At 41.4% G+C, this 143,622-nt stretch overlaps 7 protein-coding genes across 9 annotated transcripts in view; 2 read left to right on the top strand and 5 right to left on the bottom strand.

Moving 5' to 3' along the window:
* The window catches only part of LOC146671179 (uncharacterized), a 4,729-nt gene extending 3,373 nt beyond the window's left edge, over window positions 1-1,356 (bottom strand). Inside the window, exon 1 of the mRNA XM_085405130.1 lies at window positions 1,281-1,356. Coding sequence (XP_085261256.1) covers window positions 1,281-1,356 — 76 coding nt within the window. The remainder of the gene's footprint in view (window positions 1-1,280) is intronic.
* A 20,099-nt stretch (window positions 1,357-21,455) lies between these two features.
* On the bottom strand, window positions 21,456-26,282 carry litafd (LITAF domain containing). Of its 2 annotated transcripts, none has more exons than XM_085403365.1 (5): window positions 26,140-26,282; window positions 22,655-22,704; window positions 22,465-22,554; window positions 22,169-22,370; window positions 21,456-21,913 (listed from the first exon to the last, which is right to left on the bottom strand). In XM_085403365.1, the coding sequence occupies exons 2-5, from the start codon at window positions 22,698-22,700 to the stop codon at window positions 21,796-21,798; spliced, it is 456 nt and encodes a 151-aa protein (XP_085259491.1). In that variant the 5' UTR covers window positions 22,701-22,704; window positions 26,140-26,282; the 3' UTR covers window positions 21,456-21,795. The 2 variants fall into 2 exon arrangements, with proteins under 2 accessions (XP_085259491.1, XP_085259492.1); XM_085403366.1 differs by having other exon boundaries at window positions 22,465-22,551; window positions 26,140-26,277.
* A 20,227-nt stretch (window positions 26,283-46,509) lies between these two features.
* On the bottom strand, window positions 46,510-54,196 carry slc2a6 (solute carrier family 2 member 6). Its single transcript, XM_085405129.1, has 8 exons — window positions 54,081-54,196; window positions 52,221-52,492; window positions 49,859-49,955; window positions 48,927-49,026; window positions 48,537-48,730; window positions 48,243-48,418; window positions 47,771-48,066; window positions 46,510-46,881 (listed from the first exon to the last, which is right to left on the bottom strand). Exons 1-8 carry the CDS (start codon window positions 54,123-54,125, stop codon window positions 46,571-46,573), a joined length of 1,491 nt encoding a protein of 496 aa, XP_085261255.1. The 5' UTR covers window positions 54,126-54,196; the 3' UTR covers window positions 46,510-46,570.
* Window positions 54,197-55,362: 1,166 nt separating this feature from the next.
* ptx4 (pentraxin 4, long) lies at window positions 55,363-58,867 on the top strand. Its single transcript, XM_085405042.1, has 4 exons — window positions 55,363-55,488; window positions 56,488-56,666; window positions 56,889-57,892; window positions 58,185-58,867. The coding sequence occupies exons 1-4, from the start codon at window positions 55,363-55,365 to the stop codon at window positions 58,865-58,867; spliced, it is 1,992 nt and encodes a 663-aa protein (XP_085261168.1).
* Window positions 58,868-60,227: 1,360 nt separating this feature from the next.
* Window positions 60,228-77,636, top strand: clcn7 (Cl-/H+ antiporter 7). The gene is made up of 25 exons (XM_085403364.1): window positions 60,228-60,471; window positions 61,623-61,700; window positions 65,858-65,923; window positions 66,330-66,395; window positions 66,537-66,669; window positions 66,815-66,924; window positions 67,321-67,401; window positions 67,488-67,550; window positions 67,675-67,758; window positions 67,931-68,024; window positions 68,896-68,960; window positions 69,179-69,295; window positions 69,390-69,444; window positions 69,942-70,002; window positions 71,264-71,405; window positions 72,156-72,249; window positions 72,330-72,502; window positions 72,855-72,906; window positions 73,012-73,139; window positions 73,789-73,874; window positions 73,991-74,123; window positions 74,417-74,476; window positions 74,562-74,738; window positions 76,031-76,111; window positions 76,252-77,636. Exons 1-25 carry the CDS (start codon window positions 60,358-60,360, stop codon window positions 76,336-76,338), a joined length of 2,400 nt encoding a protein of 799 aa, XP_085259490.1. The 5' UTR covers window positions 60,228-60,357; the 3' UTR covers window positions 76,339-77,636.
* A 4,156-nt stretch (window positions 77,637-81,792) lies between these two features.
* On the bottom strand, window positions 81,793-87,537 carry rpusd1 (RNA pseudouridine synthase domain containing 1). 2 transcript variants are annotated; one of them, XM_085403361.1, is made up of 6 exons: window positions 87,450-87,537; window positions 85,809-86,032; window positions 85,601-85,724; window positions 83,074-83,176; window positions 82,819-82,920; window positions 81,793-82,618 (listed from the first exon to the last, which is right to left on the bottom strand). In XM_085403361.1, exons 2-6 carry the CDS (start codon window positions 85,994-85,996, stop codon window positions 82,200-82,202), a joined length of 936 nt encoding a protein of 311 aa, XP_085259487.1. In that variant the 5' UTR covers window positions 85,997-86,032; window positions 87,450-87,537; the 3' UTR covers window positions 81,793-82,199. The 2 variants fall into 2 exon arrangements, with proteins under 2 accessions (XP_085259487.1, XP_085259488.1); XM_085403362.1 differs by having other exon boundaries at window positions 85,809-86,049; window positions 87,450-87,531.
* A 6,637-nt stretch (window positions 87,538-94,174) lies between these two features.
* arhgdig (Rho GDP dissociation inhibitor (GDI) gamma) lies at window positions 94,175-128,337 on the bottom strand. The gene is made up of 6 exons (XM_085405128.1): window positions 127,756-128,337; window positions 110,635-110,808; window positions 109,892-109,975; window positions 101,725-101,801; window positions 97,089-97,152; window positions 94,175-96,403 (listed from the first exon to the last, which is right to left on the bottom strand). Exons 1-6 carry the CDS (start codon window positions 127,826-127,828, stop codon window positions 96,207-96,209), a joined length of 669 nt encoding a protein of 222 aa, XP_085261254.1. The 5' UTR covers window positions 127,829-128,337; the 3' UTR covers window positions 94,175-96,206.
* Window positions 128,338-143,622: the final 15,285 nt, after the last annotated feature.

The raw sequence follows: 143,622 nt of genomic DNA, 5'->3' as shown, positions 1-143,622 counted from the left end.
AGACTCTTAAACTGCTTCCTCACATCTGCTTCATGAATATGAAGAGTTGTGGTGGGAGGAGGTGGTGTGAAATCCTCTTTTGTGTGGGGTGAGGAGGGGGGTGTTGTAGGTGAACAGTTTGAAGGTGGTGATGGCTCTATGGAGGGGGGAGAGGTGGGGGAATTAGTGTCCAAAGTGCCTCTATTGTTGGGGCCGTTGGAGGTGTGAAGGCTGCCTGGTGGCTCGTCAAAACGGCAGTAAAAGTCGTTAAGGGTGTTGGCTAAGAGCAAGTCATCAGTGGAGTGGGGGGTTTTAGGCTTGTAGTTTGTGATATTCCTAAAACCTTTCCACACAGAGGCCGAGTCATTCTCTGAGATCTGCTGCTGCATCTTCTCAGAGTGCTGATGTTTAGCAATGTCCACTTCTTTAGTGAACCTGTACTTGGCTTCTCTGTAGCAGTCCCTGTCTCCGCTTCTGAACGCCTTTCTCTTTTCCAGCCACAGCTTTTTGAGTTTAGGAATAAACCAGGGTTTGTCATTGTTATAACTCACCCTGGTGCGTGATGGCACAATGCTGTCCTCACAGAAGTGGATATAGGAGGTGACAGTGTCCGTAAACTCGTCCAAGCTGTTAGAAGCAGCCTTCAATGTGTCCCAGTCTGTAGACTCCAAACACGTGCGAAGCTCCTCCACAGCCTCGTTGCTCCACAGTTTTTTAGTCCTCACGACAGGTTTGGAGAGCTTCAGCCTCTGTCTGTACGCGGGGATTAGGTGGATCATGGCGTGGTCAGAAAGTCCGAGTGAAGCGCGGGGCACCGCGCGATAGGCCCCGCTGATCGTGCTGTAACAGTGGTCTAATGTCCTCTCCTCTCTGGTCGGGCATTTAATATACTGCTTGTATTTGGGAAGCTCATGGCTCAGATTGGCTTTGTTAAAGTCCCCAAGAGCAATGATGAGAGAGTCCGGGAATGTCCGCTCCATGTGGAGAATCTGCTCCGCGAGTGCGCTCTGAGCTGCCTGCGCATCTGCGTCTGGCGGGATGTAAACAGCGGCCAGGATGAATGAAGCAAACTCCCGCGGAGAATAAAACGGTTTGCAGTGGATAAAAAGATATTCCAGAGAGGAAGAGCAGTGCTGAGCAATCACTGTCACATCTGTGCACCAGCCACTATTGATGAAATCAATAGTGGCTGGTGCCACTATTCATGAAATCTTCCTCACTTTAAAGTAATAAAAGGCCAGTCTAAGGTGTATTTGTTTGCCTAAATACTCTATTATACTTATTAGGTTACTAAGCTTTACCATAGCGCTCATCCAGAATACGGGTGACACCAAGGGAGAGCAGGTACCGCTCGTGCCGTACTCCACTCCAGCTCATTTTTGGGGCGTTTGAATCCTCGTTTCAAGCACTAGTTTTAAAACTTTGGAAACAAACAGGTTTTCACAGCGCTATTAAACAGACCTCCTGCTCGCACTCTCATGTGAAAACCAACTTCGAACGTTGGTTTCTGCTTTTATACCTGCCGCGCTACACGTCATCCTCGTCACCTTGACTCCCAGGGTCACGCAGGCGACGCGGAGTGATTCAGAATAAGTTTCCTATAATTATCAGATTTTTTAAAATAATAATTCTCATTTAGTTTCGCAGTTTCTAATCATAAGTATTTTAATTATTGAATTATTGTAATATGTAATGTTTTTTTGATCATGAATTCGCCTCCTTATAAACAACAAGTAACTGAAAGCCATAAAGAAAATTCATCACGTTAATTAAGTCTGCTTATTTCCTTTGTTAAAATGAAGTGAGTTAGTCCCTCCGTTTAAAAAAAATATTTAAAGAAAAGAAATCACATTTATTCAGGAAAAATAAATAAAAATATTCAAATGAATGAATAAAAAATGAATATAATAAACAAACGAAACATGTATAATAAAGTCGTTGTACTGAGAAATATGTCACTTTATTTAACTGTGCCTTTGATAAAAAGGTTTCCCCTTTTCCCCGTTGTAGTTGTACAGAGTGAAATTCACCTGAAATTTGTTACAAACTCTTCAGTACAGTGATTTATGTGCAATTTTTGAGGACTCTGACTTTAAACTATTTTACAAACGCGAATTTGAAACTTGAATAAATAGCGATCCCTTGAGCTTTTACAATAGCCTATGAAGGTTAGTATTTAAGCTCAATAAGCTGCTGCATTTATAACATTTTTATTAGAAATTTATCTCCGTAAGCACAAAAATAAATCCATAATAAAAGAAATTTTACCGTTGAAGGAACTTCAGTGTTGATCGTAGGTCCACATGGTAATGCATGTAAAAGTAGTAGTAACTGTTGTGTGCCCACCTTATTACTGAATTAGGCAGAGCACGCTGAATTAAATCAGGACATAAAGCACGGTCTTTCTCTTGCTTTATTGAATGCTGTCGATCTGACAACTAGCCATGTAACGGGGCCTCCTTCGGACCAGCACATCCAGTTTAAAAGTCATCACATTAAGACAGCCATGTGTCAGTACATGACATCCCCCTTTTCCTTAGATTAAAATTTTTAAGACTAAAGTTTGAATGTCATTTTTTTTCTTTAACATTGAACATTCTTTCTTGTCTTACTTTCGAACAATTATATTATCTAACTGCCTCACCACACAAACTGTAAAAGAAAATTCAGTAAAAATACAGTACAATCTACTGTATAAACGTGAAGGAATTTTCCATATTAGTCAATTACAGGTATTTTTCTGTATTTCTCAACTACTGCAATGCATTGTGGGGAAAAGAACCTGAAAAGGAGGGAAAAGTAAGCGCAAGAGCAGCCATTAGGCTTCTTTCAGGCTTCATCTGGATTTTGGACTCTGAAGTTGGAGAAACTGCCTTCACATTTCTGTGGTAAGTATTAAAACTCATGTTTCCTTTTATTAAAATGTTTTTCAAAAGACTCCGCGTTTTTATTTAGAAAGAATCGTTAATTCTTTCTAAATTGTTAATTAATGCCACTATCGCAAAAGAATTGCGATCGTGGCTCAAGAGTTGGGTGTTCCTCTTGTAATCGGAAGGTTGCCTGTTCGATGTGAGTGAAGTTGGCCCCCCCACCTTCTTCAAATCCAACAAAAGTGGTATCAAACGTTTGTGCTATGTTTGTGCTGCAAAAATTTTCGTTTGTGCTACTATCATTTTAAAGATATTAATAAAAATTTCTAGAGGTCATCAGAGGTCAACCAGCCCCCCCACATTACCCAAATCAAACAAAATGGGTGTCAATCAACTGTGCTACGTTTGTGCTGGTTTGTGCTGCTAAAATTGTCGTTTGTGCTGCCTCTATTTTAAAGATATCAATGAAAATGTAAAGGTCAAAAGGTCAACCAGCCCCCCCACATTACCCAAATCAAACAAAATTGATATCAAACGTTTGTGCTACGTTTGTGCTGGTTTGTGCTGCAAAAATTTTCGTTTGTGCTACTATCATTTTAAAGATATTAATAGAAATTTCTAGAGGTCATCAAAGGTCAACCAGCCCCCCCATATTAATGGAATCAAACAAAATTGATGTCAAACGTTTGTGCTGGTTTGTGCTGCAAAATTTTTTGTTTGTGCTGCTAACATTTTAAAATTTTTAGGCAAGGCAAGGCAAATTTATTTGTATAGCAAAATTCAACATTTACAGAGACATTAGAAACAAAAACAAATAAAAAGCATGATTTAAAATTGATTAAAACAAGCAAACAAACAAACTAACTAAACACACACATTCACACCTGTTCGCGCGATCTGAACCCTTATCGTAAGGGGAGCTACCAGTCCTTCTGTGGACGAGCTATTTTAATAAAATAACGTCTTGATGCGTGCTTAATCATCCAGGTAAGTAAATCCCAAAAGGTTGATTCTGTTCATCTGGACATTTTCAGTTGGAGAAACGTTTCGTCACTCATCCAAGTGACTTCTTCAGTCTCAGCTGACTGCAGGTTTCCCCAACCTTACAAACACACGTGAGTGAAGTTGCCCCCCCTACCTTCTTCAAATCGAACAAAATTGATGTCAAACATTTGTCCAGCAAATTATTTTGTTTGTGCAGGTTATGTTTCCCTAATTTTATAAACAGTACATGTACAGTGAGAGAGAGATGTTACATCTGTCTTCACTTGCATCCCAGTCATAGAAGCGTCGGAGGTCGTTCATAAGAGATTACAGGATCATCCCAAGCTCAGCAACAGGACCACTCTCAGCACTGATCAGTTGTGTTTGCTTTTGGAACTGTGTCTTAATTCCACCTATTTTGCATAAGGGTCAGTACAGGCAGAAATCTAGGTGTGCCATGGGTTCCCACAGGCCCCTGCTCAAAGTCACCAAACCAGTTCGTAAGCAGGTACAGGTGTGGCCAGAAGGGTCCTCAGAGGCACTGCTTTTCCACCACAGGCCGCCACACACGACAACACCACAGACTTTCAGGAATATACAGAAACATCGATGATGTCACAGAGACCAGGACTATCACTGTCCGGGCCAATCAGAAACCATGGCTCACAGGTCAGGTTTAAATGCTCCTAAGGTTGAAAAATGCAGCCTTCGGAGCCGGGAATTAGGTGAGTCTAAGAACAGCAAGGGCAAACCTGTCACGTGGCATCAGCTACAGCAAAGCTTCAGCGACAGCAGAAATACTTGGAGGCAGTGGCAAGGAATACAAACCATCACAGACTAAAAGCCCACTCTACAGACCGTGGTGACACAATCCCCAGACAGTGTGTGGAGATCCCTTGCCAAAATCAGTACACGCAAAGCTCCAGGTCCTGATAACATCCTTGAACAAGCACTGACGGACTATGCTGTGGAACTCACAAATGTCTTCACAGACATCTTTAACACGTCACTAGGGTCAGGCCGTCGTTCCCACATGCCTCAAAGCCTCCACCATCATTACTGTACCCAAGAAGTCATCTATCTCCTGCTTTAAGGACTACCGTCCTGTCAAACTCACCTCCATCATTATTAAGTTAAGTGCTTTGAACGGTTAGTCATGCATCAAATCAAATTATCGCTTTCCCCCAACCTGGATCCATTTCAGTTCGCATACCGGTCGGTCAAAACGCTCAACCGATGATGGAATTTCAACTGCCCCTCACTCAGCCCTCACACATCTGAACACGAGAGACTCATATGTCAGAGTGCTGTTCATAGACTTCAGTTCAGCATTCAACACTGTCGTGGTTTTCGGTAGGGAAAGAGACGACACCTTGTAGAGCAAACAACTTCGACCTTTATTTGTCACTTCCGGTACCCAACACCTTTTCACCATAAAACCGGATATACTTAAACAGATAACACCACATCCTCCTTTCTCAGAAAACAACAACTTATTGAAACATTTACTGCGTAAGGGAAACTGTACTTTCGTTACTTCTTAGAACCTATTGCAGAAACATACAGTTGTGGTCGAAAGTTTACATACACTTGTAAAGAATATAATATAATGTCTCTACCGAGTGTCCCGTTATTTCTAAAACTCTGATTTTTCTCTGATAGAGTGATTGGAACAGATACTTCTTTGTCACAAAAAACATTCATGAAGTTTGGTTCTTTAATGACTTTATTATGGGTTAACAGAAAAAAGTGATCACATCTGCTGGGTCAGAAATATACATACAGCAGTGCTAATATTTGGTTACATGTCCCTTAGCCATTTTCACTTCAATTAGGTGCTTTTGGTAGCCATCCACAAGCTTCTGGTTGAATCTTTGACCACTCCTCTTGACAGAATTGGTGCAGTTCAGTTAAATTTGATGGCTTTCTGACATGGACTTGTTTCTTCAGCATTGTCCACGTTTTCAATGGGGTTTAAGTCAGGACTTTGAGAAGGCCATTCTAAAACCCTTATTCTAGCCTGATTTAGCAATTCCTTTACCACTTTTGATGTGTGTTTGGGGTCATTGTCCTGTTGGAACACCCAACTGCGCTCAAGACCCAACCTTCATGCTGATGATTTTAGGTTATGTTGAAGAATGTGAAGGTAATCCTCCTTCTTCATTGTCCCATTTACTCTCTGTAAATCACCAGTTCCATTGGCAGCAAAACAGCCCCACAGCATAATACTCCCACCACCATGCTTGATTGTAGGCATGGTGTTCTTGGGGTCAAAGGCCTCACCTTTTCTCCTCCAAACATATCGCTGGGCATTATGGCCAAAAAGCTCGATTTTTGTTTAGTCTGACCACAGAACTTTCCTCCAGAAGGTCTTATCTTTGTCCACATGATCAGCAGCAAACTTCAGTCGAGCCTTAAGGTGCCGCTTTTGGAGCAAGGGCTTCCTTCTTGCACGGCAGCCTCTCAGTCCATGGAGATGCAAAACACGTTTAACTGTGGACAATGACACCTGTGTTCCAGCAGCTTCTAATTCTTGGCAGATCTGCCTTTTGGTGATTCTTGGTTGACTCTTCATCCTCCTGACCAATTTTCTCTCAGCAGCAGGTGATAGCTTGCATTCTCTTCCTGATCTTGGCAGTGATGAAACAGTGCCATGCACTTTATACTTACAAACAATTGTTTGCACTGTTGCTCTTGGGACATGCAGCTGCTTTGAAATGGCCCCAAGTGACTTTCCTGACTTGTTCAAGTCAATAATTCGCTTTTTCAGATCCATGCTGAGCTCCTTTGACTTTCCCATTGTAGCATTTGTGGGCGTTTGTATCCAATGAGCCCTATTTAACCTGTCTAAGAGAAGTCACCAGCTGTAGTCACTCATAATCACTCACAAGAAGTTAAGAGGCCATGCTATGAAGCTCAGTTCACTGACAACTTTCTAAGTCACCAAAATTGCTAATTCATGTTGCTGTATGTATAATTTTGACCCAGCAGATGTGATCACTTTTTTCTGTTAACCCATAATAAAGTCATTAAAGAACCAAACTTCATGAATGTTTTTTGTGACAAAGAAGTATCTGTTCCAATCACTCTATCAGAGAAAAATCAGAGTTTTAGAAATAACGGGACACTCAGTAGATCCATTATGTTATATTCTTTACAAGTGTATGTAAACTTTTGACCACAACTGTAGCTACTCTATTTTTAACTCAAGAAGCTTTGCTTTATTTAATCTCACAAGTTCAATCTTTGTGGTTTTACGACAACTCTGCCAGCTCTAGTTCTGACAAGACCTGGGACTTCTGTCTTGGGAGTCAGAGTTGTAGACGTCGATAGGTTGGGAGCTGGCAGGGTATTTTCTCTGGGACTGACGGGGGTAGATGGGGTCTGTAACTTTGGTGTGGACTCTGGCAATGGCTGGAGGTGACGTCTATTTCTCCTGATGGCTCCTGAAGGAGTCTCAACCATATAAGAGCGGGGTGTGGAGTGAGAGGAGATGACAGTCCCTTCACGCCTAGTGTCTGTAATCCACACTGGTTGCCCCGGTGCGAGTGGAGGAAGTTCAGTCGCCCGATGTCTCCTGTTGTACGCATCACTGTCCCTCGCCCTTCTCTCTCTCGCTTTTGCCAACACTGTATTCTTATTGGGCAGGCTGGGATTGAGTAGGGAAGGAAGCTGGGGAACTGGCGTGCGCAGTCTCCGTCCCATCAGTAGTTGCGCCGGGCTATATCCGTTAGCCAATGGTGTTGCTCTGTAAGCTAGAAGTGCAAGATATGGGTCTTTTGCCTTCTTTAGCAGGTTTTTCATAGTTTGGACATGACGCTCAGCCTCGCCATTGCTCTGTGCAAATCTAGGACTGCTTGTTACATGTCTGAACCCATAGGTTGCTGCAAAGTCTTTGAACTGTTGTCCTGAAAACTGAGGTCCGTTGTCAGTGCAGAAAAGCTCTGGAATTCCATGTCTGGAAAAGACAGATTTTAGGTGTACTATAACATCTTCCGATCTGGTGGGGGTAAGTTTGGCTATTTCCACGAATTTCGAGTAGTAGTCCACCAAAAGCACATAGTTGCTGTCATTGAGTGTAAAAAGGTCTGCACCAACTTTTTGCCATGGCCTCTCCGGGAGTTGGCTTGGCATTAAAGGTTGTACTGGGTTAGTACGCTCTTTGATGCAAATGGTGCAGTTTTTCACAAGTTCATTTATTTGCCCACTCAGACCAGGCCACCACACTGCCTCTCTGGCTCTCTCTCTGCATCTAGACATTCCCTGGTGCCCCTCATGTAGGGCACTTAGGACAGAGTGGCGCATAGCAGTGGGGATTACTAGTCTGGTGCCTTTCAGTAGCAGATTGTCATGTACAGTTAAGGTCTCTCTGTGTGGCCAATATGCTTTAATTGGGCCTATGAGATGGCTATATTCTGGCCAGCAGCTCTGACAAAAAGTCATGACCTCTGAACATATGCTGTCGGTTTTTAACTGTTCTTTTACCTGTGTGATGTATGTCGAGGTAGCAGGCATGCATTTGACAATTTCATCCACATAAATATTTGTGTCTTCCAGAAATTCGGCTGTAGCTTTTGAATCAGGGTCTTGGTTAATGGGTGCACGTGACAGTGCATCTGCTGTGAGGAGTGCTTTACCAGGAGTGTGTGAGATGGTGTAGCTGTACCTCATAAGCCTTAGGCGGAATCGTTGGATCCTGGGTGGAAGCTCGGTTAGGGCTTGCTGGCCTAACAGGCTGATGAGTGGCTTGTGGTCAGTCTCTAAGGAGAAGTGTCTCCCGATGAGGAAATCTTTGAATCTTTCACACCCCCATGTTAATCCAAGCGCCTCCTTCTCCACCTGTGCATACCTCTGTTCTGTTTCCGTTAAAGAACGAGACGCATATGCAACAGGTCTCCATTGCTCTCCCTCTTTTTGAAATAGGACTGCTCCCAGTCCATAGGAGGAAGCATCTGCAGACAGTTTTAACTCTTTGTTTGGGTCATAGAGTGCAAGAATGGGAGTTGACGTCAGATCGCCTTTCAGCTGCTTGAATGCTTTTTGCTGTGCGCAGCTCCAAACCCACTGATTTGGTTTACCTAATTGGTTTACCATCCCAAGAAAGCTGCGCATTTCACTGACGTTTGATGGCTCTTTCATTTCTGAGATTGCTCTAATTTTGTCTGGGTCAGGCTGCACTCCTTCCGCAGACAAGATGTGTCCAAGAAACTTCACTTCCTGTTTGCTCAGCTCACATTTCTGCATGTTTAGTGTGACGCCGGCCTCTTGAAGTTTACTGAGCACTGTGTGCAGTCTGGCATTGTGCTCCTGCTGATCCTGTCCCCAAATGAGAATATCATCCATGTGACAGACCACGCCTGGCAGCCCATTAAGGATTACTGACATTCTACGCTGAAAATGTTCTGGGGCAGACGCTATTCCAAAAGGAAGTCTGTTGAAGTAGAAGCGCCCAAAGGGTGTAATGAATGTCGTGTAGTGTGCTGACTCTGGTGACAATGGAACCTGCCAGAAGCCTCTGTTTGCGTCCAACTTGCTGAAGACTTTAGCTCCCGCCAGAGAACCTAGAGTCTGTTCAACCGAAGGCAGGATGTACTTTTCTCTGCACACTGCTTCGTTGAGGTGGGTGAGGTCAACACAAATACATACTGAGTCGTTTTTTGCTGGCACCGGGACCATTCCTGCGCACCACTCCGTTGGTTCTTCTACTCTGCTGATTACTCCCATGGACTCCATTCTTTCCAGTTCCTGTTTCACTTTTCCTAACAGTGGAATGGGGACCCGTCTCGGTGTGGCCAGGGAAAAAGGCACAGCCTCAGGCTTCAACTTAATTGAATAAGGTTGTTGCATTAAGCCTAAACCCTGACACAGTTTCGGGTATTTTTCGTGCAGCACATTCATGTCAATACTGTCGGCTCTACACACTAGGTTCAGCTTGACACTCGCCGGCCTGCTTAACAGTGCTACGTGCAAATCTTTGATAATGTACACATTTTCCTGTATTCCCTGTTCACCTTTGCAAAGTGTTTCTCTGCTCATACCCAACACGTCAAGTGGGGAACCACTCGGACCAAACAACGGTCTATCTGGTTTGCATAACCCTGTCTCGTTCTGGTTTATGCTGTAAAACGTCTGGGCAGGGATAACAGATACGTCAGCTCCTGTGTCTATCTTAAATCTGACCTTGTGGTTTCTGATAGTGAGATCTGCATACCAAGGATCTGAGCCTACGTCTACAGAACCAAGAAACACGGGTGTAACATCGCTTTCTTCGGCTTCTATCACATGCACAGATTTAACAGATTTACACACTTTACTGAAATGACCTCTTTTACCACATGAGTGACAAAATACATCTTTCGCTCGGCATTGATCTTTACCATGTGCAGGGGTTTTCCCACACCTGTAGCATGATCTCCCATTAGATGTTTTGTCCTTTGATGTGTATTTGCGATCTCCACGGGGTTTGAACGTTGAATGCCTTTGTTCCTTGTGCTTAGCTGACACAGCGTCTATTTCCATTTTATTTTCCCCTCTGATGTCCGACTGCTGCTTCTTGATGGCTTCCGACTGCCTGGCTTGGTTAACCGCTTTCTCTAACGTCAAATCTTTGTCCATTTGAAGTCTCTCCGCTAGGCTGATGTCCTTCAGACCCACGACGAGGCGATCTCTTATTAACTCATCGTGCAGCGCACCATAACTGCAGTTTTCCGCTAAAGCGTAAAGTGCAGTGACAAACGAGTCTACAGTTTCATTAGCTTGCTGTGTTCTCTGATTAAAGCGGGCTCTCTCGTAGATAATGTTTTTTCTGGGAACAAAGTACATCTCCAAAGTGTCTCTTACTGCTTGATACTGCTGTCTCTGTATGTCAGATAACGCTTGTCCTCGGAGGATATCATCTGCTTCATCCCCCATGCAGTAGATGAGAGTGTTCACCTGGTTAGCCTCGGAGCTAAGGTGTAGGTTGCTTGTGAGTCGAAATCTTTCAAACATCCTTATCCATTTTTCCCAATGCTGTGGCTTCGAGAAATCGAACAGCTCGGGGGGCTGGATGGTGAAAGTGGCATTCGGGGGTAGGTTGGCGTTAGCATCGTAGCCGCCGTTAGCTCGCTGGTGGGGCGGTGGCGTGCGAGGCCGCGTAACTGTTGCGCTAGCTCCCGCTTCTTCGTCCGACATCTTTCGTCTCGAGAAAACTCTTTATCACTCCCAAAGTCGCTTGCTGTCACTCCCCGATGATAAGGCACTTACATCCATCCCACTTCTGACACCATGTCGTGGTTTTCGGTAGGGAAAGAGACGACACCTTGTAGAGCAAACAACTTCGACCTTTATTTGTCACTTCCGGTACCCAACACCTTTTCACCATAAAACCGGATATACTTAAACAGATAACACCACAAACACCATCATTCCCCAGCAACTCATTCACAAACTGGATCTGCTGGGGATCAGCACCTTGCTGTATAACGGGCTGCTAGATTTCTTGACAGGAAGACGGCAGACAGTACGGGTCGACAGCAACACCTCCAGCCCAAGAACACGGAATACGGGGGCTCCCCAAGGATGTGTGTTGAGCTCTGCTGACCCACGACAAGATCTACTACAGGGGTGAAGTTAACCATCTGGCAGAGTGGTACAGCAACAACAACCTGTCCCTGAATGTGGAGAAGACCAACAGCGACTCTACGTCCTCTGCAAACTGAGAAGCACAAGAGATTCAACCCCCATTATGAGCACCTTTTACAGAGGCACAGTTGAGAGTATCCTCACCAGCTGCATCACTGTGTGGTATGACTCCTGCATTGGGTTCTGCAGGAAAAAATGACGACGGCTAGTGAGAACAGCCGAGAGCATTGTGGGGACCTCTCTTGCCTCCCTCCCCAGGAGATCTACTGCACCTGCCTCATCTGGAAGGTCCTCTCCATTACAGGTGACTCCACTGGGGCTGGTTGACCTCTAGAAATTTTTATTAATATCTTTAAAATGATAGCAGCACAAATGAAAATTTTTGCAGCACAAACCAGCACAAACGTAGCACAAACGTTTGATACCACTTTTGTTTGATTTGGGTAATGTGGGGGGGCTGGTTGACCGCTGATGACCTCTAGAAATTTTTATTAATATCTTTAAAATGATAGCAGCACAAACGAAAATTTTTGCAGCACAAACCAGCACAAACGTAGCACAAACGTTTGGCATCAATTTTGTTTAATTTGGGTAATGTGGGGGGGGGGGTGGTTGACCTTTTGACCTTTACATTTTCATTAATATCTTTAAAATGATAGTAGCACAAACGAAAATTTTTGCAGCACAAACCAGCACAAACGTAGCATAAACATTTGATACCACTTTTGTTGGATTTGAAGAAGGTGGGGGGGCCAACTTCACTCACATGCCGGTTCGAGCTCTGGCTCGGACAGTCTCGGTCGTTGTGTCCTTGGGCAAGACACTCCGCCTACTGGTGATGGCCAGAGGGGCCGATGGCGCAATATGGCTGCCTCGCTTCTGTCAGTCTGCCCCAGGGTAGCTGTGGCTACAACTGTAGCTTGCCTTCAGTGTATGAATGTGAGAGTGAATGAATAGTGGCTTTGTAAAGTGCTTTGAGGGGTCCCGAAAAGCGCTATATAAATGCAATCCATTATTATTATTAATTTATTTGTTAACTGGTTTTGGCTGTCTCCAGACAAGTCAAGAATATTTTGCTGACTCATTTTTTAAAATAATTGTTATTTAGGTTTAACATGACTTAAGCTTTCCATTTTAGTTAATGTTAAAATAATCTTTACTGTGATACCACCAGTTTTGCCCTTCAGTGGCTGAACCAGTTTTCATAAATATTATAGTTAGCTGTCTGAGTCTCTCTGGGTATCCGGTTGTTCAGTGATGACGCGACGAATCCTACTTCTAAAGTAGTCTGCGTTTAATATGGCTTTTGTGTTGTTAACATGTTTAATATACTGCAACAACATGGGAATAGAGCAGCTGCCAGAGAATTCAACATTAATGAATCAATGGTACAGAAGTGGAGGAAGCAAGAAGAATGAGTTTAATAAAGTTTGATTTATCTGACTGCTTTGTTTCGCTTAATGTGCCTTATAATCCCGTGCACCTTATGGTCCGAAAAATACGTACTGCACACTGTAGCTTAATGTTGCAAAGCACCTCTTTTTAACTTCAGTGGATATTATACATGGTTATGCTCAGGATATGTCAGCCCATTTCTACTGGAAATGCCTTTTGGTTAAACTTTCAGCAAGGAATTTGCATTTGCACTGTTAAATTTTTATATAGCTTTAATGTACATAAAAACCAGCTTCTTGTTTAAGTGAAAATAAATGCAAGGTTGTCTTTTTGTGCTAGTAATGTTGTGGAGTTGTATTTTGTCTCGCATCAATTATATCGTCAGTTATATCGTTATCGCAAATTTTCAAATATATATCGTGATAAATATTTTTGGCCATATCGCCCTGCTCTACTAGTAACTACACTCAGGTAGTAAACGGTTGTTTTTAAACTATGCTCAGTTGGTGGAAAGCGTGCCAAGAAAATATTCCCTACACCAGACCTTCCCAAAGTGTGGGGCCCGCCCCCTACGGGGGGCACAGAGCCATTGCAGGGGGGGCGCGGCATGAAAAGGGAAAAAAACAAAAAAAACAAAGCTTGGACACTGCTAGCACGGGGCGCCTACACAAACGCAAAGCAGGAGATGAAGCATATGTTTCCAAACCAACTTCATTCTAAGCCAAAGACTAGAAAATATGGTGAAGTATATCTTCCCTTCGGTTTCACCTGCACAAGTGCCGAGGTAGGTCTCTCCTGCAGAATTGGTTTTCCCTTTGTAGGGAGCAGCGCTGGGCTGTTCAAATCACGGACAAACAGTATCCCACATTCTTGATTTTTAGTTCACAAACACTTGTTGTAATGACTAACTACTCCTGACATTTTGGAGATGTTAGCTCTTTATACAGTAAAGTTACAGTGGGATACAAATAATATCAGGCCGTACCTGCCACGATTTGTTCCCCGTATCTAAATCACGGACAAACAGTATCCCACAGCTGTTTATATTTTTAAACCCATTTTGCACAGAGAGGCATTTTTTTGAAAAATTTATTGATAGCAATGTTGAATATTATTACACAGGAAAAAAAAACAATTACACGTAAAATAATTACACCGTGACGCCTCTGCCTTTGTAAATGGAGGGACAGTAACTGCGTGTTTATATGTAAGCGTGTAAAACCTGAAGATAGTCAGAGACAAAATACTGTTAATCTATCTGCCATTCTGCAATTCATCTCATGTAAACAATAACATGGCGCACAGCTGATGTGAAAAAAGGCACATACCTTTGACCTTGCGTGACGAACTCTGTATTCCTCGTCCACACGTAAATGAAAAAAATGAGTTATAAAAAATCTCAGTTTTCGGTGATTCAAAACGCCGTTTACATGTGGACAAAACAGCTGCGTTTTCAAAAATACCAGTGTAGGTGTGGACGTAGCGTAAAAGAGTTAGTAGTTTATTTTCTTACTACCTGCAGATTACTTGTATTTGCTTAATTGTTTACTAAATGTTTGAGGTGTGAAATAAACCACAATTGAGCAAAATATGTGTGTGTGTGGTTGGAGGATGTGTTAGTGCGTGCGTGTGGGTGTGTGTGTGTGCGGGGGGGGGGGGGGACATTTTTCTTGTAAAACAAAGGGGGGCCCAGCAAAAACAATTTGGGAACCACTGACCTAGAGAATCTGATAGCACTTCACCTTTGAACGTCATCGTGTGAAAACATATTCATCAGAGCCTCAAAAAGAAAACCTACAAACTTCAATTTTAAACAAGATTTAACAACAAAACAACTGAAACTACACTGAACATTTTTGGTGAGTACTTATATAGGTAGTTTTAAGGTCATTTGGTTCATACATCTTAATAATACACTAGACTCTTTCAAATCCCACAATTAGTTTTTCTTCAAAAATGTGCCTGAATCTTGTGTTTTACTGGGTCCTTCAACTTGAACACAAAGGAAAAAAAGGTCTGTTTAAGTTATTGAGATGTTGTTTAATGGAGCAGTAAAGTCAGGAATTCACAGGAAAAACCCAAGAATTTAATTAAAATTCAAAACAGATGATGCAGTGGCATTATGAGAAAGATTTACTTTAAAATATGCAGTATTTGAAAAAATCTGTAAGCAGTAACTTCCTTCACACAGCACACAGTTAGAGATGATTTAATCTCTTTCAGTGCATCATACCAACATTAGGTTATCACAGGAATGCAAGTAAAACTTGTACGTGCAGTGTACCTTTTTACTACTGCTGTTAAATAGTTCTCTCTGCATTATAGTTCAGCATAATCAGGTATTAAATCCCACAAGTCAGTATTTTAAATTTGTAACAGTTTGACTTAAATCTGAACTAAAAGGTTAAAAAAATGCTTTGAATCAGATGAAACTGTCATATAACTTGTTAGTGTTGTTAAATATTATATCTCTGATAATTAATGTAGATTCTTGACTATATATATATATATGAACTATTTCAATGTTTCTAATGAACAACTGCAACCCATTCACTATATTATGTACTTTTTGGTATTTGACTTCTTCATAAAATACATATCATATTTTAATTACTAACTGACTTTAACTGATAAGTCCTGTTTGCACATAATACTTGTCCTTAGTTTAGTTCTGTATGATATAAAATGTCAGTCCCAGTCTAAGAAGTTCAAATTCCTATGAATGTGTGCCACAGGATCCCAGAAAGAGAACAATTCTGTCCCAAAAATGGCATAGCTAGCCAAAGACAGGTGAGACACTCAGACAGTTGTCGTTAGATTTTTATTGATAAAGGTGCTTGAACCTGTTGGATGCTTCAGGCTAATGAAAGAAAAACAGTTTAGTTTGCATGTTTCTGTGCTGTTTATCATTATTAGTCTTTGAAATGCTGGACTAAGTGTCAGTATTATGGATTTTTGTCCTTCTCCATCTCTCCACACAATCTACTGTATCAGTTGCCTGTAAACAACATCCCATCGGCAAAAACAGCAGCTGTTCTTCCAGCTCCTCCACCCCACAGCTGCGCTCCAAAGTAAGTTTCTCTGCTGCGTTTTCTCACTGATCTGCAGGTATCTGTCATTTATCTGCAGATGTGTGTGTGAATTATTAAAATCAGCCTCCTTTAATGATGTCGCCTTACATTCAGTTTCACAGCGTTACTCACGTTTTTAAAGTACTTTCCTCACAGTTGTACACGGTGGTAACACATGCTCTCACTCTGGGTTTTATTCCTGTTGAAGCAGCAAGCATCAAACCAAACAGGGTACAGACCAGGCTTACATTAAGAAGCCCCCAAATGCCTTCATGCTGTACCTTAAAGAGCAGAGGCCAAAGGTCAAAGCAGAGCTAAATATCAGTAACAGTGCAGCTGTGAATGCAGCTGTGGGAGAGAGAGTAAGTGTGTAACTCTGAATATATTTATGCATCTCTTAATGTTCTGTGCTCTTGTTTGTGCATGTGTACCAGCTGTCCTGTAGTTATTTGTAGTAGCAGTGTTTCTGTGTATTTATACGAGCTGACAGTGTGTTCTTGTGATCTTCTATCCACAGTGGAAGTCGCTCTCAAAGAAGGAGCAGAAAAAATATTTTGACGAGGCTGAAACACAAAGATGTCATCACGCCACAGAACATCCGAATTGGTCAACCAAAGAGAACTATGTATGTCCAAAGTGCCAACATACAGTTCATGCATGTGCCTTTCACTGCACTGAATGATGAAACAGTCACTGCAGAGAGTTTGTATCAGCTCAGGAAAATTCTGATGTGTTTGTTTTTAGGGCAAAAAGAGGAAGAGAGTCAGAGATCGCAACTGCAGCAAAGGTGAGAGAATATTTCGGGGAAAAAAGTCAAAAATCTATTAAAAAAGAACCATTGTGTTTTTGTTTGTGTCTTCTGAACCTTAAGAGGACGCTCAGCAGGCCAAAAAACCTTGTATGAGACCAAGTCAAACAGAGCCATCTTCTAATTCAGCGATGAAGGAACCACATCAGCTGGATAGAGTCTGGGTGTGCCAGCCACAGACACAGCCAGGTGTTAACACCCTAATCAATCAGAACACAGTACTGGTGCAAATGCCAAACACACTGAACCCGGTCAGTGTGCCTGTGTGAAAATGTATTAGTCCCTCCTGTAATAAAGTGAATTATTGTTTGCAAGATGATTTGTTCCACAATGGATTGTGTTGCTGCACGGACGTTTTAGAGTGGAACACAAGTAAGTCGGGGTTGGGCCAGATTGTTAGGCTGTATGTTATTGTTGTACATGGCAGAGGGTCAATCTGAGTGGCATGACTTCTTAATAAACCTTACTACCCCGTTGGGTAGGAAATAGATATTCTGGAGTCAGTCGTGAATGAGACCAGAATATAACACCTCCTGCCTCTCACCCGGAGTCCCCTCCATTCACACCACTGATCTCCTCTACCGCACCAAGTTCCTCAAACAGAATCACCCTGAGCCCGTCTCCTTCCCCACACAGTCTCAGCATCACTCCTCTCAGTGGGAAATTCCCTAGACTGGTCCTCAAGAAAATCAAACCAACCCTCATGGATTCATTTCCATCATAGGCCTCCTCTGCTCCAATCATTCCACTCCAGACCGAGGCCTCCTCATTTTGTTAATGCAACACACGTGCATTAACAAAATAAAGGCACCGGGGCAGAGATGAAAGTCACTACTGAGCCTTTTAGGCGTCCTTCTGTTTTTATGTTTCTGTTTTTATGTGTCTTTATTATTTACATGTGTTTTTGCTGCTTTGACATATTAAAATGTAATCTGTAAAACTGTCCACTGAAATGTTACCTTAATGTCATTAAAGATTCTCTGTATTTAACATTAAAAAGTATGTTAGATTATGTACTGATAGAAATTCACAGTCTCCAGATTTGTCCAGAGTGCAGCAGACTGATCTACTCATTACGTTGAAAGCATACCTCTGATTGATCTCCCATTATGAGACTCTACTGTTTGCTGGCTGTTCCTGTAGTAAGGATATAAACTATAAACACAACTTTTAATGGTAGAGCCTCTTATATACAACTACTTCAGCCGTTACAAAAATTGTTGTTAGGAAGACACTGATTTAACTTCACAGTAATTGGAAAGGCTTAAGTTTGCAGTGCTGTTGAACTGCTGAAGTAAGATATTTTCCTCGAGGCACTTACACCAGTCACCCATTAACAATGAAACTATGGATGGGTGACATTTCTAAAATTGATAAACTTGTTCAAATACAATGTTAAAATGCTGGAACATAACAAACGAGCTCATAGCATTGAGACAGGGTCCAAACATTAAAGTTATAAACTGATCCCCATGTCACTGAGTGAAATAAGGATTTGATCCCCTACAACCCAACAAGAATTCTGGCTGCCACAGATGTGTTTTGTGCCTGTGGTTTTATTTATATATAAATATATACGGTGGCCCCTAGAGACAAAGCACGTACAAACTCCAAAGCACATACAAACTGTATCCCAATTGGGTCTGCATGTCACGGACCCGGCTCTGGGGACTCGGGGTCCGTGGGCAGTGGGGACTGTGACTATTATTGTTGTTGTTGTTGTTATTATTATTATTATTATTATTATTTGGTGTGTTGTCTGCACTGCCCCTATGCACATCTGTATGTAGGCAGGTATGTGTGTGTGTGTGTTTTGCCTTTCTGCTGTGGCCAAATTACAGGCACCTTCAGCCCTGGGGGCGTGGTCTAACTTGAGGGCTGGCCACACCCGAAGTCCTGGCCGCACACCTGCTCCTCATCTGGGCTCGTCGGGGGAGCTATTTAGATGAGCGATGGAGCTTCCACCGACGCTGGATTATTGCGTTTGACTACACGTCAGTCTTCAAACAAGTCAAGTGTGAGTGTATGCCTGCTGGGATAAGTGTTAACGGCTGCCTCTATTGTTTTCCCCTCAGGAGGAGTGTGGGACGAGAAGGAGCAGTGAGCACGGGGAGTGCAGGGACACTGGGGCAGAGAGCACTACACGGGGACTTTTGGGAAGAAGACACTACACGGGAGTCTGGGAAACTGGGGATTTATTGTTGTTTACTTCACCACCTTGTAAATAAACACTGTTGCACTGAAGAGTCCGGCGTTTGGGTCCTATTTCCCCATCTCCCCACGGTCTGCCAGCCAGACCGTGACACTGCAGCCTTAAAAGCTGCATTTTAAGGCCGATTACGATTATTACGTAATCGTTACGATTATTTATTTCGGTGTTCTTTTTTCCCCTGAGATGTCATACACTTTGGATTCTAGCCAATCATTTTACCTTTGCAAGCGTAGTAGGCGGGCCCAGGTACGTACTTTCTTTTAGAGCAGAGCTACAGATTAAAAATGCCCAAGGCGAAGCGGTCAAAAGTCTGGCTGTACTTCACAGCAAAAGATGCAAACTCTGCAACAAGTTCTTTAAGGTGATACTGTGCAAATGAGGTAACACCTCGAATCTGATAAAATGCCTGGCGACACATAGCGGGGGTTTTTTAAGCCGAGAAATGCACCGTATTTGATAGCTTGCTGCAAGACCGAGCACATCTTCTGCGGGTGTGGTGCCTGTTATCGGAACCGGAGTTAGCAACATCCCCCAAGAACCCGAAGAGGAGAGTCAGTGTAGCAGAAATGATGACGGATGATGATGGCAGCAGCAGCCGTTCTTCTCTGGGTGAGTCGCTTAATGTTGTTCGTGTGTAATTTACGTTGAGTAGGCTAACCACGTGATTAAATTAATGCATGTAAGGTGAACTAGCAAACACCATCATAAGCACCGGTTCAAGCACCGGCACCGTTTCAAAAGTACCAGTTTGGTACTGTGGGATTATAATATTATTTTATGCCATGTTAGACCCCTAATTAAAGATTGTGAATTATTATGTAGTTTTAGTTTGCATTATTCTCCTGAATTAGAAGAAGGTGATAACTATTGCATTTGTTAAACTGATTTGCATTACATTAGACTGCTGATTTATTGTGGATGAATGATATTGTTTTATGATGCATTATACTGCTGAGTTATAAGAAATACTGTTCGCAGAAAGTCATCGCCTTATTTGTCTGATTAGAAGAGAACAGAACATACTGGAGTTTTCTGCCCCATCTCAGCAGGAGCAGATAAACAGGGAGCCAAGGTCGTAGCTTAGGCGCCGTGTGAGAGAAAGAATGTGAATGTTTAGGCTTTTATGATTAGGTGGGGGCCACTAAAGGCTATAAGAGTTTGATCAATGCTCCACCATTTTGAGATCTGATGCTGTCTGCGTATGGTGTCCATCTCCCACGCGTGTGATCATTAAAATCATTGTTTGACTCAACCCGGCCGGACCAGTGTTGTTATTGTGGTTTTTCCTCTTGTATCCATCCCCAATATTTGAATCTGTAACAGTACTGGTATCGGATAAAACTTAAACGATACCCATCCCAAGTCATGAGTGATATCAAGTCATTTTTGAAACAGAAAGAAGATTCCTGTTACAAGGTTGAAGCTGCAATCCGTTTTTCTGACTTTATACATTGTTTATTGATTCAGGTAAAGCGTGTCCTTTTTTAGAGAGATCTGACCAAGAGAGCAGGAGACATGGTAGAAAATAAATCATAATAGAATTTTTTAAAAGGATTGACTATAATGTAGAACACAAGAGTAGGTAAAATCACGCAGTTATAAGTTGCAAAACAGTTAATTTCTTTATGTTATCTGTACTTACTTATTGGTAACTACAGTTCTGCTCCACCCCAGCAACCACATCCTAGTTTTAACAGGTAACAAAGCCGTTTCTACTGCGTTTATACAGTAGAATGACTGTGTCGATTGCTTTGAAGTGTCTTTGGTCTGGTTTTCAGCTGCTCTGTGTCAACACTAAAAAGAAAAGATTGTATGTCTGTCCTAAACAGGAAAGGGATTCATGTAAGTGTGTGGGACTAATGTTTTCATTGTTAACTGTTAACTGCGTGACAGTGCATTTCAGGGCATGTTACGAAGTAATGCAAAAGTAATAAAACAAGCACAGTAACAAATGACTTTCTCTGGCAGTATCATACTGCATTATGTTCAAGATGGGCAATGAGTAAATGCATTACTTTTTTTGAGTACTCCATCAATGTAGATGTGACATTTCTAGAGAGAAGAAGAACCAACACAAACACAGCAGAGTTCTGTAATATCTGTTTTTATTAGAGAAATAATGTTATCATAGAGCTAATAGTAGTAAATAATAGAGCAATAGAGCATGCTCATCCTCCAGGGGTGGGGGGGTTTACTTTTGCATTGTAATTTGCAATATAATGAATGAATACATTCAAATAGTCTGAACAAAAGGCTTAACTATATTTACAGCACTCCAATATAACAAACTGTAAGCTTGTTTTTGCCTTGCCTGAGTGACACATATGCAAATATGACATTAACCCAGTATGCTTTGTGTATCAGTTTACTGAGCAATGACTCATGAAACTGGAGATGAGCAAATATATTTATTTCTGCACCCTTTTATCGTTCAATGTGTAATTTACTGCCGCTGTGATTTATTCAGAAATTGTGCAATCCCGTTATGCATAAAACATGCAATATATTCTATGTACAAACCTTCATTTTAACATTACGCATCCAAAATTTTCTGAGTATAATGATAACAGTTTCAAAGTGCATGGGGTGTTCTGTAACTTGCCAGAGCAAAAAAAAAAAAACAAACAAAAGCTCGGACAACACAATCACTCCCAGTCTGTTTCCTAATAATCTGATAGAAGTCATTCATGTTTGGCTTTGTCATCCATAGAAACAAGCTGCATTTACCCCTGTCACCTTTCTCTGCCAGTTTGAGAAAATGCCATTTTTTTTACCGGTTGACCATAAGACACAGACAAAGGTAACAGGAGGCTATTTCTTATTTCTACGGTGCCATATCAGCCCTGGTGCTCATCATTTACAGCATTTCCTCTTCTCAACGTGCAGCACTCTGTTGCAGCGTGGGCAGGTGTGGTAAGCATCCTTGAATCTCTTCATGAAGAACGGAATCAGGCAGCAGCAAAGGACTAACCTGCAACACACGCACACAGAAGGTTAGAGTCGTGCTGTCATACAGCAGATGAGATCATTCTTTATTACATTTTTACATGCATATACAGACATGAAAAGAAAGAACGTTTCCACTTCATCCTTTGAAGTGTGCTGTATGCAGTGTATTTACAAGAGATAAAATTGATAAAAATCAAGTAACAGAGTTGAACAAAGAAGATCTGTGTTCAAAAGCCTTGGGGCGCTAAAAAGAAGCTAACTGATTAAAACCACTCACCCACAGCAAATGAAGAGTAAACACATGAGCCAGGCGTACGTTCCTGCCTTGTAGGTGACATTGGTCATAACCTGTTGCTGGCAGGAAGCGCAGGTCGTCATGCCGGACTCAGTCCCCAGTCCCATGTCGTAGCTTACAAACTTTTTTTTGCCTTCTCCAGAGTCCAAACCTTGACCTGCGCCTCCCCCTCCGCCGGTGTACACTGAGAGAAGACAGGAAACACGCAAAACAATGAACAACAGTATGTTTACCTTAAATCTTCTAAAAAGTGTGAGACTCAGGTGTGAGAAGAATACCTGGCGTGACAGATTGCTGTGTCTGCGTGGAGGGTGGGGTGAAAGGAGTGTGGGGGTGGTAAACTCTCACGCCATCACCTTGACTTTCTACTGGACCATATGAAGAGGAAAAGGGAAAGAATCAAGCTGGTGAGGAGATGACGATAATGATCATGAATATTGACTGAGCATGTGTGAGCTGTGGGCTTACCCGGTATGATGTAGGGAGGGGGTTCCTTTTTTCCGTCTGCACTCATTTTGCTGCAAAGAAACAAAAAGGACTGTAATGAAGGGTGCGGTCAGGGCCAAATACCTGAGATCTCTCCTGTGATTCTGCTTTCCCTTTTTCTTTCCAATGCTCAAGACAAATGCAATGCTGCTTTGTGCCACCAGAGGGAACCAAAGCCTTGGCGATTGAACTGAAACATTGCCGGTTCGGTCACCATGAAAATGTCTCTCATTCCTGTCTGACACATATCTAGCCCTTCATTGTAGGGACCTTTCATGTGAGCAGCTTTTGGGAAACGCCTAGGAGCGTCTGAGTGCCAGTTGGACTGTTTCAGGTGTGGCTGCTCACAGAAACTTCTTTCTGACCTCCTTCTAAAAGAAAATCCTTGGAATTGCATTAGTGCTTTGTTTTCCCATTTCATGTATAATATCAGGCTACCAGAGAAATTACATTACTGACTTAAATGCAACATAAACCCAAAGATATTTGTTGAATTAATTAATGTTTCATTCGTTTGTACGGCTGAAATGTTACTCGTAAGGCATTTCGTGTGCACAGCTTTCTATATGTACTTGATAAAAGTATATGTATCATATGTGACAATCTTATATATGTAGTAGCAGTAGGAAATAAATAACAGTGGAATCTACTGCTTGGATAATTTAATTGTATACTCTGAGATGATACTGAAATTCAGACTTTAATACTTTAAAAACAGATGTTGAGACTAACAAACTTTGAGTGAAGTCTTTCTAATTATATTATAACAAAACGCTTCCACGTGTGAAGCAGGTGCCATCCCCCAAGGTACATGCCAAAAGGTAAAGAAATCCAACGCTGGCTCTGATATTTAAAGTATTAGATTGTATGAGTTACATGGATGCTGTGTGCCAGGTGTAACACAACCTTATTGTGATTATTTATATATTTCATGAGCGTGTAGAGCACGTGCGACATAATCATCTCCGATACACACTGCTGGTATCCAAAAAGTGCTCCTGGTGTCTCCGACCAGTGACCAGTGTCGGCTGCGATGATAAGACGAGCCAGAGGAAGTGGAGATAAATGATAAGATAAGCTAAGAGAATGTGAACATAGATTGAGTAAAAGTCAAAATCAGAGCTGAAATATCTGCCAAAAAGCATCACTGTCCAATCAGTCGTTATATCAATATCAATCTAAAGCTCAGAGATAGGATGTGAAAAATCATTTGATGTTACATCATTTAAACATAATCTGTATTCTTATGATAGAAGGCACAAATGTGATGCCGCATGGCTCACAGTATAAAAAATGTCTGTTTGTTTCCGGTGTTATCTGGACACCTCTCCCTCTGGAAGAGCATGCTGTAATTTAAATGTGTCCATATACAGCTGCCAGACGTATTTTATAGATTTGGATGTTTGCCTGTAAAATGTAATCCACTCTACAGAGTCATTCCCAAACTGAACACATTCATTTATTCACTCTATTACATCCTCACTGTGCTTCTGAAGCTCCAGCAGTGTGAGAAAGGCCCTTTGACAGTCAGAAGTCATGTGACTGGTTTGATGGAGGATCACAGAGCTTAAAGTATACTCGCGCGTTCCTCTCTGCGTTCAGCTTGTTTCCTTTTGTCTCACTTTTCTCGTTTCTCTCTTTCCACACAGACATGCACAATAACTGGGCGCTACCTTGATCAACCATTCATTCTCTGAATGGTTTTCTGTTTCTCTTACACAAACAGCCTTGTTTCCCTCACTACATTTGCAGCACACTAGCCTAACCTTAACCAAGATACGTCACCCTAAAATGTATTATTTACATTATTGGGTCTTGCTTAATGTCTCCACCTGCTACACCAGCCTAGGTAAGTCCGATTCAGAACAGAAGCTGATCGACTGCTTTATCATTGTGTCACACATAGACATTGAGAACTTGTATACACCCATATGATGGCGCAGGAATGCGACTGAGCTGCATGCTTCCCTCTGGGTGTGCCAGCCAAAACTGTTACAACACCCTCTGAATTTGGTCGTGAGAGAGCAGGATTTTTATTGTGTTTTTTTTTTTGCAGAAATACAATATGTTTGATGACTGTTAACAAGGAGCAGTAACGTTATCTAATGTGCTGCTTTTTCTCTTGCTGGATCTCTGTGCTCGGAATAACCGGTGGCACATTAATTGGATAAAGTTCTTCCCAGAAGCTTCCCAGAGTTCTTTCCCTTCACATAAGGACCATTTAGCATGGGATGTACGTATGCTTTTGGGGGGAAAAGGAAATTCATGGAAATTAAGCAGGTAGGTTTTAGGTAAATATGCAGTGCAGTCTTGGGCTTATGATGAGTTCAGTGAAACTGAATGAGATGCAGAGTAGAACTTTTTGTTACATATGAGTTAACACCCTGCTGTAGGCGTGGCTTCACCGAGACTCTGGTGCTGGTCAAACCTGTGTCTCCATGTGAGAGAGGGAGGGAACTTTGTTTTTCTTTTTTTTCCATGATGCATTTCAGTATTCAGCTGATGAATCAGTGGGCAGTTTAAATCTGGAAATTCCCTGATTAAACAATCATCACATTCTCTGACCTTGATTTTCAGTTCACCTTTGATAATCAGCCAAAACAATCACAGAAATCCCCTAAAAGCAATTTGAAAATGAAATACTTGGATACAGAACAAATGTATATATTTATTTACAACAACATGAAGGAACTTTTTCACTATGTGCACATGCATGTCCTTTCACTGCATTCAAAATGCAATCTTTTACATTGTTTACATGTCAGCCATAGCAACTGCTGCAAAGACCGTCCTCACTCTCCCTCTGGATCAGTTACTTATGATGGTTTTTCAAGACCCAGCTGAAGTACGTCAAGAAATCTAAAACGTAACACCTGAAATTTTACCCATGAAGATGATTTGAATCCTACACCAGGCCCCGTCTCTGTCAAATGCGCTAAGTTATAGTCTAATTCAATGTCCCTGCAGGTCCAGAATGTAAGTCAGTCAGACAGTAATGTTCATGGTAAATCCTGAATTAAAGCGTTTAGAGTGAACCCTTTTTTTGTAAAGGTGCAGTGTAACATACCTTTATAGCTGCATTATGCTGCACAACCTCAGTCTTTGAAGTAACAACAAAAAAGTCAAGAAAACGTTGGCAGATTAGCAGAAACATGCGCATAAATAAAAATCAATATTGGCTCCTGTGTATTTCTGTTCCCTTGTGTGATTTATGCAATGTTTGAATTTTAATCATGTGATATTTGATTTCCAATTGGTCTCTTTTGTGCGATATAACTCACTTTAAATTCACTTGTCAGAAAATCCCAAACCTGGCTTTCTTATTCTTGTCGTGTCCTTTTATGTCTTCAGTTTTCAATTCTTTGAATCCTTCCCATTAAAATAACCAAACCCGATTCTCCACTCCGTCAGCCTGAACACAGTTCGTTGTTCTCTTCCTATAACACACAAACGTCTGGCAGACTTACCTTGGCTGGGTTGTTGTCAAAATGCAGAGATGAGCTTGTTGCTGATGCAGAGTCCAGACAGATTCTGGTTAAGATCTCCACCTGTCCCTCTACCTGTAGGTGAACCTCTCCCAACACACCCAAAGCTCCACCTCCACCATTTTAACCACGAACATGCTGTGGTGATGAGTCACTCCATGGTTTTGATTGTAGCTTTCAAAGGCTGAACTGGTCGTCATCTTTGAAATGTTCTTTGTTTCTGTGAGATTATTGAGGGTGTGTGTGTGTGTTACTTTAGTCAGACTAACCTGTTTCCCTGTAAGGCAGACTGAGCTGTAGAATTGTTTTTGTCCTGGAATTTGATCTGTTGGCCATCAACAAACTCTAAGTGACACATATTACAAGAATTTAGAGAATGCTAAAAAACACAGAAAAGTTGAAGATGAGGATCAAAAGAAACCTTAAGAGGTTTAACAGACTTTATTTCATCAATCAATAACAATGAATCGGTTATTATCTGACAGCCAAAAAGACTCATAGGGTTGGCTGGAGCCCCTTCGCTCTCATGGAGCAAGAAGCAGGGTTCTTATGCTGGACTAACGTTTTAATTCAGCTTTTTATCTCATGTGCCTTTTATCATTCATTCACACTGATGGGTGTATAGAAGGCAATTCCAGGCTCTTGTCCAAGGATATTTTAACATACAGACTCAAACAGTCTTACACCAGTGACCTCCCCTTGGTACTCACTCTGCATCCAGGAGGATTGTGACCATAAAGAAATCTAACCAGGCCTGAGGCTGTAGTAAGGAGCATTTCTAGGAGTCTTTTGAAAGGACCAGTCAGTAGGCCTAACAGGAAATAAAAAAAATAAAATGCCTGTAAAAGCAGAAGATTTGGTTGATTTGGTTGGTTGAGCCGCGCATGACCGGCCGCGTCCTCAAGTCATGCGCGGCTCAGCTGGCTGGAGTGTTCACGCACATCTTCAACCTTTCCCTCTCTCTGTCTGTAGTCCCAGCCTGCTTCAAAATGGCCACCGTCGTCCCTGTACCCAAATCCTCCACCATCTCCTCATTGAACGACTGGCGACCTGTAGCCCTGACCCCCATCGTAAGCAAATGCTTCGAGAAGCTGGTCAGGGACTTCATCTGCTCTGCACTACCCGACTCACTGGACCCTCTACAGTTCGCATACCGCCACAACAGGTCCACTGATGATGCCATAGCCCTGACACTACATACTGCCCTGTCACACCTGGAGAAGAGAGACACGTATGTGAGAATGCTGTTTGTAGATTACAGCTCAGCATTCAATACCATCGTTCCCTCGAAGCTGGACAGGAAACTGCAGGATCTAGGACTGAGCAGCTCCCTCTGCAGCTGGATCCTTAGCTTCCTGTCTGACAGACGCCAAGTGGTCAGACCGGGCAGCATCACCTCATCCCCCGTCACACTGAACACTGGTGCTCCACAGGGGTGTGTACTGAGCCCTCTCCTGTACTCACTCTACACCTACGACTGCACGGCCACTAACAACTCCAACATCATTGTGAAGTTTGCGGACGACACTACAGTGGTGGGTCTTATCACCAACAGTGATGAGACGGCTTACAGGGAGGAGGTCAGCGCCCTGACCCACTGGTGTCAAGACAACCATCTCACCCTCAACATCGCAAAGACAAAGGAGTTGATAGTGGACTTCCGGAGGTGCAGAGAAGTACACACCCCCATCACCATCAACGGCGCTGCTGTGGAGAGAGTGAGCAGCTTCCGGATCCTTGGTGTACACCTGGCTGAGGATCTTACGTGGTCAGTACACACAAACAAAACAGTGAAGAAGGCGCAGCAGCGCCTCTTCTTTCTCAGGAGACTGAAAAGATTCGGCATGAGCCCCCGCATCCTCAGGACCTTCTATCACTGTGCCATTGAGAGCATCCTCACTGGATGCATCACCACCTGGTATGGCAACAGCACCGCCTACAACTGCAAAGCTCTCCAGCGAGTAGTGCGGTGCTCTGAACGGATAATTGGAGGTGAGCTTCCCTCCCTCCAAGACATCTACAGGGAGCGGTGCCTGAGGAAAGCGGGGAGGATCATCAAGGACTCCAGTCACCCCAGCCATAAACTGTTCAGACTACTTCCATCAGGAAGGAGGTTCCGCAGCATCTGGTCCCGTACCAGCAGACTGAGAGACAGCTTTTTCCATCAGGCCATCAGACTGCTGAACACGTCATAGACACCTCAGCTTCACTACTGGAACTTTAACATTATGCACTCCACACTGTACAGTAATGCCACTGTTTTGCACATGTCTCACTCTGTATATTTTATTTTATTTATTTTATATATTCTATTCATTGTTTACTCTATTTAATTTGTAAAATATGTGTACACACACACACACACACACACACACACACACGTAGAAAAATATTTAGTATACACATCCAGAAATGCATATACTATTATATATTGTACATATATTTATTAGTTTCAGATGTAGCCATTCTTGTATTTTGCTTGTTTACATTATTGTATTTTGCACAACTCTGTTGCTTGTGAAGCTCGCACACAAGAATTTCACTCACATGTGCTGTACCAATGTACCTGCACATGTGATGTGACAATAAAAGTGATTTGATTTGATTTGAAGGATTCAGGTGTATGGGAACATGATATCACAATCTTCACAGGAGAAAGCAACCCAGCAAGTTCCCCAAAATTTCAGACTGTGCATTGCTCAGAGAAAAAGCCCTAGAGCTACTTATCAGACATGTTAAAAATGTTCCTGACAGTACATTTAGAAAGACTGAAAAAACTGAACAAGTATGACTTGTTTGGAAGAGTTCCCAGAAGAAAGCATCTGCTTTCTAAAAAGAACATGACAAACTATGAGGCACGGTGGTGGAGGTTAAAGATTACAGGACCTGGGCACCTTGCACTCATTGAGTCGACCATAAACTCCTCCGTATGCCAACTTACTCTAGAGTCAAATATGGGACCTTCTGTCCAACAGCTACAGGTTGGCTGAAACTGGTTCATGCCACAGGTCAGTGATCCCAAGCGCAGCAGCAAATCTACAACAGAATGACTGAAAAACAAAAAAGTGTCAAGAAGTTGCAATTACCTGGTCAGCCCAGACCTCAACCCGACTGAAAAGCTGTGGGATAAACTGATAGTGACGTCACAGTAGATCATATGGTGTATAAATGAAGCTTGAGACTGGGAGACACTGGAACAAAGAGGATACAGTCTAGTTACTGTTGCAAATATGTTTAATGGTATTGAGTGGTAGAAGTTAAGTCACCTCAGACCCTGCTTTTATCCATGCACTTGGGCTGGAGGCCTCGGAGCTCGGTGAAAGTTTTGTAGTGATGTCAGTGTGATTGTGGTCTTGTTGGCTTACTAATTTGAGTAGATTCAGGTATTTCAAACAACAAAAAATATTCTTTAAATTAAAAGTTAAAAACAAATACACCAGTCTCAAATAAATACATTAAATACAAGGCTACAACTGTATGTAAATATGATCTGCTTTGATATTATCTTCCAACTCTTCGCACACGTGTAGTGTTACAAGTGTTACTCTTTAGATAAAAATGGAATTTTGTTGTTTTTTTAATATAAAAACCTGAAAAGATTAAAGAAAAACTCAAACCCTCCAGCTCAGCTGCTTGTTGTTTTTAGCAGGCAACATAAGGGGATGAATGATGGGGTGTTGGGTTTGCCAATAAAAATAAATAAAAAAGTGCCCTCACTTCAGTGACTCACAGCAAATGTAGTACTTTTTTCTCCCCCTGCGGGCCTTTTGTGTAATGCGGGTGAAAACCTGAGAACTTACGGAGCCCCCCAGGGGACATGGGAGAAAAAAAAATTACGGAGGAAAAAAAAAAAATTAGGGAGGAAAAGAAAAAATTAGGGAGGAAAAAACAAATTAAGACGGACTTTTGCGAGATCTCGCAAAAGTATTGCGAGATCTCGCAATAAGTATTGCGAGCGCTCGCAAAAGTCCGTCTTAATTTTTTTTTTCTCCCTAATTTTTTTTTTTTCCTCCCTAATTTTTTTTTTCCTCCGTAATTTTTTTTTCTCCCATGTCCCCTGGGGGGCTCGGTAAGAACTGCCTCTTTTTCTTTTTCTTGTTTTTTTTTCATGTTGGCGTCATTTCAGCTTACAAGATGTTCTTAAAGATTTGATTTTTTTTTTCCAAAGCACCTTAGAGCAGTTTAACCACATTTTTATGTTCGTCACTGGGTTGCAGAGTACACCTGGGGGTTCAGTGACATACCTGAGTGCACCTTACATGTCTGTGGTGTGAGATTTACAGCTTGTTTCCCAACACAGAAACCCATTTCGACAGGGTCGACCCCGCTGACCTTTCATCGCTGTAGACTAATGAAGCACATATTCTAAATGCTACAAGTAGGTCAAGGAAATTTTAATGAAACAGGCTGAAAATATAGAAAATGTAAAGGTAGAACATGGTGAAATGTTTCAGTTTTGAAGCATGGGAAAATGAATTATAAGGGGAACACTGATAACACCTGGGATTGAGAGGAATCTGAGGAAAATCTGCACTATAAAGGAAATCCTGGGTTGCAATGCAATATCAGAGTTTTCATTAAAACTATTACATATATTTATTTGGGTTTGTTTATCCCATCCTCATCCCAAAACAGTCGTTTGGAACGTCAGTCGTACAGGTATGGGTGAGAGTGCTGGGTGTGTCTGAATTATGACAAGTGGGTGAGGTAATTGTACGTGAATGAGAGTGTGTATGTTTCGATGGGCCAGATGAGCAACATTCCAGCGATTGACCAATCCCCAAAGAGTGTGACATTCCTTAGAAAGAATGGGTTTCCAATATAATTTGTGTTTGTGTTTATTGCCCTGTTTTATATAAACTGAGAGCAGGAAATGCCCGGGCAGGGGTTCATCCAATTTGATCCTTTCTTTTAGCCAGGCACAATGTTAAAGATGATAATAATGACAATGATAATGGTAACAGCCCATTTTGCAATTCCAGTTTTATAACTGAAGACTGCAGGGAACAAAGGGAAGTAAACTCTGTCAATTAGAGCTGATTAAAATTTGTATGACCTAGTATTATAGTATTACTCACAAAACTGGTCATTTAAAGTGAGAATAATCTAAAGTGGGTTTGAGATGTAAATCTGCTAGTACCAGAAAGTTTAGATCTGCTGATAAAGAAAACAAGGCTATCAAGGTTTTAGCCTTTAGTCTTTTGTTTTCAGTCTTAAGTAGACGGCCTAATAATCAGGGATCTAACTAATGGGAAATTCAGAACAGGTTATGAATCACAGTGTAGGAAATAACTATTTGAACCCCTGCTGAATTTGTAAGTTTGCTCACTTATAGAAAAATAATTACAGTATCTTATATTTATTGTTTATTTGTTGTTTAATTTTAATGGAGGGAGACACAATTTTAGCCAAAAATTAAGAAAAAAAAACATTACACAAAAGTTAAACTGATTTTCATATGAATGAGTGAAATAAGTATTTGATCTCTTATAACCCAGACAGAATTTTGCCTCCCACAGAGGGGCTGTCTGCCCATGAGGCACAACGATTACAATCTCCATCCATCCATCCAACACCAAGGTGTTTCCAGGCCAGCCAAGAGATATAATCTCTCCAGCGAGGAGATCCAAGACAAAGATGTGCCTTCCTCCCAGTGGCATATGCCTGGAACACCTCACCCAGGAAGAATCAATCAATCAATCAATCAATCAATCAATCAATCATAAAGTACATCTGTCCACAGAATCGGTTTCTTCCATTCCACCTCTCCTCCACCACCGGCAAGACCAAAAAGTTTCAAAGGACATCAGGGATAAAACTGTACAACTACTCAAGGCTAGAATACAAGACCATCAGCAAGAAGATTGGTGTGATTATTTGGAAATGGAATGAATCTAAAATGACCACCAATTGCACTCTCAATCGAACTTCATCCAAGATCTTTTTCATGAGATAAAAATGACCATGAGAAAGGTGGTGGATGATCCCAAACCTTTCAAAACTGCACAGGAGGAGCCTGTTAATGATCTGAAGGCAGTTGGGACCATAGTCACCGAGAGCACCACTGGTAACATACTGGGCCATAGTGGACAGAAATCTTGCAAGCTCCCAAGGATCCCCTGCTCAAGACAGCACGTGTACAGGCCTGACTTATGTTTGCCAATAAGCATATATATGAATGAAAGAAGGTTGGGAGAAAGTACTGTGGTGAGATGAAAGCAAAATCAAACTCTCTGACAGCAACTTGACCTGGCATGTTTGGAAGAACAAAAGGGCTGCGTATTACTCCAAGTAAAGTCCCTCAACACTGAAGATGGATACCATGACAAAACCCAAAAGATACTGCCAAGGCAACAAGAGTGTCTAAAGAAAAATTCCATTAAGGTTTTGGTCTTCAGACCTCAATCTGAAACAGCATCTGCAACTGTGGAGCGAGATGAAAGTTCAAGTTGTCAAGTGGCAGCCAAGTAAAAAAAATGTGTGCGAACTTGACCAACTATAAGAAACGTCTTACCACCCCCAACCAAAAAGGTTATTTGAGGATCAAGTCTTAATTTCACTCAGTGACATGCAAATGAATTCTTAATGTTTATACAATGAGTGTTTTCTTTATTTTATTTTTGGTTGATATTCTTTCTCTCCCCAGAAATATGAAACTATCAGAAAATGTAGAGACTGTTGATTTCTTTGTAAGTGAGCAAACTTAAAAATTCAGCTGGGGATCAAATAAATATTTTACCAAATGTACAATCATAGAATTGTAGTTTGTCTAAATCATAGTTTGTTAAAGCAACAGATACCATTACATATATATATTTTCATATGATAGTAAAAACCTAAAATAATATTACTGCCGCCAGTGTACAGCAAGTCTTAAAAGAAAGTGAGACACATTTAAACTTCCCTGCGATTGCTGTGGTTGCTAGCAGATTGTCATAGTTTGCATGAAAGACGCAAAGTTGTCTACTAACGACTTGCAGAGTGGTAATGAAAGGTAAAAAAGTGTGACGCAAACTAGAAACAGGAAAAAAGTTGTGCCACAGCGCTGCTGCCAACATGTTTGAAAAGGTGCAGCTTTTACTTTAAAGGTTAATGATCCCTGTTTCCAGTTTGCGTTGCATGTTTTACAGCTGGTGAATATTTGCAGTAAAGTCACTACAACCAAATACAACCGTGGCAATCTGCTAGCAACCAAAGCAATCCCAACGAAGCCTTCTCCAATTGATTGGGGAATACATGTTCTTCCCTAGTGACTGGTGGTTGCCAGGAAAGTCTCTGACTGGTTTCTAGACCTGTGTAACCGAGGCTTGTCCATCAACCTCTAATAACCACTCGCCAACCAGACAGGGAATATAAATTGCTCCGTTGTTACTGGTGGTTCACAGTGCCTAAGGTGACTGGAGCAAATAAATGTAACCCTACACCGTCACCATTATTCTTACACATGTTTCAGACCTACAGTACACACTGGTGCAAAAAGAAAGCATGAGATACTTTTGCAGGGCTACAAAAATGTTTATTTTGTTGTTCATTTTGTGTATATTTGTCCAAAAAACAGTTCATAAAATGCAAAATATGGATAATAAAGAAATCTATTATAGAATTGCTTTACGTTAAACAATGTGATAGAAACGCCTCAGCTGCAGGCAAGAAAAGGCCGTCGAAGAGGACATTCATCTTGAGGAACTTGTACCTTTTTGTGGTTTGTGTGTGTTAAGACTTTAGTGTTGCTGTAACTATTTCTTCCAGGAATGCTCATCTAACAAGCTCATGTGTTGGTTCTGGTGTTGAATCAGGGTCAACGGGTTGGTCCTTGGAAATCCTTCTGTGTGCTATCTCTTATAAATCTGTCTATAAGTGATTTAATTCCAATCTATACGTAAAAAATGAGATCAATAGATTCGCACCATTCAACACAGCAGCTTCCACAAAGCTTTTCTTTGATTTTATAAGGAGCAAACCGCATGTGTCACCTAATTGGACTCATTCGCATTGGAAAAAACAATACCTCAGTTATTAAACACACCTGTAACCTTCCTCGCAAATGTGGGTGTTTAACGTCTCTAAACATCCCTACACAATCGCACACTGTGTCACACACGTGTGTCGAGGTGTCCCTACCGCTCCCAAGCATTCTTTGATCGCTTGTCACTCAAGTTAGGCAGTTAAGATGCTTTGACAACCTTCATGGAAGCATCCGGTTGCTCCCATTTCACCCTGCAGCATGACAAGAAGAACAAGAAGCCCTGTGACCTACGGTGTCCCACTCTTAGAGTTTGGGTCCTAACACAGTGAGGTCAATGTGAGATTTCATGAGGAGACACTGAGACAGCTTCCACAGAAGAGGTTCACACTTAACTCAGAGCGCCTTAAACTTTTGTAAAGCATCGTGTGTGTTCGTTTCTGTGATGTTACTAAACAACTGGGAGGATGTGGTGACACTGGACGGTGAGTCAGACCCAAACCTTGAACACTGACTGCGCCCTGCGGCATGTGACTCGGCCTGCTGAGTCACATCCAGCCTGATGCCAACGTTTTCTGCCCTTAGCTGACAGCCCACTTTTTCAATGCATTGATTAATAAGTTTTCATGCACATGCTCCCACTTATTATTATTACTTTAAGCCTTTGCCGGAGCTCTATAAGTGCCAACAGACCGTGTGTGTGATTTCAAGAATGATTCTTCCACGAACAAAATAATTTTTTAAGGTGGAGTCCCTGCCCTATGTTTCCCTATGTCTCTGCACCACACCTGCCACTGCTGCACTAAACCAGGTGGCAGTGTGCTCTTCTTCTTTGCCAGACATTCTGCCGGTCAACACTTTTTTAGCCAAAGTGTGTTCTTTTTTTTTTTCTTTTCTTTCTGCCTGTCCCGTTTGGTTCTTTTGCCATCAGAATTATTGTCTAAAGGCAAAGAAAGATGCCCAACAGATTTACTTTACCAAATTGACTATCCCAGCCTTGCCGTAATGGTCCATTTGATTCATCTTTTATTGTTTATTTTATTTATTTCTTTATTTCTTTATTTTATTTTCACTTGCTAGATACGGGACAGACTTGAATGAGGAAAAGAAAAGGGAGAAAGGAAGAGGGGGGGAAACAGTGGAGAAGAGGGACGGGGATAAAGGGCAAAAAAAACCCCAAAAACCAACTAAATAAGCAGACAAAAAAAACCAAAAAACCAAAAAAGAATACATATATCAATCACCTGGATCACCTGTTGAGAAAGAAAAAAGAAAACAAGCAGAAGAAAACGAGAGCAATACAATAAACAACATCACAATGATATATGGAAATATAACAGTAAATACTAAATATTAAACATTATTGTGCAGCACATAAGATCGACAGCACACAGTGTGCTTTGAGGTAGGAGCCAAAAAGGGTGTCGTGTGCACCCGTGTGTACACCTGTGAGCATGGACGCGTTTGTTTTTAAAAGGTTCCTTCATGTAATGATCTGCTAGAGGGTGTGTGTGTGGGGGGGGGGGCACAGCTCCGTCCTACAGGGCATGAAGCAGGTATGGAGGAGATCAAGACTCCAGACATCCAGAGGCCCCCAGAACGCAAGAGACCAAGGAAGACCAACAGAGGGGCAGCCGCGCCACTGTCCCAGAAAGAGCTGAGGACAGTCCCAGATGAGGGGTCACCCAGCAGCCGCGGAGCAGAAGCCAGGGGGAGTTGCAGTGACGTGCCCGTGAGCTCCGCCGGCAGCCAGCTGTGCCTGAGTGACCGAGCCCCAGGCCGAGAGGCCGGGGGCACCCCACCTCCGAAGTGGCCCGAGTGATCCCCAAGATCCAGGCCCCGATAAGCGGCCGCCAAGGAGTGAGCCGGTGTGTACCTGGACGCCCATCCCCAGACACTAAGAACCACCAACGCACCGATGTCTGAGGGAGTCCACCATTGGCAGGGGAAGTGGTGGTGGGTGGAGATAGGCCTCCAAACCTTGGAGGGCCTGAGATGTCCCCAGAGAGGTGGTGTCTGATACCCAACCTGACATATAGACAGAGACAAACAGGCACACACAGATACAAACATCCATTCCCACCCTCATGCTCTCATATTGTCATGAATCGCTGTGCGGCAGGCAGGAGTTGGACCCAAAATGCAGGACTCACAGACTCGGGGAGGTGAACTCAAAACACAGCTTTATTTGCTGGTAGAACAAACATACAAACTAGACTAAACTGGGAAACCATAAACTAAGAACTCACAGGGAGACACAGGGAGATCCACACACAGCATGAGGGACGACGTCACGCCGAACAGAGGGAGACGCAGACAGAAATACACAGAGGGTTAACGAGGAAAGTGGGAACACACGGGGAACACAGGTGACACTGATAATCGTAACGAGACAGGGCGGGGTGAACTGAACATGACATGTACGGGCGTGAGAGTCACAAAGTAAACAGGAAGTGCACAGAGGTTCAGACAGGAGGAGAGAGAGCACGGGGAAAACACAGACATAACGGGCTGGGGAAACATGAAACAACCACAAAGGGAGACGAGGGCTCATAAATACACAGGGCACACAGGGGGAGGAGAGAGAGCACGGGGAGAACTTGGACATAATGGGCAGGGGAAACATGGAATAAAACATAAGGAGAGACGAGGGCTCACAGATACACAGAGGGGCACACAGGGGGTAAAAGCCATGAAGGGAAAACACTTAGGGAACAACACAACAGGGCAACTCAGAAAACATGGCCTAAATAAGGAACAAAATACAAACATACAAGAAAACTAAGAACACTGGGCCAACATGGCCCAGGACCATGACAGTACCCCCCCCCCTCAAGGGCTGGCTCCCGACAGCCCAAACCCGAAAAAACAAAAACAGAAAACAACCCACCCAGGGCGGGAGGCGGGGGACCAGGACGGAGGGACCAGAACGGGAAACAAAAACAAACAACAGAAAACACAGGAGCACATGACTATAGTCCAAATAAGGTTCAGGGGGCCGACCCAGAGCCCACAGGCACAAGAGTTCACGGGCCACACGGTCGGGGGGCCGACCAGGCGGGTGGCACAGGCGACAGAGCCGGTCCGGAGGCCGGCCGTGCGGAAGGCAGCGGCGATGGCGAAGGGGGGGACGACGACGGAGCAGTTCAGGGGGCCGACCGCGCAGAAGGCAGCGGCGGCGGCGAAGGAGACGACGGAGCAGTTCAGGGGGCCGACCGCGCGGAAGGCAGCGGCGGCGGCGAAGGAGACGACGGAGCAGTTCAGGGGGCCAACCGCGCGGAAGGCAACGGCGGCCCTCCAGTCTCAGGCGTGCTGGCCATGGCCTGGTGGGCACAGGACCAGTCGAGGCAGGACCAGACGAGGCAGGACCAGACGAGGCAGGATCAGACGAGGCAGGACCAGACGAGGCAGGACCAGACGGTGGCGATGCGGGGGCCGGACCAGACGAGGTTGCAGAGGCTGAGGCTGGACCAGGCGGAGCTGCAGAGGCTGAGGCCGGACCAGGCGGAGCTGCAGAGGCTGAGGCTGGACCAGGGGGAGCACAGGCTGAAGCCGAAGCCGGGCCAGGCGGAGCAGAAGCAGAAGCCAAAGCTGGACCAGAAGCAGAGGCTGAGACCGGACCAGGCGCAGCAGAAGCAGAGGCAGAGGCTGGCCCAGGCGCAGCAGAAGCACAGGCAGAGGCTGGCCCAGGCGCAGCAGAAGCACAGGCAGAGGCTGGCCCAGGCGTAACAGAAGCACAGGCAGATGCAGCCGGACCAGGCGACGACGAGGCGGTCGCAGGTGGCGGCTGGACAGGCTCCTCGGGCCCTCCAGCTGATGCGGCATGAGGCTGAACGGGCCCCTCGGACCCTCCAGCTGACGAGGCGTGAGGCTGAACGGGCCCCTCGGACCCTCCAGCGGAGACAGGAGGCTGAACGGGCCCCTCGGACCCTCCAGCGGAGACAGAATCAGAATCAGAATCAGAATCAGAATCAGAATGGGTTTATTGCCAGATGTTGAGGTTTACAACATTAGGAAATTGCTGCGGTGCTTCAGTGCAGACAATAAGAATTAAAGTGCTATGTAGAAAGAAAGATATGTGCATGAGATATACATGAGATATATAGATGAGAATAAGAATTATGAGTGCTACGTAGAAAGATATTGTAACGGTGGACCCAAGAAATACCAGCCGGAGCGACTTTGACAATGCAGAAACCTTTTATTAAACTCGGGGTAACGTGGACACATATACTCCGCGCTCTCTTTCTCTGCTGTCACCTCCGTCTCCGTCTGTCACTGCCAACACATAAAGAGACACAATCACTGTCAGATCCCAGCACACCTGTTCACCCCGCCCCTGCGCCGCCCCGGGAGCTCACTGCGTCACGCCTCCTCTGCAGCTGGCCAAGGACCACACCCACGCCACAGATATATACATGAGTGCAGGTGGTGATCAGTGCCAAACATGAAATGATGCAGTGACACAGCGTAGGGTCATGTGTTAGTGGCGGGGACAATCATGTGGTTATTGTTCATGTGTCCAACAGCAGAGGGGAAGAAACTGTTCTTGTGGCGAGAGGTTCTGGTGCGAATGGACCGGAGCCTCCTGCCTGAGGGGAGCAGGTCAAACAGACTGTGTCCAGGGTGAGAAGGGTCAGCTGAGATCCGGGCTGCACGCCGCAGTGTCCTGGAGGTGTACAGGTCCTGCAGAGATGGGAGTCTGCAGCCAATCACCTTCTCAGCAGAGCGCACAACACGCTGCAGTCTCTGTTTGTCCCTGATAGTGGCTCCAGCGTACCACACGGTGATGGAGGAGGTGAGGATGGACTCGATGATTGCAGTGTAGAATTGCATCATCATCCGTGTTGGCAGGTTGAATTTCTTCAGCTGCCTCAGGAAGTACATCCTCTGGTGGGCTTTCTTGATGACGGAGGTGATGGTGGGCTCCCACTTCAGGTCCTGGGTGATGGTGGTACCCAGGAAGCGGAATGAGTCCACAGAGGTGATGGGGGTGTCAGTCAGGATGATGGGGGGGAGTGGGGCTGTGTGCTTCCTGAAGTCCACAATAATCTCCACTGTCTTCTGGGCATTCAGCACCAGGTTGTTGTGGCTGCACCAGGACACCAGACGTTCAACCTCCCTCCTGTAGGCAGACTCGTCCCCGTCCGAGATGAGCCCAATGACGGTGGTGTCATCTGCGAACTTGATTAGCTTGACAGACTGGTGGGTGGAGGTGCAGCAGTTGGTGTACAGGGAGAAGAGCAGAGGAGAAAGAACACAGCCCTGAGGGGAGCCGGTGCTGATGGTCCGGGAGTCCGAGACATTCTTTCCCAGCCTCACGTGCTGCTTCCTGTCAGTCAGGAAGTCAGTGATCCACCGGCAGATGGGATCAGGCACATTCATCTGGGAAAGCTTGCCTCGGAGATGGTCTGGAAGGATGGTGTTGAAGGCAGAGCTGAAGTCCACAAACAGGATCCTGGCGTAGGTTCCTGGGGAGTCCAGATGCTGCAGGATGAAGTGTAGGGCCATGTTGATGGCGTCGTCTACAGACCTGTTGGCTCTATATGCAAACTGCAGGGGGTCCAGGAGGGGGGCCGTGAGGGTCTTGAGATGGGAGAGAACTAGGCGCTCAAATGACTTCATGACCACAGATGTCAGAGCCACGGGTCTGTAGTCATTTAGTCCAGTGATCCTAGGTTTCTTGGGGACAGGGATTATGGTAGAGGACTTGAAGCAGGCAGGCACATGACATGCCTGCAGTGAGGAGTTGAAGATGCCAGAAAACACTGGGGCCAGCTCGTTTGCACAGTGTCTGAGGGTGGCAGGAGACACACCGTCTGGGCCGGGAGCTTTCCGAGCATTCAGACTCCTAAACTGCTTCCTCACATCTGCTTCATGAATATGAAGAGTTGTGGTGGGAGGAGGTGGTGTGAAATCCTCTTTTGTGTGGGGTGAGGGGGCGGGTGTTGCAGGTGAACAGTTTGAAGGTGGTGATGGCTCTATGGAGGGGGGAGAGGTGGGGGAATGAGTGTCCAAAGTGCCTCTATTGTTGGGGTCGTTGGAGGTGTGAAGGCTGCCTGATGGCTCGTCAAAACGGCAGTAGAAGTTGTTAAGGGTGTTGGCTAAGAGCAAGTCATCAGTGGAGTGGGGGGTTTTAGGCTTGTAGTTTGTAATATTCCTAAAACCTTTCCACACAGAGGCCGAGTCATTCTCTGAGATCTGCTGCTGCATCTTCTCAGAGTGCTGATGTTTGGCAATGTCCACTTCTTTAGTGAACCTGTACTTGGCCTCTCTGTAGCAGTCCCTGTCTCCGCTTCTGAACGCCTTACTCTTTTCCAGCCACAGCTTTTTGAGTTTAGGAGTAAACCAGGGTTTGTCATTGTTATAACTCACCCTGGTGCGTGATGGCACAATGCTGTCCTCACAGAAGTGGATATAGGAGGTGACAGTGTCCGTCACCGTCCAGCGGAGACAGGAGGCTGAACGGGCCCCTCGGACCCTCCAGCGGAGACAGGAGGCTGAACGGGCCCCTCGGACCCTCCAGCTGACGAGGCGTGAGGCTGGACGGGCCCCTCGGACCCTCCAGCGGAGACAGGTGGCTGAACGGGCCCCTCGGACCCTCCAGCGGAGACGGGCGGCTGAACGGGCCCCTCGGACCCTCCAGCGGAGACAGGAGGCTGAACGGGCCCCTCGGACCCTCCAGCGGAGACGAGGGGGTGCTGGCTGGGCTCACTGGAACCCCCAGCGGACGAGGTAGATGGCGACACGGGAGCCGCGGAGTGCTGGATGAGCTCATCCGAGCTTCCAGCAGGAGCCGATGTAGAGCCAGAGAGAATTGGGACCCCGGGCTCAACGTTAAGCTGGCTAGAAAACAGCACTGCTACGGGGAACTGGGCCAAAGGTTCAGGTGCGAGCTGAGCTGCTGGACACACGGGGACCTGAGCTGCTGGACACACGGGGACCTGAGCTGCTAACGGTGGAGAAGTAAATGACTGCACAGGGGACTGAACTGATGTCTGTAGTAACGGTGGTGGTGAGAGTGGAGTAGGTGGTGAAGTTAATGACTTCACAGGGGAATGAACTAGAGGTAGTGACGGTTGTGGTGCTGGTGGTTGAGTGGGTGACTGTGCTAAAGGAGGCTGCACTGGGGACACTGGAGACTGCACTGGGGAAAGCAGGGCTGCAGGAGGCTGCACTGGGGACACTGGAGACTGCACTGGGGACACTGGAGACTGCACTGGGGACACTGGAGACTGCACTGGGGAAAGCAGAGCTGCAGGAGGCTGCACTGGGGACACTGGAGACTGCACTGGGGACACTGGAGACTGCACTGGGGACTGCAGTGATGGTTGTAGTGGAGGTGTGACGGGTGGAGGAGTGGCTGAAGTGGCTGCGGGTCGGGCGGCTAGTGGCTCAGCTATAGAGCATATTAATGGCAGGGCTATGGGTTGAATGTCTGACTGAGTAGCAGCCTGAATGGCTGGGTGTAGTGATGGTGGTGGAAGGGAAACAGGTGGTAGTGTGGATGACGGAACTAAGGGCGACTGAGTGGCAGACCGAACTGATGACTGAAGCGATGGTAGAGGTGAAAATGGAGCGTGTGGTGGAGTTAATGGCTGTGCTAGCGGGGACACAGGAGATGGAGCTAGCGCTTCTGGCTGGGCAGCTAAGTGAAAAAACACAGCCCCGGAATAAACAGTCCCAAAGTCAGGAAACTCTTGATTGTCCCTTCCACTCACCACAGCTGGCAACTCAGACGTCTCGGGGTCTGGCTGTGGCGGTGGGTGTCGGCGGCGTGAATGCCGTTTTCTTCGGGAAGCCAGAGGTGCGGTGATGGAGGAAACTGGCAACGACGGAGAGATCACGGCCGGCTCCTCATCCTCCGACCACATTGCTGCGAGAAAAGCAGCGGGTGAGTGACAGTCAGAGTGGAGGGTGGATGGAGAGGAGTCCAGTGGCAGCGGCGTGGAAACGTTTCCCGATTGTGGCGGTCGCTGTTGCGGTATGACGAGCTCGCGAGCTTGTACTGTCTCCTTGGCTTTCTGCAGATTGGACAGTAGGCCCGAAAATCCTGAGAGCTCGTGAAGATGGGGATTCCCCTTGAGAATTGCCTCGATGGCGTTTATCCCAATGGACATTGCTTTAATGTCCGAGGCATGGGAAACTCGCTCCCACAGGCTGAAGATGCGGGCCAAATCGCTTTCCCGGGAGGAGCCTGCTGGGTCCATGTCTGTTGACGTCGTACTGTCATGAATCGCTGTGCGGCAGGCAGGAGTTGGACCCAAAATGCAGGACTCACAGACTCGGGGAGGTGAACTCAAAACACAGCTTTATTTGCTGGTAGAACAAACATACAAACTAGACTAAACTGGGAAACCATAAACTAAGAACTCACAGGGAGACACAGGGAGATCCACACACAGCATGAGGGACGACGTCACGCCGAACAGAGGGAGACGCAGACAGAAATACACAGAGGGTTAACGAGGAAAGTGGGAACACACGGGGAACACAGGTGACACTGATAATCGTAACGAGACAGGGCGGGGTGAACTGAACATGACATGTACGGGCGTGAGAGTCACAAAGTAAACAGGAAGTGCACAGAGGTTCAGACAGGAGGAGAGAGAGCACGGGGAAAACACAGACATAACGGGCTGGGGAAACATGAAACAACCACAAAGGGAGACGAGGGCTCATAAATACACAGGGCACACAGGGGGAGGAGAGAGAGCACGGGGAGAACTTGGACATAATGGGCAGGGGAAACATGGAATAAAACATAAGGAGAGACGAGGGCTCACAGATACACAGAGGGGCACACAGGGGGTAAAAGCCATGAAGGGAAAACACTTAGGGAACAACACAACAGGGCAACTCAGAAAACATGGCCTAAATAAGGAACAAAATACAAACATACAAGAAAACTAAGAACACTGGGCCAACATGGCCCAGGACCATGACACATATGCACTTACTCCACACTCAACCAACGTGGAGACAGACATAAAGAGACGCTGTATACACAATCACACTCCCCAAGCGTACTCTAAGAACTGGGTCTAGGTACCCTTGCCCCTGGAGGGGGAAAATGCACCCAGACCCAGGTGGTGTTACCCTTTTTCCCTGCGGTGGGGAGAGGCAGACCGCCCCGACTCCGCAGCAGCAGGGAGGCCCCACATTCCGGACCCCAGTCGGATGGCCAACTCCTCCTCCTGCCCCCCCGCTCCAGCAGGTCGCAGAGAACGGGGGTGAGAGAAGACTCCAAAGCCTTCCTCTGCCCGCTCATATGTAGTGTTGATGCATGTGTGTTCTAAGGTGCATTTAAAACCCAGGAGGGCATGGAGCTACCTGCCAGAGAGCAGCAGGTAAGCGCATAGTCCCTCCTGATAGCCCTAAATTCTCTACGTGTATTTAAAATTGAGAGGTGGGCAACGACGCCAGGGGTGAGGTGCACACCCTGATGGTCTTTTGGAGTCCGTCTAGCGTGCCCACCCCCAAGATCCTATATGTATGTGTTATGAGAGTGTGAGTAATGTGAATGTCTAAGTTGTTAGATAAAATTGTGGCACAAGAAGCCAGAAGGGGACAGAGGGGGGGATGCCTCCCCTGCACCAAGGTGATACACCTTTACCCCAAGGCCCTGCATGTGTGGGTGATTGTGGTGGAGCAGGAAGAGGGAGGCAGCCGGAGATGGGGAGGGAAGGAAGGTGTTAAGGAATATATTCTAAAACACTTCTTCAGTAAAGACTCAGAGAAAAGAAACACACAGAACGTCTCTGAGACTCGCACCTGAGAAACTGCCCCGGAGTCTTTATTTTATACTTCATTGGGTGTGTGTGTGTGTGTGTGTGTGTGTGTGGGGGGGGGGGGGGGGGGGGGGGTCAGAGTGTGGCCCCATAAAATCTTCCCTTAACCTGCTGGTCTCAAAGTCCAGCCAAAAGGCACTTGGACTAAAACAAACATAGCTACGTTAATCCTACCGTAAAACAATAAGACAAGGTACGAACTCTCCCATGCTCCCAGGATGTGGGGGTGAACCAAGCCTGCTAAAAATCACACATCCTGTCACTACACAATTGATTATATGCCTCTAAGTATACATGGTTGAATATTTTCTAATACAAATAACTACATGCAGTATTCTACCATATGCAAACTTATATCACTAAAAGATTATACTGACTACTAAATACAATTTTCCCTTGACAGAAGGGAGGGGCAAAATGTGTTCAAATAAATAAAATGCATGGTTTACATCAGGAATGTCAAATTCATTTTACATCGCAGGCCAGCTTTGATCTCAAGTGGGCTGCACCTCTTAAACTCGCTTTTCATGCCAATGTAAAGAAGTTTAAATGCACATTTAATCCCTCAGATATTTTTAATAATAAAACAGAAGGGCATCTTCAACAGTATGTCTAAATTATTCCAGTGATAAGACAAACATTGCCGTCAACATTACTCTTTGGGCTGAAATTGTAAGAAATACATTTGTAAAATGACAGAAAAAGCACATCAGACTGTCCCGCAATTAAAAACAGAAGGGTTTTTTTTTTTCATTTGTAGAAAATTGTCTTTTTTTCTACTAAATGTTTCTGTGGACCTACTGCTGTGCTCTCCCTCTGGCCACTTCCTCTGGGAAGTTTAGTTTAGAGCTTTGTTTGTTAGTAGTTTCGTCTCTGTGTATCATACAGTAGTGCTTCCAAGCTGTGCTGGAAGTCTGACATATATAAATCTACAAAATAACAATCAGAGGTATATTATTTGTAATTTGTAATTATTCTAGACTAGTGTATAAAAATTATTACCACAATTAGATGAAAAATAGATGATTAGATGATAAAGTAATCATATGATAAAATGTAGCTGTTAAAATTGTCAGTTATGTGTATTTGCTCTGACCTTTAATGAAGGTGCTAAATGGGAACCTACTTGAGCTGGTGATAACTATTTTTAGCTAGTTGAAATCAGTCTTTAATGATGGTTAAGTTTGATTGATTGGAATCTCTCAAGCTCTCAGATCATTTTTCTAAGACCCCCATGCCTGCTTTATAAGTATGGGGCGCCGTTTGTAAAGTGAAACATGCTGAAATTAACGGCAACATTTTTCCACATTTAGCTCAAAACAAGTCATTTTTTACAACATTTAGTAAAATATTAGTAACTTTTCATATTTAAAACAGAATTTGAAATGTTAAATCTAAATGTTAAATGTTAAATCTAAATATTATATTAACATCTAAATGTTAAATGGTAAATCTAAATATTATATTTAAATCTATATCTAAATGTTAAATCTAAATGCTAAATGTTAAATGTTAAATCTAAATGTTTAGGCTAACATGCAAATTTATTGCACTGATCAGCGGAAATACCAAAATAAAAGCTTTCCGAAAACCTCCGGTGCAAAAGTGTGCCGGTAGTGGTCAGACACGTTCTCACTCCCAAAGCGTAATAATTTTCGCTAGGTGACAAATTGTCAACATTTTATGCTTTCGGGTACCCAACACGTTCCTAAATGACGGCATCGGAAAAAGGAGAGCACATGAGAACCGTTTGGACTCAATCTACACATGTTCGTTCATTTTCTAAAAATCGCTTTGGAAAACACTATTTTACGTCATTTAACTGCTAGTAAAGTTATAGTTAGGGATAAGTTTGGTTTAGGGCTGGAACACATGGCTGGAACGTCTATTATGGCGGGACCGTCATTCCACTGGAATTCAGCCATAACCAGACCATGAGAAAGCACGTCCGGCGATTTAGCTGAAAACATCGGAAGATCCGTTTTGTCGGCCATCCAAAGGTTCAGCAGTAGTGCACTCTTAGCAGCTGCAGTCTCCACTTCACAATCGCTGCAGCGCATGTCCAGCAAAATCGCTGGACATGTTCGTAGGCAAGAAGTGAAGCAGCTCATGGCGGGGAGAAGTGAGGGGGGGAGCAGACACAATTTTGCACCGGAGGTTTTCGGGAAGCTTTTATTTCGGTATTTCCGTTGATCTGTACAATAAATTTGCATATTAGCCTAAACATTTAGGTTTAACATTTAACATTTAGCATTTAGATTTAACATTTAGATTTAGATTTAGATTTAACATTTAACATTTAGATTTAAATATAATATTTAGATTTAACATTTAACATTTAGATTTAAATATAATATTTAGATTTAACATTTAACATTTAGATTTAAATATAATATTTAGATTTAACATTTAACATTTAGATTTAAATATAATATTTAGATTTAACATTTAACATTTAGATTGAATATTTAACATTTAGATTTAACATTTCAAATTCTGTTTTAAATATGAAAAGTTACTAATATTTTACTAAATGTTGTAAAAAATGACTTGTTTTGAGCTAAATGTGGAAAAATGTTGCCGTTAATTTCAGCATGTTTCACTTTACAAACGGCACCCCATATATAAGTACATCATGTGAATGAGACTGATGCAGGCCTCAACTGGACTGGTTGATGGTGAACGTGCGTCCCGTCCTGAAGTAGTTCTCTATTTCCTCCAGCGAGCGCTTGCGAGTCTCTGGGATGCACACAGCATTGAAGAGCAGAGAGACGACGCACACCACCGTGAAAAGCAGGTAGGGCGCATACAGGCCGTACGTGTCCACTAAGTGTGTGAAGCCGTGCGTGAGCCCGAAGGCCGTCAGCCAGCTGATGGTGACACACACACCAGAAGCTTTACCCCTGGCAGCCAGTGGAAGCACCTCTGACATTAGCAGCCATGTGATTGGGCCCCATCCCATGGCGTATCCTAGGAGACAACCAACAATGTGATAATAAAGCTAACAGCCCACATTAAAGAAGATGACATCATGAGACAATGAAAGCAGCAGACGCCCTTTGTCAGGCACAGTCACAGCACAGAGACAGCATATTTTAGGATGTTCAGACTGGGACATTTCTTTAAGGTGTGATTAACGACGTCTGAAAACAAAACCCCTGAAGGGAAGAAGCACGCTAATGTTGCAGCATGCTAATGCTACAACATGTAAATCATTGGGGGTTTTCTCAGCTGAGCAGGTGTGACAACATATTTGTCCATCATATTTTTATGAGGATATAATGTTGACACGTCATAGTCTGTTAATGAGGCTCCAACAGCGAAATATAACAGAGCTGATGATTTAACACCTCTGATGTAATTTACACAAAGCACATGCCTGACAGGTTACTAAGTTTCTCCTCTACAACCCATAAAAGTATACATGTGTTTGTTTAAATGCTAACTTAATTGTTTATGGCGTTTGTTACCAAACAGTAATCTCTGCTGCTGAAAAATAAAGCTGATGCTTAAGTGTTAAAACCTGCAGTTCCTTAAATGACCACTTGAGGCTGACACTAGAAAAACAACGACCTAAAAACCCCAAACTGCTCAAGTCCATCTTTGATATACAGTCATTGGCGCCGCCATAGCAAATTCAACCATATTGGCAGAACAGATTTTCAGGTACTTTCACTGTATAATCTTACAGATAATATGACTTTCTGCATGGTCGAGTTTTTAACACTGATAAGCAGTCTACGTCTGTGTGACGCACTCAAATACTTTATGGATGCAGCTTCCCCCTTGGCACCTCTCACTACCACGTCACTGACTGCCAGAAACAAATAATTAAATATCTGTTGCTTTCAGAACTCACCAAATATAAACACCACGGTACAAATGATCGGCAAGACGCTCCCTGCAGTTTGGGCATTGCTCATAAAAGTGCTTCCAAAGTCATTGTGGGAGGTGTAGTCCGGAGCGGTGTGGTTTGGAGGAGCAGGGCCAGGAGGGCAAGGTGTGGTGTGAGAAACCATGGTGAGAGTCAGAGAGGACAAAAACATCAGCATGCTCGATGTGTACAGCAGAGCCTTGCGTCCTGCTTTGTCCATCAGAAAAGCTGCCACGGCAATAGAGCCGAGGCGCACCAAACCCACGATGGCAGCATCATACCTGGCAGATACAGAAACACAGATATGGAGTTTAAAGACGAACTCGACGTGTTTCGTGATTATTCTTGAGTTTCAAAGTCAATTTAAATGATTAATTAGATGTATCATTTGTGTTATTATCATTAAAGCACAAAAGGCTAAAAACAATAAAATCCACATGGGAAATAAACCACCAACCTGGGTAGCAGGGGGACATTGCTCTTTTTAAAGATGGGCTCCAGGTAAACCAGGATTGGTGTGATGCCTGTCATCTGCTGCAGGAAACGCATCCCCACTGAGATCAGGATTGGCTTGTAGTAGGTTGGTGTTCCCAGCTGAGACCATGTGATTTTGGGCTGTGTGTCGATGCTGTGCTGCATTAATGGAGTTACAACAAATGTGTTAATGTCTATGAACCCTGTAGGATGTATACTGAGGTGTCTCATATTCATCTCCAATGAAACCCAGTAAATCAACTGCTTGCCTATTTACCTGTATGGCAAGGAGCTCAGTCTGGACGTCATACTGATTTCCCCTGAGCCAGCGGAGCACCCTCTCAGCATGCTGCTGCCGGCCCATTGAGAGGAGCCTTCTGGGGGAGGAGGGCATGAACGCCAGCAGCACAACCATCAACACAGCTGGCACCTCGCCTGCCACAGCCAGCCACCTCCATGGCACCACCAGACCTGTCCATTGTATACAAAAAAAAAGAGAGGCAGTTTCTTTTTTAAGATACACCACTTAAAACATCACAACACGGTTTTATATGAGAATACCATTAAAAGCAAGAAAAGTAAGATGCACAACCAATTTTAGCAAAGACAGCTAACTATGTATAAAGCTGGCATAACTAGGTATGCACCAGCACTGGTTTGTTCCTACCAAGAGCGTAGAGCGCCAGGGCCCCAATTACAGCTGTGATCTGAGGGCAGGAGCCAAGAGCTCCTCTCACTTTTTGGTGGGAGATCTCTGAGATGTAAACCTGCAAACACACATAATATCACAGTTGCATAAAGTCAACTAGTACAAATTCAGAGAGTAAGTCAAAAGATGCCAGTAGTGTCTCCAAAAAGCAACTCAACTACACTGAGATGACTCACAAAGACGGTACAAGCACACCTGCTAAATAAGTTATTCAACATAAAAGGAATTCTGGAATTCATGTAAAGTTCACATGTAATTTGTGTTACGTAAAATGTAAAATATTCAGTGAAATTTACTTGACTGATATACATTCAGTTTATATCAAGTGCATAAAGTTTAAGTGTTTAATTAAATATGTAAGAGAAGAGAAGAGGCGCTTACCATTATAATAGTTACATCTAGTTTCTTTAGCATGTGGAAATTCTCAAAGTTGTTTTAGCTCATGCATCCATGCTCTGTGGGTCTAGGTGAGATTCAGTACTCCATTTTTTTAACTTAACAATATTTCCAGCTTTACAGGACACTAGATTTTTCCTTCCTGACAAACCTGTTTGCTCTGATGATGCAAATTTACTTTAAGCTCACTTGTCTTTTCAGTTCTGCACTTGTCATAAAAGTAACCAATGGTGTAGCTTATCCCATTAATGAGGGACATGTTAGACAAACTATGTTCATGCTTTCTCACACATGATTTATTCATTTTAGTGACTGTCTATCTAGTTTTAATGCAGTGTTTTTAAAACTGGATGAATTAACTGCAATCTCTTAATACTTTTCTGGGAACACTGAACACTTTTGTCAACATTTTTATAGGATGCTGTAGTCAGGTATCCATATACGTATTAGGGACTCAGAGAATACAAAAAATTATAATAACCATGGTTACCTACAGGAATGGATGCTGCAGTCATCCCTGCGGCAACGCCAGTTAGGAAACGGCCGACCTGGAGCATGGACAAGTTTATAGCTCCTCCCATCAGCATGTACCTGAGACACACATACACAGTTTATTCATTCAAAATAAATAATCTAGGGATATAGAGTATGTTTGGGGAGTGCGACTGTCTGTGCAGTGTCTATTTGTGTCTGTCTACACGTTGGGTGAGTGCCGAGTATTTGGTTGTGCATATGGGGTGGGAATGCACGTCTGTGTCCGCGTGTGCCTGTTCGTCTGTGTCTATATGTCAGGTTGGGTCTTAGACTCAACCTCTCTGGGTACATCTCAGGCCCTCTAAAGTACGGAGGCCTATCTCCCCTCACCACACTCCCTGCCGGTGGCTGATGCCCTCAGACGTTGGTGTGTTGGTGGTCCTTGTCGTCTGGGGCTGGGCGCTCATGTATGTACCGGCTCACTCCTGGTGGCCGATTGGCGGGGCCGGGCGCCTGTGGCCCGGCTGGGCTCCTTCCGGGGGGTGGGATGCCCTCAGGCCTCTGGCCTCTGGGCCTGAAGCTCGGTCCTCTCTGGCACAGCTGGCTGCCGGCAGAGCCCGCAGGCACGCCACTGCAACCCCCTCTGGCCTCTGCTCCGTAGCTGCGGGGTGACCTCTCCTTTGGGGCTCTACTCAGCTCTTCCCAGGAGGGTGGCGCGGTCCCCCCCCCCCCCCCCCCCCCCTTTGGTGGTCCTCCTCGGGTCCTTGTACTCTGGGGCCTCTGGATATCTGGGGCCTGGATCTCCTCCATACCTGCTTCATACTCTGGTGGACGGGGCTGTGGCTCCCCACACTCCCTAGCAGATCGTTACATGGAGAAACCGTCGGAATACAAGCATGCTGATCCACACAGGTGTGCACACAGGTGTACACACGGGTGTTCACAGACTCGGACTACACCTTTCTGGGCTGCTGCCTCAAAGCACATTGTGCGCTGTCTATCTTGCGTGCTGCACAATATCATTTATTATTTAGTATCTACTGTTATCTACTGCTAGCTAGTTTATTGTGATGGTGCTGGTTTTATTATGTTGCTCTTTGTTGTTTGCTTTCTCTTCTGTTTTTTTTCTCCATACAGGTGATCCAGGTGTTTTGTTTGTTTTGTTTTGTTTTGTTTTGTTTTGTTTTGTTTTGTTTTGTTTTGTTTCTTTCTTCCCCCCCCTTCTCACTGTCTCTTCTCCCCTTTGGTTTTCTTTCTCTCCCTCTCTTTCTTTCATTCTTTCTCCCTGTCCTATCCCCCAGTCATGTCTGTCCCGTTTGTAGCAACTGAAAAAAAATTAAAATTCATACTTATAATAAAAGTCAATCAAATGGACCAATATGGCAAGGCCATGATGATCCACTTGGTAAAATAAATCCGCTTGGCATCTTTCTTGGCCTTAAGACAACAATTCTGATGGCTAAAGATCCAAACAGGACACAAATAAATAAATAAATAAATAAATAAATAAATAAATAAATAGTCTACAGTGTAATATTCATGAAACACATCACCAGGTGCAACTTTGCAGACCTAAGCAGTGCTGCCAAGACAAGAAGATTACTCCTGGCAATCCTTCCAAATAAGCCATCATTTTTCAGCCCTGCTCATTTAACATGCTGACTGAGGCCTGTCTGAGGTTTAGCTCTTGGGTTTTTTGCAGTTTCTCTGAGCAGTGGAGTTAATCTGCTGAGACATTCACTCCTGGGATGGTTGTGGCATTGTGTTCTTCTTCTTCTGCTTTCATAGAGGTGTTCCAATCTTTCATCTCCGTAATATTAACCGTCTTCGTCCCTCACTCACACCACACAGTACCACCGTACTTGTCAATGCTCTTGTCACATCTCGTCTGGGTTACTGTAATTCTCTTCTCTATGGTCTACCTCATAAATCCCTCCATAAATTGCAGTTAGTTCAAAATACAGCTGCTCGTATTATTTTCAGAACTAGATCCACTGAACATATAACACCTGTTCTTAAACAGCTCCATTGGCTCCCAGTTCATCCCAGTTTAGTGCATTATGTGCTTTCAGTGGTATTTTAGGTTTTTAAATGTTTATTAAAGTTTGGATGTCATAGCATCAAAGTACAGAATTTAGAAATAAATGATCTACTTACACAATATTACCAATGTTATAATATATGCTATAATCTTCCTCTTGTTCTGCTGTCATACTATTTATATTTTATTCCTGCACAGTTTGTGTGGAGCACTCACAATTTTGTTGTATGTGTACTATGATAACAGAGCATTTCTATTTTTTCTATTCTGTTCTATGCAAATCTGTCTGTTAAAAGTGTTAAAGAGGGCTTCGTGTTGTGTATGCTGTGACTGAGACCAACCCGAGAGTTGTGGGCAACGCCGACATCATAATACTCAGCTTTCGTCCAATCATGTCATTGAGCAGTATGGCCCCTAGCCCCCCGGCTGCAGCACCTAGGGAGTAGATAGATCCGAACCAGGCGGCCTGCTCGGTGTTCATCCTGAGCCGAGGGTCGGCGTCGGGACTCTGGAAATATGGCAGCACGGGAGATGGGTAGACAAGGGAGTAACCAGAGTTGAAGTTCCCCAGGACCGCTGCAAATGCGGCCAGGTACAGTCCAGAGTTTTTAATCTAAGACAAAGAGGTGTGGACACGTTCAAACACAAGATCAACTGCACATATATAGTTGAAACTGATCTGGATGTTCAGTGAATCAATGATAGGTGTGGAAGTGTCTGAGAGGTTTGTCATCCCAAATAAATTAAAAATCAGCATGTTGTCCAGAGAGTAGATATAAAGGGGGGGGGGATTATATATAATAATAAAAATAATATAATATTAATATAAATAATAATGAATAATGAAAAATATATCTAATATTTAAAAACTATATTTGTTTGGTTGATGTTTTGAGTTTCAAAGATAAATGAAGGATGAGATTATTGCCTGCATGACTGGTGACAGTTCTTCTATTGACAGTAGAATAACTAGAAAGCAGTATTGTGGAAACTATTTTAGATTGAGCGTCTCACAAAATACAGATGGAAGGAGTTTAGGTATAGGAAAACAAACCTATGTGAAGCAGTTTGGTTAATTAAAAGTCACATACCAGTAAGAGTTGCAACTCAGCTGGATTTTTGGGAAGAAAAGTGACCACATGAAACAAAAGGGTTGAAAAGCAGAAAATGAAAGCTTTGGTATTCAGTTATCATCAATCAGGCCCCTGCCATACAAAAATGGGACACTGAGCCAAACCCATCTGGCTCATATCTGTCCTGCACACGTTGCTGCAGGATGGATCGGGCGATGAGGGGGAGTCATCCATGTGTGCACATGTATAAGATATCTTGAGTCTGAGTTCTTTTGCCTTCAACAATTCTCTCTTCACAGACCATGACAGAAAAGGGAGGTGGGAAGTGATGAGTTAACTTACAGAAGAGAAGTCACGCACAGATTTGTGTATTTTCTGTATTTAAATGTGCAAAAATAGCAAAAAGTAATCAAACCAGTTGAACTTAGTTAACGAAAGTTCTGTGGTGTTTTCCAGAAGTGGAGGAAAAAAATTCAAAACAAGAAACTCTGGATTCACCTTGAAATATTCTCGAGTAATCAGTTAAGAAAGTGACATAAAGCAAGTTGTCTGGAGTTCACAAGCTTCTTGACTTCTGTTTCATTTTCCTGTTGAGGTCATCCTAAAATGCAACACTGCAGTCAGACAAACAAAGCTATGAGCGGTTTGCTTGGAATGGAGAAATCAACATTTCGGCAATGAGCAAATCAAAGTCAGAGGATGGGATGTTTGTGTTGCTCATTGAAAGTTAAATCAGTATAGTAACAGGTGGGATTTCTTTCACTCAGGCCAAGTTTTCATTTATCATCAGAGTTTTGAATCACACTGTAAAATAAATCATGCTTTTTATTTTTCACACATGTCAACTTTACCGTCAAACAAAGAAAGATTTGGACTGTTAACCGTCAGGCTGCAGATAGACATCTCCATTCAGCTGCTGCACTGAACGGTTAGTTTATTCACATAATTTGCATAAACTCAGAGTTTAAAACAGCTCGACACCCACACTATAAACACAGCTTAAAAATACTGTCTGTCTGAAATGAGAAATGAGTTAGACCATAAACAAAGTGATGTAGACATGATCTTATTTCTGCATTAAATCTTTTAAGCTTATAGGATTTCAAATGACAATCAGTGAGCTCAGACCTGGGATGTTGATTGTCTTGGCAGCAGTGGAGTCACTTCATCCATGTTTGCTTTATGGGAGGTTTTTATAACTGGACTCAAGATTCTGACCGTTGATGATCCTCCACACGAAAGAAACTGAAGTTGTTGTTTAAAAGAAAAAAAAACAGATACAAAAATCCGCAAAAGCACCGTGTGATAAAACGTTATCACAGTGTGCCTAAATACACTGCCCAGCTTTCAACAAAGGACTTAAAAAAACAACAAAACAAACCTAAAAGGAGACGAAAAGGGCTGAATAAAAGTACAGCCAAGTCTGTTTAAAAAAGAGTACGGCACAGCATCTAGTCTGATCAAAGCATTATCTCGATCTTCTGGTGGCCAATGAGCCCGTGTAGGGCTTTCCAGGGTGAGACAATGAAATGACAAAGGCACTGACGCTGCATGTGGGACTTGTGGGAGGTCAGAATGAAAGCGAAAGTAAAACCTCTGTTTGCACTAGACTTTCACATGTGGAAAACAGTGTAACTTTTGATGGAACACTTCACTTTAACATGAGCGTGTATTTAAAGTAGCATATTGGCATCAATGCAATGAGATTCTCCATGTTTAGCACTGCGGATTAAAGCTGCAGTGTTGCAACTGAGTCATAAGAATTAAAGCAGAAGGGAGGGCTCTGCAAAAGGATTCCTGGATTGGGTCATTTGCACAAAAAGCAGAAGATGAAGAGAGCCAGATCCCCCCAGGCAGAATCAAGGGGAAGAAGAAAGTACAAGCTGCTTCTCCCTCAGCCCACACATCATGAGTTTTACAGCTACATACACAGACAAGTTCACACATAAAAGCCTGCGAACTTACTTCAGTTAACCAAAATATGTTTTTATGAGAATATATTTTGAGATTGCTGTGTTTTGAGGAAGTTCATGAAAGCTTTTAATAAATCTAAACTTCATATCCAAAGCTGAATGACCATTTCCAGCACTTTAAATAAAAATAAATGTGCTTTTATAATAACACACTTAATAAATATTGTGTATCCGATTATTGCGGGCACTTCATTTCTCTTTTGTGTTTATTAATTTGTATTTGACAGTGAAAGAGGGAGAAAGACAGAAGCAGAGCACCCGCTGAAGCCATCTGCATTTCCTCCCAGCTCCCCAGTGATTTTGTGGAAAGTGTTGTTTTCACATAGTGTGTTTCAAGACCAACCCTTTTCAGCTATGTCGTTCTCTTCTCCTTCAACTACACATTCCCAGACAAAGACTGACAGCTTGCATCTATCCTTGCTCCACTGCCCAGCACCATGTGCAGCTTCGTGGTGGGCATCTGGATGCAGGTCCTGGTTTACACGCTTCTGCTGCAGCTTCAGACTGCAAAGGTGCAGGGATTTGATCCAGTTTCCCAGAAACTCCAACGACTTAATGAGCAGGTCAGTCCCTTATTACCTATATTGCAAATAATATACAGTAGTACTTATTGTAGTATCATAAACTCACATTTTTACTTGCCTTTGCATGCATGCGGCTTATTTTAAATGACTTTTTATGTGCTAGTTATATCCTATGCTAACTCAAATCCATCCCTGTTCACTAGTCACAAAAGCTGTGGTACTACCATTTCAATATGGCCACAAATGTTCTTGTTTTCAAAGAATCAGGGCTGTTCTGAAGGTAAAGGAGCTGGGCCCATAGGGAGGTCTCCACACAATCTGAAAATCATCATAATTTTCAGCTGATCCAAAAAAGTTTGGTTTGAAATATAGGACTATAGCCATATGACCAAAAATAAATCAAAATCAAAATAACACCTCACTTGTGAAATGTTCTTCCATGTTAGTTTTGGCATTTCTTTCATTGCAGCATCAAAAAGCATCATTGCGGAATTTGACATTTTTGTACAGGAATGACTCAGCATCACAGCAACAGTCACCTCAAGGTGCTTTACTGTATAGTGCAAGGTAAAGACCCTAAAATAACACAGATGACCACTTATGTGCAAGAACTTGGCAACAGCGGGAAGGAAAAACTCACCTTTAAGAAAGAAACAGAACCAGGCTCAGGACCGAGCAGCAATCTGCTGCGAGTAGTTGGGGGTGAATGTTGTTGAATAAATGCACGAGAGGGTTAAAAAAGAAACACAAACATTTGCTTTTTATTAGTTTGTTTACTTTTTATGTGACACTATCAGATTAAAGTTGAATATCTGTTTCGCAATACTGTTTCTCTTCTGCTGTCATACATGTTATTAGTCATGCTGTAAAAGCACTGAAATCATGGAAAATCTCTTGCAGCACCCGATGATCAGTTGTCACGACCATGTGACACGTGTTTTTCAGTATTTACTGGAGATTTTCAGTATTTTCCTGACCTTGAGGTCAGAGAGCAAACATCTGCAGGAAGACTCATGAAAACGTTTTTTTCCCTGATAGTTCCAACAGTTCCAGGCTTTGACTCGAGCCCGTTTGAACATGCTGGCCCTGAACCAGAACAGGAGTTCCTTGCAGGCGCTAAAGCGGCGTGTTCAAGGCCTGAACGACCATTACCACCATGTATCACAGGACCTGGAACACCTAAAGCAAAGCACAACACAGGAGATAGAGGATCTCAGGTCAGAGCAACCAGGGGTAAATGTTCTGTTCAGGGAGACTGGAAGGGCTGCACTGAGAAGTAATATTAGTTTTGAACTGTAATTTCTCAGGTCATTCAGCTATTTACATGCCATACATGATAAAATGTAGCAGTTCATCCTTAGTCTGATGCTAAAAGCTGGATTTGAGAAGCAAGAACACAAGAATACCTAATCAAATATTTTCTCACACTGTCACCACAGGGAGACAAACAGGAAGCTTGAGAAGAAGAATAAGCGGCTGATGGGTCGCCTGACTTCAATGGAAAGAAAGTTAAGGGAGAACTGCCACCAGACTGAAAAAATGACAGCCGATCCTGATCAGGACTTCTTCGACCTCACTCTAGAGCTCCGAAGTCAAGAGGAGAGACTGGCTGCTCTTCAAATCCAGCGTGATGAGTTGCTGATTGGACTAAAAGGGTTGCTGGAATCCCTGAAAAACCAGGCAACACGTTTGGTCCAACTCGAGGGCCGGCTCAGTGAAGTCCTAGACGGGAATGGAAGGCAGAAGATGGGAGAGCCTGTTAGCTCCAACATCACACCTCAGGAATACAATGAACCATGCAGAAGAGGTCAGACAAATAGAGGAGGAAAGCGTAGAAGGATTCTGGAAGGACATATCCAACCCAGAGTGCAAGAAAGCAGCCAAATCCAGACGGACACTGATCATGAAACTAAGCCAGACCAACTCCATGCAGCAAGGCAGCCTAAACATTCAAAAGCTCAGATGCCAGAGTCTTATCTACAAATACAAGTCCAAAAGGAAAATCCTAAAACACATCCAGACCCTTCGCAGCCCCAGGTCCAGATCCAAACTTGGGCACAGACACAGCCCTATCCTTCCCAGCATCAGCATCAGCTAACTCTCCCCAGCATCAACACCACCCACCAGGCTCTGTCTCAATTGCAGGGCCAGACTGATCCCCAAGTACAGCAACCATCCCATTCCCATTCACATCCTGAGGAAACCCCACATTTACAAGACCCCGAACAGCATTCTAGGATGCTGCCCCGTGTTCCAAACCATTATACACCAGAAGACATACAGAACAGGACCAGTCCGGAGGCTCTTCGGCCTTATAAGCCAAGTGTTAGTGGATGGGATGAAGGAGAGGAGGACAAAAGGCACACGATGATTCATAACTTTCTGCAAATTCCTCTCAAGCACAAGATCCCAGCACAGCCAATTCCTAAGAGGGATGCAACCAGTAAGTAAAGTATCTACTCAGATACTGAAAAAGTCAAAGAAAGAAACATTTCAAAATTGTATCATGTTATCATCGAGTGAAAAGCATCACATTTACTGTTTATAGATTTGCGTAAACCCTCTTTTATCTTTCATGTACTGCCTCTCATGCAACTGTTTTTGCTGTTTAGCTCAGTTTGATGTTGCATTCATACAACATTTTAGCTTTTCCATGCACTGTTCAGTTTGTTCATGTGTATGTGTTGGCACCATGTTTAGATGAATTCGAATGCGTCTTCTTTCTCTGTCTGCAGTTTGTAACGTGGACTCCATGGTGCTGTTCCCCTCGGCCTCAGCAGAAAACTATGTCACCTTCTCCCTGAGTCTACCAGCTCTTCTTGAACTCTCTCTGTGCCTGTGGCTTCGTGTGGAGACACCACATATTGGCACGCTGCTCTCCTATGCCACCGATGACAGTGACAATCAGTTAGTTCTTTACGGACATAGGTCCTCGTCTTCGTCTACACCCTTTTCTGTTTCTTCTCCATCCTCACCTTCTTCCTCACCCTCTCTGGACTTTGTCATTAGAGACCCCGTGTATCGTCGTCTCCAGGTGTCACCGCTTCTGGACACTCACTGGCATCATGTCTGTGTCCTTTGGTCCTCTATCCACGGTCGATTCTGGCACTACAATGACCACCTCCTCGCCTCCTCAGGCTCTGACTTCAGGAAGGGCTGGGAGGTTCCCGGAGGTGGATCTGTGGTGCTGGGACAGGAGCAGGACTCTGTTGGTGGAGGGTTTGATCCTGCAGAGGGTTTTGCTGGGCAAATGGCTGGGTTCAGGTTATGGAACCGGGTGCTTAGCCCATCAGAGGTAGAAGGAGTAGTGGCAGGAAGAGGTGTGCCCAGAGGAGTGGTGCTTGGCATGGAGGATATAAAGGAGGTGCATGGGGCGGTGCATCATGTGGCCTGTGATTGTTTAGAGTACTGTGGCTGATGATCTAATCAAGGAAAAAAGCAGTGATCATTTAAGCAATTTCTTTTCTTTTTTTGTGTAAAGTTTATGTCTGTGAATGTAAACACTACCGTGCTATCAGTTTCTACTTTAACTACAGCACTTATAGAAGTATTATTATTCGTGGACTCTGTAGCAGGGTCAAGCCTGAGACCAGGACAGCTGGAGAATGCCAGAATCCACTCTATGTGATAATAATCATAGCTACACAAATATAAAGGATGCTTTGATAAAGATTTCAAAGTATTCTTACTGAAACAAACTATAATATAATTATAATGTTAAAACTACTTTCAAAACTAGCGTTATAATAGCGAGTGCCGCAAACTAACTAAGAGACTGTAACTAAGTTTATATGCCTACTCACGCCTGCTGCCTTTGCTGTGTTACTCTAAAATTAAAATCTATACACAGTATGATACATGCTACACATATAATTATTACTTATTACTATTTACCTTGTTTCTTGCCTGTTTTTCTAATAGCCAATGTATCAAGCAAACTGAACTTTAGCAGCTTATGTGAATATCAATAATGTTCTTATGAATAAAAACTCTCCGCTCTCCATGACTCTCCATGAATCCAATGCTTTCCCTCTGCAAGTGCAAGTCACATTGTTATAGCTAAATCAAATGAAACAATGAAGCTTATGGTATTTCACAAACTGATACCCTTTTCATTAGCAATTCTTTTATGCCCCTATTCCTTATTAATTACTTTTTAGCTTTATGTATTTTTAAAATCTTCTTATTTATTTTCCTTTGTTTTCCATGTGGAAAAAATTTGAGTGACAGTTTTTCAGGTTCATCAAAACTATTTACATTACATGTAAGTTTGAAATAATTGTAGTGCAGAAAAAATTGATAAAAAGGAACTGATATGCTTGGAGGTATGCAGGATTTTAAAATCTCGAACTGGTTCTTGATTCAAAACAATTTTTTGCATCTTACCCCTTTACCACTGCACAGGTGTTAATAACAGGCATAACCTCTACGTTCTTTGTAGACATGTTAACTAACAAGTATTATTATTATATATATTTAAAATGAAGGGAACAAACTTTGGAGCTGCAACAAGTTAAAGGCACTCCCATTTCCTCTGAAATGGTAAAGTCTGGCTGCGTTAGAGTTCAGATGAAAATAATACAGTTTACTTCCATATACAGTCTTTAGTCACCTAATTATTGTTTATAATATAATATAATATAATATAATATAATATAATATAATATAATATAATATAATATAATTTTTTGCCATAACTTTCTGGAGTCTGAAATACTGAAAAACGTCAAATCCCAGCAGCCAACGCGCCCCAGGATTGTTTTTGACCCTGCACGCGAACCTTACAAAGCGTCACGAGTTGCAGAAATGATCATGGGGAGTTGAGAGAGAATAATAGTTGTTAGGCAACGACGGCTGACGTTAATGAAGCGAACTATTGACAGCTCGGCGTATTAGCGGGGAGCCACCATGGCTAACATCACCAAGAAAGTGTCGTGGTCCAGCCGGGGCGACGACTCCGGTTTGACCGGGGAGGGGACACCGTTACTCAACGGCTCTGAGATACCGAAACCTTCCAGACAGGTTAGCATGGTGGCTAATTTACCTTAACAGCTATTACCTCCGCTGCTTCCCAAAGAAGATGCTGTGTCATGTTTTATTAGCTATCCTAGGCTTATGTTGAGTCATGTTTATAAATACTGCATGGGCTATGAATGCTTTTAATCATTTTAATGCACGGCCGCGCACACAGTTTTTACTGAGGTGTTGTTGATGTCTGGTGACTGTTACTCATATAGCAGCAACATGACTTGACCCAGAGTGCATTTGAGCATAAAGTCAAATGAATTGAGGATGGAAGTGTGCAAGAATTCACGAAGACGGCGAGTACACATCAAAACAAGAGAAAACCACCAAACATGCAGAGTGTGTTTTGGTTTGCAATTCTGGATGGTAAATGCAACCACAAGTTTTGTTTGTGACTGGGTTTAGAGGGCGAAAGTAATAGAATTAGGCCTATTCAAATAAAGTACATGATGCTCATAATTTGTTTCAGTCCTCCTGGAAAATAATCAGATTATTGCTAGTCATTCGCTGTTACTTCCATTATTTCCTAACCTGTTTGACGCTGGAAAACATCCTGGGACAAATTGGATTACCTGGGCTACAGGTAAACTGTAATGTGACTGCTTTGGGAAGTGTGATTATCCCAGCACGATCCAGTTACAAGACCTGCAGACGTCTGCCTGTCAGAGTAATACTGAAATATTCTGGAAAATCCAACTTCCTTTTTTTACTGTTACCGTTTCTGCCTGTGTGGCATTAGCCAACATGAAAGTAGAGTCTCACGTTAATCCCCTTCCAAATATGCGCATCCAAAAATGGATGTTTTCTCATTTGCATCAGAAAATGTACAGGTATGGAAAAGAACATGCTTTTTGTGTGCATTTTCTGTTGTAGATTTTTTGTTTGTTTTGAAGTCGAATATTTCTTCAATAAAGGGAGCAATAGAGAGCTTCTTACTCTTAAAAATCTTACCCGACATGTATAATTTCATATGAGTCCAACATCAAAAGATGTCCAAAAATAGACTTTAGTCTCCAAGGAGAGGGGAGAAGACTCTTGTGTTAGTTTCTTAAATGGATACCAGCAGTTAACAATGTAACATATCATCCTGAAAAGTCCTACACATGGCCATACTCATATATTTATGTTGTTGTCTGTGATGTCTTTAGCTGTCCGGATCAGGCAGTGTATTTCGGATAGGCAGATTCAGCACGGTGGATTTGGAAGATGATATAACATCAGAAGAGGTAAAGTTTGAGCTCCCAACATCTCCGCTCTCTCTTTGTCTTTTTCTCTTCTATTTCCCTTTATTAGCAGTTCTTGTTTTAGCCTCTTAGACCACGATAATCTTTCCCAGCATTCCCCAGCAAATCACTGCAGTTGTGACTAATGCAATTCAGCCACATGCTCATATTTGTTTACTGTGCCAATGCCTTGACTGAGATAAAGTTGAAGGTTGAGACTGAGCTGCTTCCCTCTGAATGATTTGGGAAAACCTACACAGAAATTAGTCGCTCACCAGCCAGAATAGTCCAGTGATGCTTGACTCACTAGGGGAACGTGATTGGAAACTGTCTGCTGGTTTCCACTGTGAGGCACTGCAAATAGCAAATTGATCAAGTCCATGCATTTGAATATATGTTCATTACATTCATTCATTACATTTTACTTAACTACTTCTTTGCAGGCTTAGGATACTTAAACCAGGACAAGAAATCCTCATACATACACTCTGACACACAGGACCACATACTGATACTTGAGCCTCTGTTAGCACGACAGGATGTCCCATCTGTTCTGCTTCTTCACACAAACCATCTGATTCAGTTATGTTTTCATTGGCTGACTGGCTGGAATATGATTTCAGGCTTGTGATTTGCTTGAGTATGATAAACAAAATGTTATTTCCAGCTTGTTTGTGGCTCTGTGAAAGTAATTTCTTTACTTAGTTGCATGCTGCACAGATGGATGGCAAGCTAAAGCGTAATTTATGGTGCTGCAAATGTGTCCTTCTGCCTACGTGTTTATATTTGGACAGGGAGAGGGGTTTTCACACATCGCAGATGTGCTCTTGTGTAGCCTCACAAGATCCTGTCGTCTCGCTGCGGGAAGCGGATGATGTATGCATTTGCTGAGTTTGATTAGCTAACAAGTGGGCTGGAATAGGGAAGGGAGTGACAGTGGAGGTCACTGAATATCCAAAAAAAACCCATCTGTGTAGGTTCTCAATCATCCAGGTTAGAGCATGGCGATATGACCAAAAATATTTATCTCGATATAGATTTGAAAATTTGCGATAACGATATAACTGACGATATAATTGACACTAGACAAGATACTTTACAACTCCACAACTTTATTTGTGCAAAAAAAAAAAAAAATCAAGGTATTTTCAAATTAAACGAGCAGCTGTTTTTTATGTGCATTAAAGTTATATAAAAATTTAACAGTGCAAATGCAAATTCCTTGCTGAAAGTTTAACCAAAAGAATCAGAATCAGAATCAGAAAGGGTTTTATTGCCAAATGTTGAGCAGGTTTACAACATTAGGAAATTGCTGCGGTGCTTCAGTGCAAACATACTGTCATAAATTGCGCTTAAATAGACATGAAAAAATAAAAGTAAGAATAAGAATTAAAAGTGCTACGTAGAAAGATATGTGCATGAGATATACATGAGATATATACATGAGAATAAGAATTAAAAGTGCTACGTAGAAAGATATATACATGAGTGCAGGTGGTGATCAGTGCCAAACATGGAATGATGCAGTGAACACAGCGTAGGGTCATGTGTTAGTGGTGGGAACAGTCGTACGTTTATTGTTCATGTGTCCAACAGCAGAGGGGAAGAAACTGTTCTTATGGCGAGAGGTTCTGGTGCGAATGGACCGGAGCCTCCTGCCTGAGGGGAGCAGGTCAAACAGACTGTGTCCAGGGTGAGAAGGGTCAGCTGAGATCCGAGCTGCACGCCCCAGTGTCCTGGACGTGTACAGGTCCTGCAGAGATGGGAGTCTGCAGCCAATCACCTTCTCAGCAGAGCGCACAACACGCTGCAGTCTCTGTTTGTCCCTGATAGTGGCTCCAGCGTACCACACGGTGATGGAGGAGGTGAGGATGGACTCGATGATTGCGGTGTAGAATTGCATCATCGTCCGTGTTGGCAGGTTGAATTTCTTCAGCTGCCTCAGGAAGTACATCCTCTGCTGGGCTTTCTTGATGACGGAGGTGATGGTGGGCTCCCACTTCAGGTCCTGGGTGATGGTGGTACCCAGGAAGCGGAATGAGTCCACAGAGGTGATGGGGGTGTCAGTCAGGATGATGGGGGGGAGTGGGGCTGTGTGCTTCCTGAAGTCCACAATAATCTCCACTGTCTTCTGGGCATTCAGCACCAGGTTGTTGTGGCTGCACCAGGACACCAGACGTTCAACCTCCCTCCTGTCAGACTCATTCCCGTCCGAGATGAGCCCAATAACGGTGGTGTCATCTGCGAACTTGATTAGCTTGACAGACTGGTGGGTGGAGGTGCAGCAGTTGGTGTACATGGAGAAGAGCAGAGGAGAAAGAACACAGCCCTGAGGGGAGCCGGTGCTGATGGTCCGAGAGTCTGAGACATTCTTTCCCAGCCTCACATGCTGCTTCCTGTCCGTCAGGAAGTCAGTGATCCACCGGCAGATGGGATCAGGCACATTCATCTGGGAAAGCTTGCCTCGGAGATGGTCTGGAAGGATGGTGTTGAAGGCAGAGCTGAAGTCCACAAACAGGATCCTGGCGTAGGTTCCTGGGGAGTCCAGATGCTGCAGGATGAAGTGTAGGGCCATGTTGATGGCGTCATCTACAGACTTGTTGGCTCTGTATGCAAACTGCAGGGGGTCCAGGAGGGGGGCCGTGAGGGTCTTGAGATGGGAGAGAACTAGGCGCTCAAATGACTTCATGACCACAGATGTCAGAGCCACGGGTCTGTAGTCATTTAGTCCAGTGATCCTAGGTTTCTTGGGGACAGGGATTATGGTAGAGGACTTGAAGCAGGCAGGCACATGACATGCCTGCAGTGAGGAGTTGAAAATGCCAGAAAACACTGGGGCCAGCTCGTTTGCACAGTGTCTGAGGGTGGCAGGAGACACACCGTCTGGGCCGGGAGCTTTTCGAGCATTCAGACTCTTAAACTGCTTCCTCACATCTGCTTCATGAATATGAAGAGTTGTGGTGGGAGGAGGTGGTGTGAAATCCTCTTTTGTGTGGGGTGAGGAGGGGGGTGTTGTAGGTGAACAGTTTGAAGGTGGTGATGGCTCTATGGAGGGGGGAGAGGTGGGGGAATTAGTGTCCAAAGTGCCTCTATTGTTGGGGCCGTTGGAGGTGTGAAGGCTGCCTGATGGCATTTCCAAAGGCATTTCCAGTGGAAATTGGCCGACATATCCTCAGCATAACCGTGTATAATATCCACAAAACTTAAAAAGAGGTTATACACACACAATACTGTAATACTATGCTGAAGCACAGTACGTATCACTCCGCGAGGCTCCTGCCTACGATAGCCGTAATGCTCCGACAATCCATCAAGCGGTGCGGGTTTGTAGCTTAGCAAAGTCGTACTAAAACATTTGGCAGATTTTTGAGCGCCGTGTACATAAAATCATTTCGAGGTCAGTAAACACAACCAGAATTCATACATAAGGCACACGGGATTATAAGGGGCACTGTCGATTTTCAGAAAAATCGAAGAATTGATTTTAAGTGTGCCGTATTTTCCAAAAAACGCGGTAATAACGAAGGTCCGCTAGCATGCTCTACCAAAATTAGTGCTTTGTTGTGTATCTGATGGACGAAAGCTAAACCAGTTCATCACCACTGAAATTGCAGCATTTTTATAAAGCAATTCTGGTTCATCCGTTTCATTCAACAATCCGCTTTCGCCCTTCTCACTCTCTGTCGCCGGCACGCTTTTTCCGCCATGTGCATATGAAAACAAAGGCACTGCCATTGCGCGTTTTACAATTCATCAGCAATTCATCCACCAGGAATTTACTGTCATCTGTGATTCCTTGTATTGATGCTAAGATTATGATTGATGCTACAATTATTATTGTAGCTTCATTTCTAGAGAAGTACATGTGTGGTTATGGCGTAGGTTACACTGTAGTGTTTCAGAGGGGTTTGTGGTTACAGCTATGATGTAGACTTTCTGGAGAAACTGGCTGGGATTGAGTTGTTAAGAAAACTTTTGATTGTCAAACCTGTCCCCTAATTTTCTTCTGAGTAAGAAAAAATGCATCTGATGCTTGTGATTCATTGTTCCACTCCCTGCTGCTGTATGTAAAATGTTTTAATGGCAGTAAAATAGTTTCCAGCCACATAACTGAGGTCAGAGGTGATGCGTTAATGCTTTTTTTTCCTCGCCCCCTGCAGGACCCTATTAGGGGCCGACCGAAAGAGATCCCACACAACGAGAAGCTGCTGTCACTTAAATATGAGGTAAAACTGCTGTTAACCAATCAGAATCCTGTGTTTCTGATAAGTCTTGAATAAGCTGGATTACACTTGGTTACTTTGATGTTTTCACAAGACGTGAAAATGTCCTTTTTTGCCATCTTAAGGAAGAAACTAAAGACTGAGCCAGCTATAAAGATGCAACTGTTTGTAATGTTCTTAAGCAAAGTGGAACTGTCAGTACTTCAGGAGATATGCTTTGTATTGTCTTTGAAATTTTGTATATACATCTAAAAAATGCACACAAAAATTGGTCAGATTTTTGGATGTCAGTTTCTTTAAATAGATTATACAATTGAACCTAGCAGGAAGAGCTTTTGTGTGGGTGTTGTTTTTTTTTACAGATGTATTTGAATAAATGAAATGTATTCATCTGTCTGTTTCATTGTAGAGTCTGGATTATGACAACATTGAAAACCAGCTCTTTCTTGAAGAGGAGAGAAGAATGAGTCCCATGGTGAGTGGTGCAGGAATCTTTTGCAGAAATGGTAGTTTGCCTGGGCTCTGTATGAACTCCATTATTTTCTTTCTGTCTCGAGTCTTGTGTCTGGCTGCTTTATCCTGCATCACTTCTTGTCTTCTCATCTTGTGTTTTTAGGGTTTCCGCTGTCTGGAGATCAGTCGTTGGGTAATCTGCGGTCTGATTGGCATTCTAACGGGTCTCATCGCCTGTTTTATAGACATTATGGTGGAGAAACTGGCTGGGTACAAATATCAAGTTATTAAAGAGAGTATCCTTTAGACGTGTACAGCTTTTTAGTCCTATTTTTTAGTACCACGTAAATATGCAAGGCTTAAGGAACTTTAATTTTTCTCCAAATCACTCAAGTGATTTCAGGAAAAAAAGGACACTTCCTTGACTCTGAGCCTTCACAGACATTGAAAAGTTTACAGAGGTGGGTGGGCTGTCTATTTCTCTCATCCTCTGGGCCGTTCTCAACTGTGCCTTCGTCCTGGTGGGGGGCATCATGGTTGCGTTTTTTGAGGTAAGACAGAAAGCAAAAATATTCTTGACCTTTTCTGATTAGCCTAAATTTTGAATTGGAACCACTTCTTCCCCATTTGTGTGGTTTAATAATAACATTCCTCAAGTGCAAGAATGGGTTTTGGAGAAGTGTGACATAAAAGCTTTTGCTTTTTTTCCCCTTTTTTGTTGCTCTATTACATATTCCTTAGCTACAAACTATTCAAATCGTTGTGGAAGTGAAGATTTTTGGTTAGTAATAGCACGTCTGTCAATGTCTGAGTCCTTCTTTGAAATACTGATAATTTAAGCTAAATGTGTTTCTGTTTTTGTGACAGTGCGGTTTACTAGCATGTGATGAGGCACTGTGTGTACCACGAGTCTTCACATGTATCTTTTCCTGTTCTTTCTCTTGTAGCCAATAGCAGCTGGAAGTGGTATTCCTCAGATAAAATGTTACCTAAATGGAGTCAAGATTCCCAGGGTGGTACGGCTCAAGGTACGGCCACGTAAAATACCAGTAACTTAGAATAATGGCTACACTAGATCCACCTTTACATCTTTATGTCCCGTTGTTCTTTGTAGACGCTGGTGGTGAAAGTGATTGGCGTTATATGTTCAGTAGCTGGCGGTCTTGCTGTTGGAAAGGTAAACTATATTAAAATCCTTCATCTTTTTGTAAACATACACTCAAACTGTGTTCTAAACACATTTGAAACACATTTTTAAAAAAGCTTTTAAAGCTGTCCTCTTGTTTGCCCACGATCGTCAGGAAGGTCCCATGATTCACTCTGGTGGTGTTGTAGCTGCGGGAGTCTCACAGGGCAGAAGCACCTCCTTAAAACGGGACTTCAAGGTAAGCGTGTGTTGAGATCCTGAACACTAACATGCTTGTGGGTCACAGTATATATTTAGTGTGTCACATCGATTGACATTGTGACAAACTCCATATATCATAATATACTAAGTTTGTGTGTGTTTGACAATAGGAGTGGTTAATAATATGAAATATATGTGTGTTTGTGTAGATGTTTGAATACTTCCGGAGAGACACAGAAAAGAGGGACTTTGTTTCTGCTGGAGCTGCTGCTGGAGTTTCTGCTGCTTTTGGGGCACCAGTTGGTAAAAACACATAATCTGCTTTTGCTGTGTGTGAAGTTTAGCTGCTTTAAGCTCTACAACAGTATGATTATATATGCCCACACTAAAAGCAAACAAAAAATAATAGTTTGCATAATAAGATCTTTAGAAGTCTTAAATTTGATGCACTGGGATCTACAGAAACCCTCTGACATACTCTTATTAGTCTGTTGATAACTGCCTGCTGTGATTATAAAGCTGCCTTGTGCATGTTGATCAGGTTATCGTGTGAAGAGTGCTGCTGTGATCACGCTTGCTAACTCTGGATTAGTTTAAGGGTGTTATCACACCTGTAGTTTGTTTACTCTGGTCCGAATCAGCTGAGTAAAAATTTGTAGATTAACCCTGTGGTTTGGTTTGTTTTCACACAGAAAAATCCAAGTGAACTGAAATGTGTCACTGGAAACCACATGAGAATGTTCAGTCCACTCATTTGCCAGATGTGTTAATAAAATAATAATAGGGTTAATAAAAATTAAATACAAGAAGAAGGTGCTGTGTGAGAAAACCAGTAATTTATGTTTACTTAACAGCTAGCTGTTAACCCGTACAGACGTTTGCACATCTATAGCACCTTCTTGTGTTGAGAATACAAAGCACACAGGGCAACGGGACATTTTTAAGCTCAAACTTTAACATACACCTGGTAGTTGGCTTGGATCATGTTCACACCATAAACAAACTGACACTACCTCCTCCGAAGGGTCTCTGTGTGGTTGTTTTGGTCTGCACACAAGTGTGTTTTGTCACTTCTCCAAGTCACTTTTTCAGTCTGAAGGAAAAAACAAACAAAATGAATATATAAAAATGTAATGCTATTCTGGTTTCTAAACTCTCTTTCTGTGGTCGACAGGCGGAGTTTTGTTCTCTCTAGAGGAGGGAGCTTCTTTCTGGAACCAGATGCTCACATGGAGGATAGTAAGTCATGAAATGAGCATTAACCCCTATTAGTGAGCACAATATGTTGAATCAACAGCATTTCATCCAGAAGTCTAATAAATTGAACTGAATATCTTTACTGTCATTGTCGCTTAAACAACAAAATTAAAAAGTTGGCTAAAAGATTGATTAAAACACAAGTGGATAAGTTTTAGTATTTCCTACATCTCCTAAATGCTTGCTCTCCTCCTCTGCAGTTCTTTGCCTCCATGATCTCCACCTTCACACTGAACTTCTTCCTCAGTATCTATCATGGCAAACCAGGAGACCTTTCCAATCCAGGTCTCATTAACTTTGGACGCTTTGAAAGTGATGTAAGAGACTTACATTAAACATAAACAGTGTGCTTTTTGAGGTTAATTAATTTTTGTGGTCAATGTAAAAGCACCGACTTTTGTCTCTTTTCAGAGTGTGGCCTATTACTACTACGAGATTCCTTTGTTCATGTGTATGGGAGCTTTAGGTAAAGTTTTTTTGTTTTGTTTTTAATTTCTACAAATATGCACAATTCTTCATGTGGTCCATTTTGGTATACACTATCAGCTACAACCTAAAACCAATGATGCCTAGAGGTGGCATTTCCTGCCACTAATCTTCCCTAGAAGCACAGTGCCCCCCAACACATAACATGAGCTGCTCGGGAATAGTTCACTGCATAATCAGAGACCCCAAACACTGAATAGGAATGAGAATCATCGTCTAATTCTTTGCCAGTTCCGCATCAACTCATCAGTCACACTCATTTGCATCCAACCTTTCCAGTTTCTTTGATCAATATTTTTCTTTTCTTCTTATTTTCCTGAGAGTTGCATATTGCAAATCGATCATCAGTCCTGCACCCAGTGGGTGTCACTTCTAAATGTTTCTCAGACTGATGACAATACCACTGTTCTATTTCACTTACACTATCGCTCCTGTTTATTCATTTCATTAATTTGTTTCCGTTCCTGTCCTGTGCAGGTGGGTTGTTGGGAGCGCTCTTTAATTCACTCAACTACTGGCTGACTATCTTCAGGATCAGGTAAAGTTTAGATAGGACTCAAGCAAATGCAAACCAAACTGTCATTAACTCAGAAAGGAAATATTTCAGCAAAGGTTGTGAATAAAGAAGAGCATGTGTGTGCATTGTGCCAACAAAAACATCACATGGAGAGCTTGAAAATGTTGTTGGTTGACACAGACTGGGTGGGGTGCGAGATGAGGTTTTTTAAGAGAAGACTTAAAATGGATTCTCGGAAGTTTGTGATTGACATGTGTAAAAATAGCCTCAGTATAAGAACAGGTACGATCACCGGGAGGCTGACTAATGTGGGAGACGACTCGTACTGAGAAGTGTTCCTGGCTTCCTGCTCTGGAGCTGGCTGATATAAATGTACTCAGATCTTAATATAATACACACTGTGTGTAGTTTGCTAATGCTTATTCATTCTCAATCATAATCAAAACATTAAATCCAACTGTCATGACACCAGATTTTTAATAAATGAGTGTCAGTTTATTTACAATATTAATTGACAGGAAATGGGGAAACAGGTGGTCTGAGGATTTGATTTCATATCTGCAATTTTTATACTCTTTCCACGGTGGAAAGTCTGTATTAAGAGAAAGGGAGAGAGGAGGCATGCCCGATTTGGTCACGTCAGTCACACGGCTCTGTCTGTAAGCGCAGAAACCCGACTTACCTGCTGTTCCTTCTGTGTGCGAGAGTAACCAGTAAGACGAGAGATGACTTGTGGTGAGGAGCTAAAACTGCTTAATGGCTTGTTTCGAGGCTGTGAGTGCACTGAGGTGCTGCACAGGCCCAGTATAAGATAAATGAGGAAAATTTTGATATGCAACTCTTAACCCTCCAAATAAGCCTAATGGATCCTTTTAAAAAAACAACCAAAAAAAGAAAGACTTAATTGAAGCAGTCTGAAAACAAAACAAAGTTTATCTTTAATATTTCTTTAAAGATAAACTTGAAAATAAAATATTTGCCTGGCTGGACGGTCTTGTTTCTAAAAATAACTCCTCTGGTCTGAGTCTAAGGAAGTCTGTATTTCTGTCACATTTCTGAGCAGTAATTACACTCGACATTTCCAGTCACATGGCCTGAAGAGACACAAAGTCAAAGAAGCTTAGTTTCCCTCTCACCTGTTTTTATTGGACTAAGAGCTGCTTTTTTTATTTGGGAAAGTCCAAACTGAGAGATCAGCAATGTGTCAGCATTTTAGCGCAGAGCAGATTAGGGCGTGGCGTTGTACATGAAAATGTCTAAATTTAATGTGTCTGTGTGTTAGGTATGTGCATCGCCCATGTTTGCAAGTGATGGAGGCCTTGTTGGTGGCTGCTGTGACCGCAGCAGTGTCATTCACCATGATTTATTTTTCCAACGACTGTCAGCCTCTGGGGCCCGAGCGCAATGAGGAGTACTCACTGCAGGTACACCCACATTCGTTTCCACTTGACTGAAAACACTCTCTCGCTGCTTTTTTCGATTTAGATGATGATGCATAATAACGCTAAATATGGGTCACAGTGTTACAGCAGAGCCGGGCAGGATTAGTTTTAAGATGGACGGGGAGATGGTGAAATGTGTGACAAAGCAAATTAAGACCAGTACGTGCAGATTTGTAGAGGACCCTGCTCATAATGATCCTTGGCACTTCCTACTTTTTAACCTCACAGTAAAGTTTCATTTCAATAAAGTTTACCAGCATGGCGTAAAAACGGTACTTTAAAGGGATCTAAGGGGATGCAGGATGTTTCTCTCATAGAGTGCAACATTTTAAGAATTTATGTATTACCATGAAAATTGGTTGAGACATTCAGATGTCTCTTTTATATTCAATCATTCCCATGTTTGCTGCTAATTAGAAAACAGAATGTCCGGGAACAGTTTTGGTTCAGTGCACTGTGACTGAGACTAGCTGTAGATTAGAAGCTCAGATGATGGAAGCAATACCAGATTTAAATGTTATAATAGTTTATGCTTTTATAGATTTTTTTTTTTTTTTTCACTTCTGATTGGGTAGCAAAATTGTGACATCATGTTTGTATTTAGGCACTGTGGGCATCCGATTCCTAATAAAATCAGACGTGATAAGCAGTTTTTCTGTTTCTGTCTTAAGCCCTTCATTTTGTGGCTCTTGAGTATTTTGTGCCATGCATCATTTTTCTGTCTCTGTTTAGTTGTTTTGTGCAGATGGCGAGTATAATTCCATGGCTACAGCATTTTTTAACACTCCTGAGAGAAGCGTTCGTAGTCTCTTCCACTATCAGCCGGGTAAGATGGTGCACTATTGTAGTGACTTTGTTTAAACCATTATACTCTCACTAATTACTTTCTTTGTTTGTGTTTTAAAGGAAGTTACAACCCTATGACACTGGGTTTGTTTACTCTGACCTATTTCTTCCTGGCGTGTTGGACATACGGCCTGGCAGTGTCTGCTGGTGTCTTCATCCCGTCTCTTCTAATAGGAGCAGCTTGGGGGAGGCTGTGTGGGATACTGCTTGCCTCTTTCACTCCCACTAGCCCGGTTGGTGCTCCTCACAGTGACATTTGTTTTAGTTCCCATTTTGAAAACTAGCTAAATTTAATGGAGCTGACCCAACAAGTTAACATGACCGGTATCATGGACAGTATTAGCAAAGCAGTGGAAGAAAATAGTCTTTATTTAAAAAAAAAAAAAGAGAACTTTTAATTACTTCACAAACCTTCCTACTAAACTTGCTAGCATTATTGTGTTATTAAAAATATGGGATAGGGAAATAGGTGTTATCTGAAACATGTTAAATGCATATTTTTATTAATTTGTCTAGATTATTGTTACATTAAGCTAATATGCCAATTAACATGTGTTAAAGACTTTGCTCCATGTATTTTCATAGATTTGGGCTGATCCTGGTAAATATGCTTTGATTGGAGCTGCAGCACAGTTAGGTGAGTAACTGTCACTTTAAAAAAAATTTTTTGTAATTTTATGTATATTGTTGTAAATATTTAAATTTGTTCTACAATGTGCTGCATACTTCCTCCTCTCTGCAGGTGGCATTGTAAGAATGACTCTCAGTTTGACTGTCATCATGGTGGAGGCAACTGGAAACGTCACATACGGCCTTCCCATAATGCTCGTTCTCATGATTGCCAAAATAGTGGGAGACTACTTTCAGGAGGTGAGTGAAGTCACAGACACAACCTACTCCTCACTCCACACTGCTGAAGTTAGTCCAGTGTAGGGTGATCAGATCCCAGCATAATAAATGCTACTGTATTTTATCTGAATGCAAGTGCTTAGTAAATGCATTTAGCGTAAATTTCAATTTCATTTAATACATTAGTCTTTTGTAAACCTATATTTTCCTTTTCTGTTGAGAGGAGATAAAAAATAAAGTTTTTGTTTGTCTGACAGCAGACACTTTGTCCTAACCTGCTGGAATAATTGGAGATTTATCTGAACGTCACGACCACGCCTCAGACACTTACCTTCTGGTTCCATACCTATACATTGGCTTCCTGCACTGTAGGCTTTTTGTTCTCATTTTCGTGCCCAACCCTCCCCCCGCTTTTCTCAGTTCTTACACGACTCATTTGTACCCGGGGGTTTGGTCGGCCTGGAAGTCCTCACTGAGGCCTTCCACAAAACCTCAGTCTCAGGCTTAGAGAGTAGAATCCAACCACTGTAACCTTTCAAGAAACCTTGCGGATTGAATTGAGGATGTTGTCCTTGCTGGTGAAATTGCAGTTGGATCTACTGTGTACAGTTTATGATAGGAAAGTAAGGCACAGACAGCATCTCTAACCACTCTTATTTTCCTGCTTTAGGGTTTATACGACATTCACATCAAGTTGCAGAGTGTTCCCTTCCTGCACTGGGAGGCTCCTGCCACCTCCCACTGGCTGACTGCCAGGTAGGATGGATGGATGAACTTGTGTTTGTTTTTCTCACTGTTTCTTTTATTTTATAATCAGTACTTGCACTCTTGTTGTTTACCTTCTTATCACCATTGTCCTCCTCGCTGTCCAGAGAGGTGATGAGTTCTCCAGTCACCTGCTTCAACAGGATAGAGAAGGTGGGAACAATCGTGGACGTCCTTAGCAACACATCAACAAATCACAATGGCTTCCCTGTTGTCGTGCAGGTTTTGGATAGTGATGAGGTAACTGTTTGAATGTTTGTTTGTTTTTCTGTTGAAAGTTTGTGTTTGAGGTGTTAAAGGGTTGCTCGCTGCTAAGTAGTTGGTTTTGTTTCTTAACAAAAGGTCGTGTTAAGGTGTTTGTAGTCAAATCCGTGGAAAGCGTTGTTTTTGTGTCTCTTTGTGTCAATTTTTGGCACCACTTTAGCAAAGTACATAAGCTACTTTAAGAGCAGATTGGAGTTGACGCAGGAGAAAAATGTGAGACATGTTGCCCTGCAGTGTAAGAGATTATTAACACCTTCCTCTTCACTCAGCCAGCAAAACTCTGCGGTCTCATCCTGCGCTCTCAGCTGATTGTTCTTCTCAAACACAAGGTAACAGCTGATCTGCGATCTGATACGAGAGCCTGTAAAACCTGATTGCAGTTAGGCCAGTTTGCACCATCTTCTTTCCTGCCAGGTGTTTGTGGAGTTGGCCCGGTCCCGGCTGTCTCAGAGGAAGCTCCAGCTGAAAGACTTCAGAGACGCCTACCCCCGCTTTCCCCCAATCCAAAGCATCCATGTCTCCCAGGACGAGAGAGAATGCATGATGGACCTCACTGAGTTTATGAATCCAACACCTTACACTGTACCACAGGTAACAGATGCAGTAACTGCAGTTGTGCAAGCACCAACAAATTTGATTAGACTTGTAAGTTGAGACTGCTGCTGCAAAATGTTAAATTTGTGGGTTTACAGTTTTCTTTTCATTCTTTCATTAAAATGCTTTTCAGGATGGTTTTTGATGTTTTGTTTGAATGAAGTCAAACTAGGGCTGCTCGATTATGGCAAAAATGATCATCACGATTATTTTCACTGAAATTGAGATCTCGATTATTTGACGATATTTATTTAACAATAACAATGTATTGAATAATGGCTTTAAAGATTGTCAAAACAAATAATATAAAATAGTGTGCAAATACTGATAACGGTGCAAATGTTTGCAATATAAAAAATAAATGAAAAATGTAAACATCTATGTTTAGTGAACTTCAAAATACTGCATAATATTTATGCATACAAATAACCAAACATCAAGGCAAGCTGTGTAGCCACACAATGCACAATTGTATCAAACTGACACTGAGGTATGTCAACTAAAGTTGCTGCTTGAACACAAATAAAATAAAACATTGAAAGTACAATACAACTTTATTTGTATAGCACATTTAAAAGACCAGTGGTACACCAAAGTGCTTTACAATAAAAACAGGAAAATTAAGACAATAAATAAAAGACTATTAACAAAGTACCACATATGTCATTAGGTTAAGGGCACTAATTATACAACAATAAAAGGGAATATAAGAACAAAGTTACTAAGAACAGATATAGCTAAAAGATAAAGTACATAAATAAGAAATTGAACCAAATTTAAAATAGGGACACTAACTTACTAAAAGTAGTAACTTTTATAAGAAATAAATAAAAACTAGTAGGCCCAAGTCCCATACAATCTCAAAACGGCTCAACAAAACATGGTTCCTGCAACCTCTCAAAGGTTTTTAGCCAAAAACGCCAGCTTATTGACATGATCAGGCTTCAGGGATGCACGCAGGCACTTGACAACATTTCCACCAGTGCTGAAGACTATTTCTGATGAGGCGCTTGTGGCTGGGATGCAAAAATATCCTCTCCTCTCCAAATAACTTCTGCTTAGCTTTCCGAGCTTCCCTCGGGTCCTCTTAATTGTTGCGACGCGTGTTCGAAACGAGAGGTGCGCTCGATTTGCCACACGGAGCAGCGCGAGAGTAAAGCACGAGGGAGGTGCTAATAATCGGCTCAGTCATTTTTAATGATCGTTGAAAGCCCAGATCGTAATTTCGATTAAAATTCGATTAATTGAGCAGCCCTGAGTCAAACTTTAACAAATCGTTCTGTCTGCAGGATACATCACTCCCCCGTGTGTTTAAGCTGTTCAGAGCCCTGGGACTGAGACACCTGGTGGTGGCAGATGATGTGAACAGGGTAAGACGGTGTGTTTATGTTTCAGTGTAAAGGATTTTTGTTTGGTTGTATTTCCCCACATACTTCACATTTATTTTGCTATGATGATTGTCCTGATTAGTTTTTTTTTTTTTTTTTCTTTGGTTTGTCACCTCCTGCAGGTGATTGGACTGGTGACAAGGAAGGACTTGGCCAGATATCATCTGGGCAAACATGGGCTGGAGGAGCTGCAGCTTGCCCAGACATAGTGTGCCCACATACACACGCCCATAGACTGACCACATGTTGCCTCAGAAGCTGTTGACCATCCGTTTGGCAGCCCAGAAGGACGCCTTCAAGGGCCAAAGATCTCTTTTTTGAATAATTCTAAAAAACATCCACCCCTCTGTTAACGCTGAGTGACGGCATTTTCTTCTAAAGGATTCAAATTAATAGTTTTTCCAGGATAATTCCAGGAACTGTATTTTATTTAATAATTCACCAGATTTTTGCGCTGAGGCAACAAATGATGCTTGACTTTCTTGTCTTTTATTCTTAATCGTTTTGGTTGTTTAGTTGTTTTTCACACACTTTTACAGAGTTTTACACACACACACACACACACACACACACACACACACACACACGCACGTCAATGGCCCCAAATAAAGTTGGACTGGATCAGTTAGAATGAAAATCAATTTGCTTATATTCTAAACAAATCTGTTTAATTTTTGTTAACTTGGAAAATATTTTGCATTGTTAGCCACAGCATTTAAACCAGTGACGGATGAAGTGAATCACTCATCTCAGCAGCGTTGTGCTGGGAAACACTGTTGCAGACTGAGCATGCTCCCTCATTGTAACAGACTACATGGAAAAAATACTCATGAGCAGCATGATAAATAACCCGAGGTGTTGACCCAGCCTCCAAACTTCCAAGTTTTTAATCCAGTCAAGGATCCGTGGAACCCATCGGATCACCCCTGAGAACCCACTCCCCAACCATCAGCTCCCAAAGGATTTTCTTAGTGCATTTCTACTGTTGTTAGTCCCATTCTGCCTCCCTACTTTCATAAACTGTTAAATGTTAGTTCCTTCATGAGGTTGTGTAGCTGGATGCTGTGGAAATGCAGGTGTACAGGATGGTAACTTGCTTCAGATTGTGTGCTTCAGATTTTATATTCCTGCTGCTGCGCTACAGGATACTTTGAAGTGTTTTGCTTAGAAAATCTGATTGTGAGTTGTCGTGTTCAAGAGCTGGTTTAAAGCACAGCTACCGACCACTGAAGGTTTGCAATGATATCTGTGTTTGTGTAGTTTTGCACTGAAAGACTGCTGTTATTTATTGTACTACTTAGATTGGTACTCAAAGGTACTTTTTCCACCTCTGAAGGTTTGCACTTTGACCTGCTACTGAAGACTTCCCACGAGTGTCCCTATTGGAGCTCTGTATGAATGTAAACAATAGTGTGCCACATATCTTCTTTGCTACCCTGACAACACATTTTTCTTATTGATTGTAATCGTGTCTGTTTGTATTTCTAACACTTCAGTCAGCAGTGTTGTCGATTTCTTTGGGCTTTTATTGTTTTTACCCTTCCAGATGTAAACATGCAAATGTTGCTCTATTTTATGGATAAACCTTTTTGTGAATGAATAAAGTTTTAACTATTATCATACAACTCTTTTGTACATTTAAGAATGAGTCCAGGCACTTTTCTTTTCAAGCTCCATAGACCGGTGGTTTTCAACTACTGTGCCATAGTAGTATACCAGTGTGCCATCGCAAATTATTTCACTTCAATTAATTGGCCCAAAAGATACAATTTAATAATTACTGCCAATAATCATTGTTGGGCATCTGTGCTTTCACTGCAGTGACTTGTAGTAATTACCACCCACCTGACATGAACGAGTAATTACTAGTCAACTGTTTGCACAAAATACTAGTCCTTAGTTTAGTTCTGTATTATATAAGATGTCCGTCCCAGTCTAAGAGGATCAAATTTCTACGAATGTTTGTCACAGGATCCCAGACACAGAACAGCAGCACATAAACCCTCTGTCCCAAAAATGGACATCAGGGAAGAGCTGGGTCGTATTTGGGAAAGAATGAAGTCAGAAAGGGTGCCTTGCACTCTTGAAGATGTGTTTGTTAATATTTTGGGGGAAACATCCAACCCTCCCACTCCCTTTTCCCCACCTCCTCCTCCTGCTTTCCCTGCTGGACCAGCTGCCCTGCCTCACCCAGCAGCAGGCAGAGTAGAGGATCTGTTACCTACACCCTCCTGAGATCCGCTCTTCTGTCTGAGCACCAACGTTCATGTATAGTTGCTCCAATCACCATGCAGCCATCTCACATGTACAGTCAGCCAGGCACAGCTAGCCAAGGACAGGTGAGACACTCAGACAGTTGTCGTTAGATTTTTATTGATAAAGGTGCTTGAACCTGTTGGATGCTTCAGGCTAATGAAAGAAAAACAGTTTAGTTTGCATGTTTCTGTGCTGTTTATCATTATTAGTCTTTGAAATGCTGGACTAAGTGTCAGTATTATGGATTTTTGTCCTTCTCCATCTCTCCACACAATCTACTGTATCAGTTGCCTGTAAACAACATCCCATCGGCAACAACAGCAGCTGTTCTTCCAGCTCCTCCACCCCACAGCTGCGCTCCAAAGTCAGTTTCTCTGCTGCGTTTTCTCACTGATCTGCAGGTGTGTGTGTGAATTATTAAAATCAGCCTCCTTTAATGGTGTCGCCTTACATTCAGTTTCACAGCGTTACTCGTGTTTTTAAAGTACTTTCCTCACAGTTGTACACGGTGGTAACACATGCTCTCACTCTGGGTTTTATTCCTGTTGAAGCAGCAAGCATCAAACCAAACAGGGTACAGACCAGGCTTACATTAAGAAGCCCCCAAATGCCTTCATGCTGTACCTTAAAGAGCAGAGGCCAAAGGTCAAAGCAGAGCTAAATATCAGTAACAGTGCAGCTGTGAATGCAGCTGTGGGAGAGAGAGTAAGTGTGTAACTCTGAATATATTTATGCATCTCTTAATGTGCATGTGTACCAGCTGTCCTGTAGTCATGTGTAGTAGCAGTGTGGCTGTGTATACGAGCTGACAGTGTGTTCTTGTGATCTTCTATTCACAGTGGAAGTCGCTCTCAAAGGAGGAGCAGAAAATAGATTTTTCTGAATCAGTGTGAAGCCGTCTCCTTGCCCACTCAGCCTCAGTGTCATTCCTTTCACCAGGTAACCTCTGCACCGGTCTTCAAGAAAATCAGACCAACCCTTCTTCTCATGAATTCATCTGCATTATTGGCCTCCTCTGCTGCACCCAATGCACTCCAGACAGAGGCCACCCTCTTCAGGAACATTGGAGAAGATTCTCTATCAATGCTTGAACGTCTTGATCTCCTCCCGGTTACTCCACAATCTCAGCAGCCCTTCTCTTGTCATTCAGATCTCGCTTATGGGGAGTCAGTTAAATTTAGATTTAACTGGCCTTTCTTTAGCACTGCACTTTATAAACTTATGTTACTGAACTGTGTTATCATTTCTGTAAATAAATAAAAAAACAACAAAAGAGGCTTCTTTCAGTTTGTACAGCAGGATGGGAGGGTATAGAAGAACTTGTTCATTACTGATCCTTTGAAGTGGCCCCGCAAAACAGTTCTTTTTACATTTTCAAACATATACCACCCGTCTGTCTGTGTCCACTAGGTGTAAGGGAAAAGCTAGATATAAACTAGCTTGAGAAAATTGTCTCAGGCAGTCAGAGGTGTTACTGTTAGGTGGAGCTGCCCCTCACATAAACGCTTTGCAACTATTTTCACTAAAACCTTTTTTTCCCAAATGAGCATATTTGTGAAAGTTAAATGTAATGCAATCAAAGTTCATTTCCATGTGAGCATTGCTAGACACTGATAACAAAAACATAGTGCCAAGTACGTTGCAAGAGCCAAACATCACAAGTGTCCTTAGAAAATCTGGACTGATGACATCTCATAAAGCTGAGAACTGTGAGAAAGATCAGGTAACAAGAAAGATAAAGGTCCAGTCCAACCATCTTCCTGCAGAATCCCTGACTCACTTCCTCCCAAGCTGTGCCTTTATATTTACTTATTTAGGATTTCCATTAGTTGCAACCAGTGTTGGGAAGGTTACTTTTAAAATGTATTCCATTACAGAATACATGCCCCAAAATGTATTCTGTAACGTATTCCGTTACGTTACTCAATGACAGTAACGTATTCTGAATACTTTGGATTACTTAATATATTATCATGCTTTTTACAACAACGTGAATGTACTATTGCTGTGTGATTTATTACTATTACTGAAGGTCCGCGACTCCGAACTGTAGTAAAGGGACCTCTGACTAATACGGCGGGGTCCCTGTCGGCTCTTAGCCGAAAAATAGCTTTACTTTGTTGTGTGGGTCAATTTTTCTTGCGAGAGACAGAGAGAGGCGTTGAAAGACTGCTCCAACGGAACTTATTGTTTTCGGAGGAAAACACGAACACGGTGTACAGTCGAGTCTTAATAGCTTGCTTACAACTGGGCTTGTCAAGCACTCTTCTTGACTGCAGTGGTTATTATTATATTTACATGCTTCCAGCTCCCGTTTTTCCTCGACGACAACTCGTACCTTTCCACTCCCCTTTTTCTCCCTCCTCGCGCTCACAGACCCATAACGTGTATGGCAGTCCATTCTCCCTGCAACACGGACTACACTGCCCATGATGCTACATTCTTTAGAGCTATGCTTGTAGCATTCTGCCTGTTAGCTTAGCACAACAACAACAACAACGAAAAGGCGCTCTCTCACCCAGGAAACACACAGTCGCAGAGAGAGAGCGTTGCCCTGTAACCATGGCAACCGTAACGCTGCTGCCTGGAACAACAGAACGTAGCTGTCAAACAAAACCCAAACAGTCCTGACCCGCGACAAAATGAAACAGGAAAGTATAGCAGTGTAATCCATTTATTTCAACAAAGTAACTGTATTCTGAATACCACCAGTGTTGTTATTTTTACACTTCTAGATTTCATCTATTACACAACTCTTCATTATATTTGATCAGCAGGATCCAAACATGAAGTGAGGGGGAAAAAAACACATCAGGCAGCCAGGTACTTTATTCATTTTATTGGCATGTTCAAACCCTGCTTCTTAATCAAAGTCATAAATATAGCTGATCCCAAGTTTTTAATCATATATACCAGTTTGAAATTCAAATGTTGTTTGTGGTACTTGATGGGATTTTAAGGGGGAAAATCCCCCCAAAATTGTAGAATAATAGTGTGAAAAATAGAAATTTTTCATGCCATTATTAGAAATAGTGGACAGATGAACTTTGTACACCACATCAGTGCTCTGTACACTCACTGGCCACTTTGTTAGATACACCTTGCTAGTACCAGATTGGGCCCATTTTTGCTTCCAAAGCATTAAAATGCTCAGTTTGCATTTCAGCAGGTCTTTCTGTCCATGTTGACGTGCCTAAATGCACTGGGTTGCTGACATGCGATTGGCTGATCCCATATTTGCATTAATGAGCAGCTGAATGGGTGTACCTAACAAAGTGGCAAGTGAGGGTATTTGTACTGGACTAAAACAGACATAAAGCTGTAAAACTGCCCACAAACATTAAAGTCCTGGGTAGGATGCTGAGTAGTGTTTACAGATACAGTATGTTTCATGTGGGACTTCATGAGTGCTTTGTATCATAAATAACCAATCACACGAGTTTAAAAACAGTTATTTTTCTGGGAGAAACTAACATCTGCTTTTGTAGTTCAGAAAAAGGCCAATTTCTTATAATGTTGGCACATTAAAATTAAATAAGCAACAAGGAACTCTTATTAACTTGACCTTGAGCAAGGCACTTGTTTCGCAGCTTGCAGTGGGTATAGTGTGGACATTCCAGTAGTGCAGCATAAACTATGTTCACACATGCCTTTTTGTGATCTTAACTTGTTTGTGAGAACGTAAAGGAGTTAAACCACCAAGATGCAGCTGAAATGAAACAGATGTGGACACTCAAATAAAATGCATGCTCAACATGCACGAGGAGACGCGAAACCCATGAAAAGTAATAATGATAATAATAGTAATAATAAATCAATCTCCAGCCCATTCACTCAGCCACTGCTGGCACTGTCTCCTCTGCTCCTCACTCTCCTCCTCGGTGCTCTGCTCCTTGCTTCGTTTTCTCCTCTCATCCTCCTCTTCTTTTCTCGCTCTCTCTTGCTCTTCCTTTTTAATCTTCCTGTCCTCCTCCTCCCTGCGGTGTATCAGGGCCTCCACAGTGGCATCTAGTGTCCTTAATGAGCACTGCGGGAGCCACTTGGGATCAACCGCTGGGACAAAAGGGTCTCCGGCAGTGACGCGCAGTGGCTGAGGTTCGAGGGGAATGTGGAGGAGGTGTGCGTGCAGCATCATGCGGTACGGGGAGTTGTCTGTTCCCGAGCTGTAGGTGAAGTCCCCGACAATAGGGTGGCCTAAAGCGCTGCAGTGGACCCTTAACTGGTGGGTTCGACCTGAGAAGAAAAGGAAAATTGAGCGGCAGCGGGAGGGTGACTTTTTAGGAAGTGTTTGTCTCTTTCTAAATGAATGTTACAGTTAAAAAAAACAAACAAACACAAAAACCCAGGCCTGGCACTGCCATCTTTACATGGAAGCTAAGCTTTCCTCTGCAAGAAGAAAATCTTCATTTCTCCTTTGAAACAAATGCAATTACCAGTGAGAGGCTGCAGCAGCACCTTGGTAACAGGGTCTCCGTCATATAACCCATATTCTAACACTAAGAGCTCAGTCTGGCAAGGCTTGGGGTTCTCACAACCTGACCACAGAAGGAAAGAACAGAATATAATTCAAACAACTGCTGGAAATTAATGATTTACTTTCAACACGATGTCCAGATGGAATAAATGTCAGAGTCTCTACTCATTGTTGTTCACACTCACAAGACTCAAACCAAGCCAAGTTTAAGTACCTTCTGTTCCCTCAACACACATCATATGTGTTTTTCCCTCCGTGGAGTTCTTGCCGATGGAGAAGTCCACAGTGTGTGTCTCTCCTTCGACCGCCCCACGTATCTGGAAAGTAAAAAGTGTATTTTCACTGACACGTGTCTCAGAGCACCCGCACATCCATCATCTGGTTATTGTTCTTTTCTGCAATCCTTGTTAACCTGCTCTCCTTCCTCTCTCATTCATCCCTCATGCTGATTGGTCAAAGAACAGAAGGTCAGCTCTCTTTCTCTCTCTCTGCCTGCTCTACCTTAACTCGGCAGTACTCGTCAGGTCCTATTAATCATTAATTGAGCTGGAAATTTTGGTTCTATTAGTTAGCTTACTCATAATAGTTTAGGGAAGTAGCCTGAATCTGATGACCCACACTGTGGCCGGTTCAAGGCCTTCTTCCTCTTTTGTTTTCTTTTGCGAAGTCTGACATCTACCTTAAAATAAAACTGAAATTTTAGTGATTCATCAGGCAGTTACAGTTTCCACTAGAGCAGGGCGATATGACCAAAAATATTTATCACGATATACTTTTGAAAATTTGCGATAACGATATAACTGACGATATAATTGACACTAGACAAATTACTTTACAACTCCACAACTTTATTAGTGCAAAAAAAAAACCCCATCAACGTATTTTCACTTAAACAAGCAGCTGGTTTTTATGTGCATTAAAGTTATATAAAAATTTTACCGTGCAAATGCAAATTCCTTGCTGACAGTTTAACCAAAAGGCATTTCCAGTGGAAATTGGCCGACACATCCTCAGCATAACCATGTATAATATCCACAAAACTTAAAAAGAGGTTATTTTCCACATAAACCTTTCACAATAAAGCTCAAGATCCTGTTGAGACTTTTCAAAATAAACTGAATCAAGTGAAACAGTATGCCGAGTATTTACGGGTGAGAATTAAAAAAGAGCCGTCAGGTGCTAAAAAATAGACCTTAGACTCAAACGTTAGAACAGGCTTTTCCCTGCAGTACACTGTTTAATAAATACTCACAAAGAAAACGGCTGCCGTTACAACTTATGTCTAAATGTATCGTTTCATGCATTGGTTAAAACACTCAATTCCAGGTACACGACGCCCAGCTGGAAACACTTCACGCAAGTCGAGCTGCACGAGATTCACAGAATTTACAGAAAATGTTAAATTTTTGTGATTTATATCGTTATGGGACGATAGATGTCTTATATCGGGATATGAGATTTTGGTCATATCGCACAGCCCTACTATTATGTTGAAGCACAGTACGTATCACTCCGCGAGGCTCCTGCCTACGATAGCCGTCATGCTCTGACGGTGCGGGTTTGTAGCTTAGCAAAGTCATACTAAAACATTTGACAGATTTTTGAGCGCCGTGTACATAAAATCATTTCGAGGTCAGTAAACACAACCAGAATTCATACATAAGGCACACGGGATTATAAGGTACACTGTCGATTTTCAGAAAAATCAAAGGATTGATTTTAAGTGTGCCGTATTTTCCAAAAAAACACGGTAATAACGACGGCCCGCTAGCACGCTCTACCAAAAATAGTGCTTTGTTGTGTATCTGACGGACGAAAGGTAAACCAGTTCCACACCACTGAAGTTGCAGCAATTTTACAAACCAGTTCTGGTTCATCCATTTAATTCAACGATCGGCTTTCACCCTTCTCATTCTCCGTCGCCGCCATGCTTTTTCCGCCATGTGCGTATGAAAACAAAGGCACTGCGCATGCACATTTTACCCATATTCTATCGCGATATTTCATTTTCCTATCATTGCCCGACATTATACCGGTGTTACAGTGAACGGTATGATATGGCCCAGCCCTAGTTTCCACTATCACTTCAGATAATGATCGCTGGCATCATTTCTTAAGCCTCAGAAAAAAAAAACTTAATTGTTCTGTTTGATTCCTCTCTTAAATTAGACGCACAGATCAGAGCAGCTGTTAAGCCATTTCTTTCTAATTCTGAACTAGAAAAAGTCATTCATGTTTTTATTACATCCAGATTGGATTACTGCAAAACACTTATAACACAACTGCAGCTCTTTCAAAATGCAACTGCTAGACCCCTGACAGGCACACAGAAGCGTGATCATCTTCTTAAATCGTTGCACTGGCTTCCTGTGAAGTACAGGATCAATTTTAAAATATTCTTCCTCACATATAAGTGCTTACATGAGCTCGTTATAATTTATCCAGCAGATCTTGTACATTTCTATGTCCCATGCGCCATCTGACTTACTGTATCCTTATCTCTTTTACTCTTATTATATTATTTCCTGTTATCATTTTTTTTTTTACTCTATTTTTATTTATCAAATTCTGAAAGATAAAAAATATTTTATCTTTGTCAGTAATTATGCTATGGATTAAGGGACTCTAACAGCAAAAAAACAACAACAGCCAAACAAACAAAAAAACGCTTAAAAACTCATTAAATTCATTAAAGTGTCAGAACACAATTGCATGTGTTTCACTGTATTTGCAGCCCATACCAGAGCGAGGTAGAATTTGGTCACGGTGCGGTCCTTGAAGCAGCGGTAAGCCCGGCCAGCGGCAGCTTTATTCAGGGCAACACAAAGAGCTCCACTTGTGGAGAAATCCAACTGATGACAGAACCTTGTGAGAGACGAGGAAAACAATAAGACTACTCCTGCTACCAAGAACATCTGACAAGTGCAGAGGAAGTAAAGGGATTCTGACCGAAATCCATAGTAGGTGCGTGGGTCAGCCAGCTGAGGGAAGCGGTGGCGAAGCTGTGCCTGTACGGTGTTCGTCTCGTACCACATCTTGCTGTCGATGCGGATGTCCCAGTGTTTGTCCACCACGATGTAGTCATCACTGTGATACAGTACACGCAGGCTCTCCAGGCTAGCGGGCTCCGTGCTCATCGTGTGCAGTGATTAACTGGCACAAGCGCTGCAGGCCTGCAGGGACAAAGTCGCTGTCGTGACACATGTCACTGAGGGTTTATTTGAAGTACAGTACTAAAGACTTTCCTCTCACCAGTATAAAAAAAACCTCATAGCTGCCACTTATATTAATTCAACAGTCAATAAATTATAGAGCATAAAACTTGATTAGTATAAACTAGCAGGCAGTGGAATGAAACCTTGCATGTTTGGGTCTTGCACAAGTGTTTCTCACAACTTTCTTTGATTTCTGCTTTAATCTCATTTAACTCGGAATAAATGGATTTTAAGTTTTTTGTTGTTACATTATGCATACTTGTGCTAGCAGGTGCAAAGCATAAGTACCAGCATAGATATGCAACATAGCTGTGCTCGTGCAGCACTTTTCTAGGCTTACTGATCACTCAAAGGTCTTCTAACATCTTAAGTACACATTCATACAGCACATTATCTTGACATGCATGTTTCTGGACTGTGGAAGGAAGCTTGAGGACCTGATGGAAACTCAGTCCAGGTACCTCTAGAGCTGGTCAAGCATACAAACTCCATGCAGAACAGCCCTGCAGGAGTTAAACCAGAAACCTTGCTCTGATGCAACAGTGCTCATCAACCTACTACCATGCTCGTGTCTGTGTCAAGGTACAATCTCTCAAGGCACCCTATGTTTGAACTCCTTATGTGCAAAATTATGGTGTTTTACTATTACACTGTTTGAAGAGTCCTCCACGATCCTTTAAAAACCAGCAGGTGCCTGTCTCTCTGGGAAACTGGGCAGATGTGACAGTTCTCATGACTGAATCAAGCTTCTGCCTTCACCTCTGTCAGCGCTCTCCCATAAGAAATACACACAGACCTGACATGTACGGTTTTCCAGGTTTAGATCTGAAATTCATCTGAAAAGAAACAGCTCAATTTTGACCCTGAATAGACTTGGTGTACAACAATATTTTTGGGATTCAACTTTCATTTTGCGTATTTTGTGTAACTTTCGGAAAATGCGTCGAATTTCAGGGTAAAACAATAACATTCATGTTTAATTATTTATTATTACTGCTGTCAAATTTTAAAAAAAAAAGATCAGATTTGACCCAGAATGGAGGAGTTAAAAGGTCGAAAGGTCCTGAACGTTTATGTAGTTTCAAAAAAGCCTCCAGAGCCTCAACCGCAGTGCGCCAAACCATCTTTACGGCTGTGAGGAGAACAGACCGGTGGCCGTAGCCTGTCTTATATTCGAGGACGTTTCCTTGGCCGTGAGAGCATCCCATCCACCTGCGCGTGTGGCAGTAAATCATGCGCCCACTAGTTTGCTAACTAGTGGTTTGCTATTAGCATAAGACAACTAACCTGTGTTGTATGATAAAATATGTTTTCTGAATAAGAAAGCCCGGTTATAGGGCTTTCTTATCATAGTTAATATAACCGGAAAACTTACCGTTAATAAGGACCCAAAAAGTGATAAATGTTTTCAACAGATGTAAACATAGCCGCTTGTGACGCACTGCACTGCGCATGCGCTTCATCTTCTTCGTGCGTGTTTTGGGTCGTCAGACTAGCTTAAAAGGTGCACAGCGCCACCACCCGTGTATGACGGTGTTTATTTCACCATACATGAACGATTTACGTTTACAAACATTTTATGATTCACCTCGTTGCTGGTTTACTTTGTTCAAGGATTAAAAGTCTCCAGTATTGTGCAATAGTCTTGAACCGCCCCTTATTTCTTCATATTTTGCTTGGAAAATTTGAAATAGGAGACCTTTTAAAACATACAGAGAAATACAGTATACGAGATATGTATCAGTTTATACAATTGTAACAAGCGTGAAACTCCATATTTGATAATACCACCTTTATTGTTCAACACAGTTTTAACTGTCTTAGGCAGGGTTCTTGTAATTTCTTTAAGCAGTCTTCAGGAATAGTTCTCCAGGCTTCTTGAAGGACATTCAAAGCGCTTCTTTGGATGTTTTTGCCTTTTGTTCTGTTCTCTATCAAGATGATCACACAATCCTTCAATAATGTTGAAGTCCGGGCTCTGGGGAGGAAAATCCATGACTGATAGTGTTCGACTGTGTGTTTTTTCTATCCAGGTATGCCTTTACTGCACAGTATGTGTGTTTGCGATCATTGTCATGCTGAAAGATGAAGCTGTTGCCAATCAGATGCTTTCCAGATGGATGCGTGGTGGATCAATATCTGACCATACGTTTCTGTGTTCATAATTTCAACAAGATCCTGTAGATACTGCCTGTTGTTACTCTCTCCTGACCTACATATTGAACCAAAGATTTCCAGTTTGGATTCATCACTCCTTCAGACCTGCTTTCTTTCAGTCCAGTCCAGTGTGCTGGGTTTTTACCTCAGACTTTTTCCCCTGTTTCGCTTCTTTAAAAATGGCTTCTTTATAGCCACCCTTCTAATAGAGACCATTTATGGTGAGGCTTCAGTGAACAGTAGATGGCTCAAGTGAACAGACAGATTTCTCAGGTCACGAATCAGGTCTGAATGTCTTTCTATTTCCTAAGAACATGACTTTCAAATACAGTTCAGCTGGCGCAGATATTTTTTAGAAGCCCGCTGTTGCTTTTCTCATCCGTCACTTGTCCACTTTCCTCAAATTTATCAAGGATCCACTGCACATATGGCCAGGATATGTCAAGTTTTCAGCTAACAGCTCTTTGTGAATCAGCTTTTTGGGGCAAAAATAATATTTTATTCCTGTCAAATTGTGTTATCGTTGGTATTCTTCCAAGAATCAAATACAGAGGTGGGAACAAATTATGTGTTGCGCACAAACATTTTTCTTGTAAAACAAAGGGGGCCCTAGCAAAAAAAGTTTTGGAACCACTGCCTTAATAAATGATAAGAAAGTCTGGAAGTAAAATAAATTATAAAGAAATCAGGAATAGCTCAAGACGTCTGCACAAAGAGTAGAGAGAATGAATGGGAAATACTTGTCCTTCATCAGAGGATTTAAAGATGTGGTATTTTAGATAAAGCATCTATATTATTTATAGGCACGCTATTGGTTCACCTGTGATTTTATTACCAAGCCAAGCGAAGAGAGTGAGGAAGAAGCTTCCTGATGTTTGGTTTTTAGCCCTATGACAACTGTATTGAAAACTTTGAACAGTTACAAATCAAATCAAATCGGTTCTAAAGGACAAGCTGGTGAACTCTGGAGTGGACCATCACCTCACTACCTGGATCCTGGACTACCTCACCGACCGACCACAGTATGTGAGGACTCAGGGCTGTGTGTCGGACAGGGTCGTCTGCAGTATGGGGGCCCCACAGGGAACGGTTCTGGCTCCGTTCCTCTTCACCATCTACACTGCAGACTTCTCCCACAATTCCACCCAGTGCTTTCTGCAGAAGTTCTCTGATGACTCTGCAATAGTCGGCCTCATCACTGATGGGGACGACAAGGAGTACAGAGGACTGACTCAAGACTTTGTGGACTGGTGCCAGCTGAACTACCTCCAGATCAACGCCAGTAAAACCAAGGAACTGGTGGTAGACTTCCGCAGGCACAAGCATTCTCCACTGCAACCACTGAACATCCAAGGTATGGACATTGAGGCTGTGGACAGCTACAGGTACCTTGGTGTTCATCTGAACAATAGACTGGACTGGACTCATAACTCAGACGCCCTCTACAGGAAAGGGCAGAGCAGGCTGTACCTGCTGCGGAGACTCAGGTTGTTTGGAGTGGAGGGCCCACTCCTGAAGACCTTCTATGACTCTGTTGTGGCTTCTGCTATCTTTTATGGTGTGGTCTGCTGGGGCGGCAGCATCTCTGCTGGGGACAGGAAGAGACTGAACAGGGTGATCCGAAGGGCCAGCTCTGTTCTAGGATGCCCTCTGGACCCAGTGGAGGTGGTGAGTGACAGGAGAACGGCGGCTAAGCTGTCATCCCTGTTGGACAACATCTCCCACCCCATGCAGCAGACTGTGACAGCACTGAGCAGCTCCTTCAGTGGGAGACTGCGGCACCCACGGTGTGGGACAGAGAGATTTCGCAGGTCTTTCCTCCCCACTGCTGTCAGACTCCATAATAAAGACTTTAACTGATCAAGCACACACATCCATACATATGCAATAACACTAAGTGCAATAATCCTTTCTGTCATCGTTGTATTTTTACTCAGTTGTATATAGTATTTGTATTTGTATTCTATTTTTATCTTATTGTATATTTATTTTATTTTATTCTACTGTATATAGTATTTTATTTTATTCTATTCTGTACAGTTGTGTACTGTATTTATTCTTATTGTATTCTAATTTTTGCCTCATAACTTTTGCACTGTCCACTTCCTGCTGTGACAAAACAAATTTCCCACGTGTGGGACTAATAAAGGTTATCTTATCTTATCTTATCAAACAGCTTGTCATCTGGACTGGAGTGAGCGGATTATGTTTATTGCATTTGTCTCATTTTATTATTTATTTATTGCCCTGTGGTACCGTTTCAGGTCAGTCCACAGTAACTGTGATGTTCATAATCCCTCACCTTCACCTCGGGACTTTAATCTGATGGGTCCATGTGACAATCCAGTATTGTGAGCAGCTGAGGTAATGAAATGCCACGTTTTGTTTATGCGCTTTGTTCAAGTCTGCCCCGGCACATCCAGGGGCATTGGAGGGCACCTGAGCAAGGACGTGCGAGAGGACGAAGACAAAGGGCTCAGATTCAGAGATGGGGTGAAGAAAACGTTTCTCCATCTTGTCACGCTTTGACCTCCTCACGGGTCCAAAGCTAATATAGTAAGTGAAGACTCTTTGGAACATTACGTGCTGAAACACATTGGTTGAATAAAGCACAGGCTCTTCCAGAGAGTAATCCCTGAACGCAGACAGGTAATAATGTGTGTTGAGCTAAGAGGATGAAGACTTATTATATAATTGGTGTGTGCGTTGAGTCAAATGCTGGAGAATTGGATACAGTCGTGCTGCTGTGATGCTGTTTTTCTGGTTATTGTTTCGTAACATGTCATAGCAGATCATGCACTCCAATAAGAAGGCACACATGCTTACACACAGATGCACGTGGCACTAACACAAAGGCTTCAGTCAGAGAGAGGATGAGCTGGCAGATACTGTGCAGGAGGCAAGCATCAATACTGATATTGTAAGAGGAAGTTTTTCAGCATCCTTACTGTGGATTGTGTGAAAAAAGATATCTAAAGATTCCTTGTTGCTCTGGATTTGCTTAATTTCTAACCAGCTTTCTCTATCTTGGATGTATTTTTTCTTTTTAGAACTGTTTTGATCTTTTCTGCACCACTTTGAGTTTGGTGCAAAAGTCTTTGCCGGCCATAATACGAACATTTTTACAGGTCTTTTCTCAAACTGATTTTTTATTTTTTTTGCCCAGAGACGTGACAAGGCAGGCTGTCTAGATACCGTTTATTTTATATCATTTGGATAAAGCGTGAAGGACACAGCTTATATAAGCGGTATTCATTTTTTTCCAACTCTGAGAGGTGTAATTTTTCTGACCTTGCATTTATTTCTGTAGGATTACTTTCTGAGACTGCCGTGAGTATTTTAAGCCGCCTCTCCACCATGCATAATAAGTCATTTTTGCAGGCTCGCTGTGATGAGCCTATAATTACGTCGGACTGGGGTCTCCTTTTGCTGCTGGCTCTGCTGCTGCTGGCGCTGGTCTACTCCTTCCTCTACCTGCCTGCCTCCGCCCAGCGAGCCCTGCTAGAGCAGGCCCTCAGCAGCAACAACACCACCACCGCCGTGACTGACTGATTCAGGGATGAACCGTGACAGAAGCTTCATGAATGGATAAGCAGACAAGCGAGGCCATCTTACATATGTAAATAGTGTGGACTGTACTGCTTGTCATTTTGCCCAACAAAAATCAAGAAGCTGTAAAGTGTCAGTAAGGAAACAGAGACATGGATACTTGAAGATGGATTTAAAGTGCGTTTAGACTTGGAGGGGTTTGTAATGAGCCATTTAGCGCCTGTGTTTCAGAGAAGAAAAAAAGTATGTAGCTGTGTTGAAGCACTGTACTTTCTGGAGGTCCTACTGGCCATGTTGTTCCCTCTATGTATATTAAAAATGGTATCAGGCATGTGTTCCTGTGCTTCTTTTTTTTCTCTTTAAACTTTGCCATGTGTTTTCAAGACCAATTGATAATAAAATGATATGCAAATCAATGCAATGCGCTAAATCTGAACAAAAAAGGCTGTTTTGTTCTAATTTCCCAACCCTGTTACAGTCCTGTGAAAATGAGTTTCACACCCTTAATGTTTTTGTAGAAATTAAGGAGTAAGTAGGAGCCAGGTGCTGCTAATAACATGCACTTGATTCACAGATCATCAGGAAGTGTGAGAAACTCTGAACGGAGAAGCTTTGGCAGTTTGCTGGTCTGGACCATTGACAATTCCACAATCTTCCAAAGAGTGTCCCAGCAAATTCCTCCCAAGGTTAGACTGTGAAATGTTCGAGGAACCTGCAAAAAATCCAACAGCTATATCTCTGCCGGCCACAGTTAGCATATAAAAGTTCATGACAGTATAATTAGATAAAGAATGAACAAATGTGGCGTGTTTGGAAGTGTTGCCAGGAGAAAGCTCCAATAAAATCAACATTTTAGCTTGACTTATGTTTGCAAAGTTACATCTGAACAAACCACAATACTTCTGGAACAATGTCCTTTAGGCAAACGACACTAAAGTGAAGATGTTTGGCCATAAAGAACAGCACCATGTTTGGAAAAAATCAACACGATCGCGTGAAAATACATGAGCGTGTCACGAGAACAACTTAGTTACCTGCTATTCAATTTCTGCAAAGCAGACTTGGGTTTAAGACAAACAAAAAGCTCGGTTTGAATTACCTTTATTAAAAGATACAGGATACTAGATTTGACACCAATATTTAAAGATGCAGCACTTGATTGTTACAGGCTGAGGCATCAGATCCAGAAAACTTTTTTTTTCCTTTCTGCTATCTGTGCCTTACAAATGGTTCCCGTAAATACTGTATCCGCAGTATACGACCACTACTGACATCTGGATATCGCATCGCTAATATTTTTTTTTCTTTTAATCACATTAAATCCTTAAAAAAAGAAAGAGAGATTCTTGCTAAACCATGCAACACCCAACAAGCCAACATTTACAGTTAGTCTTAGACCACGATGATTCACTCAAATGGTACTTCAGAGTTCAATATGTTCAGCTACAATGAAAATATCATATCCAAAGACTTGACACAATAATGATAGTACATATTTTTTAAGGGACACCAGTTTATCCCTTGATTTACTGCTCTCACATTCAAGCTCGAAAGCTGAATATTATTCACATCTTACGTCCTTGGTATAAGAGAGAGGTTTAGAAAGGTTTAATTTAGTTCATAAGCGTATCAAATCCTTAAGGACTTACATGCATCTCTTTCTACAATATACACAGTTCAGTTCCAGTCGTTCATTGGTCTGCTCCTTCAAATAAAACATGCCACAAAGTCTCGCGAGAACTGGCGCTTCGATAGCAAACACAAAAGTTAAAACAGCATGTGTATGAAAAACGAAGGCAAAAAGGTCGGGCCTTTTTAGTTGGAGTGTAATCTGGGTTTAGGAGAGATGACGCACCATTATGAGGGGAAGAGAGAATATGTGAAACGTTATTATAATCAATAACAGAAAACAGAAAAAAAACATATGAGAAAACAGAAAACGGAGATGTTAAGAAAGACAGCAAATACAGTCTCAGTGAATCTAAATGATCTAAATGCACCTAATTAAAATGTATCCTATTTTGCTGCCACAGTCTCTCACTCCAAGTAATGCCCTGTGGGTTTCTAAGTGTATGATGCCAGTTCAGAGGCACAATTACGTTTGCTGTATGTTGGGAGCAGGTACGGCTGTGACACCTGTTGTTTCAGTATCTTTAAAATCACGAAATTTTGGACCTACAGTTCCTAAACTTTGATACAAAGTACCCACATTTGTTCACGACAAATAGCGCCAATTTACATTTGTGCAAGATTATTACAGATGTTTAAGGGTGATGCTAAATATGTGCTGTTCTTACTTTCTTTTCTCCTACTCCCAACTGGTCCTGGTGGATGGCTGCATTAACAGGAAGAAACCTCCGGCAGAGGTTTCTTCCCGTTAATGCAGCCATCCTCCTTCCTCCCCACCATAGCCAACTGTTCAAAGATCTATATTTGTGAGTGTTTGATGTTATATTTTACTGAGCTATCATTGGGAACATTTTTCAGCTAAATGAGAAAAAACTGAGCACATTGTCTGTCACACGTGCTAATTCTGCTCCGGTCTCTACAGGTTAATCTGCCATAAGCTAACCTTTAAAGGTATTTAATTATTAATTTAATAATGATTTGAAACTGAATTGTTCCTTTTTTAACTTTGTTGGCTGCATTTAAAAAACATTTGCAGGTACACCACAGGCGATCCTTCTTTCAGTTCCCCAGGCTTTTTCTTTAAAATGATTAAAAACCAACAGTGTTCTTTTTTTTAAAGATGTAATAGATTGGCAATGCTATTTTCTAACCCACCCTATCCCTGGTAGCAATTACAAATAACATTAGACTTATAAATAGTATTTATCTGTTAAAACCTCTAATTTTATCTCTAATTGTATGTGCACTAAAAATTGTGTTGGTCCCAAAAAATTAAAAAATTGAAAATTGAAACTTGAAAGAAAGAAAGAAAGAAAGAAAGAAAGAAAGAAAGAAAGAAAGAAAGAAAGAAAGAAAGAAAGAAAGAAAGAAAGAAAGAAAGAAAGTTACTACCTAAAAATCTCTTATCCTTAAAGCTTACAATGTTAAACACCGAACACCGAAATTTCTCATCCGTGGGATAATAAAGGTTTATTCTATTCTATTAAATCAGGGGTGGACAGGGTAAACAATGATCTTGTCCCTCACTGGTATATAACACTGTTATAACCCGCATGTTATAAGCACACCTATTCTCTCCCACCCAGTGACACCCAGACATCAGCCGCTGTATTACTTAGAAACAGATGAAAACTCTAAACTGGTTCTGAGTTGTTTATATTTCTGTAGTTGCTTCTCAACCATTTGCAGCAGAAATGTGAGATACAATCTTGAAGTGTAAGTCTCCCTAATTTTAAGGAGGAAAGTGTACCACAGGTGCACTTTGTGACTTTGAGGTTTTTTCAGCTAATCTGGTGCTTAATTGCCTCGATGAGCTGTCCCTGCTGCCGAGTTCACTCTGTGAATGGACCAAACAACCTTTCCTGTCACCGGCATGTGCCTGCCCCTCTCATCTTCTTTTGTCTGTATCTCTGCTTTTTAAACCTGAAATGCTCTGATGTGTGAATCCGAAATCTCTCCTGCTGGTTCTGCGGGAGGTTTCTTCCTGTTAAAAGTGAGTTTCTTCTTCCCCACTGTGGCCAAGTGCTTGCTCATAGGGGTTGTTTAATTGGTGTGATTTTCTTTCTAATATTGTAGTGTCTTTACCTTACACTATAAAGCACTTAGAGGCGACTGTTGTTGTGATGTTGCTATAAAAGAAAACCTGTTCTAATGTTTACTGCAAGCTGTTCAGGACATCTTGTCCCAGTTAACTCTATAATGATAAAATAAAAAAGAATAAATCCACCTTACTTACTGGACACAACAGCAGTCTCTGGAGTTTGTTTCCCTTCAGCTATAAAAATGATTTTGCCATGTTTATATTTTATTGGATTTGTGCCTTGAACGGATTAAACACCCTTTCATTACTTGCCTACACACGCCATGAGGAAGGAACTGAAAGCAAGCGGAAAGGGAGATTTCAGCATGTGGTTAACTCTGAACAATAGCAGAGAAAGAGGGCATTCTCTTTTCTAAAAGTCTCAGTCACTCGTGGTTTTCTGGAGGCCTGCGTGTAGTGCACTAAACAGAAAAGGAGGGAAAAGGTGGAAGAGGAGAGTTAGAAAACTTCTTGTTTTGGCCACTGCAAGGTAGCTCTCATGAAATGTGGCGGAAGATGACAGAGACAAGAGGGGATGAAGAATAGACGTGAAAGAAGGAAAGAGAGCAGAATTATTACTCTCTCTCTAACACACACACACAGACTCTCTCTCTCTCTCTCTCTCTCTCTCTCTCTCTCTCACACACACACACACACACACACACACTCTCTCTCTCTCTCTCTCTCTCTCTCACACACACACACACTCCCAATCGATTAATTCCAGTCCTTGCTGATATTGAGGTTCCACTCCCAGGATAAGTAGACGTTCTTGTCATCATCAGTGAAGCAGGACTTGATCTGATACTGGCCACGGGACATCACGCCTTTAGTTGCCTCATCGATCGGGCAAAGAAACTCCTGCTCCCCTGCGCGTGGGCCGTAACTTCCTACCATGTACACCGCCTTGTTCACTGTGAAGAGACGCAAACAGAGCATGTAGCTCTCTAACAACCTTTTCTCTGATTCTAACAATCTATCTGTGCATTCAGTGCAAACATTTCAAAGGTGCCATTTTCACCCTTCTGTACTTTTATTTTTGTACAATATGTATGTGACATACAATATTTTGTTCATAAAAAATAAAAACACAAGTCCATTTCACTGACTGATGTTCAGTGTCTTTGTTGATGGATGTTTAGTTGCATTCAAACACAATATATGGACAATATGCAGAAGCTGCTCAGCCATGAAGCTCCCTGCACAAAGTTTTTGTGCTGATGTTAATGCCCGGGGAGGTTTGGATCTCTGCAGTCGCTGAGTCATCAGCGTGTTGGTTACCCCCATCGTTAACTCTACATAGTCTGACACTTTGTGGCTGAGTTGCTATGGTTACTTAATGGTTCCACTTTGCAATAATACCACTTTAGATGATCGTCACATATTTAGGAGGGATAGAATTTAATGAACTGACTTGGTGCACCATGCTTGAATTAAGTGAGCCCTTTAGAATTACCCATTTTTCAGAAATGTTTGTAAAGGCAGACTGCATGGCTAGATGCTTGATTTTACACACCTGTGGCAATAGGATCCACCTCTTAACTTGGATTCAAAGGTTAAGACGTGTGTTCCAGCACTTTTTTTCATGACTGAACTTACTTCTCACTCCTTTTCTGTAGGTCACTTGACGGTACTTCAGGCCAGAAACGATTTCTCTGTTCACCTGCAGACACACATCGTTTCAAACATGTTCATTAATTTGTGATTTCCTCTTTCCAGGCTGCCCCCACCCCCAAAAAAGAAATCAGTTCACACTGACTCAGTGAGCAAAAGGTAAGTGAGAGTGTCTAATTCACATAATGCATAATGCAGCATAAACCGATGTAAAAAAGAAATCTCCACACAACCTTAAGGATATCTTTGCTACATTAATGGAAACACATTTTTATGTACAAAAGGAAAATGAAGTAATTAAAGAAAAAATACCAGACACGTAAACAAAATGTACATATCTGAGATTTGTAATCTTATGTGGACTAATTTAGTCCAGATCTTCTAACATGGGACACAAACAGAGATACTACAATTGCTCATCACTCACTATGCAAAGTGCCTTAAAACACAATTACCTTTTATTCAGATGAGACCACAGCTGGAAAAAACAGCTTCGTGTAATATGTAGCAGCATCCTTCCTCAGTCAATACATCCATCATTACAGTGCTTCTGCTACTGGATATTTACTGCTATCCAGCATCCTTTTGGCAAATTAAATAATTTTTTTCATAAGTAGCCCATAAGTAGTTTTTTTTAAGCAGATTTGTGTTGATTAGCTTGTATTTTATCCATTTCACAAAATGGGTTATAAGTTTCACTTTATTCGTTACATTTTAATGAGGTGAGAAAAAAATACTAGTCTCAAGGAAAAAAGAGAGAAATTCTGGGATTGTCATTATTTCTACACATACCCTTACACACACATAAGGTCTGTGGGACCTTAAACATTCAATCAATGAAGTAAACCATCGTTAAATGTAACAGCAAACTGCAGTGATAATCTTTGCCCAGCAGGTGTCCTCGCAGCACAGCTGAGCTGCTCATTCCCTGAGCTGTTTGGCTATTCTACCCACCTCTACCTTTTCCTTCAGGGCAAGGTCTCTTGGGTCCTTCCTCAAGCCCAGTACTTCCACACATTCACACTTAGACATACACTGACCTATTTTCTAGGCTTACTTACTCTTTGCTTTTCAATAAAGATCCAGGTGATAGGGTGACTCGCTCCTGGTGATTCATTCAAATTACTTCTGTATCATAACAGCAATGTTTAGCTTTCATCTCCAGGTCAATAGTATTCCCCGCACTCTCAGACAATGAGACCTATGCAGGGTTATAGATGAGCTGGCTCCTGGTTGTCTTACAATCAGCTCCACCGAATTTTAAAAATGCGATAAACTACTATCCCTACTGACTCAAGGGAAGTTCAGCTAAACTACAATTGAGTTCTGACCTTTTCTTATTTCTGTGGCAAATAATTAATGAAGTTACCCTCTGGGGAATTCACTTGGTTTCAAAAACATTTTCATCACCTCAGGTGTTTATTGTGAATGTGACAGCTAAACGTTGAGGGGTTTATTTGTAACAGAGAAAAGAAGGAAGAGATTAGAGGTGTGAGGAAGTGTGGATGGCAGAGCATGAAGTGAAAAAGAAGAGAACAGGGAAGTGAGGCAAGAGAAAGGCAGGAAAGGATGATGATGCTGGGAAGAGGAGAGGAGAGTGTGGAGGCTGGGCGGGGTAGCATTTGAATGATTAAAGGAACATTATTAAAAGAGACAGAGGAAAGGAATTGAATTAAATCACTGCTATCATCAGGCTTATTAATATAACAAATAAACTAGGAGGAATTTGGTTTGTTACTGGTGTCATGATGAGCAAACATAACTAACTAGATATTTACTTTTTTCTTTACATTTACATATACACTGAACAAAAATATAAACGCAACACTTTTGTTTTTGCTCCCATTCCCCATGGGATGGACGTAGAGACCTAAAATTCATTCCAGATACACAATATAACCATCCCTCCCAAACAGTGGTCACAAATCAGTCCAAATGTGTGGTAGTGGGCACATCTGCTATATTGAGATAATCCATCCCACCTCACAGGTGTGCCACATCAGGATGCTGATCTGACATCATGAGTAGTGCACAGGTGTACCTCAGACTGCCCACAACAAAAGGCCACCCTGGAATGTGCAGTTTTTTGCGCTATTGGGGGTCTGGGGACCCAGAACCGGTCAGTATCTGGTGTGACCACCATTTGCCTCATGCAGTGCAACACATCGTCGCATGGAGTCTATCAGATTGTCAATTGTGGCCTGTGGAATGTTGGTCCACTCCACTTCAATGGCTGTGCGAGGTTGTTGGATATTCGTGGGAACTGGTACACGCTGTCGTATACGCCGGTCAAGCACATCCCGAACATGCTCAATGGGTGACATGTCCGGTGAGTATGCTGGCCATGCAAGAACTGGGACATTCTCAGCTGCCATCTGCCCTGAACAATGTGAACCACGATTCATCCGTGAAGCGCACACCTCTCCAACGTGCCAGACGCCATCGAATGTGAGCATTTGCCCACACAAGTCTGTTACGGCGACGAGCTGGAGTCAGGTCAAGACCCCGATGAGGACGACGGGCATGCAGTTGAGCGTCCCTGAGACGGTTTCTGACAGTTTGTGCAGAAATTGTTTGGTTGTGCAAACCAATTGTTCCAGCAGCTGTCTGGGTGGCTGGTCTCAGACGATCTTGGAGGTGAACCTGCTGGATGTGGAGGTCCTGGGCTGGTGTGGTTATACGAGGTCTGCGGTTGTGAGGCCGGTTGGATGTGCTGCCATATTCTTTGAAACGCCTGTGGAGACGGCTTATGGTTGAGAAATGAACATTCAATGCACGGGCGACAGATCTGGTTGACATTCCTGCTGTCAGCATGCCAATTGCACGCTCCCTCATTGCTTGTGGCATCTGTGGCATTTTGCTGTGAGACAAAACTGCACATTCCAGGGTGGCCTTTTGTTGTGGGCAGTCTGAGGTACACCTGTGCACTACTCATGATGTCAGATCAGCATCCTGATGTGGCACACCTGTGAGGTGGGATGGATTATCTCAATATAGCAGATGTGCCCACTACCACACATTTGGACTGATTTGTGACCACTGTTTGGGAGGGATGGTTATATTGTGTATCTGGAATGAATTTTAGGTCTCTACGTCCATCCCATGGGGAATGGGAGCAAAAACAAAAGTGTTGCGTTTATATTTTTGTTCAGTGTAGAAAAAAAGTTCTGCATGCACTTGGCAACACGGAAACACATTCAAATAAAAATTTAATGTTCATTTGCAGCATTTATAGCAACGTTATCCTTTCAGGGGAATTTACAACATCAACACAATCATTAAAGTCACTTTCACACATACACCACAACTCCGAACTTAGCCTGCCGGCTATCTAGCACAAAACCTGTGTGAAGGCGCCAGTGGGAGAATATTTTGGTTATGTGTGCTGCCTCCACTAAACCACACAGAGGACTTCCAGTAGTACAAAAGCTACTGAAGTGGACAATTTCCCACAGTGTGAGAAGTGACAGCTGTGGAAAATTACCCTACCTGTTTCTGTCTCCTTATAATTTTACAGTACGAGATGTAGTCAGTTGTGCACGATATCCTTTGAACACAGTGTTCTCACTGTATCCTGTACTGTGGCTGACAGATACCTTGTCCCTTTGCAAAGACAAATTATAAATCAAAAAGACTTACAATATATATTGATAGTCTTTGTGCATTAGAGTAAAACTGAGGAGAGGTCACTATGAGACTGATGCATGTCTTCAAATGTGGTTTATATGATGGAAACATATGAAAATGGAGCTGTTAGTGTCATATATGTCTGGGTAAACCATAATGGGCTTCCACAAAGAGGAACATTCAGCTAATGCAGTTAGAAGAGAAAATAGTTCAAGAGAGATAAAAGCCCAGAAAAAAAACATGAAACTGGAAGAGTTTGTTGAAGTGGAAAATCCCCCGAAAGCATTAAATGTGTAGCACAGTGCAGTGACAGAAAGGAAGCTAATGAAAGGGCTCCGGAGAAAAAGAAACTGACAAATCTTCCCTGAGAAATTATTGTGTGTATCCTTCCTTTGAGCCTCAGTGTGTCAGAGTGGATCACAACCTTGAGTGTGCTCCTCCAATGGCTCCACCTAAGTGACCTCTAATCCACTGCCAGCAAAGAATCAAGATGGACAGACTCTTCCAGTGAGCTGGCTGTATAAAAACGTCTTGGTGCAAACTGCCATATTCTGCAGTTCTGCCCTTGGCCTCTCAGTGTTCACGTAACAAAGACAGCTGATAACGTGAAAACTCCCACCGAGTCTTATTTCCACAGCATTAAAAGGGTTTCATCTCCAGCATGAAGCTTTACAAGCACTATAAAATTAAGCAGCACTGAAAAAGCCCATTAAAAAAAGATAATGGTCTGCTTTGATTTTGGTGGTTTGATTTTATAGCACGTGGTGGCTTACTCAGCACTGTGTCTCCCTTTCCACCTCTTAATCACTTCCAGTAGATACCTTCCCATCTGTTTGTTTCCACCCCTCTCTCTCACACACACACACACACACACACACACACACACACACACACACACACACACACACACACACACACACACACACACACAGTAACCCACACTAAGGCTCGCCATCCTTAATATATCCTGTGCGACTGTATCTTTCCAACTTACCTTGAAGTGTATCTTTAGTCTGTATTTCACTCCCTCCTGTAAGGAGAAGCTCTTCTCCTTCAGAGCGATCAGGTCTCCTGCACAATCAACAACAAAGAAACAATAAAACATCCCTAATGGACCACATGACATGTATGACATCACTCACTCCACATGTAAAATGACTAGAAGGGTCACCCTCTTATTGCTTCTTACATATCCAGAAATGTAGCTTACTGACTTGCACAGCAACTGGAGAATTGCACCATAATATGACCACCATGATATAATTGTTTAAAGAGGGATGCCAGTGAATTCCCAGAATTGTCTTCTCATGTTTTCTGCTAAATCGGAATGAGTAAATTTAAAAAGAAAATGTGCTTAAAGTTATAGTGCATAACATTTTCCCCTTGAGATGTTAGTAGATTGCAGATTGTCCCTCCCAATTAAAGCACATAATCCTAGCTATGGTAGCTGATGTAGGACAAACATGTTTTTGGCAGCCAAAACCAAAAAGATGTGCCCCATCACGGACACAGCTGGTTAGAGTGCTTCGCTACTTTTTTACATGCTATATTTCAACATATTTTAATAAATCATGGAATAAAAAACACATTTATAATCCATTAATGATTTTGCAATATTTAACACTATAACCCCAGAGTCACCATAAAATCTCTGAGTGTATTTAGCAAAGCTAAGTTTTGCCACTATCTGTGAAAGGCTGTCAGTCCACCGTTTACCTCAGCTATCAGTGCTAGAAGCGTCTATGTCTGTTTATTTGGGAGGATGCTGTAAAAGTTTGTGAAAGAAGTCAAAGAGTCAGCGCAGCTCACTTCTGACAAATGACAATAATATTGAGGTGAGTTGTTGAGAACTTTTCTGTCAGCAGGTGCTGCTGTTTTTGCCATAGTTAGCCAAACCAAGCTAACTTTTAGTTATAAAGCACTTTAGAATAGTACTTAACATTATACATTATACAATACAAAAACAACTCTCAGTCAAACACTGTGGCCAATCAAAACAAGTGGATTTTAAGAAGTGACTTAAAACAATTAGCCTCTGTTAGCATATGTTAGCCTCTGTTAGCATCTGTTACCTGCTGCTAGCTGGTATTAATGAAACTTTCTTGGAAGTCGATATAACTTTGTTGGACTCTGATGCTTAATGAATAAACTATTATAGGATGTGAGAATATAATCAAGGAGAAAGTGCGATTTTAAGGACGCTCTATCCAAATATTATCAGGCATATTGTTAGCTTACTGTATAACTGGCTGGTATTGTATAACCTGTCAGTTGTAGGTTGACTGGAGGGAACATGGCACTTTCCATAAAATAACCTATGAAAACGCATCAATTTCTTGGAAGATGACTAATTTATGTACTGTGTTTTTTAAATTATGAAATAACCTGAAAAAAATTGCTGACTGTACCTTTAAAGGAACTCTGACATACTGGTTATTTATTGTTACTGGGTAAAACCAGTATGGTTTCTTTGTATAGTAAAAGTGTCTCAGTTGTGTGGTGTGGTTGAATGAGTTCATACTGCAGTGGTGGCAAAGCATCCTGGCCCATTGAAAAAGCACAGAGCAATCAGAAATGCATCCACTGCCTAATCACTTTATATGTCAATTTAAACCAAACCATCAGTCCTGAGTGCTTCCTAATGGACAAAGAGAAACAAAAGAGGAAGCAAAGGAGGAGGAGATGAAGGAGAGATAGAAGAATGGGGCAAATAAAAAAAACAGATAGCAGTGATATGATGCGAGGAAGAAGTGAGGCAGTCAGAGAATCAAAGCAAGACATCTTAAAAATCCACGTAGATGTACATTTAAATTCGCAATAAATAAATAAATATAAACGCCTAACTGTTCCTACAGTATGTGGTTATGTCTTAATTTTGACAATCTGCACATCCCCTTGTGGTTTGGGAGCTTCTTGTTGCTGCGAGATAAAGTCATCAGATAAAAACCAAACATGCCATTTACCTCGGTAGCTTCTCCATCTCTATTTCTGTCTCATTTCTTTGGACTCATCTCCCTCTCTGAACTGCAGCCTGTAACCCTCCCTTTCATATAACCTCCTTTCTACCTTCCTGTGCACCTCCTTCCTCTCCCTACTCTCGTCTCAGGAGACAGAGAGAAGAGAAAAGAAGCTGGCCACCCTTGGGAGCGTCTGACTGAGAAAATAGGTCAATGTGGAAAGCTGTCTACCTGTTCTCCCCCCCTTCTCTCTTGCAAAAAAAACACAAGCAGGTATGAACACCAGCAAGTATGCATGCAAGGATACACACACACACACACACACACAAGCCTAAACCTTACACTTTGCACATATTGCACCAATGGCGATCACTGCTTGTTATTTTTTATGCCACAAAATCACAAATTTGTAATTTTCTTTGTCTAGTCAGTTTTAAGTAGTCATTCTGGTTGCTGACCTAATTCAAAGGTCAATTATAGAATTATATTCTGTAGCAGGGTTAATCATATCTATATCTTTTATTTAATAATAATAATACATGGATATTACAGCAGTGCTACATGAGCATCATACTATAGAGAAGCCTTCTACTTTTTTTATTCCACTCCATTAATCTAACAGCTACACGTGCTTGTGTCACATTCTTCAGACTAGTTATTCATTTAAAATTCATGCACACTTCATATTAAATATGATGCATTAGCGCACATTAAACTCACCAGCCGTATACAAAGCAGTCATTAGTAGTTAACAGCTGGGCGGATGTGTAGCGGCACAGCAGCGAGAAAAATGTCAAAACAGCTGCATAAGTTATGATTTTGACCCGATCCTGGTGCTGCATAAGAGTCAAAGGATCACACTGGGCTGACTTGAGAAACATCCACCCAGTGGTTGTTGATACATGTCAGTCAGGGCTATAATTGACTGATTACACCACTATCTGTTAACACTGCCTACACAATTATGCCTCTGTGTGTAGTCCAGGGTTCGTTTATCATTAGCAGCAAAGGTTATTCTGAATGGGTCAGTTCATCAAACACTTCCCACCTCATCATTCATTTTAGATGTTTTTTTCCAGTTATTTTAAAACTGCATTATCTAGAAAACCACTTTTTATGGTGAATTCCTGCTTCTCTGTGGAGGAGTGTAACCCAGGTTAATACAAAGTGATGGATTACGAAAATTAACATTTTATTTATGGCGGCCAAAGATTATAATAATATATATAATTTTTTTTTTTTTTAGTGTGTTTGTTTTAAAATAAATGGCCTAAATTTCATTCAGTGCCTGCTATTTACTGGGTGAAATTGGATTTGACATCAAGCAGTGCTATAAAAAATGTCTAAAAATGTTTTACCTTCATCCCTTAAAGCATTTTTATTAGCAAGCTAATGACAGTAGGGGCCTGAAATGTTGTTATTAAGAATTGCATTTTTGCCCTGGCACCTTTTCAAGCCAATGTGGCGAACATCTTCATCTTAAACGCAAAACATCTGCAGTTCAAGACCAGAAAGAGACACAATCTCAGCTTCACAGGTTCACAAGCTAGGACCCTCCTTGTGCTGGCCCCCAGCTTGGATAAATGGGGGGGTGGGGTTGTGTCATATAGGGTGTAAACGAGTCATCCCTTCAGAAATAAGGAGCCAGCTACTTAGCTAATAGATATGATAAGTATAAGATGTGACAATATGATAATTGTGGAGCACTCAAATCACAGAAAAACGAATCAGTAACACGTTGCAGAGCAAACATTCGGACATTAGACACCAGCTTGTGGTAAAAGTGCTCATCCTCTTTCACCTCTGTTTCATCCTCTGACGCTCAAACAGCTGAGGTAAAATATTCAGGCTAGCATCCAGTTCTTTTGAATAAATCATCATGTTTTCTGTTCACTCTCAGTCGACTTTATTATATGCATTACACATAAAGGATATACCCTTGAAGTATCACTGACATAAGACACACAGAATATAATAAATGTTGCAGAGGCTGCTTGGTGTCAAGTGTGTGTCTGAATAAATGCGCAGCAGCATGCACGCTCAGCAAAACAACCCCGGGAACATGAAAGTTTAACAAAGCCAGTGCTTGCATTTAGGACACCAAAGCACCAAATGTCAAAGTCACGGATATTGCTTTGTGCAGTGTGGCCACACAGAGTGCAATATGTGGTATACAATATATTAGAGCTTTAAGTTAGACTTTTCTACTTGGTTATAAGATATTTATTATTAAACATTATACTTTTCACAGGAAAAAAAAATCTCTATCTATATACCTGATAGTCTTGCTGCTATTTCCACTGAGACAAAAAAAACCCTTAAAAAGCTATTTTTGTGCAGAAACAATTGCATTTCTTGTGTTTCAGTGCATTAACACCCAGGCTCACTCAACTAATTAGAAATGACGAAAAAAAAATAATACAAAGAAGTGTCATTCAATTAAAACTGAAATGGATGGCAACAGTAAAGAGATGTTGATGACTGGCAGGATAAGTAGAAGATGGTTTATTCAAAATAAGAAACATTAAATAAGTGCATGTGAGCAAGAACGTGGTTTTCAATTCACGTTCTTTGATTTATATTATTCCTTTCATTTAGTTGTGATTAAACAAAATCAATGTTCAATACACAGGCCAGTTTTACCTAAAGCCCTTCCCCTTCCTGATTTTTTACTTTTTTGCATTTTTGTCACATATACATGTTTCATTTCGTCACACAAAGATAACCAGCATCAATGCAAAATGCAGTTTTTAAATAATGGATTCATTTATTGAAGGAAAAAGTTATCCAAACCTACATGGCCCTGTGTGATAAAGCGATTGCCCCCTAAACCTAATAACTGGTTTTGCCACCCCTAACAGGGAGAACTGTAATCAAGTGTTTCTGATAGAAGCCAATGAGTCTTTCAAATCACTGTGGAGGAATTTTGGCCCACTCTTCTTTGCAGAATTGTTTTAATTAAGACACATTGGAGGGTTTTTGAACATGAAGGTCATGCCAAAGCATCTCAGTCAGATTAGAATCCTAACGCTGACTGGGATGCTCAAAGATCTTCATTTTGTTTTGGGTTTTTTTTTAGCCTTAGGACATGAACAGAAGGCCAGACATTCTCCTACAGGATTTTGAAAAAGATGAAAAAGAGTTTTCACATGACTGTATATGATCCTGTTAGAATAGAATAATATATTACATAATGTAACTGGACCACAGAGCAAAGTCTGCTTTCCACCCACCTTGTTGTTGTGACAGAGACTGGGTACTTTGATATACGAGATAAATTTCACACCCTCTGGGTGAATGAAGGGACGGCTATGATTTCAGATGTTAAGGTTAGGATGTGGACCCAAGTAACCTTGCCAAAAGTGAAAGGTCCCTGATGGGATGACCAGTCAAGCGTGCAGTCAGGCTGAGTGTCTGCTTTCTCTTCTCCCCACACACTGTCAGGTCAGTAAACTCTACTATTGTGCAATATCACCCTACATTTTTTCCAACCCTCTCCATTTCTGTAACATCAATACACACACACACACACATATACACACACAGACACACACACACGCGCGCGTGCGTATACAAACACAGCCTAGAGTGCAAAATGGGATCTCTAATGCATCCACTGAAGTGGTTTTAGCTATCTGACTGCAACATGATACCAGCATGGCTTATAGTGTTATTATACTGCAGCTACTCTGTAGAGTCATGCTTTCGCCAATCTCTCTTCTTCTTTTTAGTTCAAAACATGAACATGAATATCTCAAAGATTAAATACTGATATATCCACTGGTCCTCCTTACTATCAAAATGAATCAGAATCAGTCATTTGGTACATTAAAAAATGTTGAAGTTTTGGCTAGTTCAAAGATTTTTTTCAATCCAGCAGTGTGCACTCAAATGCCATATTTGAACTCATTTCTGGTATATAGTTACATTTCACAATAACAAAAGCATGTGGAAAAATGAAATTTTACCATGAAATTCTTAGTCACAAAGATAAAGAAAAGGTTATATAATGCTAAAATTCCACAGCAATCATCCAACGTTTGTCCAAAGTTTACACAGATGGAGATAAAATGACCTGGGTTTTACATTATGAACGGAAATTTTTTTTTTTTATAGTACAGTTTGTCATATTTACTCAATCCAGCGTGGAAGTTGAATGAAAATGTCTTTTTTTCCATTGTTGTAACTTTGATCTTGAAAAATATTCCAAGTGGTTTATTTTACAGTGCTGTGAAACTGAAATAAGCATGATTCCGAATTATTGTCATTGAGTGACTTTTTTTTATTAGTGCTGGACTATATTATATTAATATATTATTAACTAGCCAGTTATCAGACATTTTTTGATGCATTTGTCCCAAATTACAGATCCTGATTCATTTTGATGGCAAGAAAGATCAGTGAAGATGGTTTTGAGGTATTCATTCAATTCAATTAAATTTTGTTTATACAGTGCCAAATCAAAACAAGAGTCGCCTCAAGGCGCTTTATATTGTAAGGTAGACCCTACAATAATACAGAGAAAAACCCAACAATCACATGACCCCAGTGGAAATAGCAGCAAACGCTTTGGCGACAGTGGGAAAGAAAAACTCCCTTTTAACAGGAAGAAACCTCCGGATGAACCAGGATCAGGGAGTGACGGCCATCTGCTGCGACCGGTTGGGGTGAGAGAAAGAAGACAGGATAAAAGACTGCAACATGTTCAAACATTTCCACAGCAAAAAAAACCAACAAAATTGAAAGGGGGTCTTTGGACCATTTTTCAAAACAAATATAACTTTAAAAGTATTTGATATATAAAGCTAAAAATTTCACAGCATTCATTATATATGTTCAATCTTTGCATTATAAACATTTTTATGCAAATCTGCAAACGTTCTCGAAATCGACAGATTTGGGATGGAATGAATAAAGCAAGGCCTCCATTATCAGTTATTAAGGTTTTTTTTGTCCGCTTGCTATGATGATGAGCATAAATGTTATTGTAACAAAAGCTTTCAGAGCAGTGCTTGAATTAAATAATTTTTTAGGAACCTTTACTCCCCGAGTCTTCACTTGTATTGAAATGGTTCTCCAGATATTTCCAGAGGTTTGAATTCCACTTCTATGGAGAAGTACAGGAATTATGACCTGGTAAACACAGTATCCTGCATTTTCCATAATTTGCGTTATTACCACTCATTAAAGCCTGTTTCCCTGACAAACTCATACATATTCCACACCTGCAGGTTGTCATAAAGGTTTCCACAGCCCACGCTGAAATAAACTCATGACTCACTATGACATCACCTTAGCCCCACACTTCATTCAGCTCCTGCAAGGCCACAGTAGACATTAAACAGCTTTAGTCATTGGATAGCTGAGTCTATCTGAACATCTTGTACATAATCAATGCCGTGTCCTTTAAAAATCTTTGCCACTTTGTAATGCAGTGTTTCTTTTAATGGGCAGCTTAGCCCAAGATTACTCCAATGGTTTTCATTTTGAAAACTTTAGATGTGGAAACATAGCATGCTCTTCAAGCTCCATACAGTCCAGCAGAGCCTTTTACTCTGAAACAAGTGCTCCTAGATGCTTTTCATCGCTCTGCATTTGTATTAGTGGGAACTGCACAGTACAAAATCAGCATTGCCTAGCAACCAGGTGACTTTTCTTATTAGCTGTGTGTGAATGTGCATGTATGAGTGACTGTGATTGTAACAGGCAGGGAAATCCTCACATCAGGGTGGGAAAGCAAACCGGCATGCACTTAAATACAGCGCATGCATATCAGACTTGTGAATACACACACACACACACACACACACACACACACACACACACACACACACACACACACACACACACAGATGTCTCTTATAGGAAGTGACATACACTTACAATTACCATTCAACACATGCACACACTGTAATTAAATATGAGAAAGATCACTCTCTGTCCTTAGTTTGCCACAGGGAGAAAAAAAAAAAGAGTATGTCCACTAAGCAAACATCTAGCTGTCTCCTCTCTCTCGAGCACTGGCACACCCACTGCAGTCTTACTGCACAAAAAATGCAGCACAGTGGGATGGGATGCCTTGCTTCAGGGCAAAGCACTAAACTGTTTAAGTGAACAGCAACACCATATCGTATCCACAGCTGGACAAGGTTAGAGAGAAAAAGTAGTTTAGTGAAGAAGTGACAAAACAGAGGCACTGGGTACCTGTCAGGTCCATAGTAATTGGTTCAGGTGCATCATCGCACAGCAGGGTCAATCTGGTCACCTTGACATTAGGACCAGAGGCGTCTGAAGAGGAGAAACAGTCCATTATTGCAGAATTCAAGTACCTGCTTGGCTTTTGTTTGTTCAGTTTTCATCTTTTCTTTTTTTCCTGATTGACTGAGCTCCACATCATGAACAGTAGCAGGGAAAATGAACAAGCTGGCCACATTAGATACCACTTATTTGATCTGTAATCAGAGGCTGGCCATTGCACTAATGCTGGAGTATCAAAAGGCATCTTAAAATACAGTATCTAACATTTAGAAGCACTAGAAAAACATCTTGTCCCAAGCTTGTATTTAGAGATAGTTTCGGTATTCAGCATACAGCTTCTCTTCGAAGATAAAGTCATTTCCCCTCTCTTTGCTGCTTTTCCATTGTCTCATTATAGCCTTTCTTACAGAATTCAATGCTACTAAGCTGTAGATGAGGTGGTGCTGAGTTACAGCAGTGAGGGAGTCAGAGCTGTACTGATATCAGCTGCCATAACACTGGCTGCTGGGTTAGAGATGCTGAGACAAGCAGGTCCGTAGGAAGTGTGTGTGTGTGTATGTGCAGGTTTGTGCATCACAAATTGTTGTTGTAAGTGGATAGTATTAAAGTATAAAGCTGCAGTAAGACTGGGCACCAGCGTGATTCATGAATCTTCCTCTTCCACGGCCAAAGAATAAACACACACCAACCTGCCATCATTGCTTCTGGCCCCAGCAGGGTCTGCTTGTACTTCACCAGACTTTCATCATCCTTGTCCAGCTCCTGAATCTCCTGCAGGGACTTTTGAGCTGGAGGGTTGTAGTTGAGATTTCGCTCATCATCTTCCTCCTCGATGGGCAAGTCATTCTTTTCAGCAATCAGACCTTTGAGAAAGAAGAAAGAATATCATATTACAGATGCACATTTTCCTGCAGTTTGCAGGCTGGGTGGGACCAGTGTTTATATCATGTACATTTCCACCCCCACTTACTCACTGTCATCATCATGTTATTTTTTTTTTTCATATTTAAACCATTAACACTAAAAAAGGCTGTTTTTAAAAAGTGAATATTGTTACACTTCACACCTTTGGACTATTAATGTTTAGATGTGTTTACTTGCAGTTGCACTACATTAGCAGGAATAAAAATTCAAATTCAAATTCAAATTTTATTTGTCACGTACACAGTCATACACAGTACGATATGCAGTGAAATGCTTGGACAACTGCTCGTGACCTAAAGAAAACAAAAAAGGAAAAGGCTATGAATAAGATAGGAAATAAATATGAAAAATTAAAAAGGGAAATAAATATGAAAAATTAAAAAGGGTAAATTTTACTAGGAAGGAATAAAATATAAATTAAAGTTAAAAAGGAAATAACTGTACAACACAAATTAGAATGAAGGGTAAATTTAACTGGGAAAGAATAAGATAAAATATATAAATTAAAGTTGAAAATAAAATAACTGTACAACAAAATACACAATATAGAACTATATAAGAATGTATGAAGAAATATAAATAAATATATACACAATAACAGCAGCTGTACAAGTATTAACTGGAAATGAAGAATATAATGTCCAGTGTTGTGCAATCCACATTATGTCTTCTGCAGTGCAAATATGCTTAAAGTGATTTAAGTGATGAAGTGAAAACAATGTCCAGAATGTCCAGTGTGTGTGTAAGAACTGTATGTGTGGGTCAGTACTGTGTGGTGGTGTGATTGAGAGACCGTATTAGCACAAACTAGCTGCTATATATTTTCTAGCTGAGTATTTCATCCATTTATTTTGGAAGCTTGTTTCTGCTACTAAAAAAAAACAAACATTGCCATGTCAAAATTTTAACTTATTAGATTTTAACCTCCTAGGACCTGGCGTCCACATATGTGACATTTTAGGTTGTCTAAATTTTGTCTAAATTTGGCCTGATATCCACTTACGAGGACATTATACTGCCACTGTTCTAACAGAATTTAAAATCAGTGGCCTCTTATTTGGATCTCATTTTTCTCAGAAACAAAAATGAGGTAAAAAAAAAAAAAAATCAGGTAATTCTTTGTTTTTACATTCATCAGGTCCAAATCACCCCAAATAGCAAAGGGAAATTAAAAATGCATGTCATAAAAGAGTTCGGGTCTTAGGAGGTTAAAATTATTTTGTTAATTTCAAGTCATTTTCCCAGAAAGTTTACATTAGTAAGTTGAAATTTTTACTTGTGGATGGGGAAAAATGTTTTTCCTTCTTTCAGTTGCAGAAACAAGCTTACATATAGCCTTTTATTTGTCTCATATTGTAGAGCATACTGTTCACATGCTATCCACATACTGAATAGCAACAAACAAACAGAGCAATGGTAGCGGTAGCAAGCTAAACACAATCTCAGTTGTGATTACAATTTTCAAAACTTGACACAGATGAGCACTTCTGAAACATTTGTAGTGTAAAACGCAATGCTGTCCATGGCAACACATCTAATCTGAAGAAACGCCTGGTCAAGTACAAAATAAATAAAAGCTAAAGGGTGTATTGTATTTGGTAACCTGGTAGCCAAATGTTAGCTAATGTTAGCATGCCTCCTTCCAACTTTTAAGAAGTTGAACCCACAGCACATGATGATGAAGAAATGTTTATTCATGCACTGACATGTTGTCCAGGGAGTCTAATAAGCTGTTATCAGAAATATGTGTGGTTAACATTTTTACATTAGCGGCACTGAAATTTCTTATTAGCATGCTAGTTACGCTAAACATGTTAACCATATGTGAGATAGTATGCCTAAAACCTAAGTATACAGTAAGCAATAGTTGTCTAAGATTACTATTTAATACTGTTGTACGCAAACACTGTGACAATGGCATCAACATCACTGACATTATCAGACAATATGGAATTACTTTGTAAGCAAAAATTTGCACTCTATCATTCTAAAACAAGTAAAGTACCAATAAACAAGTAATTAGTACTAAATTCCAAGTACTGGTACAGGTATCAAATGTGAAACGTACTCAGCCCTTAATTACCGACCTACAAAATACCTTAGGTTTGACAAGCACCTGTATACTATCAAGAAGCCAGTTATAACTGTCTGCCTGACAGTCATCTAATTGCAAGTAAGGAGAACAACCCTGTCAGCAACTTTCCTCTGCAGTAAATATTTCTGTTATATTTCTCAGGCAACACAGGCAGGATTGCTTCATGTCAGCTATATGATGCCTTTTACTCCACATAAGTCTGCTGGCTGCATCCATCCGGAGTTTGATTTCATCAGGGATTTTGATTCAATACTGAAATTTACAGACATTCGATAATGTGTTCTGCAAGCCAAAATTTCATTTCAGCATCTCCATCTCATGTGCACCTCCAGAGAGCGATGCTTGCAGGCCGGAATAGTTATATAAATGAAAGGATGTGACCAGATAATGCCACATACATGAAAGCTTGTCAGCACTGGCTCATATTTACAGGGATGTACAAAACGTCTAAAACAGGTTGTAGAATTTTGTACATTAGATATCAATTAATTAATTTTTTTTAAGTTTAGTTTATTTTTACATAGGGACACATGTGTTATATGAACCAGGCAACACCCCACAACAAAACTAGATTGCCTGTCGCTAGTTAGGTATTTATAACAACGTTTCAGTTTAATTTTAAAATTTTTTAATTATCCCAATCAGGCTCTAGGTTTGAAGGCAAAAAATTCCACATACAAATACTCCGAACACAGAATATTGTTTGACAAACAAGAGGCAACTTGCCTTTACAACTACTATATCATGCTACTAGTTACTAAGCCCAGAACTTTCACAGGAACCACAAAGTCCCTGAGCTCATTTATGTATAAACATTTATGTATAAACTTTAGATTAGTGAATGTGATAAAATGATCAGAACTTAAAAGTTTCTAAAGCACTTTACACCCTTTTTCTCTCTTGTTAATGCAGGTGAATCATCAGAATGGGCCCTGATGAACTGATTTCATGTAGCTCCCGGGCAAAGCAGTGTGCAGGTTGTGAAACTTTTCTGGGCTGAGAAGGGCAAGAAAAGCCCCGATGGCATTACGGGCCTGTTGTCAGTCACTGATGACTACAAGCCTGTAGTTCTTAAATCTCCTATATCAGTGCATACAAATCTGAATGTGTTCCAGCTTGCCTGTAGGTCAGGCAGGATTTTCATGATGTATTGGGCACTCTACTAAATATGATTCTGGCACATTTAGAGGGTGCAAAAACCTTTGCACCCTTTTTTAATTTAATTCTTCTTCAGCTTATATTTCTATTTGAGACCTGTGAGTTTTCATATCATTGATCCTGACTTGATATGTGGTTATAGCATGTGATGGTTGATGGCATTTTATCCAATCTTCTCTAATCTTCTTTCCTCCACTGGACCACCACAGGAACATGTTCTTTTGATGATTTTGTTTGTGCTCTATACTAATGAGTGTGAAAGCCAGGTACCATATTCTTAAGTAGGGAGTGCAATTGTCCTTCTTGGACTTATCAAAAACTATGGAGATGATCGTGGATTTTAGGAAGAAGCCTATAACCACCTCCCCTGTGGTGATAAAGGATACATGTGTGGAGTCTGAACTGATTATAAGCTGGACTTTGAGCTTCAGGTGGATGCTGTAGCCTGCTAGTGCATATACTTTTATCACAAGCTTTTCTTTTTCATGTCAACAGCACTTTTATGAGACATTCTTTGGTCGCGGGTCACTGAACCTAAAAAACAAAAACAGACTTCAAGCTACGTACAATGTGCAGCAAACTTGCAGATGTGACCCTGAAAGACCTTCCTTGCCTGTGCAAGGTTAGGACACTGACTGCCTGATGAGCGCACTGGATTTATTTATGTTCTGCTACTAATTGTGACTAAAGGGTTTCCCAGCGATTGAGTGTGTTGCTCACTAACAACTACTTTTGATCATAAGGTGATTGCACAGGTTGCCTGATAGAGGCAACCTTGCAAACAGTTCCAGTTTGATTTGGACTGACTGCAGTCACTCTCAGAGATTGTTGAAGGTTTCCACATAATTGCTGCCTAAGTTATAAATGCAGACAGATTGCCAACCTATTGCCATCAGTCTGAATGAGTCTTTGTCAATGAGCACATCTTGGGGGAATTGGCTCAGTTTTCTTCCAGCTGGTTATAATCTGGTTATGTTCCTGTAGAGCAGGAAGGTTGCTGAGTACAAATGTAATAGCTAAAGGTGAATTTCTGTCCATGTAGAGAGCAATCGATGGGTGATTTTCAATGATTTATTTCAGTAAATTGCTCTATAATCAGAAACACGCTGCATTTAATGGCGAACTTGAGCCCATTCAATGACAGACTGATAGCAAACTGACTTCATCTTATGGCAAAATTAATGACAGGTTTTAGAGACAGTGTTGGTGTATTTGATCTCATTTTGCAGCAAATAAATAACTGAACTGGCATCATTTTTATTGGATACTCAGATATTGGCAACTGGCATAATTTGGAGTTGAAGAAAATGGTTTAAATTACAATCGCAGTCATATCGCATAGTCAGTGAAGTATTCTGATAATATTGATCATATTGCTGGGTGCCTGTTTAGTCCACCTCTACAAGCCCCTCCTTATCAAAGGATTTAAGTTGCCTCTGTGTGGCTGCAGATAACATATGGCAAAGTGCAAATATATACAAATATACTCAAAAACCTATACATCCCAGCTGACATTTGTCTTTTGAATGAATCCCTGTATTCTTAATGTTGCATTGCCTTTTTATTGCATTTTGTTTGATGGTTATGTGATTTCTGCTGATTGTACAAAAAAATTAATTTCCCCTTTAGATTGATACAGATATCCTTGATCCTTTGTAACCACTTTACAAAGAATAATGTAGCTTTGAAGACAATAAAACATTTTCTCATTAATGGACAAACGTTTTATTCATGCTGCTTATATTTCATCACAGCCCATCAGTCATATTGGACATGCTGGAATAAAATCTCTCTCTCTCTTGTTTTAAAAAATTACATTTTATGATTGAAGTTAGCAGCACATTCTTTCTAACTTCCACCCCCCACACACACAAACATACTGAGACAGAAGAAAGATAATTTCTTACATAGAGACATAACACGGTTAGAGACACAGATGCACAATGCATACCTCTAGACCCCAATTATATGTAGAAGAGAAAACGCACACAAACTGTGCCACGCACATCTATTTAGTGCCCAGTAACAGCCCCGTGTAATAACCTCTGGTTCTGTTTTTACTGTTCATAATGAGATGACACAGTGTACATCACCCCAGAGCTGTGTGTAGAGGTAATTGGATGATATGGGGGAGTACACAAACGAACGCACTTGCTTACACACAAAACACAGAGATGCACGCAAACTGAGCGGTACCTGTGCACTGTCCTTTGAATGCGTGTCTGTTACTTACAGTAGCACCCCACCCAGTCAGGGCCAAACACGGCTGCCTTCACCTATTACCATGGCAACACTTTCAACTCTGCTTTCAGTGACATCATCCTTAAAGTGCATCTTTTTTATATGACCATATATACAGCAAGAGAGCCATCGTGAATCAGCTTTAATACTGCACATATGTTTGTAAAACGAGATGTTTAATGGTTATATTCTTTTCCTGAACCCATGTTAAGTTATTGCTAGACAGCTAATTCCCTATCATCACTTACCACACTAATGTTAATAGTTATGGAGCACTAAAAGCAATGATCTTGACTTGACACATGATTTCTTCATTTGTAGTTAGTCATCGTTGTTTAATTAAGCGAGTAAGTAATAAGCCATCCATTTGCTGTACCCACTTATCCTTTTAACAGTGTCACAGGGGGCTGGAGGCAATCCCAGTTGACACTGAATGAGTGGACAGACAGCCAGTCAGTCACAGGCCTGACACACACACACACACACACACACACACACACACACACACACACACACACACACACACACACACACACACACACACACAGACAAAGAACCGGTCATGTTTATATTGACAGGAAAATTAAACTGCAAAGACAACCCACGCAGGGACGAGAACAACATAAAGTTTACACACACAGGCCGCTGTTGGCCTATTGGCTTGTAATGAGGCTAGAAACAGCTGCCACAAAGCACCACAGGTGACTTTAGGCACATCAAAACATTTTATCTAAATGTGCCACTAAAAATTCAGTCATTACACTTTTCATCGTAAGAAAGTTTACTCACAAGGTCAAACTCAAGAGTAACTGCCATGCTTTTAAATAACTGGCAACATCAATTAGTACAATTTCTTACTTCCCAAACCGTCAAGAGCTTTTCCTGGATTTTAACATTAAATATGCATATACTGTGAAGCATTATAGACTAGGACAGCAACAGTCGCCAACACTAACACAGAAGTGGAGTTCTCAAAACTACAGTTCCTTAAATGTCTATTTCAGGCTGAAGTCAAACTCCCATGTTAAGATGCCCAACCTTGGAATAAAAAACAAGCACAGAGCCTAGTCCAATACCAGATTTGGATTAAATTACCTTGGTTCTTTTTATATAACACTGCCTTTTAAAATGTGCTAAGGCCTGAAGATATGCATTATTAGGGACATGGCCTCTTTGACCTACTTGTGGAGCCGGTACCTGTGTCACCTCTAATTTAAAGTTAATTTGACTCACTGAACTAGAACTCGTGGCTGTGTTTGTGCCTACAGGAGTATTTTAATACAATTATGTATGGGACAGTGGCGCGGCTGCCCCTCTGTTGGTCTTCCTTGGTCTCTTGTGTTCTGGGGGCCTCTGGATATCTGGGGCCTGGATCTCCTCCATACCTGCTTCATACCCTGGAGGACGGGGCTATGGCTCCCCACACTCCCTAGCAGATCGTTACATGGAGAAACCTTTGGAATGCAAGCATGCTGATCCACACAGGTATGCACACAGGTGTACACACGGGTGTTCACAGACGCGGACTACACCTTTCTTGGCTGCTGCCTCAAAGCACATTGTGCGCTGTCTATCTTGCGTGCTGCACAATATCGTTTATTATTTAGTATCTACTGTTATCTACTGCTAGCTAGTTTATTGTGATGGTGCTGTTTTTTTTATTATGTTGCTCTTTGTTGTTTGCTTTCTCTTCTGTTTTTTTTCTCCATACAGGTGATCCAGGTGTTTTGTTTGTTTGTTTGTTTGTTTGTTTGTTTGTTTGTTTGTTTGTTTGTTTGTTTGTTTGTTTGTTTTCTTTCTTCCCCCCCTTCTCACCGTCTCTTCTCCCCTTTGGTTTTCTTTCTCTCCCTCTCTTTCTTTCATTCTTTCTCCCTGTCCTATCCCCCAGTCATGTCTGTCCCGTTTGTAGCAACTGAAAATAAAATAAATTCCTAATTATAATAAAGGTCAATCAAATGGACCAATATGGCAAGGCCATGATGAGCCACTTGGTAAAATAAATCCGCTTGGCATCTTTCTTGGCCTTAAGACAACAATTCTGATGGCTAAAGATCCAAACGGGACACGAAAAAAAAAAAAATAATAATAATAATAATACAATTATGTAACAAATAATGAACCTTAGCTTGGTTAATTAACAGACCCTTCAATCTTTTAATGATCTAGTTTGATCTAGTTACTTATTAGCATATAACAGTGGTATGACTTTTACAGATTAAAAATTATGGTTATGTGTTTTTCTTCATTTAAATTTTTACTAGTGACTGATTTTATTTTCAGCAGAACCCGGACCAGCTTATCTAGCACTACTGTCTCTCAATAGTCTCCCACCAAAGATAACAGATTTATTCACAATGCATGTGCTCAACCGGACAAAGCTGTCCTCCCTTTAATAGAAAACTGACATATTTCTTTGTCTCCAAGTCAAGCAGAGTTAAACCTGTTTCCAGAGACAATAGCTGCATGTGCCACAAGATGGCAATAGTTTAAAGGATGAATGCAAAAAGGAAGATTTATGGCACAAACCTTTGAGATGCAAGGAGAGCGACTGCTTTCACTTTAGTACGCTTTAATGATTGCTATTTTTAAATTCACTAGGCAAGTATGTCTTGCCTTGCTTGCCCTGGCCAAACACAGCTGGCATACGGTTTGTACCATAGATGCAACTGGCTAACTAGCTGAGGTAAGTTAACTTAGCTGTCCATATTTAATCTAAATATAGTCATTTCTGACCCCCAAACAATGATTTTCATCATCATTCAGTGAGACTAAGCAAACTTTCTAGTTGAAGAGTGTTTTATTTTAATACAATACCTAAGTAAATCATTTTACATTGTTGATAAAAATCTCTCTTACTTGCATAGTTACATTTAAAATCATGTGGCATGTAATATATGGATGGTTCATGTCTTCATGAATGATTCAGCCACCTGTATTTACATATGAAACCCTGCAGTACAAGCAGCACGTGAGTGTGTACGTGCTCGTACATTAACACACACTGCAGGGCAAACGTGTTTCTGAGCTGCTATTTAAACCAGTTTCCTCTCTGACATCTGAGAGCTCCTCTTTGATCTCCAGACTGCTGACCTGTCACACTAACTGAATCAATTACCATTTATTTTAAAAAGCAGGATATAGTCCACAGTGAAACCGCCTGAGTGTTTTAACATGGATTCCTTTTGAAGTTGTAGCATTTGATGGAAACTTGTCAAGCTTAGCAAAATATCTCCTCTGTTTGAACAGGTTACATTTTGACATAGGTTATATTAAATCTGTCCCAGTTAATCTGGTTCCTTATGGTGACATTGCTGCAAAATACATAGATGCAAAGTTTTCTAAAGATAAAAATCTTACAGAAAGAAAAGCTCTGTTTTTGTCCAAAAGTGATTCAGAAGCTTCATTAAATCTAAACATGCAGAGCTATAAACTTCCCATATTGTGTGAATCAGAGTGTGTCCATGTGGTCCTCCAACTGTCTCAGCCCCCATCTGTGAAGTGGTATTTACTGGTGGATTTTCTTTGATGCTCATAAAACTGCATCATTAACCCACTTGCTTTCCAAACTATCGTCAGCTTCACTGAACATACTCGCTGCTAAACGCTACAAGTTAGAACCAGCCCTTTAAAATAAATATTAAAATCACAGATTTTGGTGTATCGAATGTATGTTTTCAGTTTGTTTTTGTCTTGTTTTTTAGAAAAAGGATGAAGAGAGTGCTTCAAAGAAACAAAAGATACTCGTCACCCCTAAAATGAACTTTATTGCTATTCCACAGAGTAGGTATTTATTATTCATGCAAATTTCTAGGTGCCTCTAGCTACAGTCTGAGAAACAGAAATTGATACTTAAGTCACTCTGTCATTATTTATTTTCTTCGTTTTTATTTAAATAAATGCAAATTTCAGTTTTTAAAATGCAAAAACCCAGTAGTCAAATCTCAAAGTTTAATAGTGTTTAAAGGAAGAATTAAAGCCTTGCATATGTAAGTAGAATCACAAGACACATCTGCCGGCATTTACAGCTAAACCAACATGTTTAGTGAAAGTCAACACAGCAATCTGTTTGGCGGAGGAGAGGGGGCTTCAGGGGAAGGAGGATACAGAGAGGACTGAACACATGAGAGCTGAAATGTATACTAATGGAGGCATGAGTCACAAACATGAGTGCACGCATTAAAGTTGTTCTTTCATTGGTTCCTTGGTGATGCATGTCTACCAAATCTACAGTATAGTTGATATACTTCGGATAATTTTTTAAAGGTTTAGCAGAAATTAATAGCAATAAAAACAATTAGAAACATTACTTCTCAGCTGATTTAACATGACAGCGTCAGGTTTCTCTGTGAGTGACTTTGTGTTTCTGACATCTGGTTTCAAGATGCCAAACTCTGGGCTTCCAAACGTGAAGAAGAGCAAATATTTTTGACTTTTAATTCCATTTTCATAAGGTTTACAACTTTTCCTATCAATAAAAACCTCCTTGAAGGCCATTTATACTAAACCAAAGTAACTAAATAGTAAATAAACAATAACATGAGAAGAGTTCCTGTTTTTCACTATGTAGAATAATGTAGTAGAAATGTGTAATTTTTATAGTGAGTCCTCAGTAGAATTTTTTTTAAACCACACATCTGTTACTTACAGTGCTAACAGATTTCTTCCATTTACTACACCAGCATTTCTTTATCATGTAGAAAAACTGAAACTTACTGTGGAAACGTTTTTTTCTTATAAAAAGATATGTGAGCGATTAAATGCGTAGTAAAACATCTTTACACTGACAGAAGGGGGAGTTTCACTGGTCTGACCCACTTAAGATCTAAGTGGGTTGAATACGGCCTGCGATATAAAATATTTCCAGTTTTTCGTTTTAGCTTAGCTATTCTTAAAAAGCTGCAGGCTGGAGTGGATTGTGGACAAATGAGCTGTTCATCTACACAATGGAGGCTCTGGGATGAAAATCCAGGTTAAAAAAATAAATCTTCTTTTGATATTTATTTAAAATAACATATCGCAAATGGAGCATTGTCTTGTAAATGGAAAAGGAACCTTATTGTGAGTAATCAAAGTTTCACGTCCACGACGTTCCTGCGTCTGTTTGCATAATTGCTTCCTGTCTGCCCCCTCATCTCTTAACCCAGATAACTGTTCACTGTGTCAGAAACACACTTATTCTTCTTTGTGTGTTCGATGTACGTCTGTGACAGAGCGTGTGTGCCCTCAGTGTTGATGTGCTGGGGGGGTCTATAGTCCTTTGAGACACTCTGTCACTGCTCTGTTCTAATACTATAACGAGACCTCTGGGATGCACACGCAGACTTACAGTGGGGCAAAAAAGTATTTAGTCAGCCACCGATTGTGCAAGTTCCCCCACTTAAAATGATGACAGAGGTCAGTAATTTGCACCAGAGGTACACTTCAACTGTGAGAGACAGAATGTGAAAAAAAAAATCCATGAATTCACATGGTAGGATTTGTAAAGAATTTATTCGTAAATTAGGGTGGAAAATAAGTATTTGGTCACCTCAAACAAGGAAAATCTCTGGCTCTCACAGACCTGTAACGTCTTCTGTAAGAAGCTTTTCTGTCCCCCACTCGTTACCTGTATGAATGGCACCTGTTTGAACTCATCATCTGTATAAAAGACACCTGTCCACAGCCTCAAACAGTCAGACTCCAAACTCCGCCATGGCCAAGACCAAAGAGCTTTCGAAGGACACCAGGAAAAGTATTGTAGACCTGCACCAGACTGGGAAGAGTGAATCTACAATAGGCAAGCAGCTTGGTGTGAAAAAATCAACTGTGGGAGCAATCATCAGAAAATGGAAGACATACAAGACCACTGATAATCTCCCTCGATCTGGGGCTCCACGCAAGATCTCATCCCGTGGGGTCAAAATGATCATGAGAACGGTGAGCAAAGATCCCAGAACCACACGGGGGGACCTGGTGAATGACCTGCAGAGAGCTGGGACCAAAGTAACAAAGGTCACCATCAGTAACACACTACAACGGCAGGGAATCAAATCCCGCAGTGCCAGACGTGTTCCGCTGCTGAAGCCAGTGCATGTCCAGGCCCGTCTGAAGTTTGCCAGAGAGCACATGGATGATACAGCAGAGGATTGGGAGAATGTCATGTGGTCAGATGAAACCAAAGTAGAACTTTTTGGTATAAACTCAACTCGTCGTGTTTGGAGGAAGAAGAATACTGAGGTGCATCCCAAGAACACCATACCTACTGTGAAGCATGGGGGTGGAAACATCATGCTATGGGGCTGTTTTTCTGCCAAGGGGACAGGACGACTGATCCGTGTTAAGGACAGAATGAATGGGGCCATGTATCGTGAGATTTTGAGCCAAAACCTCCTTCCATCAGTGAGAACTTTGAAGATGAAACGAGGCTGGGTCTTCCAACATGACAATGATCCAAAACACACCGCCCAGGCAACAAAGGAGTGGCTCCGTAAGAAGCATTTGAAAGTCCTGGAGTGGCCTAGCCAGTCTCCAGACCTCAACCCCATAGAAAATCTGTGGCGGGAGTTGAAAGTCCGTGTTGCTCGGCGACAGCCCCAAAACATCACTGCTCTCGAGAAGATCTGCATGGAGGAATGGGCCAAAATACCAGCTACTGTGTGTGCAAACCTGGTAAAGACCTATAGTAAACGTTTGACCTCTGTTATTGCCAACAAAGGTTATGTTACAAAGTATTGAGTTGTATTTTTGTTATTGACCAAATACTTATTTTCCACCCTGATTTACGAATAAATTCTTTACAAATCCTACCATGTGGATTCATGGATTTTTTTTTCACATTCTGTCTCTCACAGTTGAAGTGTACCTCTGGTGCAAATTACTGACCTCTGTCATCATTTTAAGTGGGGAAACTTGCACAATCGGTGGCTGACTAAATACTTTTTTGCCCCACTGTATATACAAAAAGACACACATAGCTGAAAATAAAAAGGAAGCTTACAGGCCTCTGCACAGCCAGTAACAGCTATAATATGACTGAAAAAGGCTGTAAAAGCATATCGGGAGACTGTGCAGGCAGGGTTTGTTTCCATCTGTGGAGCTGCTGGCAGAGTGTGGTCTCTCCTGCCACAAATGACTGCACTTGATCCGTCACCTCTACGATTTCAGAGGGGTGATGCAGACATCCTGTCAACACTGGAGACACTCGTAACACTTAATCATGCTAACCAGCAAAGCACTGTAATCTCTGTCCCCGTTTTGCCCTGCTGATGAAAAGCTGAGATGACAAATAAATGAGACCAGCTGCTGGTCATATTGGCACATTCACGAGTGACAGTCCGTCTTTGAAATAACATAATGATACTGCAGACATCATTCAGTATGATTTTCACCTGCAGTTTGCAAAGTGCTCAACTTCCTTTAACCTCTGAAAATTCTCTTTTACTCATGACAAAAACTATAAAGTGTGCTATTGTTATTAGAAGAACACCATGCATGCTAAATTGTTTACATCTGTTTTCCTAAACTAAATCAAAATTGACTGCAATCATAATGTGGGGTTTCTTCATATCATCGCCATCTGCAGCCATCAAAAGTTTTTCAGTAAACCCGCTTATTCTGTCAAAACCCAGATCTCAAGCAGGACAGCATCAGTAATAAATCTCTATTATGAGACAAAATTGGCTGATTGCTGGATCAAGAAAATTCCTCCTTATATGTGAGCCAAGTCAAAAGAGGCTGAAAGGTTGAAAATGTCATTTTCACCATACCTTCTAAATGAACCCAAACATAAATGTGGAAATCAACTAATGCAATTTGTTCTGACATTAGGCAGTATATCCCCCTAGTGGCTGTGATCCAATTCTCATTCAATTTAGTAAGTAAATAAAAAGTAACAAGAAAGAGCAGCGCTGGCTTTTGCCAGAAAGTAAAGTCAATGTGTCATCCTCCAGTTCCAAGACGCTTGTGGTCATAACACCATGGTGCTGTTCAGCAAAAAAAACCCTGACTCACTGCATATAAATTTAACAAAAATGAAATTTAACAAACCTCTAATAAATAAAGTCGAAATTCAGGTGCCCCTTTTTGTCATACTGATGCTCTCCCTCTGTTGTCTCCCCCTGCTGACCATCAGAAGGACTGCAGAAGGACTGCTGAGCTCCGTATTCTTGAAAATTCACAAACTAAGGTTTGCCATATATTTAATGTTGCGATAATTAAATGTAGTTCAATTACGATTATTATTTCAGTTCAGTTCAGTTTTATTTATTTAGCATCACTTCACAGCGACACTTGCCTCAAGGCATTTTATATTGTAAGGTGAAGATCCTGCAATATAAGAGAGAAATCCCAACGTTCAGATGGCCAACTATGAGCATGCACTTGGCGACAATGGGAAGGAAAAACTCCCTTTTAACAGGAAGAAGCCTCTGTGAACCAGCTCAGGGAGGCCATGTGCTGCGACCGGTTTGGGATGAAGAGAATGAGAAAGAAAGAGAAGAGAAAAGAAAAGGGAGAAGACAAATGTTAACATAGTGTTAATTATGGCAAATGTTAAATATGTAGTTGTGGTATATGGACACATATGGACTACAGAAGAACTGTTCCGTCCATCATAGCAGGTCGAGTAGCCGCCTGAAGCTATAGCAACATAACTAATGGTAGATTCAGGGTCACCTGATCCAGCTCTAACTACACGCTCTATCAAAAAGGAAAGTTTGAATCCTAATCTTAAAAGCAGAGAGGGCGTCTGTCTTCCCAATCCAACTTGTATTACTGCTAACACAGCAATGGCATCTTTACCTTGCAAGCTAATGTATCATTATGCTTGATTATCCACTGGCTTTCGCAAATTTAGTCATATGAGCAGACTGGGGAAATGAACCTGCACCCTTTAATCATCATCCTCTTTTGTTAATGTTTGGCACACACGCACACACAGACACCCAGGCGCAGTAATATGTCCACAGCTGCTCTGTCAGCCTTGATGAGACAGCAGGTTGTCTAATTGACTGACTTGATTGCCCTCATATGTGTCTGTTCACCCATAAAAACCTCATTTATCACTAATAGGACAAAAAAAAGGAGGCGGGATGATGAACGTAAACAGATACCAGGGATAGCTCAGTAGGTAGAGTGGTTGCCCCATGATCGAAGGTCGGGGTACGACTCCACTGAACAGCTACCCTGAGGTACCCTGAGCACACTGCTCCCCGGGCGCTGCATTGGTGGCTGCCCACTGCTTCACTGTGTGAATGGGTTAAATGCAGAGGAGTAATTTCCCTACGGGGACTAACACATACACATTATTATTATTAGATACAGTGGTTTTCTTAGATCTCTTATCTGGCACCTGACAGCATATGTGCATGCAGACCTGAGTGGTGGAAGTGAGCAAGAGACGGCAAGACAGGGGAAGGATTAGGGAGGGAAACGCGGAAGTTATGTTGTTGAATCTAAAGAGAGAATAAAGAATATTTGGATGAAAAAGAGGGGCAGACGTGAAGGAAGAAGGAGGCAGGTATGGAGCATCAGCTCTATTCAGATGGAAAAAAAGGAAAAAAGTGACAGTATAAACGAGAAAAGAGGGGGAAGCAAGCATGGGAATCACGTGGGTTATAAAATGCAGAGGGACTAGAAAAGAAAAGAGATTTCCATGAGGCATTTTCAAGGCCTGCTGCTCGCTGTGTGAGACAGTGTTTGCTGATTGACAGCTCAGGAAAAGCGTTCAGCCACTTGGGCCTCACCCACTCATCCAGTGTCTCTCTCTGTATCTGCCACACATACACACAACACTCTTTGTAAAATATCGTGAGCTGCTCCCTTTTCTTTCCAGGTAACAGCTGCTGACAGAACACGTCAATCTCAAGGTATCCCTCTGCTTTCTTTGTTTTCTGGTGATGTTTATTTTTTTTTCCAATACAATAAATCCCCATCTTCCTTCTGCCCAGTTTCTTCCTCACCTGCTCTAACCATTTCCACCTTCCCTCTTTGCTCTCTTATGTTTCTTCGCTCTCTTTCCACCACAAACTCCACTGATATGCTTCCCATTCATCCTAGCTTTATCATTTTGCTCCTTCGTCTTGCCGTTTATCTTCCAACTCAGTCACCTCCCACGTTCCTATCAAATTCTCCTACACGTCCTCAAAATTCTGTCCTGGCCAAATGACGATATTTGATGTGTCATATCCACAGGGAAAAAAATGTACAGAGGATGCAGGGTGCAGATTTTTTTTGCATTTATCTTCAACAAGAAACGATGCAAAGATTACCACAGTCAGATTTTGATTGTAAGGAACTAGTAAGTGTAGCATGTTTAAGGATATTGGACATGATATGATGAATGCATCTAAATGAAGGCATGGAAGCATGAGCGAGTAATTTTACTTTGAAAATCCTAATTAAAGGTAGATTAACAGAGAAAAACTGTCTTCAGTTCGAGAAATGAAAAGCAGCTGAACTTTAGGCCGCCCGAAACTGAAGCACTGAGCATTCAGTCTGCAGGAGAAACACTGCTGCACACCTGGAGCGGCACGATCACGTCAAACTGCTGTTTGAAATTCATACAGTTAATAGAATAGATTATCTGTGCCTTTCTTGGCTCTGAAGCACATTACTTCTCCACTTAAGAGACCTCACTCTCACCGCTCCTGTGGCTCTGTCCTTAAATCATGCTCGTTTTTCTTTTCTAAACCTTATAAAACACACACTTATACACACACCTGTGTGAAGGGAAACCCCAGCGCTTTACCACCATCTGGTACTGCACCAGGGTTCAACAATACTGCAGTGTAACAGACACGCTCGCACAGTTTTATCTTGCATTTATTATAGTTTTGCAAATGCAGAAGATGCTGTTAAAAGTAATGCAGAACGTTGGTGATGTAATATGACTCCTGCATACTCTGTGTAACCTTCTAAATGCACACACACCCACACACTGACGCACACACCTTTTTCCCTCACCATTCCCATTAATGAACAGACACATTTTTACAAAAAATGTCAAAAGCTGGCAGCATGCATGCAGATGCACATAAAGACATGCGCATGCATACACAAGCCACACACATGCACACAAAGAGACACGCGCAGGATACTGTAAGATGTGATCAATAGCTATTGATCTGCCACCTTTGGCTTGTCTTGGCAGCGCTTCATGTCAGACATAAAAATGTCCACACCCGGAAGAATGGAGACAAATTGCACACAGACTCACAGATACACACACACATACACATATGAACATCTCTTAAACACACACACAGAAATTAGATTTTATCTCTAAATCATGAAAATTCAGCACAAATCGATAACTGATTAGCAGCAACATTAACTTCAGTCACTGAAGTTACATTAATTCACACACACAAAGACACACACACACACGCTCGCGTGCACTTCTTCATCGCCTCACCTCTGTAGCACATAGTTAGCCAGAGCAGCTCCAGCACCTGACCACCAAACTCACACACATCCAATCCCAGCATGGTGCCTCTCTGCGGGGCTTTACTCTGTGAGATGGCAGGCTGAAGTAGAACCAGAGAACCTCCACAGGTAGCAACAAAGTGGCAGAGCAGGGATCGATTAAAAAAAAAAGAATCCACAGAAGTGTTTGAATAGAAAGAAAAGAGGTCAGGCAAGCATCTCTTCCTCTGAGGAAATAACAAGAAATACGTATTTACAGGTGTAGAGGGTTAAAGAGAAAGAGGTCCGGCGTGAGAGAAACAGCAGAGGGAAGCAAGGAGGTATCCTTGGGTGTGGGTGTGGATGTGATAGGATGTGTGTGAGCTAGGAAGAGAGAGAGAGTGAGAGGGTGGAGGGAGGTCGAGGGAAGGGAAGCAGCAGACGTGAGAAGCAGCCGGCTTTCTGCGCTGCTTCTAGTCTTACATACACTAGAGTTTAGTGACAAAAGGAAAAAAAGAGATCTAAAGGCTGAGGATGCTGTCAGCTGTTTCTGGATGCAGTAAGGGTGCTGGAAGAACAGCGGTAGGCAGACGCTGGCTCAGCCGGCAGAGCTGTCTGCAGTTTAGTGTGTGTGTGAGTGTGAGTGTGTGCGGTGCTCAGACGCTGGCTATCGATTCGCAGACAAGCATGGAACCCCTCCCCTCCTGCATCCCTCCCTCCCCTCCTCATGCCATCAGCCCAGCGACTGCAATGAGCTCATCCTTTTACCCCCCCCCCCCCACACACACACACACACACACACACACACTCTCCCCCTCCCTCCTCCGCTCTTCCTTGCATCCCCTCCTTCCTTTCTTCCACACCTCACTCCTCGCGCCCCCTCCAACTCTCTCATGCTTTCAATTCCCCTCTTCGTTTTTCATTACTTTTACGAATTCTCACGTGGCGTCCGCTCTCTCCTCCTTCACCTTTGTATCACAGTGTCAAGCCAACTCTCTCTCTGTTTCCCTATTTATCTCACTTCCCCTTTCCTTCAGCTTCATCTTGTTCTTTATCTCCCTCTGGCTTTAAGTGACCACGCCCTGTCAGCGGCATGCTTCAATCACGACGGTCACTGTCATTCTTTGTCTTTCAGTCTTTTTTATATATCACTGTTTTGGCTCCCTATCTTTTCTTCAGATACCTCTGATGCCACGAGGGAGGTTGTGGTGCTGGAGAATACAAAAGGATTTGCTTCCCCCACTTGATAATCAGACACACTCCTTTTCACTCATGTCTACGCACACATGCCTTCTTATTTTGTCATTCAGGGGTTGTCCAGCTGTCACCTAACATACTACTGAAGGCAACTTCTCTATTTCCCTGCTTCTCACCCTCTCAGAGTCTGCTAGCAGTTTGCATGATGTTGTTTGAAGTCATCAGGAATGACAGTAATAATAAAAAAGGAAGTTTATTAGCTTGGCGCTTATCAAAACCCAGCATTACAAAGTGTTTTGCATGTGGTCATGCATGAATACAGAGGCTGGCATCTGGAATAAAACTGAGTAAAATCAAACATGGTACATCAAACATGCATTTTGCCACCATGACTTCAGCAACTGATTTCTGGACTTGGCATTTTGAAGCATCATTGCTTTGCTGTTTTTGGCCACCTTAGCACTAGCTATCAGCGGTTGCTTGCTAGTGCTAAGCTAGTGATAACAGAGCAAAAGGGCACTGGACTTCACTCAGCAAAAATTTCAGGAAAAGTTTTTGGATGAGCTGAAGGCCAATTACAATGATTAGGAAGAGGCCAACAACACCAACATGATTTAGTAACTCGAATTAGTGAATGTGAGGTCTTTGCAGAAAGCAGCTAGCTACAACTCTTGAAATACCTGCCGATCAAAGTGACCACACCCCTAACTATGAGCCTTAACAAAATAGAAAAGTTAAAAAAAAAAAAAAAGAATAAATAAATTACAAACTCTCATACAGTCGTCACAACAGCAGACAGTGATAATCTAATTGCTTATTTTGCGAGTGTAGACTGTATAACCGGTGGACATAGTCATTGTTACGTCACCTAAAGTGCCATTTTGAAGCCTCAAGATGAGCGTTTTCGCTGTTCCACCATCTTGAGAGGAGAGTTGGGTCTGATTGTGGCACTGAATGCTTGACTATCGATTCATGATTGACTGGTTTGCTAATGAGAAAGCACTTTGAGACTGCAGTTTGCCCTCCAATTTGAAACATAGTATGGCCAAAATTTACAAAATAGATGTAACTTTTTAATTCACTGACCCAAAATGAATGACTGAGCCCATAAACTCATCAGGAAAGTCTTTAGAGGGCTCAAGTTAGAAAGCTGTTTTCACATAGACTTCTATAGGACTGGAAGCCTTTTTGCAAACACAGCTATCGCCATCTGGTGGTCTTTAGATAGAATGCAGGTTTAAGACACTTCTGTATTGGTTTCATTTTTCAGACCTGAAGCTACAAGCACGTCTAATGCTTCCTGTATCTGGGAGCCAATACCCATGTGGCCATTAGAGGAACTGCAGTTAATTTTTCAGCTTGAGAGAAGTTGTTGATTGAAACAAACCAAGTAAACAGCAACAGGAATAACTCAATAGTTAAGAATAAAATCTAAGTTAAGAATAAAATTTTTAAAAAGAAATGTTACAAACACATTCTTATAAAATACGTCTTCAACAATAACTTGAAAGGGTTTATTGATGCAGAAAGCTGGACTTTCTCTTGCAAGTTGTTTCCTTCCTGACAATCTCAGGCTGCGGACTGGTTGGTAAGGGGACAACAGCTTATATTCTGGGGTGAGGGCATGATATAATAATAAAAACACTGTTTAGACAGAAGCTGTGGAATTCAAATTTAGACAATTCTCCAAATATATTTAACTGTATTGCACAATTCCAGTCTGTATGCCAGCCCTTACATGTTTTTCCCATTAGAGCCAGTCTTTAAAGTCAAGCAACAATCAGTGGGGAAAAAAATCAAAAACACCCACAACACAATAAATTCACATTAAAAAAAATGTCTATTTTATATATGATTTTAGAACAAAACCAGACGCATGCACCCAAACAGGCTATGTTTGACAAATGTAAGTCCCTGGATCGGTGACTAAGTTCACATTTCACTGAAGCTGTTCCTTCCATGAAAAATATCCCATCAAACTTCATCTTAAGGTTTGTCGTGTCTGTGCAAATCTGTCATTTTCAAACGGTTAACAGCAGTAAAATCTGATTTAATGCCACTGCCTCGCCCGAACAGTCACCCCCGTCAGTGTCTGCGGTGAGCCTCTGTCCTAAAGAAGCTGTTCCATAAACTCATTATATTCATATCACTTTATGGAAAAATAAATCAGCAGCAGTAGTGGGGCGAGTGGTATCTATAAAATGTGTGCTCGAACACGCCAGCCATGAATGAGGTCATAAAGAGTGTGTCGGTGGAAGGGCCCCCCAGGGTTTAGCGTAACCGTATTTCACCTCAAACAGGAATAGCAGAGCTATTACAGGGAGGGCGTGGTATGAAAAGAAAAAAATCAAACAGGGAACTCTTGGACACTGCTGGCATAATGGACAGGTTTTTGACAGGGCTCCCACACAAACGCAAAGCAGGAGATGAAGCATCGCCAAATATGTTTCCAAAACAACTTCCTTCCAAGTCAAAGACTAGAAAATATGGTGAAGCATATCTTCCCTTTGGCTTCACCTGCACAAGTGCCAAGTGCGACATAATTAGATTTCCCTGCATCTGGAGCACTCGCTAATATCAGGCTGATCCTGCCGTAATTTCTTCCCCCTGTCCAAATCATGTTTTTAAACTCATTTTGCACAGAGCCACTGTAGAAATTCATCTCATGTAAACAATGTGGCGCACAGCGTGACGTGAAAAAAGGCACATACCTTTGATGTTGCGTGACGAAGTCTGTATTCCGCGTCCACACATAAACGCACAAACTGAGTTTTCAGTGATTTGAAACGCTGTTTACGTGTGGACGAAAGGCCCAAACGCATAGAAACAGCTGCGTTTTCAAAAATATCCGTGTGGGTGTGGATGTAGCGTAAAAGAGTTAGTCGTTTATTTTATTGCTACCTGTAAATTATTGCAGTTTACTTTTATTTGTTTAATTTTTTACTAAATGTTTGAGGTGTGAAATAAACCACAATGGAGTCCAAAAACAAAAAATTTGTGTGTGTGGTTGAAGGATGTGATCTCACAAAGCTAAGCAGGGTTGGACTTGGTTAGTACTTGGATGGGAGACTGTCTGGGAATACCAGGTGTTGAAGGATGTGTCTGTGTGGGGGGGGTGAAGATTTTTTCTTGCAAAACAAACAAAGAACTAAATAATTTCATGTTAACATTACTTGGCAACAGGGAAAGTGAGGCAAGTTGCACTGGTGCATTTGTGACAGCTTCACTTGAAATGCCTTCACCGCATAATACATGCCATGTCCATGAACTGACAGATTTCCTTGCTGAGCTCAAAAACTCGATTGAGAACTTTTCCCCAACTCAGCCAACGGACCTCTGTATGATAAGGAATGTCGGCAAACTCTGAATCTATTTCCCACATAAAAGACTGAAATTGACGGTGATTTAAACCTTTAGTTTAGATAAAATGTACGGTTTGCGTTACGGTGATCATTACATGCTCCATTTTTAGGACTTTACCACACAGCGTTTCCTGGTGTGTGATGCAGTAATATGCTGATAACTGACTGGTACATTTCTCCTCCTGCATCTTTACTAGATCCTACATCCTGCTCAACACCAGCGCTCAATCTTTCAACACTTTGAAATACGTTTTAAAAAATGTATTTTCCTGTCGTCCTGACAATAAAACTTGCTTTCACAACAGCTTCACTTTGTGATTTTGCTCTGCTGAAATGTCAGATTCTTCTTTAGCTCTCCTACCTTCTGTAGTTTCTGCATTTCGGTTTTTCAGCTTGTGTTTTGTCTTGTAGTGCCGTTTTAAATTAAATTCCTTAATTACAGCCACATTAGCTCCACAAATAAGATACAGGTTTACCAGCAATGTCTGTAAACATAAATTCAGCCTCCCGCTGCCGGTGCTGAAAGGCTCTGTTTTCAGAATCAACTTTTCTCTTCGCCATTGTGAGGGGCTAGGTAACAGAAGTTTGCTAATTGACGCGGGAATGTTCCCAGTTAGCCTAGCATTTGGCAAGGAGGCCGCAGCGCTGCATTATGGGATCTGTAGTTTGTGTTTTATTAGCGCCTTATATCGCCGGGCCATGCATAACAATAATAATAAATATATATAAAATGATCTTGCGGGCTGGATATAAATGTACGCCGGGCCGGATGTGGCCCGCGGGGCTTGACTTTGACACGTGTGAGTTACCTGGACTCACAAGATCACATTAGATGTCAAACAGCAGGAAAATCGCTGGAGTTTTAAGAGGCAGACAACTACACCCACACCACATTTATGCTATCGCTATTTATTGTGGTTTAACCTGTCAAGGACAAAAACGTACAGAAAATTCTGCATCAAGCCTTGTAGTCATAGCTTTCCCAGTTTTGGTAAGCCTGGATTGACAGCGTGGTGGCGTGATGGTTGGTGCTGTTGCCTCCCAGCAAGAAGAGCCAGGGTTCAAATCCACAATCTGTCTGGTTTGCAGTGTGTAACTACAAAAAGTTGCATTTCCTGCATGAATGCAGTGTAGTGGAATCTGAAAAAAGCAGAAGACGGACAACTACCTGCTGAAAACTCTGTGTTGAAGTCTGCTGAAAACTGCTTTATTTGAAAGCCTACACTGAAGAGTGTCAAGAACTCAGGGAGAGAAGATGTGCAGCAAGAGGCACAGATAGGATTCAAACCTGCGCCTCCTGGTCTCAAGATACAGCAGGCATTAGCAGAAGGCGCAGAACAGTTTAAAGTTTGAATGGTGAAAATCAGCTGAAAAGTGAGGGAGGAGTTAACCAGCAAAGGTCTGAGCAACTACAATAAGGTAGAATAAACTTTAAAGAGAAACAGGATCACTATAGTGTGAATGCCTAATGGCATTCACACAATTAGAGTTAGGTTAATTGGTGATTCTAAATTACCCATGAATGTAAGCACAAATGATTGTTTGCCTCCATGAAATCGTCAACCCCCATATTGGTTCATTAAGCAAGACTAGCAGTAATTGCCTTGACTAACAAAGTATACTTCGTTGATACAACGTAATCTGATTACATTAAACCACCAAATGCCAAATGTGTTGGTTTGACATGGTCAAAAATGGGTTATTGTACTTGGTTAAATCACGTGGAAATAGGTGCCATGATTAAAATCACTTGTTTTACACTTTGATCGAGCATTTCCTGTAAATGTAAGTTTGGTGATTCCTTTTTCTTTTCCTCTTTCTAACATGTGTAAAATTTGTCAGAAGCTGTTGTGTCTTAAGTTTTAATTTCCTGTTTGGACAACCCAGATCTACATAAATGTTTCTTCCTGCAGCAAACAGTCCTAGTTATCCCTCTTGCTGTTTATGAAATCACAATCAAATGTAATTTAAAAGAAATGAGAAAATGCAATTATCACACAGTGTAACACACCTCAAATTGAATTCACGAACTGATATCACATGGATTCGCAAGCGTAATCTGCTTTGATTTGGCAAGTTATTCCATTACGCTGCGGCTACATGAGCTGAAATAATTGCTTTCTGCCTCTCTCTATCTCTCTCTCACACAGAGAGAAACACTATGTACGTTATACTCTTGGGGTGCCTGAATGAGCAGGGTCTAAATGGTTTTCCGACAGTATATTGGTGAGGGGGCATTTATCTCTTTCTTTTTAGCGTGGAAAGAATAACCTGTCTCATTTGAGGCTCATTCGTCCATAAGCAGCAGCAGATTTAGTCAGACTGAGAGTGAATAACACCAGTGTTAATTCTCTGAATAATAATTTCAGGAGGGAAAAGAATGTGACAGGAAAGAATCTATGAATTAGCACAAAGGTGTTTTTAAAGAAGTAACCAGAGATGGGCAGTAACGCGTTACTGTAATCTGATTACTTTTTTCAGGTAACGAGTAAAGTAAGGGATTACTATTGCAAAAACGGTAATGGGAAACTCATAGAGAAGTTTCATAGAGAAACTCGTGGATTCTTCCACTGACCACTGCGCCACACCTGCACCAGGGTAAACCTCCGCCTACCCTACTCCTGCTTTACCGGTGAAAATAGAGCAACAGGACCGCTGAGTCTTTGATGTTATTTATTTTCTGCTGTTTTTTACTTGCATCTATTTGAAAGAGTGAGTGTAAACACACAAAAAAATAATAATTATGTGCTGGAATGTGCAGAAAATAAGTTTAAATGTTAAACAATTTTCTTCCAGTCAGAGAATTTTGCATATAATTAAATTTTTGCTTGATGCATAAAGTTAAAAGGTTAAAACTAATAAAACAAGTTTTTTTTTTCCATTGGATTACATTTTGTATGATGGATTATGCAGGAAAAGTAGAATTGGGCTGAAAGATCTATCGCTTTATCACCTATTCAGGTTGTAAATTGTGTTTTTAAAAAGTAACTAAGTAACTAAGTAAGTAAGTAACTAAGTAATTAATTATCTTTGAAAATAAGTAATCAGTAAAGTAACGGGATTTCTTTTTTAGGGAAGTAATCGGTAATTAGTTACTGATTACTTTTTTCAAGTAACTTGACCAACACTGGTAGTAACTGAGTAAGTATGAAAGTAATCAGGGCTGATAATCCAGCTTGTCAGAGGAATGACTCAGAGGTTTTTTTGGTCAGGTGATGAGAATAGCAACCTCTCAAAGGAAGAAGAGGGTCGTATGAGCTGTAATGATGCACAAATCTACACATTAATAGGGTATATAATGATGAACTCCAGACTTCTAATTTTTGATTCTAATTTTTGCCTCATAACTTTTGCACTGTCCACTTCCTGCTGTGACAAAACAAATTTCCCACGTGTGGGACTAATAAAGGTTATCTTATCTTATCTTATCTTATCTTGCCCTTACTTTAGAATACTATTCTTGATTACTTTTAGTGCCCTAATTGTTGATACAAGACCCAACCCACACTTCCAGATTGTTTTCTTTGTTTTCTTTGTTCTCACTTGTTGTGACCATATTAACAAACTGTAGGTATGGTGTAGGTGAAAGTCACAGTGACTTAATAGATTCACCTCACAGGTTCAAAAAAGGCCTCGTGGGAGATTTAACCGTCATATACACCAGATCTGGGCAGACCAGTAGAGCAGTAGACCTGTAAAGCACATCCAGCCCAGCCAATGGGCTAGTTGTGTGGATGCTTTAAGCATCCACACTATTGAGTTCCTGTTTCTCTTTATTCTTTATACTTTATTGTGTGGATGCTTTAAGCATCCACACTATTGAGTTCCTGTTTCTCTTTATTCTTTATTATTATTATTATTATTGTGTGGATGCTTTAAGCATCCACACTATTGAGTTCCTGTTTCTCTTTATTCTTTATTGTGTGGATGCTTTAAGCATCCACACTATTGAGTTCCTCTTGGGACTTCCGTACACTTTTTGGCACTTAACTACTTCCACAATTTTCAGCCGATTTTCACCGTTCAAATTTTAAAATATTCTGCTATTTCTGCTAATTCCTGCTATGTCTTTTGGTATTTTTCACTATTATACTTTTTAAAATATTAAGCTTAATTTGTCCCATTGAAATGAATGGGAAACTTCTGCAATTCTGCTAAAATTTGCTTGTTTCTGAAACTTAACTACTTCCTCATATTTTCACGTAGAACAACCATTCAAACTTTAAAATGTTCTCAAATTATTGGGCTATTCAGGTATGATTCAGCTTTTTCAAATCTTTTACCGTTTTACCTTTATGCCTCTTAAAGTTTTGAGTTGCAAAATTGTGATTTTTCACAAAATACATGCGTTGTTATGGTTGCTATGCACTTGGCTTCCAGTCTGCCACTGAAGGTTTTGCAGTCTTCTCTTCATGTCCGAACAACTTCTTGCTACTTGCTCAATCTTCACTCAACTTCCACAAATTATACATCAAAACGTAGGTATTTTTGCTGGGTTTCCGAAAATGTCACTATCATTGTTGTGGGATTTATAGAATTTTGGCAAATCTCCTCAGACCAACACAAAGTCGCAAAACTCTCCATAGAAAGTCAATGGAGAGCTTGTTCAAAATCACCGCTTGATTTCTGTAATGAGAGGCATATTCGAATCGTCATATCTCCTTAACGAAGCAAAGTTAAGACATGAGGCTTGTCCCCGTATATCTTCAGACACTCCTGACGCTCACAATTCAAGAATTTCTTTCTCACCTATTACCGTTCTGAAATGAGTTGGACTTGTTTGAGGGTAGGAAATTCGTCCTTCGCTCAGATTTCTTCAGATTTCAAACTCTGGAAATGAACCACTTTTTTCTCTCGTCATATCTTTTTAATGGATTTCCACAGAGACCTGAAAATTTCCATGATTGTTCACCAAAGCGTGCTGTCTCTTATGGTGAAAGAATGATATTGATACTCCAAATAGATTTAGAGTTAGAAAGCGTTGTTTGAGGGCAAGTCAAGGCAGTTTTTGCTTTGCTCTACTCAGTTATGGTGCATTAGAAGTCAATTATCTTTAATAATTCATATTTTAATGATAAATTGTCAACACTTTAAGATTCCCCCATCTCTTCTGAACAAAACGGTGTAAGAATGACCGTTCTAGCCCCTACGGTTAGGAAATTATGGTCATTTGTTTGAGGGGAGTCGTCATTATGAGAAATAGACTGCAAAAATCCTGTGTCTCTCTGTGCTGCGTGCACCTGTTTTGGCGGGAAAAAGTGCACAGGCTCTCTGATTGGTGGATTCAAATTCAGCAGCTCCAAGGCTGCTTGACTGAGCTAGAAGCTTACTTCTCTGTGTGTGTGTGTGTGTGTGTGTGTGTGTGTGTGTGTGTGTGTGTGTGTGTGTGTGTGTGTGTGTGTGTGTGTGAGAGAGAGAGAGAGAGAGGAAGCCTTTTTACGGGATGATCTCATTGTAAGATTCAAATTCAATATATTTAGACTGGTTGACTGAATTGGATCTTGTGTGTGTGTCTCTCTGTGCATGTGTGTTTCCATATGTGTCCATATTTGTGATTGTGTGGCTGTTATATATTTTTTTGCTGATTTTTTTTTCATTTAACAAGTATATTTGAGGGACCCTCAGCATGTTCAGCATTTTTTCAGCTGTCCATTTTGCTTTTCCAATTTTTCTGTTTAACTTATTACTATTGTGCTAAGTGGTGTGTGTGTGTGTGTGTGTGTGTGTGTGTGTGTGTGTGTGTGTGTGTGTGTGTGTGCGTGTGTGTGTGTGTGTGTGTGCGTGTGTGTGTGACAGAGAGAGAGAGAGAGAGAGAGAGACAGAGAAAGCCTTTTAATGGGATGATCTCATTGTAAGATTCAAATTCAATATATTTAGGCTGAGGAATTCAAATCCACAAATCAGGGCCTACACAGCTTCCCAGGCAGCCAATCATATATGTGGGCTCAGGCATTCAAATTTGCATATTGGGGAATTCGTGGCTTCTAAGTCAACAAGTCATCCATGTCATATATCTCTAAAAATTCATATTTTAATGATAAATTGTCAACACTTGAAGATTCCCCAATCACTTCTGAACAAAACGGTGTAAGAATGACCTTTCTAGCCTCTACGGTTAGGAAATTATGGTCATTTGTTTGAGGGAAGTTGTCACTATGAGAAATAGACTACAATAATCCAGTGTCTCTCTGTGCTGTGTGTGTAAACAGAAGCACCTGTTTTGGCGGGAAAAAGTACACAGCCACTCTGATTGGTGGATTCAAATTCAGCAGCTCCCAGGCTGCTTGACTGAGCTAGAAACTTACTTCTCTCACTGTGTGTGTGTGTGTGTGTGTGTGTGTGTGTGTGTGTGTGTGTGTGTGTGTGACAGAGAGAGAGAGAGAGAGAGAGAGAGAGAGACCAACTTTAGGGCAGCATCTCATTGTTGGAAAAACATATAATATATTTAGACTGGTTGACTGGCATAGACCCTCTGTGTGTCTCTCTCTCTGTGCATTTGTGTATACATATTTGATTTTATGTGTAATTGTTGGCTGTTCCTTCTTGTTTTTTAATTTATTTTTATTTATTTTTTTTCCACATGTGAACAACAATTAGTTTTGAGGGAACTTAACCATATTCTGTTTTTTTTTTCATCTTGTCATTTAACTTTTCCAATATTTCTACTTCAGTTATTGCTATTCTGCTCAATCATAGTATTTGTTCTAAATCATTGTTATTATGCTATATTGTAGTATTTCTGCTAAATCATTGTATTTCTACTATATTATATTTTTCTTTCTAAATATAGCATTTCTGCTATATAATTGTATTTCTGCCAAATTATAATATTTGTGCTAAAACATAGTCTTAATTTAAAATTACAATATTCATAGGTCATCACAGTGTCTCTGGTAAATCACAATATTTCTGCTATGTTGTACTATTTTTCTAAATCATAGTGTTTCTGTAATGTTTAAGTATTTTTGGCTAAATATATTCTTTCTGTTATCTTATACTATTTCTCCTAAATTCTTGTATTTTTGAGAAGTTATCATGTTTCTGGTAAGTTACAATATTTCTGCTAAGTTCTGCTATGCTATTGTATTTCTGCCAAGTATTATGTTTCCTCTAAGATATTGCAGTTCTGCTAAATTATTACATTTTAGCAATGTTCCTTTGCTTCTGCAAAGTTTTTACAATTTCTGCAACTTTTCAGCTTTTTCAGCTACTTTTTGCATACAGCTTCAGCTTTAAGGATCCACACTGCATTTTCGCAGGAAATGCAAATTTTTCTAGTTGTGTGGATGCTTTAAGCATCCACACTATTGAGTTCCTGTTTCTCTTTATTGTGTGGATGCTTTAAGCATCCACACTATTGAGTTCCTGTTTCTCTTTATTCTTTATTATTATTATTATTATTCTAGTTGCTTCCGTACACTTTTTGGCACTTAACTACTTCCACAATTTTCAGCCGATTTTCACCGTTCAAATTTTAAACTATTCTGCTATTTCTGCTAATTTACGCTACGATTTTTGCTATTTTTAACTATTATACTTTTTAAAATATTAAGCTTTTTTCCTTTAATTTGTCCCATTGAAATGAATGGGAAACTTCTGCAATTCTGCTAAAATTTGCTTGTTTTTGAAACTTAACTACTTCCTCATATTTTCACCTAGAACAACCATTCAAACTTTAAAATGTTCACAAATTATTGGGCTATTCAGGTATGATTCAGCTTTTTCAAATGTTTTACTGTTTTACTTTTATGCCTCTTAAAGTTTTGAGTTGCAAAATTGTGATTTTTCACAAAATACATGCGTTGTTATGGTTGCTATGCTCTTGGCTTCCAGTGTGCCACTGAAGGTTTTGCAATTTTCACTTCATGTCCGAACAACTTCTTGCTACTTGCTCAATTTTCACTCAACTTCCACAAATTATACATCAAAACGTAGGTATTTTTGCTGGCTTTCAGAAAATGTCACTATCATTGTTGTGGGATTTATAGAATTTTTGCAAATCTCCTCAGACCAACACAAGGTCTCAAAACTCTCCATATAAAGTCAATGGAGAGCTTGTTCAAAATCATCGCTGGATTTCTGTAATGAGAGGCATATTCGAATCGTCATATCTCCTTAACGAAGCGACTTTAAGACATGAGGCTTGTCCCCGAATATTTTCAGACACCCCTGACGCTCACAATTCAAGAATTTCTTTCTCACCTATTACCGTTCTGAAATGAGTTGGACTTGTTTGAGGGTAGGAAATTCGTCCTTCGCTCAGATTTCTTCAGATTTAAAACTCTGGAAATGAACCACTTTTTTCTCTCGTCATAATTTTTTTTTGGATTTCCACAGAGACCTGAAAATTTCCATGACTGTTCACCAAAGCCTGCTGTCTCTTACGGTGAAAGAATGATATCGATACTCCAAATAGATTTCGAGTTACAAAGCGTTGTTTGAGGGCAAGTCAAGGCAGTTTTTGCTTCGCTCTACTCAGTTATGGTGCATTACAAGTCAAATATCTTTAATAATTCATATTTTAATGATAAATTGTAAACACTGGAAGATTCCCCCATCTCTTCTGAACAAAACGGTGTAAGAATGACCGCTCTAGCCCCTACGGTTTGGGAATTATGGTCATTTGTTTGAGGGGAGTCCTCACTATGAGAAATAGGCTGCAATAATCCTGTGCCTCTCTGTGCTGCGTGTGTAAAAAGAGGCACATGTTTTGGCGGGAAAAAGTACACAGGCTCTCTGATTGGTGGATTCAAATTCAGCAGCTCCCAGGCTGACCTAGAAACTTACTTCTCTCTCCCTGTGCATTTTTTTGCTGATTTTTTCATTTAACAAGTATATTTGAGGGACCCTCAGCATGTTCAGCATTTTTTCAGCTGTCCATTTTGCTTTTCCAATTTTTCTGTTTAACTTATTACTATTGTGCTAAATCATACTGTTTCTGCTATTTTATAAGATTTGTGCCTAATATAGTATTTCTGCTAAATTACAGTATTTCTGCTTTTTATACTATTTGTGCTAAAACATAGTATTTCTACTAAATGTAGTATTTATGCTTAATCATACTATTTCTGCTTTTTATGGGATTTGTGCCTAATATAGTATTTCTGCTTTTTATAGGATTTTTGCTCAAACATAATATTTCTACTAAATGTAGTGTTTATGCTTAATCATCCTATTTCTGCTTTTTATAGGATTTGTGCTTAATATAGTATTTCTGCTAAATTATAGTATTTCTGCTTTTTATAGTATTTGTGCTAAAACATAGTATTTCTACTAAATGTAGTATTTATGCTTAATCATAGTATTTCTATATATTTCTATATATTTCTGCCAGGTCCCCAGGCAGCCAATCCTCTGTGAGGACTTAGACATTCAAATTTTCAAATCAGGGCCTGCACAGTTTCCCAGCCAATCAAATAAGTGTCCTGAGGCATTCAAATTTGCATATTGGGGCCTTCGTGGCTTCTAAGCCAGCCAATCATATCTGAGGGCTGAGGAATTCAAATCCACAAATCAGGGCCTGCACGGCTTCCCAGCCAGCCAATCACATATGTGGTCTCAGGCATTCAAATTTGCATATTGGGGAATTCGTGGCTTCTAAGTCAACAAGTCATCCATGTCATATATCTCTAAAAATTCATATTTTAATATTAAATTGTCAACACTTGAAGATTCCCCCATCTCTTCTGAACAAAACGGTGTAAGAATGACCGTTCTAGCCCCTACGGTTAGGAAATTACGGTCATTTGTTTGAGGGGAGTCGTCACTATGAGAAATAGACTGCAAAAATCCTGTGTCTCTCTGTGCTGCTGCGTGTGTAAACAGATGCACCTGTTTTGGTGGGGAAAAGTGCACAGCCTCTCTGATTGGTGGATTCAAATTCACCAGCTCCCAGGCTGACCTAGAAACTTACTTCTCTCTCCCTGTGTGTGTGTGTGTGTTTGTGTGTGTGTGTGACAGAGAGAGAGAGAGAGAGAGAGAAAGGCTTTTAATGGGATGATCTCATTCTAAGATTTAAATTCAATATATTTAGACTGGTTGACTGAATTGGATCTTGTGTGTGGGTCTCTCTGTGCATGTGTGTTTCCTCATGTGTACATATTTGTGATTGTGTGGCTGTAATAAATTTTTTTGCAGATTTTTGTCATTTAACAAGTATATTTGAGGGACCCTCAGCATGTTCAGCATTTTTTCAGCTGTCCATTTTGCTTTTCCAATTTTTCTGTTTAACTTATTACTATTGTGCTAAATCATACTATTTCTGCTATTTTATAAGATTTGTGCTTAATATAGTATTTCTGCTAAATGTAGTATTTATGCTTAATCATACTATTTCTGCTATTTTATAAGATTTGTGCTTAATATAGTATTTCTGCTAAATTTAGTATTTCTGATTAATTATAGTTTTTCTACTAAATCATAGTACAGTATTTCTGCTTTTTATGGGATTTGTGCTAAAACAAAGTATTTCTACTAAATGTAGTATTTGTGCTTAATCATACCATTTCTGCTTTTTATAGGATTTGTGCTTAATATAGTATTTCTGCTAAATTATAGTATTTCTGCCAAATTAATATTTGTGCTAAAACATAGTCTCAATTTAAAATTACAATATTCATAGTTCATCACAGTGTCTCTGGTAAATCACAATATTTCTGCTCTGTTGTACTATTTTTCTAAATCATAGTGTTTCTGTAATGTTTAAGTATTTTTGGCTAAATATATTCTTTCTGTTATCTTATACTATTTCTCCTAAATTCTTGTATTTTTGAGAAGTTATCATGTTTCTGGTAAGTTACAATATTTCTGCTAAATTCTGCTATGCTATTGTATTTCTGCCAAGTATTATGTTTCCTCTAAGATATTGCAGTTCTGCTAAGTTATTCCATTTTAGCAAACTTCTTTTGCTTCTGCAAAGTTTTTACAATTTCTGCAACTTTTCAGCTTTTTCAGCTACTTTTTGCATACAGCTTCAGCTTTAAGCATCCACACTGCATTTTCGCAGGAAATGCAAATTTTTCTAGTTCTTTATTATTATTATTCTAGTTGCTTCCGTACACTTTTTGGCACTTAACTACTTCCACAATTTTCAGCCGATTTTCACCGTTCAAATTTTAAACTATTCTGCTTCTTCTGCTAATGTGCGCTATGACTTTTGGTATTTTTAACTATTATACTTTTTAAAATATTAAGCTTTTTTCCTTTAATTTGTCCCATTGAAATGAATGGGAAACTTCAGCAATTCTGCTAAAATTTGCTTGTTTTTGAAACTTAACTACTTCCTCATATTTTCACCTAGAACAACCATTCAAATTTTA

This window comes from Rhamphochromis longiceps, linkage group LG4 (assembly GCF_057381845.1).
Source record: "Rhamphochromis longiceps isolate RC_006_pf linkage group LG4, R_longiceps_female_GT1.1, whole genome shotgun sequence".
In the NCBI taxonomy this organism is placed as follows: domain Eukaryota; kingdom Metazoa; phylum Chordata; class Actinopteri; order Cichliformes; family Cichlidae; genus Rhamphochromis; species Rhamphochromis longiceps.
Note: the sequence above shows the minus strand (reverse complement) of the source record. Positions and strands in the feature narration are given on the sequence as shown.

What these genes read in the sequence shown, in the direction of transcription:
- litafd (XM_085403365.1), bottom strand. Translation starts at nt 22,700, where the DNA reads ATGAGTGCAGACGGAAAAAAGGAACCCCCTCCCTACATCATACCGG. An exon ending in CCCTCCCTACATCATACCGG is followed by an intron (nt 22,555 to 22,654) that starts GTAAGCCCACAG and finishes CATATGGTCCAG; the next exon opens with TAGAAAGTCAAGGTGATGGC. An exon ending in TTACTCTTCATTTGCTGTGG is followed by an intron (nt 21,914 to 22,168) that starts GTGAGTGGTTTT and finishes CGTGTGTTGCAG; the next exon opens with GTTAGTCCTTTGCTGCTGCC.
- slc2a6 (XM_085405129.1), bottom strand. Translation starts at nt 54,125, where the DNA reads ATGGATGAAGTGACTCCACTGCTGCCAAGACAATCAACATCCCAG. An exon ending in GCGTTGCCCACAACTCTCGG is followed by an intron (nt 49,956 to 52,220) that starts GTTGGTCTCAGT and finishes TGTGTGTCTCAG; the next exon opens with GTACATGCTGATGGGAGGAG. An exon ending in TGACTGCAGCATCCATTCCT is followed by an intron (nt 49,027 to 49,858) that starts GTAGGTAACCAT and finishes GTGTGTTTGCAG; the next exon opens with GTTTACATCTCAGAGATCTC.
- ptx4 (XM_085405042.1), top strand. Translation starts at nt 55,363, where the DNA reads ATGTGCAGCTTCGTGGTGGGCATCTGGATGCAGGTCCTGGTTTACACG. An exon ending in CAGGAGATAGAGGATCTCAG is followed by an intron (nt 56,667 to 56,888) that starts GTCAGAGCAACC and finishes CTGTCACCACAG; the next exon opens with GGAGACAAACAGGAAGCTTG. An exon ending in TCCTAAGAGGGATGCAACCA is followed by an intron (nt 57,893 to 58,184) that starts GTAAGTAAAGTA and finishes CTCTGTCTGCAG; the next exon opens with TTTGTAACGTGGACTCCATG.
- clcn7 (XM_085403364.1), top strand. Translation starts at nt 60,358, where the DNA reads ATGGCTAACATCACCAAGAAAGTGTCGTGGTCCAGCCGGGGCGACGAC. An exon ending in CCAGGGTGGTACGGCTCAAG is followed by an intron (nt 67,402 to 67,487) that starts GTACGGCCACGT and finishes TGTTCTTTGTAG; the next exon opens with ACGCTGGTGGTGAAAGTGAT. An exon ending in TCTCTTCCACTATCAGCCGG is followed by an intron (nt 72,250 to 72,329) that starts GTAAGATGGTGC and finishes TGTGTTTTAAAG; the next exon opens with GAAGTTACAACCCTATGACA.
- rpusd1 (XM_085403361.1), bottom strand. Translation starts at nt 85,996, where the DNA reads ATGAGCACGGAGCCCGCTAGCCTGGAGAGCCTGCGTGTACTGTATCAC. An exon ending in CGCACCTACTATGGATTTCG is followed by an intron (nt 85,725 to 85,808) that starts GTCAGAATCCCT and finishes GTCTCTCACAAG; the next exon opens with GTTCTGTCATCAGTTGGATT. An exon ending in GCTGCTGCAGCCTCTCACTG is followed by an intron (nt 82,619 to 82,818) that starts GTAATTGCATTT and finishes TTTTCTTCTCAG; the next exon opens with GTCGAACCCACCAGTTAAGG.
- arhgdig (XM_085405128.1), bottom strand. Translation starts at nt 127,828, where the DNA reads ATGCTGGGATTGGATGTGTGTGAGTTTGGTGGTCAGGTGCTGGAGCTG. An exon ending in GCCAGAAGCAATGATGGCAG is followed by an intron (nt 109,976 to 110,634) that starts GTTGGTGTGTGT and finishes TCTCCTCTTCAG; the next exon opens with ACGCCTCTGGTCCTAATGTC. An exon ending in CTACAGAAAAGGAGTGAGAA is followed by an intron (nt 96,404 to 97,088) that starts GTAAGTTCAGTC and finishes GTCTCTTCACAG; the next exon opens with TGAACAAGGCGGTGTACATG.